General features: G+C 41.1%; 1 protein-coding gene across 1 annotated transcript; it reads left to right on the forward strand.

Moving 5' to 3' along the window:
• Window positions 1-26,522: 26,522 nt before the first annotated feature.
• On the forward strand, window positions 26,523-94,072 carry efna3b (ephrin-A3b). Its single transcript, XM_061716882.1, has 5 exons — window positions 26,523-26,837; window positions 82,329-82,621; window positions 83,583-83,648; window positions 84,627-84,704; window positions 90,872-94,072. Exons 1-5 carry the CDS (start codon window positions 26,731-26,733, stop codon window positions 90,988-90,990), a joined length of 663 nt encoding a protein of 220 aa, XP_061572866.1. The 5' UTR covers window positions 26,523-26,730; the 3' UTR covers window positions 90,991-94,072.
• Window positions 94,073-144,179: the final 50,107 nt, after the last annotated feature.

Below are 144,179 nucleotides of genomic sequence, written 5' to 3' on the forward strand. Positions count from 1 at the left end.
TCACCTGATATCACAGTCTCTCTCTCTCTCTCTCTCTCTCTCTCTCTCTCTCTCTCTCTCTCTCTCTTTCTTTCTCTCACTCACTCACTCACTCATTCACTCACTCACTCACTCACACACTCGCACACACACACACACACTCAACGGGACTGGCCCCATTATCCAGCTCTTCTATAGACACTATTTTTAGTCACAGACTATTTTTATAAGCCCAAATGCGTTATCCACGTCCTGGACTGTCAATCAGTGGGGCACCTGTGGCTCTGGAGGTAGAGTGGTTGTTTCCTATTCAAAATGTTGGTGGTTCAGTCCTGAGACCCGCCAGTCAACATTTCGAAGTGTTTATTACAGAGAAAAAGCATTGACTAGAATAAAGAAAAACTCATGAAAGTGCTGGATGTGTCATGGTTTTGAGCTTTGATTAGTTCCTGTTTTATTTTGAAAGTCTGTATTTAGTTTGCATTGACTTGATTTACTTCCCTTGTTCCCAGCTGTGCTGATTGTTTGCACCTGTGTCTCATCAGTCCCAGTAAGTATGTATGTGTACATTATGGTCTTGTCCTGTTCCTTCTCAGTGGCCAGTCTGTACTGTTCCCTGCTCTGTTTCTGTTTTACTCGTTCAGGTTCTGGTTATTTGTTTTGGCTGTGCCCAGTTTGTGGAATTCCTGCTCTCACGGTATTTTTGATTTGATTAAATCTTTTATTTTTGCAAGCTCTGGCCTCCTGTCTCCTGCAGTTGGGTTCTGTATTCCCTGACACGTGACAGTATGTGAATGTGGTTCGTAGTGAAGTATTTTGAGTGGTCATTTGCTATTCAAGTGTCTAATTTTTTTTTCATTATTATTGACATGAACTCACTCCCACACAAACACTTTTTTAAAAAAAGCCTTTTTGACAACTTTTCCTGTAACTTTGCCATTTAGTTCTCTCCTGGCTGCTCCACCCAAGCCTTTCTTCCACACGCCCACGCCACTTATTTGCAACAGTGCCAATTTTGTGGGGTCACTACTTTGCTTGTGTGTTTTTCATTCTCACCTTTTTTCTTTTGTAAAAGTACATTGTGTACAGCTCTTTTCTTGCATGTACCTCTGCTCCTTTCCTCCCCCTCTGTCGCTGCGTCTCAGTTCCGTAATTACAGCTCTGGACTCAAGCAGTGATGGTAAATGCTTTTCTATTCCCTAACCTCCATCACTCTCCCTCAGCCTCAATCGCTCTCTTTTTCTCACCAAGCAAATTACATCTTGGTTACTATGGAGACGTGTTTATTGAATGCTTTTTACGATACTTTCTGACTTCCCCCTAAGCCCTCTTTTTTCCCTCAGTTTAACCTGCTCGTCTCCCCGTTTACTCTTTTATAACACTCTGATGTACGATGGTTAATTTTATTCTTTTATTGTTGCCTGGACAGCATCTTCAACTTATTTAGTTGACTGATAGTTACTTTTTGTAAAGGAAAGATGACGATTGGGTATGTTAGATGGATTTTCGATGCAGTAGATGTGGTAATTGTTGCTGCAAAGTACTACATGTAAGCAGATAAAGAGACAACGTCTCGTATTGTACTGATTCGGGATGTGCTATCCATTACTATTGACTTTGTAAGTGGCCCCCACTGAATACAGCTCTGTGAGATGTGTGCAATGCAATTATGTATCTTCTGCCTTCTCATCATCACAGATAGACTGTCCAATCGGCTCTTTCTTTGTTTCTTTTTATTCCTGTTTCAAATCAGCAGAATGTGCTTTTCTTTTGTACAGTTATGTTCAGGTTCATAGTTCACACAAGGAGAGCTGACCCAAAGGTTCATCCACCAACAAAGCAAATGGTAATTAATAATAATAATAAAAGTTATTCAGTTTAAACTCAGTTTAAAAGGAGGTTGTTTTAGTTAACTGGGGAATTTGTAACAAAAGGCTTCTGGTTCTGGTGAGCCTTTAAACTGCTTGTTTGTCGTTAATCCACCGATAATTGATAAGGTCAAGGTTGAAAGGTTGGTGGTAGTTGTTAATTCTGGATTTTTATTTAGGTCTGTTTGGGATCATTATCCTCCGGTGGGAAACATCCTCTCATCAGTTTTTGCTGATCCACAGATGATGTGATATTTAAATCCAGTAATTAATTAAGTTTATTCTTCTCTCAGCAATTGAAAATACACCTTCTATTCAGCACTCCTTTCACTGTAGTCCTTCTTCCTCTCATTGTGCCAGCGCCCCCCCCACACAACATATCTACAACTCATCCATCCTGTCCCTCTCTGTCCCCTACTGTACTGCACCTCTCTCTGCTCCTCCTCTCCATTCCAGATGGACTGGATGGAGAGGAAATTAACTTTTGAATGAACGAGGCTGATGCTGTTTTTGTGTGGAGTTTGATATTCTGCCAAAACTTCCAGGAAGGTTATGTCTGGATCTGTTTACATCCAACACACTTTACTTTGGTAACATATGCTCGTGTATGTGAAAACAGAGACTTGTTTCAATGACAATAACACTGCGCAATTATCATTTAAAGGGGACCTATTATGAAAAACCCGTTTTCTCTTGCTTTAATATATATAAAGTGGTCTCCCCTCAGCCTGCCAACTCAGAGAAGGAGGAAAGCATTCAAATTCTGCAGTGTCTGTACAGCCGCCCGGATGAGCCATCCAGTCTGATGTGGCTTCTACGAGCCGTTCAGATTCTGCTCCTGTCGCGACGTCACCTCAGGGGCGATGCGTGAAACCACGCCCACAACTAACTCCGCCGGCCGGAGCTTCCGCCATTTTTTCGTAGCGGGGTATCGCGTCATTCGTGTCATCGCATCAGGCAGCCAATCAGCACAGAGCCTCATTATTAAAGCTGCCTGGCCACTCAGAATCCCACATAGAGAAGGAGGTTAGAAACGGGGAAGATGAAGACATGGCTTAGAGACTGAATTTCTAATTTATTTAGCAAAAACAATCAAAAGCTTGTTTTTAAGACATTCAAGGCCTGTTTAAAATAGGTTTTAGATGCCATAATAGGCCCCCTTTAACATCACTGAAATTCCATATCCATCCATCCATCCATCCATCCATCCATCCAGATATTAACTCTCCAGTGTGTCTGGGTTTTCCCTGGGGGCGCCTCCTGGTTGGACTTGCTCAAAACGCCTCCCATAGAGGTTAAAAAGGATCCACTTAATTTGAGAGTGAGGCAGAGTCCAGTCAAGCTTAGCCCAAAAAAATGACACAGGCTAGCCTTCCTGTGGGTCCAGCACCTGCAGGACTGACGATGTGAGTCAGGCGCTATGTAGGACAGGTAGCGGCCAGAGCAGTGGACCTCAACATGCTGGTTTTGATCACAGAAACCGGCTCATGCCAATCTAAAGGAGATAAGAAACAAATGTAACTAACTCTTCATCTCTTTAAAGCAGATGCTTTGACTGGTCATTTTGTTGTCAGTAGGCAAGACATGAAAGTAGTTAGTCTAATTTTAACCTTTGTACATCTAATCAGCTTCTGCTGTCATTCTGCTGTTTGCTGTATTTTTCCTTTGCTAATGGTACTCACCAAATGTTTTCCAATTTGTGTCTTTTAAGTGGTAATGTCTGGCGGAGTTTTTTTTTTGTGGGCAGTGATCTGATGGGGATTTGGCAGATATGCTTAAGCTCTAAGAACTAAAAGCAAGTTAATTGTTCCCCAAGGAAACTTTGAAAAAGAAAGGACCTGTAAAAACAAAGCCTGAAGATGAAAATTATCATTTTTTTCATTTTTACTTCATGTCAACAACCTTTTTTCCCCATGAAAGACTTTTTCCTGTATTATTACTGTGTAGACTCAGACACAAGCAGTGTGAGGATGCAAAACATGTCATTTCGTTGTGTCTCTTCTTGCTGTTGTTACGTTACAACCTCAAACATGTGTGACAGGTTTACATTAAACAGCAAGCTTTTAATTAAATGGGGAAATGAATACATGTTTTCCAATAATTCCACTTGATGCTTTGTAATTAACTCTGCATACACTTTAATTTAATTGCTCTTTGAGGAGACGGGCTGTAAAAGAACAAACAGGACGCTCAGCATATAGCTGAGAATCCATAATTACTTTGACCAGGTGAATTTACCTCCAGTTGAGACACAGAAAACTAAATGAACCACACCAGAAATGCTAACACGAACAGGGTTTTCTGGACTCCTGCTTCACTGGCTGGTGGTTCGTGACTTGAATTATTAATTGCTAGTTATTGCCTTATTACTCAAGGATGTGGATTTCTCGGACTGTGTTTATCCACTGTGCTGCTCTTCCCCTCATCAGAACACGGGTGAAAGTGATATCATCTAATGATTGCCCTCTTCTTCCTTCTTCGCCTCCGCTCCCTCGCTGTCTTTCAGTAAATGTGGGAAAGTGATACGATTCTCTAATGACCAGCGAGAGTAATCACCATCTAAATAAAGGTTGTGTTTGGGAAATCTCCCATTTTGGCTCTCACTTTCCTTAACTCGCCCCTGGCCCTTTTCCACTTGTCTCGTCGCTCTGTGTTGACTTCACACCTCCGATTCCACTATTAGGATGTCTTTAGCACTAATATGCTGATATCTTTTGTTTGGGTTTTTTTTGTTTTGTTATCCTTGTTTTCTTCCACCTCAAACTGGACAAATCCATTTTACGTTCCTCAATGTAATTTTCAGTTTTTACACCTTGGTCCACTCTTGGGTGATTGCATGGACCCCAGATTTTATTTATTTTTTTCCCCCTCTGCCGAGATCAGAGAGGAGCTCAAATTAACATCCATTTCAGCTGCACGTTTAGCTTTTATATCTTCAGCCAGAGTGATTGGTGAGAGGAACCGGAAGACATGAAAGAGTTAGGAGAGTGCCAGGGAGATAAAAGGAAAGCACAAGAAAAACCTTGCTGTCTGTCCGCACGTTTATTTTGTGCTTACGAAAGTTCTTCTTCTAGCACATTCTCTCTCTCCTCGTTCGGGTGAGGAGGAGCTGACTTATTAAAACGCCAACCTTTCCAACAAGAGGCAATAAATCAAACCAAACATCCAGGGGAGAGAGAAAGAGAGAGATGGAAAGGAGGAGGAAGAGGAGAGAAAGAGAGAAAGCAAGAGAGAGAGAGAGAAAGAGAGAGAACATGGAAATGAAAAATTGGGAAGGTATAAGACATGGAGGGAGATTTGATGAGCAGCAGACTTGGGGAAGAAAGGAGAGGAGACACTAAGAGAGACGGGTTTTGCAAAGTGATGTAGTTCAGTAGAGAAGAAGGTATGAAGAAAAAAAAAGAATCTTATCTGGTCAGTGTGGTGCCTCACACACTTTGATTAAAGACAGACAGGCCAGCTAAGGTTTATCTAGCATCAGAGTAAATCATTCAGCTGGGGACTGAGTTATTTTCATGGCAGTAATATGCAGTGTTGTCCCCAGTTTATGCCAAATGTTGTGATATTTCCACAAATGAATTAATATGGTGTGTATTTAATATTAAACACAAGTGCAAACCTATTCCTATTTACAGTTGGACAATCAAAGCATATTTTTCTTTACCAAAAGAATCTCACTAATTCCACTCAATTCACTTAGTTTATATAGCACCTTCTTCACAACAAGCTAAATTCATGTCCCACTGAAAACCAATGATTCCAGTTCAGCTGTATGTAACTGGATGTACAGCTACATGGGGAGGTAAGCGGAGCAGTGTAAATGCTCTGCACATTTATAGCCATCCCATGACTCCCATTCTACTTTGGGGAACCACAAGTAATCCTGCAGTCTGCGACTGAAGAGCTCCGTTGGCGTATAATGGAACTATGAGGTCTTTAAGATACAATGGCGCTCGGGTCATTAAGGGCTTTACTTTATGTGGCAGAGGAAGGTTTTAAATTCTTTCCTGGATACAACAGTGCGCCATTGTAGAGAAGCTAAAACTGCAGAAATATGATCTCTCCTGCTTATTTTTATCAGAACTCTCACTGCGGTATTTTGGAAAGAAACTTATTTTACGCACAAAGGACACAAAATCAAAACTATGCCAGCGCTTCTTTACAGTGAATGTACAGAGTAACTACATGTTTAGAAAGGAGTTGAGCTACATCTGCTGTTTTTCAACACATACTTGCAGTCTAGCTAAGTGGTTGGTTTAATTTAGTTTCATGGATGAATGATATCAGAATATTATCTTTATAACAAATAATTGTATGCCACATTGCTTAATATTTTTTATTGGAAGTAAGAAGTCCTTAGAACTCCACGATCAATTCTTGAGAATGACTCGTCATTTACTGAAACAAACCAGAAAATAAATATGATTTAAATCAACTGCGTGCAATTCTTTTGAAAACCATTAACGAGTTCAAGCAAGAGAAACCAGTGATTGATTTGTCAAATGCAGCACTCGCAGGACTGGAATAGATAGAAGTCAATTTTCCGAGACCAAGACGAGATAATAAATAGTTTTTTAAATAAAAACCTGTTTTTGTCAGAATATGTTTATATCTGGAATCTGTCTCACCCCATCTTTAATTTATTTTAAAATCAGCAGTTGTGATTAGTTCCACTTCCTTTGTGTGTTTCTTTGTAGGGCAATGGTGTCCATCAACAGCACTCACCAAAATGGGGTTTTCTTTCTTTAAATGTGGACACTGCCTATTATGAGTATTGCAAAATTAAGTACCTTTCTTGTGTGTGGAGATACTCTGCAAAATGATCAAATATTATATGCAATTGACTTTTATGCTGAAAAATCTTTTATGCAGTGAAAGGGGATGTATAGAAGAGAACAATTACTTTGAGTGTAAAAAATGAAAAAAGGAAAGGGCATGAAAGAGTTTCATGTGTTTTTAAAAGCTCAGCAAAATATTCAATCGCAGTGAAAGAAGTGAACTTGTCAGTAAAACATGCCAGAGGATATAATAGCCTGAATGTACACTACTGGTTTCTCATCGATCTTATTTTGTGCTTTTGGATTTGCTTTGTAGTTTCTTTGTTCTCCTTGTTTCACTATTACATCCAACTGTATAAATACAGGTAAAGGAGCCAGAAAAAACCCAAGGTGATCTCTCGGAAATATCTGAAATATGCAAAGAGATGTTATGTCTTAAAAAAATGTTTCATGAAAAGCAGAAAGTCATTTCTCTTTTTTGTGGTTTGTGTGAACGATTTACATGTAAATGCTGATGAGCATCTGTTGTTAATAACAAAACACCTACTTTGGATATTTAACTAGGATTAATAAATCCTTCTGAAAATTACTTTAAAATGTCAAAGGGGGCAGCTCTCTCGGTAGAGTTGGAGGTTATAGGATGTCCAGAACTCCCTGTACCCCATCTTTTGTTACATTTAAGGGGAACTGGACCTAAATGCAGGAAGCCACAGGAGTAATTATTAATAAATTAATTTATTCATTCAACTAAAAACAACCACACTAAGCGGGACATCCAAAAACCAAACCAGCAGGCAAGACAAAGAGAAAACAATGGGTTGAAACACAGAGGAAGGGTAGGAAGACTAACAGACACCAAACTTGGGAGGAAAGGCTGAGACGAAGAGACTCAAAGGATGACAAGACACAGGTGATCAAGACAGACGACGAAAGGAAGTGGCATGCCGGGGGGAAACACTTTTAAGGTAAAACAGGAAATTAAGTCCAAACGCAAGAGAACAGCAGCAATCAAGATAAAACTTCAACAAAACAAGAGAAATGAGCAAGTTTCAAACTCAAACTTAATCAAAATCCCAAGACCATCACACTTTTAATTATAATTTTAATTAATTTTTGTTTTTCTCATTCCACTGCAGGCATGAAGTCCTGCCGTTGTCATTTGAATACAAATGTATTAATGTATTATTTGTAATGTATATTTTCCATCCTACTCTGTATATTTTTCATTGAATATAGATTTTATAAATACGTGATTTTATTATTATTAAAATGATTGTGTACACTTAACATAGGGAAGTAGCTGCGTGCAATCACAAAATTTAGATTTTTTTACTTATGTTATTAAACTTATCTTATGGTATATGTTAACTTATATATTTAACATATCTCATTCATTCATTCATTCATTCATTCATTCATTCATTCATTTATTCCTTCATTCATTCAGTAGTGTGCAAATGTTTTGTAAATGTCTCATTTGTATTATTCACATCAGTATTGAAATGTATCGATATACTGATACTGTGCAAAAGGGTTAAGGGTTAATTATTTTGCTGACAAAAAATACTGCACACAAATGACTAATTTTATAATTATCTAAGACTCTAGTTTCTTAGATGTGAGACTTTGTTGTTTTTCATCTCCTTTTTTTAGTAGACATTGTTTTTTGCATTTTAAGTTTTTATTTTAATTTTAACTAAAATCTAAATCATTATAAAAGCGTGCTTTGCAAGTATTGTGAAATAAATTGGAAGTGGGGCGAAGTGGAGGCGACGAGGACGGAAGACGCAGTTAGAGCATAACACTGAGGGCTTTGAGGTTAAATGGTTTGAATGATCTCAAGCCCCCCAACCCCCCCTTCACGTTCCCTTCTTTTATCCCATGTATATACGTAAAATAAGAAAAGGAAACAAACATCCCCACCACAAACAGACATCCACATGTATACTGTAAAGTGTTTGCGGATGGACGCTGAGCTTGTGGGCACATTTTACAGATCTGAGACACATTCAGTTTGGAGCAATAGAGCGACTCAGAGAGCGTGAAACAGAGATGAAGCAATAAGGACTAACACACTTATTCTCTCTCCTACATTTCTTCCTCACTGAACCAAAAGATGGGCTTTAAACCCTTACAAGCATTTTCTTTTCTTTTTTTTGCCTAGTTTGTTTTGTTTCTTTGAATAACAATTATGCAATTTTTAACAAGTTTCCTCTGAGGTCTTGTGTTTTGTAGTTTGTATTGCATTCCTTTTTCTTTTGATGATGGCTTGACTCTATAATTAAAGTAGAATTAAGGAATAACCCCGCTGTGATCTAATTTAAGGTACGATCATTAAAAGCTAATCAGTTCATCACAACAGAGAAAAGACGGTACCAGAAGTGTCATCTCCCGTCATAGGTCTCTCAGCTTCTCCCAGCTTCTCACGACATGTTGTCTTCTTTAACAATTTTAAAAGTTTTCTTTGACAGTTTGCTGATGTGTAATTAGAATTATATGTTATTATTATTATTATAATAAATTCTGTGCTATAATGTCTTAAAGTTGCCTTGAGTCAAAATAAACTACATAGACAAAATGTAACACCTACTTAAAGAGCATTGCTTCACTCATAATGAAATGTTAATGCTTGTTGTGCCTAGAGACAAGACTAAGTACGGGGTAATTAAGAATCCTGGGTCACATCTGAGTGAACTGTCCGCCTGTACTTTGCAGGTTTACACCGCAGGTTCTGAAGCATGAGCCGACCCTCAGAAATGGGCTTGAAAGACATCATCATACTGCTGCGAGCATGGAAAACAACTGTGAGGGCATGGACACGAGATGATAAATAATGGAATAGCAGGAAGATGTTATTTGGAGAAAACATTAGCCTGAGATCATGGTTACAACAGTACTGGCTGTTCTCTCACATTTTCAGCACCTATTTTCTTGATTTTCAGCAGAAAATCGCTTTGTCTCTTTCGGTATTCGTGACACCAGAATGGAAATGTATGTGATGACCTTTCAGTTCGGATCTTACTACCCATGTATCTCTGTGCTTTCTTGTCAGCGTGTATTGTAAATTTGCCTTTCACCCCAGTGGTTAAAACCGATGAGGGATAACACCTTATACCAATATTAATTTGTTTTAGATTATTGAATGAGCATAAATTAGATCTGTATGCAGAGCGCATAGACACATGTACAGACACAAATTGACACACTTCCGCAAGTCATGCATGGAGGATAGTTAGCACTATAGGCCGCTAATTAGATAATATATTCCATTTCCTGAAGGATTAGTTAAGGCTGAGATACTGGTGGCTGGATGTGCTGTAAAACAGCTGATGTTAGTGTGGTCGTGGTGTGTGTATTCAGGGTATTTGTTAAGGAGGAGAACCTACATATCAATAATTCATCTTGTGGATGTGTTCAATCAGATAGTCAGGAATCCATCGCTCTCCCTTTTTCACCTGCAGCGCTTATGGGACGTGCAGTGATGGGATACACTATCCTGGTTTCACAGTAAATTAGCATGCTGCTTTTGTGGCAGCCAGATAAATGTTGGCTACCGATAGAAGAGGGAGAAAGGTGACGCTCCTGCTGTCGTTTTACTGGATGCAGCTGTAACTGGCTCCCAGCTGTTGGCCACGCTCACCTGGTGAAGCTGATAGCTGAGTTATAAGGGGATGAAACAAGGGTTTTTAATCTTACTTTCATCTTAAAGGTGCATTGTGTGTGTGTGTGTGTGTGTGTGTGTATATATATATATATATATATATACACACACACACACACACACACACACACACACACAAACCGGATTCGGTTGAAGTTGGGAAATTGTGTAAAATGTAAATAAAAACAAAATACAATGATTTGACAATCCTTTTCAACCCATATTCAATTGAATACACTACAAAGACAACATATTTAATGCTCAAACTCATAAACTTTATTTTATTTTTCAAATAATAATGAACTTAGAATTTCATGGCTGCAACACGTGCAGTAAGTTGGGAAAGGGCATGTTTACCACTTCGTTACATCACCTTTCCTTTTAATAACACTCAAATGTTTTGGAAGAGAGGAGACTAATTCTCTTAGCTTCTCATGTGGAATCCTTTCCCATTCTTGCTTGATGAACCACTTCAGTTGTTTAACAGTCCGGGGTCTTCTCTGTCGTATTTTACGCTTCATAATGCGCCAAACATTTTCAATGGGAGACAGGTCTGGACTGCAAGCGGGCCAGGGGAGAACCTGGACTCTTTTACTTCCAAGCCACGCTGTTGTAACACGTGCAGAATGTGGCTTGGCATTGTCTTGCTGAAATAAGCAGCGCCGTCCATGAAAAAGACGTGGGTTGGATGGCAGCATATGTTGCTCCAAAATCTGTATGTACTTTTCAGCATTTATGTTGCCTTCACAGAAATGTAAGTCACCCATGCCATGGGAACTAATGCACCCCATACCATCACAGATGCTGCTTTTGAACTTTGCGTTGATAACAGTCCGGATGGTTCCGCTTCCTCTTTGGTCCGGAAGACACGACGTCCAGTGTTTCCAAAAACAATTTGAAAAGTGGACTCATCAGACCACAAAACACTTTTCCATTGTGCATCAGTCCATTTTACATGAGCTCGGGCCCAGATAACCCGGCGGCGTTTCTGGATGTTGTTCATAAACGGCTTTTGCTTTGCATGGTAGAGTTTTAACCCGCACTTACTGATGTAGTGACAAACTGTATTTACTGACAGTGGTTTTCTGAAGTTTTCCTGAGCCCATTTGGTGATATCCTTTACACACTCATGTCGGTTTTTAAGGCAGTGCCGTCTGAGGGATCGAAGGTCACGGTCATTCAGTCTTGGTTTCCGGCCGTGGCGCTTACGTGCAGTGATTTCACCAGATTCTCTGAACCTTTTGATATTATGGACCGTAGATGTTGAAATCCCTAAATTCCTTGCAATTTTGCTTTGAGAAATGTTGTTCTTAAACTGTTCAACTACTTTCTCACGCAGTTGTGGACAAAGTGGTGACCCTCGCCCCATCCTTGCTTGTGGATGACTGAGCATGTTTGGGGAGGCTCCTTTTATACCCAATCATGGTACCCACCTGTTCCCAATTAGCCTGATCACATGTGTTGCAAATAAGTGTTTGATGAGCTTTTCTCAGCTTTCTCAGTATTTTTTGCCACCTTTCCCAACTTCTACTGGACGTGTTGCAGCCATGAAATTCTAAGTTAATTATTATTTGGCAAAAAACAATTAAGTTTATCAGTATGAACATTAAACATGTTGTCTTTGTAGTGTATTCAATTGAATGTAGGTTGAGAAGGATTTTCAAATCGTTGTATTTTGTTTTTATTTACATTTTATGCAATTTCCCAACTTCAACTATATATGTATATATATATATATATATAGTTGAAAGCCCTCATTATTTATGATAGATTCAACAGGAAGGTAATCTGTGTCGCGCTTGGTAGACAGAGAGTGCAGTGTGAATATAAAGTGTAAAAACTCTTTGAGTGGTCAAAAGGACTGGGAAACTACTATATACAGTCCAGTTACTGTTCCTATCAAGCCCTGAGTGCTCTTGATGTTAATGGTGCAGCTTCTGTTTAGTTTATCAATAAAATTCAGCTTGTCATAAAAAGGGAACAAAAGAAGTTTCTTTGCTTGATGTAGAGCAAAGAGCCACCGTTTTACACAGCGTCTCATGGCATGCCAAAGTCATTTGTCTTAAAAATAAAGTGTGTAAATGGTGTTATATAATGATTAAGTGTTCTGAGGGCAACTAGATTTGATGGACAGGTGGACAATAGCTTGTTAGCAGGAAGCTGTGAGCACATCATGACCTTTGAGTTGGGAGCTTCAAAGCATCGGGGTGTCTCAGCGCTGTCAGCTCCTCCATCTGTGACCCTGCACAGTTCGGCTTAAAAAAAGAGAAAAAGCTAAAAAATATTTTCACAGGGAGTCTGGAAATTAGATTTTTGTATAGCTTTTTACAATATTTATTTTTTATACTGTAGGTGGTGTTTTGGTCTATATAAATACGTTTGTCAATTTACCGTATACATTTAGCAAATTAATTATTTCTAAATTAGCAGATTATATTTCTTACTTTAGTTGTATTATTTTCATGTAGATTCAAGCTGTAAATAGCTAAAAGTAGCCTACCGGCATTTTTGAGTCATGTGGAAGGAGTTACTGACACGGGTATATTACTCACCACAGGAATCCAAATTCCTTAGATGGAGTTGCGGATGTCCATTTATCATTTTCAGAGAACCTCGAGGATACCTTGCCAAATTTAGGTCACACTAAAGTTTTAAACTCAGTCTTGCTATTGAAAAACAGTAAATGAGTTCATTCAATAGCTGTTTCATACATTTCATCAAGTCCTCACAGATTTCATCATCAGATCATACACTTTTTGGGCTGGACATATGTAATACGGTGCATGTAAGCCAAGTACAAAAAAGAAGATTCTGGGTGGTGGAGTTATCGGCCTGAGCCGAAACCCCAAACCTCCCTCCCTCTTTCGGTGCATCAACACCAAGAAAGTGTTCAGGATGTGACTTGGCTCCTTTCAATGTGGAGGTGGGGTCCCATGCTGAGCTGCTCTTGGATGACTCTTCACCACAATAGAAATGTATATTGTCTGCATCACTGCATTTGAGCTAAGTGTTCACCTGTCAATGTCAACTGTTTTCCCACTCATGAACAAGACCTAAAGATTACACATAATCTTGCAACTCATTTCCAACCCAGTGGAAGTAGCCCACTCTTTTCCAGCTAATTTTCACCTGTGCATCTGAGTATAGCTGCCTTGTCATGGCTTTAAACAACTCCTGGTGACCTCCAGTGACCTCCAGCTGCCCCCGGGGGAAAGCTGGAGGTCACTGCTCAATGAGGTCAACAAGACCACGTCACCGTTATGAAAGCAGAGATCTCTGTCCCATCGAAATACCCAATCTCTGTCCCTTGGCTGTCCTTAAATGATGATCCTGATAGGTATTAACAGAATTGGTGATAAAAGGCACCCCTGACAGGAATTTAACACCCACCGGGGGTCTGTCAGAATGCAAAGCTGCCCCTGGCTCCGACTGCACAGCGGCGGACACATGCACATGACAGCAGGCCTGATGCAGTACACACTAGACACTTTGAGGGACATCAGTATGACCTTTACAAGTCGACAAAGCAAATACAGACTGGCTAGATATTTCAAAAATAATTTATTTGAAATAACCACTACAGTTGGTATTGTTTTTGGTCATCAAGGTCTACAACATGCTGCAGTTTCCCATGAATTCAATTAAATTGTATTTATATAGCGTCTATTACCTCAGAAGTTGTCTCTGGGCGCTTTCCAGAGACCCAGAACATGACCCCTGAGCAATTATTACATAAACATAACATAAACAATGGCAGGTAAAAACTCCCCTAGTGGGAGAAAAACCTTAAGCCAAACACTGGCAAGGAAAAACTCCCCTCTAGGAGGGAAGAAACCTTGAGCAGGACCTGGATCATAAGGGGACCCTCCTGCTGGAGGCCAGACTGGGGTGGTCATTAGCACTTAAATAGAGCATTAAACAGAGTTCAACACGAGGAATCGGGATCAAGAGTGATTTTCCAGCATTATTTTCTCGTAATTGTTTTTCCATGCCTGAACAAGCATACGTTTGTTATATTCACTGTGACGTGATGGCACCCATGTTTCATATGTTTGAATTGATTTTTTTTCTCTCCCTGTCTTTTTCCTTTGGCCATCCTAAAATCGTTAACGGTAGCTCTCTCAGCACTCTGGCTTATGGATCCGATACGAATCCTGTGTGAAAGGCACCAAATCAATGTTAACATGTACAAAGTATGAGCTTAATATTTGATTCACGAAAGAGCATTATTGGAATGAATTTCTTTTTGACTGCACATTGTAAATGGTGTTATTTTGCAGCTTTCGTTGTGAATGCATGACTGTGGCAGACGTGAGAGCAGGTATGGGCCAACGTCAGCTCCGTTCACATTTGTTCCTCATTATTCCATCCATCCTTGTATTCTCTCGTGAGGACAGAGTGATGCCGATGACAGTGGAGAGAGGTTTTTCTGCTCATCAGCTGGTACGGGGATTGAAGGATGAGGGCGGAGGGGGATAGTTAAACGATACAGAAAGCAAAAGTTCTAACATCTTGTGCATAAAAAAATAGAGCAGGAAATTGAAAAGTTAAGAAAAGACGAGTAGTTTACACAGATGTATACGCTGAAAGACTATGGTAGACTATCAGAAGCACTGACTCGTCTTATGAGGCAATAAAAATAGTTTTGAACGAGCAGAGTTAAAGTTTATCACTCTCTAAAAAGAAAGTGAATATGGTATCCTTCCCAGAGGAATCATAAAAAAGAAGAAGAAATTATGCAAAAACAAAGATTAAAAATCAAACTGAAGGAAGGAGGGCAGCATGGGTTGGTTCAATTACTATGTCTAATGTAAATTATGTATGTTAAGTAAACTTCTTATTGAATCATTGGGGAAAAATGAGAAAGGCAGGGCAAGAGGGTGGTGGAGGTGTCGGTGGTGAGATGAGGGGGGTGGGGGCGGCAGAGAGGGATTGGAGACGCTGGCAGAAGAGGATTACAAGTGGAAATATGGTTGCAAAGCAAAAGCAGTGCAGAACAGACAAGAGAGGGGGAAAAAGGATGGAGGGGTTGAGATGATGGATGTGCTGCTCTCGTTTCGTGCCCCCTAACGAAGACTCTAATGAGTGTTTGTGTAATTCCACTCTGTCTCCTCTGCCTGCTCATCTTAATTAACTACATTCATCTTCCCCTCCCTTCATCCATCCCTTTTTCTCTTCCTCCCTCCCTCTGCCCTCCTAAAATAACATACTGACTGTCTGAACCCCACCTGGACCAGACCTGCTTTTTTACTTACTCACTATCTCTCTTTGCCCTCCTCTCTGCCACCCGCTCTTATCCCCTACCCCCCACCCCTCAATTCTGTCTATGTATTTTCCTCAGCTTTCCGTTGATGTCTTATTTTCTTCTCACCACATCCTCAAAAAACTCAAGCTTTCTCTTCTGCTCTGTCTCTCTGGTTGCTGACTGTGCTCGGTTGGTTTAAAAGCCTGCCCACTTCTGCGAGTCTCTGGAGCCACATATTGTGACGGACCATTTAGTCAGTCTAGTCGTTAGTTTCATCAATAGGCTCAAGGAGTAGCAGTGACAGTGTTAGTAATACATGGCAACACCAACTGAATCGTACATTAAAGACAAGTGGCAACCCATCAAGCCCAAAGCAGGAAGCCAGAATAAGGCAAGCAACCCAACTTCGGGAGTAACACTAAAGTAAATTGCAAGTTGAGACAAGGAAAGCACTATAAAGAAAGAGGGATTACATAAATTCACAGGATCTGTATGTAGACCAGTTGAGTTTACAGGAAATTGACTGGCAGTCAGAGGAGAAGGGGAGACCGAGGGGTGTTTGCGAAGATCATTTACAGATGGAGAAGACGGTGCTGTTGATGAGTGGTCTGTATTGTGTTATTGTGGCAAGCAGCAGATGGGTGGGTGAGTACCTGCTGTCATTTAGTTCCCCAGTCTTGAAATGGCTTTCACGATTTCAGCCTTTCAGGACTCAGGCAGTGTGATAAAGGACTGCTGGGAGTCAGTGCCTCTGTTTCGCAGCAACTCATCTGTGCACACGCACACGAACGCCCGAACGTCCTCGCACACATGCATACACAGATTTCAATGTTCTGCACACATGAGTACTCATGCAAACAAACTCAATCAGACAGGCTGCAGCACAGGTCACACTGATGCACAAGTCAAGGCCCATTTGAAGTCAGTTCAAGAGAAAAATAAAACAGTAAACGTAGTTATGCCATGTGTTCTGTGTGAATGTGTGTATGTCTTATATAAGGACACAACAGTAAGCTCTAGTTTGCTGAGTATAGCAAGAACGAGTTTTCATCTTCTTCCGTATAGGCAACACTCTTTCCATTAATTCACCGACCCAACCCGGTATTCACTTGTCTGTTAAATCTTTCTGGCGGTTTATGCTGGACTAGATAGTCATCATACTCCACAGATGGAGAAAGGATGCTCACCACACATTCACACCCCACACGGATAACCAATTGGTCCTACCTCCTGCTGAGGGTCAGAGGTTAATCTATCAGGGTTTTCACCTGACAGCACTTTCTTGTCCCGGCCGAGCGGAGGGAGGAAAGGGAGGCAAAGAGCATCAGCAAAACGGAGATAGACTGAGCAAAGATGACACCGAGAGCAGTAAGGCGGCAGAGATAGCAGTGGACACAGAAGTAAGGGGACAGAAATATAGTGACAGAGAGGAAGATGTAGGCAAAGGAGAAAGAAATGGAAAGATAGAGGAAGAAAAAAAGAGACAGCAAGCAGCCAAGATACTGGTGGTCCAAATAGGCGTAACTCTCCCCACTGTTCTTTCAACTCCTCTAACACACAGATGATGTTACCATCAGAAGCCCCAATAAGCTGTCCTTGAGGGTAAAATGTGCTTTTAGGCATTGATCTCAGATCAGCTTAGCTGCTGCAATAGCTAACCTTTAACAATGAAAGGAAAATGCAAATCTGACCTTAAATGACAGTGTATGTTACAAGTTCTCCCAGTCTGTTAATCTTGGTGCCTACTGGGTTTGGCATCACCTTTACTGCTGCTGCTGCCGGTGGTGCTGGTGCTGGTGCTGTGGTGGCTGATGAAATGTAGATGTTACAAAGAATGGTTAGCAGCTGGCTTTTTCAGCCTGCACCTGTTCATTTTCTGAGTGTGTGTGTGCATGTGTGTCTGTCCAGGGAATGGGCTTTTTTTTGTGCGGGTATGTGGCTGTCTGTTTATGTGTGTGTGTGTGTGTGTGTGTGTGTGTGTGCGTGTATGTATGCACGCCTGCTGTCTTCAGTGTTTCTGCATTGTCTGCAGAAGTGCACACATGGGATAATGCAGTAGTTAGACTAGTGATATATGAGGCATCAGGAACATTTGTCTAAACAGTCTCATACACAAGCTCCATGCCTGCACACAAACGTCCCTGAAAGACAAGATACATGTTCAAGCGATGCTTTGCCGTTTTACTGTATTGCTAATTAGTCTGTGCGACATGTAATAACAATTAAGCCATTGTGATTGTAATTGTAATTTTAATTAGAAAATCTTAAATCCTAGCTTCCTAGTGTCCTGCAACCAATGCTGAAATCAAACACTCTTTTGGCAAAACAATTTTCACTCAGTTACACACAATATACATCTATGCTTTTAGCAATATGGCTTTCTTAGCCACTGTCACGCACGTGAGTGTGATACAAAATGGCATGCATGGGTTGTTTGATAGCATCACTCTCATTGTTTCGAATGAAATACCCCAAAAACTGTTTTTGAAGGGACAATCACTGTCAACCTTTCAGCGACTGACTGACTCTATAGTACGGTATCTTTTGCGCACTACGTAGAAAGATCAAAGGCCAAATCAATACAAGATTGTAGTGAAAAATAATTGCAACTCAAGATATATATAAATGTTGTATTAAATAATTATATTCAAACAAATCTACAGTGAATGCAGATTTATTTATTTACATGTATATGTTTTATGTGTGTATTTATTCATTTGTTCATTCATTCATTTTCCGGACAGTGCTACTGTTTCTATTCTTTCTTCCTTTTTTTATAATCGTGCTTTTTTTTCCCCAGTCTGGATTATTTGTGTTGGTCCGTCTGGCAAAATGCCAAAACAGTTCAGTTTAAATGGCTTGTGGTGCTGTAATACACTTGGAAAGACACAAAGCTATGAGAATTACTTTGCAAGACATGATATGCCACTATGTTTAAATAGTCTCTTCTCTTACTGCATTAGGAATAATTAAGTTGTTTTGTGGAACTCTTTCACAACATCTTTTTATTTCACCAATTTTCTTAATGTTTCCTCTGATTTTTAACCTTAAATTGAACCTTTATGACTACTTTCTATTCAATCTGTTAAATCATTGTTTTTTTGTTCTTTCTTTCTTTTCTTTTTCTTTGATGAAGTGCTATTGGAATTATTTCAGTCAAATCTATTTTACAAAGAATTTAGTGAATGTTATTATAAAAATATTGCATTTCATTTTTTGATTTATTGTATTATGGATATTTATTCCTCCCAGTATTTCAGAGAACCAATAAATATTACACTCACAGGCTGAACAATATGGGTGCAGTTTAAAATTTCTCGCCTAAATTATTTACCAAGTTTAGAGATGAAAAGAAAGGGCCTCTTTGACGTGTTAAACACCAATAATTTTGCAAATGAGCAAATTAATATTCACTAAAAATACTCTGCTTGAGACATTACACTGGGATTTTTTTTCATAAAAGTTATTTAATTTTCACCACAAATTTGTATTTGTCTGTATCAATTTATTTTCACAGTTTAATTTGGTGAAGGTGCAAAATGTAACAAAAAGAAATCTGGAATGAAAAAAATAAACTCCCTAAAGAACATAAATAATTTGCACAGAAATGTTAAATTTCCTTAATATTTTATTTTATTAAAATGTTTTTCTTTTCATTGTGCTTATTAAAGACTTTATTGTACATACATATATCCCAACAGTGACCTTTCAGTTCAATATTAACCCTTTTGTTGCAGATCTACAGAGGTTTTGTGCTTGAAAATATGTAGAAAAAAGTGATTGGGGGCTGTACGTGCCAAGAAAATATTTTTTTAAGATCATTATTACCATGAATCTTAGATAACTTGCGCATCATATTGTGTCAAATCTAAAGCATGAACTAATAAATTAAATCTTAATGTAGATAAACATATTTGAAGTATCCTAAAGGATATTTGTATTACCTTTAAATTGATGTTTTTGACATTCAGATGCCATGTCAAGGGTGCTGTAGTATCTCTAGAGTCAGACTCATGAAGTATCATCAAAGCATCCCTCCCTTTTCCTCTTTTTCTTTCTTCTTGATCCTTACTGAGCACATATCTCCTCCCAGTGAAACATCTGACTCATATCAGGATCTGTGGTTAAAAAATATTGCAAAGTAAGTAAATATAATACCGTGTGCTTGAGTGTGACAAAGAGATGTAAGGTGAACTGCCACTCATTCAGTGTATTGTTAAAGTGGTAGACGCTTCAGACTGAGCTCGACATGAAGGGTCCCTTCTGGACTGAAAAGATCTTAATTAAAAATTACACTTATTTAGCCCAGAGGAAAGAAGTAGAGAGTAGTGAATCATCATTTCTGTGTTTGCATGTCCCAGACCTCATGGCTGAAGACTAGTCATAGTAAACTACAGTCTTTATTATTATTATTACTATTATTATTATTTTCATCAACAAAGATTCCCTGCATCTAATATATATGAAACAGAAAACTTTTTTTTTCTTTTTTTTGAAGGGGGCAGATCAATGCCGGTTCTCTCAGAGCCACTGACGCTGACTTCTGATGATGTGGAAGTTAAATAAATAAAATCATTTCTCCATGGTAATTTTCGTCAAACCTGCCAAACGCAGCCTAAATATTTGACATGGAAAGAGAGAAGATCAGTGAGAAGGGAGATCAAAGGATGGTGGATGGGGTGGTGGTGCATGTGTGCAAGAGTGAGTTTGAGCGTGCATTTGTGCAAATGTGTGCGTTGGGAATGGTGCAAGTAGTGATGAAACGCGTTCTGCAGCATGATATTTTCGACACCACCAAATTCTGCTCCAGCACTCCTGCACATGGGAGTAATCTAAACTCAAAGCAGCACTGGTGTGCCTGTGTGTGTGTGTGTGTGTGTGTGTGTGTGTGTGTGTGTGTGTGTGTGTGTGTGGCAACTGGTGTTCACCCACTAGCAACTATTCTTCATATTCCTGTCACCCACTCTTCCTCTCTCTCATCTTCTTCATCTTCTTCCTCCAAAACAACACACACACACAGACACACACACACAAATACACACAAATACACACACATTGTATTTGTCTTTATCAGTCCCTCCATTTTCTTCTCCCCTCCTTGTGTTCGGTCTCCTTCATTCAATATTTCATGCTGTTGAGAGCGTATCTATTCTAAGCTCTCTTTCTTTTTCTCTTTATTCGCCCTCTCCTCCCTCTTTTCTTCCATCTAGCCCGTCTTTCTTAAAAAAACCTCTCTCTACACATCACTCTTGCTGTCCTCTGCCTCTTTCTGCACCTCTATAAATCTCCTGCTCCCCCTCACTCTCTCTATCTCATTGCACTCCTAATGTTCTGTGCCCCATCTAAGTTTTTCTCCTCAACCCAGACTCACAATCTCTCCCACTCTTTCATTTTGTTTTCCTCCTGTCTTTTCATCCCTTTTCTCTCCTCTTCTCTCCTTCTTCGCCTTTGCCAAATCAGTTTGCGTGACTGTTGCGCAGTATCAACCCCCCTCTCCTTGTCTCTCTCTTTTCTCCGTTGGATTCCTCTCCAACCAAAAACACAGAGAGAGCCCTGTTCTCTCTTTTTGCACCTCTTTCATTTTTGCATCTCTCCTCCTTCATCTCCATCCAATCTTGGTGTCACCTCTCCCTCTCCTCCTCTTTCTCGATCCCTCCTCCATCCGCACTCATCTCCATCTCCGCCACTTACCCCCACCCCCGTCTCCCTGTTGCTCTTAGGCCGTTCCAATGTTGTTTTAGGCACAGCAGTGAAAGGTAAACAGAGAAATTGAAAATTCGTGTCAGTCACTCGAGTGAAAGAGGGCCGGGGAAGGAGGGAGAGCAGCAGAGGTGGTGAGGGAGCAGGAGGAGGCGGGAGGAGTGTCAGTACAATTTACTAACACAACAGTGAACAGCGAAGCAGGCCAAGAAACTGAGCGAGCGTGAGGCGGAGAGGAGCGACTCTCCCCGTTCAAGAATTCCAGCAGAATGCCACGACAGAAAAAATTTTCCAAAGAAGAAACTGTGTACTATATGATGTTCATGTGCACTCTAGACTCGCTGAATTCATCTGTGAATTGTTTACTTCCTGCACCCAGAAGAGGGATGTGAGCCCTTTAGGGGCCCAATATCCAATTATTGGTGCTATGAGAAAGTTCCGATTAAATTTCAAGGTTTCAGAAAGGGACCACTTGACAGATGTGCTTTTAGCCAGCTCCGGGTTGGAAATGTCATAAGAGCTTCAGTGTCACTGCGTGCAGCCGGCCCTGAGGTCGTTTCTCATAATAACCCCCAATACAAAAGTAATCCAATAGTGTTGCTACCCACGCTTGAAGGATCCAACCTGGATGATTAGAATTGACAGGAGCGTTTGCTCAAACAGAACACGACAGCGTCTGTTTAAAGGAAACCAAATGGAAAAGGAGGATATTGAATTTTTGTGCAATCAAAAAAGTACAGAAACCCTTGTGCTGGATGTATACTTTCTTTTCAAATGTAGCCATATGGTAAACTTACAATAAACCCCATGAATCTTCAGTAGAGTCAATAATCTGTGTTTTACAGCCGAGAGTTTAAAGGCTCTAGAAACTTATTTTCAGTGGCGCTGCAACAGACTGCACAAGCAACCAGCTTGTTATGAGCTTTTGATCATGTGTGATCACAAGACGTATGGCACTTCTGTTACAGCAGTGCTCTGATTTTAACAATGAAAACCCAATGAACACATCAGGGGGCAATGTGGGGCTCAGGGTCTTCCCCAAGGACACGTCAACGTGTGATGACCAGCCAACTCCACCCAATTATCCGCGGCTGCCCCTCTCTCTTAAAGAGATATTTATTGATAAATGGTAATTGCAACTAAGTGCAACAGAAATAAGTTTAGACTTCAGAGGTAAATGGTGATCATGAAAATCTTTTTGCTGCAGCTCAATCTCTTAGCATGTTATCTACCATTCACAATTCGTCCAATAGATGTTATTGGTCCACTCTTTGCTTAACCTTGTAAGACCTGGTGGGATTTTCTTGTCTTGCTGCTTTGGGCTCATTAAGAAATTCTCATTAAGACATGTAATGTTACGATATAGACAACACAATGTGTGATATGTGTATGCCAGTTCAGGGGGTTAAAGCAGCAACATTCTTATCATGCCCAATATGGGCCAGAAAAAAAAATGTAGACCTGATAATTTAATGTTTATGTGTGTTAAATTGTTATTTTCACAATGGTGAACTGTTAAAACATACATATTTCAAAAGCAATTAAAATTATTTTACAGTGTTTATGCATGGGTAACGTTTTACAGTATATAAGCTGCACAGTGTACCCAACACATGTGTGCAAACTGTAGCAAGAGGACCTTTGTAATATCACGTATCCAGATACAACACTCTGTTTCAAGTGTGGCCTAAACTTGCAGCTCAGATAAAACCAGAGTCCGTGTTAACTAACCTGCCAGACCACTAACCCAGGAAGCTACATGTGGTGAAGCAGATGTAATGTCTAAAAAAGGTGAGTCCAAACTTTCGACATTTAGTTTAAAATGGACTATTTGTTTCTAGATTGCTTATAATTCTGAGTAATACTCTGCCTTTAAAGCTCTCGGTGACCTTGACATCCTCTCTCTTTTTTTCCCCTTACTTGTTCATTCTCATAGAACAGGAATTGTTTCCGTTAAATTATGTTTTCAGTTGCTAATGTTTGAAGCACACAAAGAAGTGTTTTGAATATCTGACTGCACACTGTCACAAAGGTATCAATGCTCAGAATGACAATGAAACTCAAATGTAAACTCCTGCGGTGATATAACAAGGAGCCATAAATCAAATCACACTTGGCTGTTTCCTGAAGCCGCTGCTTTGCTTGGTCGGCCTTGACACAGTCGTGGTTATCAGAATTGTAGGTTTTATGTTTTGTTTGTGTGGATTTAAGTCAGTTCGGCTAAACTATTCAGATTGATGACTGATGGTGTGGTGTCTTGAATTTGGGCGTGCACACACATATCTGGCTGATTTAATGTACCTGGGCCCATTTCTCATAACCTGACTTAATTGTTCCTTCTTGGTGACCAAGACCACAGTTTTTGGACAAAGTGACAAAGAATGATGGAGGGACAATTGAGGAAAAAATTAATATGAGCAGTGGCCATGAAAATTAGCATTCCTCTTCCGTCACAGACAGATGGAAAGAAGAGCAGGGGCAGAACAGACGGATACCGCTAGAGTCCAAAAACATAAAACATAAAAACAGACAACATAGCAGACGTGCAGTGGAGAAAGTTTTCACAGAAAACAGAGAATAACGTGTGAGTAAGGGTTAGATATAGGGAGAGTGTGGAGGATTAAATGGACAGCTCATGAGAGGAGTAGAAGGACTAGAGAAGACAGAGGGATTCCCCGATGGCATCTCGTCTCTCTTTCTTTCTTGCTCTCCTTCTCCATATTTGCCTCCTTTTTTTTCTCCCAATAAATCATTCTGACTTCTCCTTAACCAACTCATTCCCAGCAGGCGGCAAGAAAACTGTAACAATCTTCCCTCTATCTACTATTTTTCTCTCTGTCCTCCTGTCTCTTTCCTGTCCCCTGTCTCTTACACACACACACACACACACACACACACACACACACACACACACACACACACACACACACACACACACACACACACACACACACACACACACACACACACACACACACACACACACACACACACACACTCCAGCCGGAAGCCTACACACACCTGAACAGCACAGTTTGTGCAGCAGAGGTGACAGAGGGGACAAAGTCATAAACATTGTTTCTGCAGGACAGAGCTGCTGTGTTAATTTGTAACTCATCAAGCATGTGTGAACGCTCCAAATCTGTTGAAAGCTGAATGATTCACACTTTTGTGGAAAATAATACCTCATAAAACAGGATGTGACTTAAACACCACTGTTAACACATCCATGGTGTCTATAGTGGATAATAAATCCGCTATCCGAGCGAATGAAGGCTGATTTATGGTTCCGCGTTACACCAACGCAGAGCCTACGGTGTAGGTTACGGCGTAGGCTCTGCGTCGATTTAACGCGGACCATAATTTAGGCTTGACAGTAAAGTTGGCAGCGTCTTTTTAGTTCTAAAAAAAATATGCCACAGTGTGTTTGTGTGTGCGTGTGCGTGCATTTCACGGGAGGAGGAGAGGAGGGGATGCATGGAAAAATAAACTGGTTGCAGGTGGTCGCTGCAGTACGACGGAGTATTAGGGCCAAACTAAGACAAAAAAAATTGGAAATTACGAGAATAAAGTCATAATATAATGAGAATAAAGTCGTAAAATTACGAGAATAAAGTCGTAATGTTGCGAGAATAAAGTCGTAATAGAATAAAGTCGTAATATTATGAGAATAAAGTCGTAATATTACGAGAATAAAGTCGTAAAATTACGAGAATAAAGTCGTAAAATTACGAGAATAAAGTCATAATATAATGAGAATAAAGTCGTAAAATTACGAGAATAAAGTCGTAATAGAATAAAGTTGTATTGTGAGAATAAAGTCGTTATATTATGAGATTAAAGTCGTAATATTACGAGAATGAAGTCTTAATATTACGAGAAGTCGTAACATTACGAGAATAAAGTCGTAATATTACGAGAATAAAGTCGTAACATTACGAGAATAAAGTCGTAACATTACGAGAATAAAGTCGTAACATTACGAGAATAAAGTCGTAAAATTACGAGAATAAAGTCGTAACATTACGAGAATAAAGTCGTAATATTACGAGAATAAAGTCGTAATATTACGAGAAAAAAGTCGTAACATTACGAGAATAAAGTAGTAACATTATGAGAATAAAGTCGTAATATTATGAGAATATAATTTATGAGAACTCTTCTCCCTGTGTAAAAATGAGGAATATTGAGCATTTTGTGAAGTTATATTTATATATTTATAATATATATAATATTACGACTTTATTCTCAAAATATTACGACTTTATTCTCGTAATTTCCTTTTTTTTTGTTTTTTGTTTTAGTTTGGCCCTAATACTCCGTTGTAAGGAAGAGCTTCTTCTCCCTGTGTTAAAATGAGGAATATTGAGCATCTTGTGAAGTTATATTTATATATTTATAATATATTACGACTTTATTCTCGTAATATTATGACTTTATTCTCGTAATTTTACGACTTTATTCTCATTACATTATGACTTTATTCTCGTAATTTCCTTCCCTAATACTCCCTAATACGTCGTACTGCAGACATCACTGGCAGGCAGAGCTCTCTACTTTTACACCGCCGGCGGATGAGGAGCAGTTGAGGAGAAAAGTTCCCGATGCGCGTCGCCTCGGCCACAACGTTGGGGGAATATTGGAGGGCGGGACTGGAGAGAGAACGAGAGCTGCCTACCAAACACGGAGAGGAGGAGAGAGCTGCGAGAGGACGGAGACGGCTGGCCAGGCTGCGCGCCGTGAGCGATGGTTGAGGGAAAAAGAGTCAAGAAAGCCCAAAGAAACTGACTGGTTGATGTCTTCCCCCCCCTCCTCCTCCTCCTCTCCCTCCCTCTCTCTCTCTGGCAACAGATTATATAGCTCGGCCACTGACTCTGCGTACTTTGCACATCTCGGATCCTTTGGAAAGGGGGAAAAAACTGCAGCAGCAACGCCAGACAGCAAGAACACATAAAAAAAAAAGAAGAGGAGTGTTTTAATTTTTAATGTCGTTATTTTTGACATCACTGATTTCCACTCCAGCTTTTCTCTGCGCACAGGACTGTGTTTTTTTTTTTTTTTTCTTTCTCGCCCCCATCATCCGTGTGTGGAACCGGTACCAGATCAGCTCAGAAACAGCAGGGAGGACCGGCTCCTAGGACCATAACCTCCTCACCCCCCCCTGTCTGAAGGAACTATTGGGGAGGGAGGAGGAGGAGGGAGAAGAAGAGGAGGAGGAGGAGGAGGTTGGCAGTGTCTGATTTACGTGGGAAGGGGGTGGGTTGCGGGGTTACTCAGTCACCACATATTACAATAGACTTTTTCCAGCGCTCCTTTCCCAACATTAGGCAGTGTCCACTTGTGTGCATGCATGAAGCTGTTGTTGTGCTGCTCTCCCGTCTGCTAGGCTCTGGCTGGGATGTTTGAGTCGCGCTGCCCGGTGGGGTGACGGGGACGGGGACCGACACAGAGAGAGCGGCCGGAGAGACCGAGAGGGGACGGAGGGGACCGGGGGGGAGCATGGCTCTGGCAGCGCTGGCGCTCTGGGTGCTAACAAGTCTCACCTGGGCCACCGGGGTCCAGGTGTCCAACAGACATTCGGTTTACTGGAACAGCTCCAACATACAGTAAGACCCCGATGATTAATAGTGTAATTGTTGTTAAAAGCCTGAGTTATGGTTCCGCGTTAAATCGACGCAGAGACCTACGCCGTAGGGTTACGGCGTACGGTGCGCGTCGCCGCGTACCCTACGCCGTAAGCTCTGCGTTGGTTGTACGCGGAACCATAAATAAGCCTTAATTGATCAGTTTTTTTTATGGATGCTCAAGTCTGTTTCAAGTATCCCTGTATCAGGATGACAGTGTTGCCTCTGTATTTATCTGTTTCTTTTTACCTTGAAAATAGGCATTGTGCTATTTCACTAAAGCTTAGTTTGGTTCTTTGTGCGTGAACTGCAACACGAGACTCCAACTGTGTCCTCAAGGCTGCTAAATAACCTTTTCAACACATTCTGTTACACCGTTATCAAGGATATGTAGTTTGTTAGTTTGTGCTCCTCGAGGCACCTAAAACCTACTTGTAGTTTACTCCATTACTTCCTCTTTCTTTGCTCGCATCTATTCCCAACTATTATCCATCCATGGTGGAAGGCCAGAGAGAAAAAAAGGCGAGAATCACATGTAATCCTTCTGCTGTGGCTTCTCCTCTCTGTCTTACTGTCTTCTCCTCTATCTGGTTCAATTAGGAGCACTTCTTCATCCTGACCCCATTGTGTTGCAGCCTTGTCACTGTTCAATCTTTCCTTCCAGCTTCCTCTCTTTCCTGCCCTCTCCATCTATCCCTCCTTAACCCGTTTCTTGTTTACACACAGTTCGTTGGCCTTTTTGTTATCCTTCTAATCCTTCACTCCTCACTCGTATCTTTGCAACCGCTCTCCTCTTTTAAAAAGCTGCCTCTTTAAACACTGTCCTTGTGAGTCCACGGCTCTGCTGCTGGCTTCTCAAGAATGGAGCGTCAGTGTGCAGCAACGCACTGTTGGCTTATCTCCCTTGGCACAAATCACAGTAAAATGTTGCATGTATCGGTACAGTCTTGCTTCACTTATTATATTTACAGGCACTTTTTCTTGTGCCATAAATACATTTTCTACCAAAAGCCGCATCTGTTGTGGACTATTGGATTTTTAAAGAGTAGTCGGGTGTTTGATCTACAGTACTGATCCTTCCTGCATGTTAGAACACCAAATAATGGTAAAATCTGCACTCATTTAATTTCCTGGGCACACAAAGATGCATTTTGCACATTACTTTTATTTTTAATTCTACATTTTGCAGTCAGTCCTGTCTTTGTGTGATTTTTTTTTTCCTTTCTTTTTTTCGGATGTTAGGCGTTGCTCAGTCTCAGTCAGTGAGATGTCCAACAGAACGTATTGAGCTCCAAGGATGGTCAAGTCGAGTAGAAAGTAGCTCCATCTTACAACTGTGCTGATTAAAGTTGTAAATAATATGGAAGCTTAGATATATGTTGTTGCCTGTGTGTGTGTGTGTGTGTGTGTGTGTGTGTGTGTGTGTGTGTGTGTGTGTGTGTGTGTGTGTGTGTGTGTGAGAGAGAGAGTCCTTCTACTGTCGGTAACTTCAGGCTAATAATTTTTAGCCTACAGCGTGAAATAAAACTGTTAGACTCGAGGAAATTTGGACGCCACCTCTAAATAGCGCTAAGTATTGCATAGTAGAAGTGGGGAACTTTGAATATTGTGATATATACTGTAACGCGTAAACAATATTAGTTTTTTAATGCATATTTCAAAGGAACAAATTCTGCTAATGGATTTTATCTGGTATATTTTTTGTGGCTCTCAGCGGAATGGTCTCCTTTTCAGTTTCAGGCCCCCCCCTGCATGGTAATTTTATAATAAATGCTAATGGAATTCCACCTTCGGTTTTCTATCGGAGACAGAAGTTGATTTTCATAAAATGTAGGAAAACAATGCTTAAAGGCATGAAGGAAAAGAAAGAAGTGAACCCCTGCCCTGGCCACAATCAGCTACATGTAACGTGAGCAGCCTTAACCTTGGCCAAGTGTACACATAATTAAGCTGTTTGTTAGCTGATGTCTGCTGTACATTCAGACTGTGTAGATGTATTGCTTCCTGAGAAGGCAGAGAGCGGTAACGTGGCTTGGAGCAGGCTAACCTTTAACCTGACTGTCTAGGATCTGAGCGCTGCAGCACCCCAAGTACAGACCCCTTCCCTCTTTATGGCTGTCCGCTGCCATTACTGTTTTCATCCCACAGGCAGAATATTCCTAGCCCCTGCAGTGTGAGTCTTAGTGTGTGTCTTTTCATAAAAGACTGTGGTTAATTAAAGAACACTCTGATCTCAGTGGACCTGCCTCCTCCCTGATCCTCCCATCTCTGCCTTTCTCTCTTTCTCTCGCTGCACGCATGCACAATGACAATGTCCGACCAGCGAATGGGGATACCTTTTCCAGTTCAGCCAACTTAGTAAATTAGCAGACAAAGGGGCCATGGACAGTGGCACATAAAAGGCAGATCAGCTGCAGGATAACCTGTCTAATCCACTCTTTTATACACCACAAATGGTTTTTCACAAGCAACGGATCCCGTTTCCAGCATTTATTTTAATCTCTGCACTCCAACGTTTCGTAGGCTTGGTTGGCGTGCATGGAGCCGCTGGCGTGCAGCCTCCCTGGAGTTTCTCTAACTTGCAGTGAAGTGTGGAGGGTTTAGAGGGCCAATAATAAGCTGTACTATAGCTGTCAGTTTGAGTGGTAAACACATTGTAAAGCCTGAGGACCCTGCAGTTTCTCAACCAGTTTCTGACCCCGGGCCACTCATCAACCACATGAGACAGGCGGAGACTGCTACCAAGGATTAACAACTTCTCACACGTCTCTGCACAAACACTGGGATGCATTTGTACACTCATGCGTATGTGTCCATATAAACGTACACAAATCTGTGTGTACTTAAAAAAACCCAACAAATTCTATAGGAGATGGATCATTTCCAGCTGCACAAAGACTTTCGGCACCGCCTATGAGTCACTGATATCCCGGCTTAAACACGATTGTGTGTGTAATAGTGTGCATTTGTGCGTGTGTGAGACCCAGTACAAGTGTGTGTTTGCTCTGTTACAGATGTCTCTGCTCACTGATGGGTAGCCGAAACAAAAACAAATCCATCAGTCCGTTAAATCACACATTATCTTCCACCACCTGATAATTAACCACCGCTGTGAGTGTGAGAGTGTGTTTGTGTGTGTGTGTGTGTGCGTGTGTGTGTTTGTTCACCAGTGTATGCATGTGCATACACGTGTATGAGTGTAATTTAATAACAGAGCAGTTAACTGGATTTGCATAATGGATATCTGGTGATATCTCTTAATTTATCAGCTGCATATTTTGCAAGTGATTAGGCTGCGACCGAACAAACACAAAAGCATTTGTTTGTGTTTTCCTGCATGTGTGTACGCTCGCGTTTTCATCCGTGACAGAGTCACCTCAGCACAGGTCACTAGAATGAAGCCAGCTGTCGCGGGCGGGATTTGCTCCTCGTAATATTGCACACCCATATGTGTGGTAATTGATGCCGAGGTGGAACTTGCTTTCTATTCATGCAGCTCATCAGAGTGCACGGCGACACGTCATGCAAGGCGGGAGAGAAATAATGCAGGGATAAGTAATACTGTGGGACTCGTGGCAGAAGGGAGGAGGTCCTACACAATGCAAATGGGCTGGTGGTGAATTATAAAGCAACATGGTGGGGGGGGGCGCGAAATAATATAATGGTAATAATGCCCAGCCAATGGCCTGGTCTGCACACTGACTTTTCACACGCAACGTAGCTCAGCCCAGTTTATGCATGGAGAGAGAGAGGAGACCCATGCAGGTGCTGACTGGAAGATCAAGAAGGCCAAGCGACAGTTTCTCTGATAGCAAAACAAGCAAACTCAAGTCTGAGCCCGCGTAGGACAACGATATTTGCATATATGTTCACACATATGAATATAATATTACTCACTCGCTTAGTACTCACATCCCTGCCTCTGCCACCGGCGCACACATGCAGCACAGCCTCACGCTCCATCTGAATCATAGCACACAATGATCAGGTGATTTATTGATTGCCGTGTCGTGTACAGGAAAATGGATTTGAGTTTGTATGTATTGCAGGTATGGATGTGTGTGTGTGCTGTGCAGATGCTTGTGCTGAGACATTGTTAATTAAAAGTAATAGGGAACACCTGTGCGATGGATTACTACTTTCTGCATAATGAGATTCAATGTACTTCCCTGCTCCCGTGCTGCTGCAGTGTCTTTGGACGAGTACATTTATTTATTATTTTCTGATTGCACAGGTGTTGTCTGGTGGGTAAGGGGGGTAATATGGGGAGTGCATAGGAAAAGAGCAGAAGAAATGAATTACCTTCTTCCGTCTCTTAGGGGATGAGATGGATTTCGGGAAGGTGCTCCCATCTTTGTTCTTCTTATCTGACGGGGCGGCGCTCCGTAGGAGGTGGAATTCTGGGAGTTGTGGGGCTCGATGTGAATATCTGTTAAATCTCTCCAGTGTTTGGAAATGTGTTGCCTTGCTTCAAGGGCTCACGTTTCTGCACCTCACCCACACTATCTCAGTGTTAGTTCTCCCTCCGTCTCGCCTGTTGTCTTGATATTGTCAGATATTGACCAACATTCACATACATAAAGATATTATGAACTTACACACGGACACAAAGCTCTCTGGATAAACAGACATGCCTGGGATATTTAGGCCACCCTACTCTCCTGCGTTTTGATTTGGTCTTACAATTGCTCAAAAACTGTCTCTCTGAGGCGATTGACTAACCGGAGACATTGCTGTGTAAATGCAGTATTGATGTTGAAGCATTTGTGGCGCCTCGTGTTTGAGGCAAATGCTAACTGGTCACTGTAATGTTCTGGATTCAAAGGAAATGGGCACACAGGGATTTTGCAGGTGTAGTTCTCCTAAGACCAAATTGAATTGAGATACACTGTGAATCAGGATGTTCTGATTGGCTCTGACAGGAAGCAGGAGTCTTACGCCTGGCCTTGGATTGATATTGATTCAAGTGATGGTGTGACTCCTGCGCTGCTGGCTCAGTGGATAACGCAGAGACTTTGCAGGCTGTTTTTCTGAAACCTTCCAGGGTCTTTGGCTGACATTGTGTGCAAATTTTTACTTCAGTGTAAAATGAGTATTTTTTTTCTTTAATTCATGTTTTTATTTAAAAAAGTATTATTTTAGAAAGAACACAGCCGCTTTAGGATAACTGGTATTCCAAAGCAACATTACCAGGGATTAGCATTTAGGAGTTGTAATGTGGCGATTATGGAGAGATCACCTTGAATCTGCAAAAAAAAAAAAAAAAAACACTTGATTAATGAAATAACATTGCCAGAGGTTCCTACAGGTGGAGAATTAATATTGTGTAGTGAACGTGGTCATGTAGCATGGTGAGTTGCAGTGGAATCACAAACTGCTGACTTTCTGTAGAGATTTTTCACTTCCTGTAGTAATGAATACAAAAATACAACAAAAAAATGTGTGACTGTGCCTCTGAAATAAATGTTGTATGGAAATGATTGGAAACTTTAATAGGGACTAAGGCTCACATTTATTATTAATGTGCCCTGGCTGGCTAGAATAATGATGAAGGTGCTGATCTGGGCATGCCGGGTGTGTGATTCTGACAAAACATCAGGGATAATGCATGCAGAGTGGATTTACTTTGAAAGTGCCTTTGTCCGTGCTGGTACATTCATGATACCAGTGCCTCTTAGAAAACCACACATTTGTATTTATATTTTTATTATGTCTGATGCAGTTTGACCCTGGTGGAAACTCTCAGTCACCCAGGACTGACCAAGGCAAAATGACTTCCTTTTGTTCACCTTCGTCTAGATGATTCAGAGTTGAAGTAACAAATGCAAATGGTGTATTTCTTAACATGTATGGTATGTTTTAACAGAGCTTTACATCACAGACAATTATCAATCTATTTCTTGCTTCAATTATTTTGTGTGAATTTTATCTGATCACACGTGTATGTTTATCAAAGACACCTCATGTGAAATTGAGCTTACATCAGCTGGTATTCATCTCTAAGGAAATATGACGACCTTCTTCGGTTATAGAAGCTGACAGAATGGATTCATGAATGGCATTCTGGTAACTTGGTCAAGTTAGAGCTGATTGTCTGATCATTGGTGCTTGAATTTGATTCCACATTTGGTTACCGTGTAGCCCTCTCAGTACGTAGTCCGCCACATGTGACTGATACCCTGGACAGTGTAAATGACTGAACGGTGTGAGTGATTGCTTTTCTTGCTGCGTTAAGACCACTGTGTACAGCCTAAATTGCTGTGTGGGCAAGTTTGAGAGTGATTAAAAAGCTCTGACGTATGTAGGGCTGAAACGATTCCTTGAATAATTCGAGTAATTCGATTACAAAAAATGATCGAGGAATTTTCTCTGCCTCGAGGAATCGTTTAATTTTGTCAGCTCAAAGCACGATATTTCGCCCGGACTACGTTTAATGCGGCACAACGCGCTGACGCCAAGCACATAAAGGAAGAAGAAAGATGCGCCTGATATGTTTGGTTTTAACTAAAAGAAAAGGCAGAAAATGTCAAAAGTGTGGGAGCATTTCAAGCTGGACACCAGGGCGAACACTGTTGCATGTCTTCACTGTAAGACAGCGCTTGATACCGAGGACCGTCACCCGAGACAAGGTAACATTAAGTTAATGTAGCACTAATTAATGAGATTAATGTTACGGTACCTTGCTAACATAACGTTAGCCCTGTGGAGGGCTAGGTTTCTATTAATTATGACTACTGTGGATGCGTGGCTAACGCATTTAATCTGTAAAAAACACAGAGCTGTAGAGTGATGAGGGGGAAAAATAAAAACGTAATAATTGATGGATTGATGTGCTCCAATACAGCAGGTCTCATAATTTTATTTTGAACACCAAAACAGCCAAAACTCAAAATCTTATCAAGACTTTAACTTAAAACTTAACTATAACTTAAAATGTTAGAAACATTTGCTTGACATAAATGAAAGTTCAATTGAAACATGTTGGAAAAACACCTAACCTTTTAAGTGATGTGTGTTATCAGGTATAATGGCATTTTTAGGTTAGAAATAAGAACATTTCTTGGTAAGATCCTTAGTTTTTTTGAGTGAAGGCAGTGAATTTGGTCAACTGGTGTAAGTTCAGGGTTTTCAAATGCACAGCCATGAACCTACTGTATTATATAATTTAGTCTTAATAATGTCAATTAACATCTAACATCTTATGTATATTTATAATTGCTCTTTAACTAAACAAAAATATGTTTTATCCGATTACTCGATTAATCGATGGAATTTTCAGTAGAATACTTGATTACTAAAATATTCGATAGCTGCAGCCCTAGACGTATGTGATGTTCAATTAAGGTAACTTTCCAAATCCAACAGTCTGACTTATTTTCACCATGTTCAAACCTCTCCAGGTTCTCCACCTGTAGGACAAACTCACAAGACAGGTTAACTTTCAATTCTAACTTGACCATCGATTTGACACCGTAGTTATTTGTCTCTCTGTGGCCCTGAAAAGGACAGGAAACCTGCTCTGGTTCCCCCCACACTCCTTTGTTCATCGTGTGAGCTCCTTGGCTGCTGACTGTTCTGTGCAGCCTGGAGGTTATCTCAGGACACGTTCGGAGGAGTATTGTACAAGAAATAGAGTTCAGAAATTAGAGAGCAACTGTGAAAAGACACTCAACAGCGAGTGTTTTAGGAAAATGTGGATCTTTGTATTCATTGGAACTCCACGATGTTTTCTCAGAAATCAATAAGAAGCTCAATTAGAAGCCCAGAGGAGCTCTGTCAGCGCCATGCCGTGTTTATGGCGTTTAAGTTAAAACGCTGCCCTCTGATGCCAATGAATAACTTTTTCTCTTGTTAGACAAATTATTGCATAACTGTCTTTGATTATTATCTGCAGATTGTCATTAAAGCACAGGGCAATGCTACAATTTATCTTTCCCGCTTCATTCACTAAAAGTGTGCAAATTGCCTGCAGAGAACAGACCCCACAGCGATGGGCTTCCAAGCAGCACAGCCTGCACCCAAGCTCCATCAGTGTAATCGGGTGGTGATAACAAGGCTGTGATGTTTGCAAGCTGTTTCAAAAAGCTTTATACATAAATTGGTGCACATACTGTATGTGGTGTGTGTGTGTGAACACCTTCTATGTGATGTCTACTCCACTGCAATACTCTTGGGGCTTTTGGGGGAGGGGGGTACTAATAATGACTGTCAGTGCTTTCACAGACCCACACAAACACATGCCAGATGTTTATATGGTGCATTTGTGCTGTGGCTAATGATAGAAGCGTTGCAGCAGTCTGAGGCCATATGCTGAGCCTGATCACAGCGGAGCACAGAGGCGTTGTGTTAATAAACTCTCCCCACGTGGTAGTCAGTTATTTTCCTCATGAAGACAATACATTCCCATGTGAAAATGCAGCTGTTTTTGTCAAACTCAAATGGACCAAGGCATCAACAGCAAGAACAGGACAGAAGAATAGTGCGGAGCACCCGCTGCATTCTCAGGAAAGCTGCCTATCGTGACCGCCCGCTAGGCAGAAATGATTTCCATTGTTGAGCCTTGATTATCAATAATGCTGGTGGTTCCCTGGGATGTAAACAAAGAATCAGACCTTAGTTGTTACTACTTTATAACCAAGTTAGTTTCTCTGTAGTGATTTTTCAAATTTTTTTTAGAAGAACTAATTAGGCGGAGAAGTGAGAAAGGACTGAATTTGGAGGTTAGATTTGGCAGCCGAAGGCAGAATAAAAAAAGGCAAGACAGACTGCAATCTTCACCAAACCGCACCGAATTATGCTCAATCCATCCACAAAGAGAGCACGGCAAAGAGGGAGCAAGTCTTTAATTGAGGTTTTATCCATTTAAGCTGTCACTAAGAGGCCAACTCTGAAACCTTTTAACCAGTCCTCTCACAGTAATGACACAAATCAGTGAGGAGATGTGTTTGTGTCTGAGCTTTGGTGTGAATACGTGCGCGCGTGTGTTCGTGGGTGTTAGCGGTTGGAAGTGAGAGGGTAATTATGCGGAAATTGGGAAATGGCTAAGTGAATTATGACCTTGTTTCAGCAGAAGGTTTTAATCAGTCCCAGCCAGGCCAGAAAGGAAGGCAGAAATGTTCGCTGCACAAGCAGCCTGCCCCCGATGGCAGCCGTGAACAGGCAGTAAAACTGACACGCAGCCAGTCTTGTGTGAGTGGGAAACCAGTCTGTCAAGCAGCCACTCAGAGAGAAACTGTCAAATCACAAAACCACTGAGGAAATTTCACATTTGATGAGTTAGTTTATTGGCACTTGCCACTTTGTAATTTTTTATTTTTATTTTTTTTAATTTTCTTTAAATGTGTGTTGCTTGCATCACGTAAACAGCCTTATGTTATCAGACTTGTGGTGCTGGAAGACATGTTCATTTATACAGTAACATGATGTATATCTGACTCTGGCTATACATTTTTAATGTAACAACTATGCATGATTTCCAAGCGCAAAATTACATTTTTGACATTTTCGTTTATTGGATCACCACTGCTTGCCCAGTATAGTGTGTATTATATATATATATATATATATATATATATATATATATATATATATATATATATATATATATATATATATTAGTAACATAGTAAGATGGCGAGCAATTTTCTTTGGTTTCAATTCATCATGGAAGAGATGAACATTTTCCATTGGATTTTCTGAATCCATCAGATGACTTCTTTTGTCTGTCAATAGCTTAAAACGCCAAAACATTCAGTTCCCAGTGATGAAAAATTGAGAAAATCAATTTAACTTTTATGACTATTGTTGCTAATTAATTTTCATTGAGATTGATTCCGTTTCAAAGATCATACGCTGCTTTTTTTTGAGTGAGCTACAATTGTCATATTATAGTTTCCAAGAGAAACTACGAAATGTGTTTCATTGTTTTTCATTTTTTTCGTTTTGTTGTAAGCAAAAGGCTAGTTTATTGTCCAGATGTGTTGGGTCAGCAGGTCTGCTGCTTGTCAGTAGGAGAACCTGGGTTGCCTGTTTATGCCAATGGATCAATGGCGTCCTACAGACACTACACTGTTGTCCTGAATGTTGCAGCCCTGTTTTGCCTCTCTCGTGCTGTGTATCGGCTGCTCAGCCCACCCCTTCTCCTCTGCCTCTCCTGCTGGCCCAGCCTCATAGCATCGCCTCTTGTCTCTCATCATCTTTGTCTGCATGGCTGTACAACCCAGACGATGAGCTATTACAGTGCATGTATATATGTAGGCCTTTTTTTCCCAACAGTTCTGCCTGCTTCATTATAATAGATTCCATTTATTTTCATATTTTCAATAGTTTTTGACAAAGTGCTGAATTGTATGAATGAATATACGTGTGTTTCAGCTGACATGTGTATGAATGAATATATACCCTCCTTTTCTTATTTAGGGAAATTATAGTAAATTATACTATATTATACTACACTATATGTGATGTGGGTTAGCGGGGTTCTGGGGTAGTTTTATTGGCTGCATAACTGGGCCACTGTCTTAGTTACGAGGAACAGTCCCTGCAATGAGGTCCCTTTTTTAGGAACTTGTATGGGACTGAAGTCGGGTTTCTTTCACCCCTAGATTTGTGCAAATATCCAAAAAGAAAAACCTGTAATAGAAACTGCTCTCATTCAAAAAAGCTCCCAAATATCGCAAAAACCTTTTTACGCTTTCACAAGTTGTTTTTTTCAGATGTTTCGATAATCCACTTTATCGCAAAAGTGTAATGGAAACGTCTTTTGCGCATTTCCACGTGTCTGTCAGCATTGGATGTGACGTCAATCTAAAGTCATCAAAATCTAGTTTCCAGCTGTTTTTGGTCTCATTAATGCGATGAAAAGTCATACTATAACACGACTTAATCATTATGCATTACATAAGGGTTCATTCGAGTAATCATCTTCATCATCTGACTATTTTCTTAACAGCGGTAGCAGCAATCGTAAATTGTCAAAGAGTAGATGTGACTGTCCATTCTCTTCAAAGTTGAGGTTTTCTTTTTCGTGTTTTGAATAGGTGTCTGTCAGGATGAGATACGGAACGGTACAGAGAGTTATGGAGAGGGAACTAGTGCTACGCTGAGAAAAACACAGTTCAATGGAAATATTGACCCCCCCCCCCATTGCAACCTTTATCGCAAATTCAGAGTTATATCTGCACCAGAGGTGTTTTTGAGTCGGTACCTGGGCAGCATCAGGGGTATGGCACATTAAGTGGCTTTGCCTTCATGCTTGACACTACAAGAATAAATCCATCTTTAGAAAAAAAAAGATAATGATTTCAGCAGAAATGATCCTGAAATCACAAATTTGTGCCAGCCCACTAAGATTAGTGCAGACTTTTTCACTCGGGACAACCTCCCAACCTCATTTGCTTGAGATAAAACCTGCAAAGTCAAATAACAGGTCTAGAAAACTGTTTCATTTGAACTTAAACAGTCTTATAACTAAACAGTTAATTAAACTATTAAAAAGAAATAAAAAAAACAATGAATGGCAACAATATAGATGCGCGGTGAGTGGAATATTGTGTTGAAGTCATCTATAACTAACTAGACACACAAATATATTTTAAGGTATCACCTTGAGCTTTAGGTAATTTTGGGGAAAGTTTTGGAATTGTTGAGAAATGACAATATGCATTTATAATTTGCGGTCTTAAAGTCAAATTTAATTTATTGTGGTTATTGTAGTTTTGTCAAGATCAAAGTGTTGGCATTATAAAGGGTTATTAGGATGCAAAACAACATTTTTGGTGTTGCAGGAATTTTGTAGTTATTGTCAGTTCAGCGGAGAAATCATCATAATAACCAGGAGAAAAAGGAAGCTGAAAGAAATGTCTAACACATTCTATCACAGCTTTACAAATCCAGCAGTTCCCAGAAGCTGTGACTGATTTTTAACATCACCTGAAGGGGGAAATGGAAAAATGACTGCTACCTCACTATCTTATGTCCTTCTGTTACTTATTGAGGTGTTTGTATGTGCATGTTCTGCATGTGCACCACTTTCTCGGTTTGCCATCATGATTTCATGAACAAAATCTCCACATTCTTTACCTTTACCATGCAGTGTAGATGTCTTTTTATGGTCATGCACTTATGTATGTACGCTGAACCAAGTTGTTGGTTTGTCAGTGACGGATGTGAGAGTGAAGGTGGCTGGGGGCTACTGTAGCATCGCTGGCGGGCCGTCTGCAGGCTCTACTCTGCGCTCCTGTGCTTTGGGGTACAGGAATCTGCCGCTGCCGCGTGGTGAGGCTCCCCACAAATGAGCGTTTACTATCGCTTTCAGTCGAGTCTTCTGTCCTGTTAGACTATCTTGCTTTTGGATGACAGCGTAAAGTTCAGGACGGGTTCTGTTGGTGGATACGTCCTCTGCCTTTATTTCACTTGCACAATAGGGAAAGAGACTGAGTAGCTGAGGGGGAAGTTTGGATGGAGGATGTGTGTGTGTGGGGGGGATTTTGTAATGAATGTACTGCAGTTAAAAAGAATTCTGTGTCACTTCCCAGGAGAATGAGAAATAAAGGTGGTGGAGGGGTGGTGGAGTGAGATGTGGGAGGAGATGTGGAGAAATAGGATGTGTTGTGTTGATGGAGAGGAGTTCTTCTCAGCCAGGCAAACTCTCCTGCCATCCTACAGCGTGCATGCGTGAGTGTGGTGTGCGTTTCTATTAATGTGGCGTGGAAAGCATGCCAATGCCCCACAGCCTACAAGCCTACCACCCACATGTATTAGACCCATATATATGCATTAATCTTGCTTTCCTCCTCCTTTACCTCTATTTCCATTTTCCCCTCTGTTTTTTTTTTTCAACTCCGAACATTCGCATACGCTACCTTTCGCCAGCACGCACATATGCAGGGAAAACTAATTTCACAGGGACAATCATTGTCATTACTTCCCACAGATTCCTCAGGGGATTACATTGTTATTTTCTACCAGCTACGATCACGTAAAATAGAGCACAGAGAAGGAACTCACTCCTCCACACAAAAACATGTAGAAAATCTCATTCAGACAGGCTTGCTTGCTAAATTGTGATTGACTAAAACAGATCAGCGCCAACCATCCGCCCACTTGCGGCGTGTGTTTTTGAATTGTTGCTTACGCTACATGTTCCTCCCCCCTTAGGGGGACAGTAAAGCGTATATGTTGCATCATGTGTTGCTATTATTCGCTGTATCAGTTCAGATAATCACCGTCTCTGTGGCAGCTTCCTATCAGACTGGATACAGAAATGGAAGAAGATGGTCAAGGAGACCATTTTAGATTTGCATCAGCCGTATCGTCTGGAAAAAAAAAGAAAGAAAGCAATGAAGGCACACAACAATAAAGGCCAGACAGAGAGGAAAAAATCTGATAGGGGCGAAGGGAAAGGTGGGAGGGACCCTGCAGAACAGTATTGCCAAAACAGAGGTCAATTGTGATGAAAATGGCTGTTCACATGATCACAATAGAGGCTGAGTGACAGTTCTAAAGCAGCATGGACGGGCTTATCCTGATCACTCAGGGCCTTGACTGGGGAAATCACAATGCCCTGGAGATCTGCCCTTTTTCGGGCTTGGAGGATCACAGAGCACCCATGGTCCCAAGCCTTGGCCCTGAAACATCCCTGACATTACCATATCAATGCTGCCCCGGCTATTCGGCCAAGGAGCAGGGCGGCTAGTGATAGTGCCCCTGGTTAGCATCGCCCTGTGCCTTCACAGCGCTATTCAGTGGGGTGTCAATGCTAACTCAATGGGAAGAAGTATAAGCTAACCCCCGTAGTGTGAACCCATGTCTGCGGAGCATTCAGGCCGCTGTTTGTGTGTATATGAGTGTCTCTGTGTCTCTTTTTTGCTGCTTTGTCTACTCTTAACTCTCCTTTTATCACATTTTTGTATACACCCTTTTAAGAGTTTAGTATTGAACCAACTGAAATGCATCCCCAAATCGTAATGTCCCATCCAGTGTTTGCGAAGTTTAATTTTATTGTATTTTTCCTAATTATAGAGAAGTAGCAACATTGCAGGAATGTGAGCAAAAGTACCAACATTTAGCCTGACCATGTCAGCTGTAGCTCTTCGTGCACCCGTCACTAAGTTTCTACTGTATGTGAAATTGCAAACTACTGACTAGATTTTAATCAATGTTGTGATGTCAATCAATCAATCAATCAATCAAATTTTATTTATATAGCACCTTTCGTCCAAGTACATGAAATACAAGGTGCTTTGGCATTGTGATTGAAAAATAAGCATAATAAACAAATAAAAACTGGGAGACCAAAAAAGATAAAAACTGGGAGACCAATGCACCCTGACATACAATATAAAATATATAAAATTTATAAAAAGATAAAGGTTCAAGGATTAAGGCTAAAAAAAATAATCAGTCCACAACAATAAAAATAGTAAAAACATTATAAGAGATAGATAAATAAATAAAACAGATACCTTTAAAAAATTTTAAACGGAATAAAACTAAAACTATAAAATGTGAGGCTACATAAAAGCCAGACCAAAGAGATGAGTTTTTAATCTACGTTTAAAAATGTCCACATTTCCAGCTCCTCTCAGATCCTCTGGCAGGCTGTTCCACAGTTTTGGAGCATAGTGGTTAAAAGCAGCATCACCAAATCTTTTAGTTCTACTCTGTGGAACAGCTAGAAAAGAAGAGCCAGAAGATCTGAGGGGCCTTCCTGGTTCATAGAATAAAAACATTTCTGAAATATACTCTGGCGCAAGCCCATGTAGCGCTGTCACGGTTATCAAAACAGTATCCAATCAATGGCAATTTAAACTAAGTAAACCTATTACAGGTAGTGACAGCATCTCTAAAGTTGTCCTGACTTGGTTTGTAAACAAATATAGGACAAGTGTGAATTACCGCATAATGCTGGAACTGCAGCTCTGAAATGTTGTGGATATGTTTGGGCAGGGTTATGCACAGCATGTGCTTCAGACTTCTTGTAGTTTATGCGAGTACAATGTCTTGAAGACAAGTGTGTGTCGATGTGCGGGTGCGAGTGTGGGTGTCGTAAGCTGATTTTAATAATCCCACTGCTATATATTGTAAAATTGAAAAGGGCAGCTAAGCAAAGCTATGTTAATAGTAGGGATGTCCCGATCAGCTTTTTTTCCTCCGGAGTCATTTGATTTTCAGTAATGAAAAACACGTTTTTTCTTGCTTTAACATATATAAAGTGGTCTCCCCTCAGCCTGCCAACTCAGAGATCGATGAAAGCAACCAAATTCTGCAGTGTCTGTACAGCCGCCCGGATGAGCCGTCCAGTGTCATGTGACTTCTACGAGCCGTTCAGATTCTGCTCCTGTCGTGACGTCACGACAGGAGCAAATGTTCAGCTCAAGACGGCGCGCCGCGTCGTGCTGCGCCGCGTCGTGCTGCGCCTCGCTGCGTCGCTGCGGCCAGTTAGGACAGTCCAATAGAAAATAAAGCAATGGAATTGATTTTGTCGCTGACGCTCGCTCGCATCGCATGCATGACAAAAAGCTGTAAAGGCTGATTTATGATTCCGCGTTACACCAACGCAGACCCTACGCCGTAGGCTACGTCGTAGGCTACGCCGTAGGGTCTGCATCGATTTAACGCAGAACCATAATTGAGGCTTAACTCCGCCGGACGGAGCTTCTGACATTTTTTCGTAGAGGTGTATCGCGTCATTCAGGCAGCCAATCAGCACAGAGCCTCATTATCATAGCCCCGCCCACTCAGAATCCCTCATAGAGAATGAGGTTAGAAACTGTAAAGATAAAGACATGGCCCAGAGGCTGAATTTCTAATTTATATAGAAAAAACAATCAAAAGCTTATTTTTAAGACATTCAAGGCCTGTTTAAAATAGACATTAAATGCCATAATAGGTCCCCTTTAAACTCCCTAATTCATTGCAGTCCTCGCTTTCCACTGCAATCACTGTCTCCGTGCATTTCCCATGACGGCTGCCCGTGAAGAGCAGCTCTTATCTTCCTCTCAAAGGTTTGTGGGTACTACAATTGGTCAGATGCTTAATGTCAGTATCAAAGTTCATCACGTACAAAGATCTTTTTTGGGGGGAGGAGTTTTGGTACTGAAGGGCAGCTGTGAAGCACTGTATCAAATAAGCCCATATCCCATCACCTCTTACAACGCTTCAGTTTCAAGAGGTTATACACTGTTTACAATTCTGTGTATGTGAGCTTCTTTCAACTAGCTTACAATGTGTATGAACTAGTGAAGCGTATGATTGACATCAGTGACAACTGTGAAATGTGTGAACACGTCGTTTCAATTCACCCCAACACTATTAACTAGCATACACATGATCCTAATCAGAATGTCATGGTTACCAGACCTAGAGGTCCTCTACATCCCATATAAATGCTATCAATTGCTGTGGCTGTGTGCATGTAAGCTTATCCCTTGGACTTATATCTTAAATATGGGCCTTGTTATGTGGTACCAGTGTGCTTTTAGCGTGACCACAGTGCTTCTGTCAAAGCAAGACTCTACTTTACTTACTGCAGAGGATTACGTACATATTTTGTGATCAGTGCTCAGGTATCACATTTGCTCTATTATCTATTCTCTAATAAGATTTGCTTTGAGCAGTATATGACCAAAAGAGCGCAGTTAAGCAGGATGTGAAAAAGAAGAGATTATGTTGTGAGAGCAGGTTACAGCCTCGCTGTGTTGTGAGGATATTATATCACAAGACTCTAACAGTATATGGCCTTTTATATTGTTAAAATGGCATTAGAGATGATAGTCAGTAAGGGTACGGGCCTCAAAATAGCCCTAACCTGATTATTACGCAATAAGTAGGAAATGGATGATCTCAAGAAGAGGATCTGGTTTTTAAAATGATATAGAAAGGACAGAAAATGAAAACGAGAGCTAGGACAGAGGTAAGGAAGGAGAAAATAGATTTGAGTAAAGGATAGGAAACTGAAAGGGCAACAAAGAGAAGAATATAAGAAAGACAGGTGAGATATTGGCAGTAGACGTCCTGCTTTGTCATTGGAAATAAGAGCCGCAGGGCAGGGTGCTGATTTGCTGCTCTTGTTTTAATTTGTCAGTCTACACTTTTACAGAGTCTCTCTCTTTAACACATACACGCACACAGCCTCCACTCTGTCACCGAGCATCAGCAACGAGCTGAGAGGTTATCATGCATCGTCAGGTGCCAGACCGACTCTTGGTAGCCGGTTTGTCATTTGTAATTAGAGAGAAAAGGAGACTGGCTTGTTTTTTCTCACCTCTCCCCTGTTCACCGTCTGAAGGCTGTCTCTAAGTATCGGCAGACAAGTGATGAGGCGCGCGCGCACGCACAAACACACACACACATACACACGCACACAAATGCATGCACAGACACGCATTTGATGGGCCATGTTTGATCCTATTAAGTGGAGTTTGTCAGTTAGTCAGTGAAGTGTTGGCGTGAATGCTGATGCCCAGACAATAGAGCCCATCGCAGGTAAACAGGAGCGAAGGCAGCTTGTTCAGACACTGAGGGTGACAGAGCAGTGGCAGGCCTAACTGTGACGGTTTTATGTTAGAAACGCACACATACACTGGCTATGTGGTGTTGTATGGCCATGTGGTCACGGTCTACACAGCTCTGAGTTCTGGTCACGGTTAAAAAGGCTTCCTTCTTGAGAGGAGGGGGAGCACAGTCTTAAGAAGGAGGAGGAGATGGGGGAGTAGAGCGAAATAAGAAAAGTGGGAGATAATAGGAGAGGGCTAACAGTGGGGGTTGTGGGTTGGATGGACCAAAGAAGGGGTAAAAAGAGTAAGATAGATGCTGAAGGTGGGTTCTCTGAGTATAAAAGCCTGCATGCCTCCTTTCCTGTGCCATTGATGTATTCTAATGCTAAGTGTGTAATGCTGGGCCTCCACTGGTCTCTGGGATAGACGAGGCCTTTGATAGGCACAGCCAAGCTCTGGGACGGATCCCTCAAAATGTCATTCATATGCATATCTCTGTGTACGTGCGTTTGTGTGTGTGCACATGTACAAACTGTTATTTAAGTAACTGTTTTTAGCCATTTGTGTCACTGGTAAATTGGTCTCATTTCCATATAAATGTGATCATGTTTTAGGCTGTTGCGAGCATCAAACACCCTAATCCTGAATTAGCCCCCAGAACCATGGTGGATAACTGGTGCATGTTTTTTATAGTTGGGCACCCTATGATTGCTCGTGCGCGTATGTTTGTCTGTATGTTTGAATGTTCCACGGAGGGAGCATTTGAAGAAGCGATTTCACATGTAGCTGCAGAACAACACAACACATCTGTTCATGTAATTGGCCATCTGCAGAGAAGCGAAGAGTGCCTCAGATGCCTGTCCCGGAGCAGCCCAGTCATCAGGGGGAACTGGAGGCATTCTATGCTGTTCGAAGCCATGGACCCTTATAAACTCAAACTTTTTCATCTTCCCATTTATGTTTTATGTACTCAAAGCTACGTATAGAACACTGATACTCAAGATTCTGTTAATTTATTTATGTATTGTTACACAACGTAAGATTGTGTAAAGACATTTACAGATGCAGTCCCTCAAGTAAGTAAGAGAAGTCATCTTTTAAACCAAAACTGGACAGTGTTTTTGTCATTTAAGAGAAAGTCAACCGAGGAGGAAATGTGGTTTTCGAGGTTAGGGAAACAGAGAACCAAATGAAGACCTGGCAGGGTATCACTGCTGCTGGGAATCCAGGCGTAATCCAAGCGTTTTTTCCTCTCGATGAAATGTTAACAGGAGGGTGCAGGGTGTTTTTTTTGTCCTGTGTTTAGACAAAATAACCAACTATAACGATTCGATTTATTCGGTCATTGGATGTAATCACTTACAGCGTATCTGGAGGAATACCAACAGCAGCAACAAAACTGCGTTTTTAATTAGCAAAAATCAACAACATAACAACATTAAGAAGTATCAATAAAACATCATCCATTCAAATATAAACATACTTCCTTCTTGCATAGTAATATGGATGGAGACCCTCTTGAATTACCTCAAGGGTGAGGTAGAGGGCTGCTTTTCTTTTTTTCCCTTTTCTTTTCTTTTCTTTTATCATGAGCACATAAGCCATTATCACACAGTCTGTTCTTGGCGGGACTGGTGGGCCTTTGTTGCACACTGGCATCCCGTGTGTAAATACAAAGCTGGAAGGAGGATTCAGAGTTGATGTGCCACTTACACCTCCAAGCCCGCAGCGGAAATAATCACAAAGCTCAGACCTGAACCTGTGTGTGTGTGTGTGTGTGTGTGTGTGTGTGTGTGTGTGTGTGTGTGTGTGTGTGTGTGTGTGTGTGTGTGTGTGTGTGTGTGTGTGTGTGTGTGTGTGTGTGTGTGTGTGTGTGTGTGTGTGTGTATGTGTCATGTGGAACACAGCATTCTTACCAAAGAGCAGTTGTCACTCAGCTGTTTTTGCAATACCACCTTGTTGTGTGTGAGTACACGCAGCAAGGTGTGTACTAAACACAAATACGTTTACATGCACAGTTGAGCTGCAGTTCTTGCTCAACTGGGGTGTTTAATTGCACTCCTTTTTTGTCCCAGTATTAATACACACAGGGAATCGATACGACGCCGCCATGAGAGGTAGCAGTATCCCACTTGCACCTTGTTAGAATGGGCTTTTCCAGCTGACTTGTTATGATACACATGAAAACAGTTGCTGCAACGTTGGTTTAGCTGCTGGTGGCTAATTGGAAAAACTGTGAACGATGAACCAGACAGACTTTCGTTCGTCCTGTACTTCAGTTTTTTTTCCCCTCCGTATTAGCTTCTTCTGTCGCTTCGGGATCAGTGGGAACTGTGATGCATGCCCAGAGCATGAAGGCCAGTTTCAGTTCAGTTGAATGTAGAGAAGCTGAAAGGCTTGGCTCCCAACTGCGTTGTCTGTGTGTGTAACGCTGACTATGGAAAGTTTGGTTAAGGTCAATTACTGTCAAACAAAGACATTTGCTTTATTTCAGAACAAGGGTTAATAAGGGCTAATTCAGTTATTCAGTTTCCATGTAAAATCATGTAAACATGACTTAGGAGGCACTTTTAATAATAAAAGGGGGACATGTTTTAAACACCAAAACCGTCTGTTTAGTATCAGGAAAAGATCAGAGTTTGTTATAAAATAAAGCATTTGGTACCTCACAAAGTAGGGGCCTCAAATGTGGCACATGTCTCCATTATCAGGAATGTGCCTGCAATGAGAATTTTTGGGAACTTATACAGAGCCAAAAGTTCTGGGGGTGGTGTTGACTTGGTGCTGATTGGATATGCTGTGAGTAGAACATGATGTTTTTCAGCCATCTCAATGACCCCTTCAAGCACAAGTTGTCTCTTCTCTTTCATTGCCCCCATTGTAATTCATGCCAACGGAAGACAGAAACGAAGCAACCATCTCAGTTCCTTTCATGTTTACCAGTGCTGCAGTCTTTTATTCTTCTCTTCATGTGTTTGTCACTTATTTGCACTTATTTGCACAAGTGGTAAAGAGAGGCAGTTTGCTAAGTCAGTGGATCCTACCGGGTCCATAAATATAAATGGACACCCAACAGGTGAAAGGACCAAGAAACAAATTCACCCTCTTGGTCTAACTGTGGACATCTGCTGATGGAAACTTGCCATAGGCGACCAGGAGGTATGTGTGGTTGTATGTGTGACCCTGCTAACTATGTGTGTGAGGAGATGGAGTGTAGCTGGAATCCTTTGTCTGCCATGTGTTCCGGTCATCAGCCGATTTTAGCATGAAATTCCTCACACATTGCAGAGCAGTAGGGAACCACATGTGGATGGACACACACAAACAAGTGCACACACTCATTGAGACACCGAAGTGAGAAGTCAAAGAGTCCTACTAATGACTGTTGGGGACAGAAAGGGTGTAGGACTGCCCTTGTGTCAAGGACTTGTGACAAATGCTGGTTGTAAAATGCCTTGCTCACAGGCTTATTGTTATGAAGAACTACAAGGATTAGACTCAACAAGATTGATGTTGTACTCTCTTTGTTTCTCCCTCATAGACCCGCATGGTCTGGGTGTGTCTAACGCCTCTGGGAGCCCCTTTGAGGCTCTCTCGTCAGTGACCCTTCTGCCGTTTGAGCACCTAAAGTTAAATTCCCTCCTTCCTGTTCCTACTCTGACTTCTTCTCCTACTTCAACCTCTTCTCCTATTTTCTCTTACTTTCTCTCAACTGCAACTCGCTAGCCGGTGTGTGCTGCTCCGTATGCATGTGAGACTCTAGGAGGGCATGTCAAAGAATCATCGCTTATACACTTTCATTGCTACTCTTTCTGCTTGAAAATTTGATGGATGTTTCAAAACAGCAAAACCGAGATGTCTGTTCATGCCACAGATGTTGCTCTTGCTTCGAATGGCGTGTGTATATACGTGTGTGTGTCCGTGCTACAGGCACTAGAAGTTATTTGATCTCATTGTGTTGATGGGGGGAGGCTGATCTCTTGCTTTATGACCGGTGCTGTAGGGAGACATTCAGCTCCACCTGCCTCTCATCAACATTCAACATCCCTCTCTCAGCAGACCAACCACTTTTTACTTCTTTTCACATCTTCAGAAACATATAAGACTTCCTCGTGTAACCTGCATCTTATACATTGTAACGTACACACTTGGTCCTTGAATCTTTGCACAGTTTGGCTCATTTGGTGGCAGTTCAGATAAACAACCAACAGGTTCTCTAGAATTAACTACTGCAAACACAATTATTATACATATGCCTTTTCAAGAGTTGAGTTACTGTAGAAAGCTTTTCATTCAAGTCCAGATGTCATCATGTGCCTTGGTTACACTTAACTACAAGTCCACACAACCCAAAACACTAAACTATTATGTCCTAATATGGCTCAAAAACTGCAAAATATGAACCAGATTTCCACTAACATTTCCTTCTTTCAACATTTTTGGTTTAATTCCCAGAACTTCTGTACACAAAAGCCTAACGTAGTCATTATGGCTCACATTTCTCAGGAACAGAGTAATACGACTTACGTAATACAGAAAATGAAGATGGATGGACATAGATGTAATGGTTTCATTTGCATATATGATAAGTCACTACGTGATAATGAGATTAAAGCAACATTTTGGGAGAATGTACCACACTTAAGGTGAAAGAACGATGCAAAAGCCTCTCTGCTGTCATGGCGTGTAATGGAGTGACAGAGTGAGTCTATGTGTGTCCCACTCTGTGCGCTTCCTTCATTAGGATGTTAAGTGTGTGGTAAACTGAACAGGGACCACGACTCAGCTAATGACTGTTTTGCACACTTCATCAGATTGCTCGCCTGCGATATTGCTTCATATCACTCTCTGGCACCATTGGCGCTTAATAGTGTGTGTTCGTTTAATAGTGTTTGTGCTTGTGTGTATGTCTGATCACGACATATATTGCTTTGTAGAGCCATTACAGTTTAATAGGCATAGTGGAATGCACGATGCGGCAACATGGAGTAATGACACAATAAAACAATTAAATATTGTGGAGGAGAATTACTTTTTTAACAAGCAGCACCTCGAGGCAATTTGAACTGAATGAAGAGAAAGAACAGATCAAGCTTATTAAAAGCTTTCTCTCTCTCTCTCTCTCTCTCTCTCTCTCTCTCTCTCTCTCTCTTTTTTTTTTCTTTATGTCTTTCTTTGATTTGAGTTGCACTTAAAGTAAGACTTTCGTGATAGCTCTTGAGTATGAACACTTCAGTAATGTTGCACATAGTTGAATATGTGAACACGAAAGCATCCTCAGACAGATTCAGGGATTGGCTACTATCCTAATGTTGTCGGTCAGGTGATGGCTTATTTGTGAATGAATTGGTGCGATAAAGCCCTTTGTTTTGACGTTTGTTGCAGATCTTTTCTTATAGTGTACATGCCCTGGTTTGTATTCCAGATGTGTATTGTTGGAACATAAGAAATGACCTCACTCGGGAACTTCATCTTGTTATTTTATCTTCTTTTATTTTGCCTCGGTAAGTTATGCCTAGCTGCTGCCTGTGACAAAAATACATTATTGATAAAATGTGTTCACAAGCGACAATGATGTTCATCTTTATTTGCATATAGAGCAGGAGGGTCAGAGCCAATCGCTCCCATGCATTTGGGTGCACGCTTTAAGGTATGAACGCGTGCTGATGGCTGGCCACTTGGTATCATATATATCAGGACGCAATTTCAATGCACGGTCTGAACGGGGCCTCAGATTGTAGATCAATAACGTGCCAACTGGCAGGTTGGTAATTCAATCATGGCTTCACAAGTCCTTGAGCAAGACACTGAATCCCACACTGTATCTGATGTTTTCATTTTTGTGTACATTTGAATGATGTAGAAAAATGACTCAATGGTGCACATTCATACACTCATTGGTGTATGAATGTGCGTGTGAATGGGCTAATGTGACTTGTAATGGACTAAAAGTGGTAAGGGAACTGCTGTATAAATGCAGTCCATTTACCATTTAAAGGAGCTTGAGGCCGGATTGAGGCAGGATTTATGAAAAAAATTTGTTATGTTTTAAGTTTTCTAGTAATAATGTCAGATGAAGCGTTCCAAACCCAAAAGAATAAGCCCTCTAGTGTATCTCTCCATTGCCTTGAACAGGCTGTGTGCTGCAAAATGTGCTGCAATTCGGTCCCGAATTTCCCGCGCTGTCCTGTGGATGTGACGTCACATGACGCTGCATGTAGGTTCTCCCCGTTCTCCTGTGCCGGCTTCACTGTTGGCTGCAATACCCCCAACGGCCGTCGTGGTGAAGGGTGGCGCTAGAGAGTCTCATTTCTTAAAAGGAGCCTCATGCTCCTTTAATGTTTCTCATGTTTCATTTATAAATTATTCTTGAATGAATAAGATCTTCCTTTTCTCTTATGTTCCTCACCGGATCTCCTTGCAACATGTTGTCAACCCTCCTCCTGTTGCTTTTTGTACAAAGCAGCAAGTTATTTATTCCAGAAAATGTATAGCAATATTACTTTACCTATTCTGTGAGCATTTTTTCCCCTTTACTTTTGTTTTCCAAGTGGTGTTAATCATGTCCTTTGTTGTTGTTTTTTTGTGTGACTGAAAGCATTTGGTTCTTTGTGAGAGTTGTGCCACTTGAGCCCTTTTCACAGTGGACAAAAACCCATGAACGTCTAGTACAAACTATAGTGAGTCCCTCTTCAAATTATTCTGGTCTAGTGTTTATCTGCTGCGGCTCTGATGATAATGACATGTGCACTACATGCAGGTTGGCATTTATATTTTTTGGCTGAGTGCATTTTTTCAGCTGGAAAAAGTGAGGCTACATTCAGGAAATAAGGTATAAAAAAAACACACACGCACACTTTTAGTGACTATGGTATCACTTCGTGGTTAAAGAGAGACGAAGCAGATACATTGTGTCAGCCTGCACAGCAGCTCGCAGCTCCCGCTGTTACTGTTCATGCTCCCAGTGAGAAACAGACCCCACTGTCCTGGCAAAAATAAACATGGTGTCTGATCAGAATAGTTTGTCCAGATTTGTGGTCCAGATTTGCCTGTGGGATTGGCTGAGTGTCAACATTCAGTTATGGCTTTCTGCAGGGAACTCCTTGGAAACCAGTTACTCCTCGGTACCAGCAAACTTTATTTCTTCGTTGCTTCAGGCAATGTCAATGGAACCAGCATGATTGTATCTGTGGGTGTGCAAAGCAACTTCTTTCAACTTTTCCCTTAGTAGAGGTCATCATGACAGATAATCGTGTTCTGCATATCGATCTGGTCTTTTTTTTTTAATTGGCTTTGTATTGATTGTACTAATTTGGAATTAGCTGAATCGTATTCTTGAAGTGCCTTAAGATGATGTTTGCTATTTCTGATTTGGTGCTAGATGGATAAAGCTGAATTGAATTATATTGCATAAATCTGACCTCCTTTACCTATTTTTCATCATTATGACAAGAACAACCAACCAGATAGATGAAAACCAGTAACAAACAGGCAACTGTTCAATATAGGGGTGGGTATTGGGAAGGAGCTCACGATACGATACGCATCACGATACTTGAGCCCCGATACGATACACATTGCGATATCCCGATTATGCGATATCCCGATTATTATATTCTACATAGTTCACCGAAAAATTTTAAAATGCATTACACATCTTAAAATCCAAGTTGTATATATGTACATCAGATGATAGTGATGGATCTTAAAATCTGAGTTGCACGTTCATCAGATTATAGTGACAATTCATGGGACAAACTGAGTCAATACAATTTTTTATTATAACTATACAAGCTAAAGTTACAACATATTTGTATATGTTTTTCATATTATTTACATCATACGAAATTAACATTAAATTTAGTATGAGGTTACTTTAATTATGTGGCAAATGATAATAAACACAAGAAAGATGGTACTAAAACCAATGACAGGCACAGTGATCAGTAAGTTTAGATATAAATCCATAAATAAATAAACCTCTGTCCATTATTTTTCATTTTTTAAGGACAGGCAATTGTGTTATATAAAAAATAAATTATAAAATGAAATAAAACCGGAGCTCAGTGCAGGGCCCTCCCAGGGTTGGTAGAGAGTGGCAATGCCCAGGACTGTCACTTAGGTAGGAACACTGGGTGCTATAATGGGGAAAAAATCGGGGATAAAAAATATATAAAAAAAAAAAAAAAAAAAATCGATATTCAAATTTTGAATATCGATATTGAATCAGCTGGAAAAGTATCGCGATATATTGCCATATCGATATTTTTGCCCACCCCTAGTTCAATACCATGTTACTTTACTATCCACTATCTCAGAGAGCTAGGCCACCTGAGTGCCATATTTACTATATATATCAAACAAGAATAATAATTATTTCCCCATCTTTACAAAAATTCCTTTTTTGTCTCATCAGTCCAGAGCACCTGCTGCCTTTTTTCCTATGTGCGATCCAGTCCCTGTGTCTTCTTCCACAGCTGACTTGCTTGGACTTGCTTCCATGTCGGAGTTATGGCTTTCTGGCTGCAATGTCTTTGCCCACAATGTTTTGGCTTCTATACCTCTTCCAGTCATACTTCTCTGGATGGGTGTACTTGTGTCTCCCTGGCTTCTATTGGTTCTAAGCTGGTGACGCTGCTGGATGTCTTACATTTTCAAAGGGAAGTAAGCATAATGTGACACGAAACTGTCTTCCACAACCTCACCACAACCTCAGCAGAGTTTTTCTGTTCCTCGTCCAGTTTCAAGCCTCCTGCACAGCTGTTTCAGTTAATGACTGCGTTTTAACCGACCAATGAGGGGGTCATTAAAACTGTTTAATCATGCACCTGACTACGATCCTTTAAAATCACTGACTATGTGCAAGTGTACCTGGAGGAACTAATGTGTTTGGAGGGGAATATTTGGTGGTCACAACATGTTACCTTACATTTTGCAGACATGCCTACCTAGGACTCTTTCACAAAGTTGTAAGCCTGCATCAGTTTCACTTTATACTCAGCTTTCTTCTGTCTTGTCTCTCCTGTGATGAGTGCATGTTGTTACTTTTTATTTTACTGTATATTCTGCACCCTGCTGCACACATCCTTAAACATGTGTGTCTGTAGCTGAATCTTACAACCAACTCCGTGTGGTATCTTATCTTTGTTTCAAAAACTAACGAAGAGCTGCAGAAAAGTCGATGTCAAACATTGTTGTTCTGAATGACTGTCATCTGTGTGGATGCGTTGAATAAGGGGTTGGAGAGGGACAGAGAAAAACTCCCTGGTATCACTGTGTTTTGGATGTAGCTGGTCTGAAATGCGTTTGCTTTTCTGAATGGAGCACTGAGAAAGTTTAATGAGGGGAGATATCGGTGACCAGCGAGGTATGACTCAGCACTGCAACCCCTTCTCAACCAACCAATAAACCTGTCTCGTATGTGTGCCGTATGTACTTTTGAATAGAATTATACATATCACTTCCAAGGTTAATCTAATTGACACCAGTGTTTTAAAAGATCCACAAATCTGAGCTTTGAAATTTTTCCCAGAACATTTAGCAAACAAGAGACCAGAAGGAGACCAGTTGGGTTCAGACCTCCAGACATTTCAGTGTGGGCAACAGTCTCATGTGTACAACTGTGTTTAGATCTTGATTGGCTTATTTGTTGTAAAGTGTAGGAGTCAGTATGACTGTAAATCCTCTGACTCACTGACCTGAAAAACGGAGAAGAGGAAACCTCCGGGAAATTCTGAGATGATTTGTCAGATTTTACGTAGGTGTTGTTTTAAGAGAGCATATCTTTTCTTTTTCTCTACTCTCATGTGGGACTTGTATGTAATCGTTTAAGAGGATCTTTGGAGAATTAGAGATCGAAAACCCATTTACAGAGGTTACCAAGGTATAGTCAGCCTATTTGTCTGTTGAGAAATCGAAACTTTACCCTTTGCCACTCTCTTCCCTTCGCCCCTTTTTCGTCCCTATCTTCTCAAAATATCTCCCACTCAACCTCTTCTCCAAGGGGGGTCACATCTCCCCAGTGGAGGATTGATAAGAGGAGAGATAAGAGAAGAGGAAAGAAATGAGTGAATTTATTAAAGATGAAGTGGTGGACAAAGAGGGTTTTACTGAGAAACAAAGAGGAGGGAGTGCTAAAGTGGGGCCACATTATATAGGAGCATGGGGCGTTATGAATGGCTTGTCCACAAAAAGGACTTTTGTTGTTACCCCACACTGAGATAGGACATTTTGACAATATGAAAACACAAAATCAGTAAGGGTCTATATATTAGAAACTGCAAGCACTGATCAGCCATAACATTGTGAATGAAGTGAGTAACACTGGGGATCTTGTTACTACACTGGGAAAATCTCCATGCTGCCATTCACAAGGATGTTTCTTTGGCATTTGCTACCTATTGAAACATTTTTTGCAGACCAGCAACAGCATTCCCCTAGAGTAGCAGCCTCCCCCAGCAGGACAGCAATGGGCCTGGTAAGAAAAGGTCTCAGAGTATAAAATACAATCTGAAGAGTTCACTCAGTCTCCACACTCCCCAGATACTAAAGTGATGACAGCTAACGTCATTTACGGGAAACAAGCCCAATTTACAGACGCCACAAACCACATGGACCAAATGATCTATTGTTAAAGACCTGGTACCAGACGCTCCATGATACCCTCTTTTTACTCCTTGGTTCTTTTAGCAATATGATCTACTTGGTATATAGTGGGTGGTGAGAATTTTAATGGCATACTGTGGGTGTGTTTATACAAATTATAGTGTTATCAGAAATCCTGCAATAACAAACTGTCAGTGATGATGCATGAATCATCTGTAAATATTTATGGGAATCTATCGTTCATACATTTTGTAAATGCTGCTGTGTGCTGTTCAGTAATAATGTAAACAAATGTTAGTGAAGTTGATATATGTGGTATTGAAGTTGCTTGGAACATTAGTTGGAAAAAACATTAAGCAGACATACTATGCCCTTTTTTTCCCACAAGTTGACAGTTTCTCGAGGCAGTAATGACATTTCTGTGACACACTTTTGTCAAAATACTTCAGGGATCTAGCACAAAATCTTTTTTTCAATGTCTTTATACTCATATTCATAGCAGCCAGTTTTAGGGGGTCAAATGAGCCCATCCTTTTTTTTTTTGGGTGGTCTAAATGTAAATTTGGACAACTACACTTAACAGAACTGAAGCATGTTATCAGAGCTCACAGTACCAAATTGAGCACGTAAACAAGCAAAGTAAAGCAAACTCGCACTACCTTACACTCAGACTGATAGAAAAATACTTGACTGGCAATATTGTTCACAAACACTTACATTTCCCTTGTTTGCAGTTCTGCCCCGAACAATTGCTACTGATCCCTCTTTCAGCCACAGTCTTGTTACAAGTCACATCTTAAGCCCAGGTTGTTAAAACACTGCACTCCCCCTTAAGAGTGCCGCTGAGGAAAATAAACAACTCTCATGGGTGTATGTCTTAGTATAAGCAATTTTGAAAGCTTATACAATTGGGGTAAAAAAAGAAAAAAGACCCAATTTTTTTACACCACCTAAGCACTTGGATTAAGTCAGGAAGAATGCTTTCTGATAACTCTGGTGTCCAGTATGAAACTGATGAGGCTGCATGTATTTACAATGAATTTTCTTGATTTTCTTCCTGACTGGTCTGTAAATTTTAATGTTGCTTTCTGTTTGTGCAGTTTCTTTGTTTTTATGCCATAGCTTCATCAGCTGGAAATTTTGTTTTTCATTTGATTTTGTTTAATGAATATTTGTATTATTTTCTGATGTTTTGTGTAATTGTTTTTCTTTTTTATTTATAATATGCTCGAAATAAAGATTTCAATCAATCAATCAATCAATCAATCAATCAATTGCACAAGAGACATGAGAAAAGTGTGAATTGGGGATGTTTCATGTGAGAGTTGGTACCCCTGTTAAAGCAGGTAAAACAAGTGATAATGTGAGGCTAATGCCATTTTGAAAAGTCCAACTATAAACCATAATTTATATGAATACGGTTTTGCCTGAAAATGATGAGGAGTTTGTTGTTGCTTCTCTAAAAGTCATCATTCATGGAAGTTTAGAGCTAGTGAAGAGAGCTAACATGACCTGCGGTTTATCAATGGGACTTTTTTCAGTATACTTAAGATTAGATAAATATTTAAACATTTTCCAGGCCCTCTTTTCATTTTACTCAAATATTTTCAACGGGCATCGTCTGGGCTGATTATCAAGTCTCCACACTGGCGACTGCTTTCAGCATTAGCTTTATGGTGTTGGACCGAAACAGGCGGTACAGGTGGTACAATCTAACTTTTTCTCTCTCGTAAAGACATGCTCCACTCGCCCAGCCAGAATTGCTGTAGGCAACTGAAATATGGCACCCTTTGATTTAATGATTGATTATGATTCGTTTAGTACCCACTTGCACCAGCATTTGTGGTTGAATCTGGAACCCACGCAACCCTGACTATTAGAGTATCAATAAAATAGAGCGATTTTGGATGAAACAGAAGATGTGTGTGAAGTCAATATTCCTATTATACTTGCAATAATTGATGTAACTGTGAAAACCTTTGTGAATAATAAGAAATAAAATAGCAATATGTCTACATTGAACTTGCATGCTTTCACTATGTTTCCATGGTTTTTCTACTAGTACCGTGGTGTCCTCCCACAGTCTAATAAACATGCATGTTTGGGTTATTGCTGATTTTAACTTGGCCCTAGTTGTGAGCATGTGTACCGGTAGTTGTTTGTCTGGACATGGACTTGTGATGGGCTGGCTACCTGTCCAGGGTGTAACCAATGCCTACTTATCCAAGAGTTGCATATTTTCCAGGGAATTTACACAGCAACAACATAATTCCCCTTTGGGGATTAATAAAGTCAATTCAATTCAGTTTTGCTCAAAGACAGCTGGATAGACTCCAGCAGAACTCTGTGACCCTGACTAGCATGACGTGTGTTTGGATAATAGATGGATAACAGCACGAGAGAGCAGCTTCATTTCTTCTAACTCTCTGTGAGCTTCAAAAATATTTTTCAAACCAGGTCCTTTCACTGATGTCTTTTTTTTATGTCGGACGCAAGAAAAATAGTTTAATCTGACAATCAAAATTCTTCAACGTTATTGTTAACCCTAAAAATGAATCTTTTAACTCTCTCACATCCTTGCCAAATGTTTGTAAAATCTGACATTGCAACAAAATTTGACAGTTATGAAAGCAGTTCTTCAGTACTGGGTTCCATATACCTTTTAAACAACTGCGTCCTTGACATATTTTCCTCAGTAAGCAGTCCATGAAATAACTAGAAGCTTCCTCAGTCAACATGTAGCAAGACTCTTTTCACATTACATCACATTACATTTAGGTTCAGGATGAATGATTTAACGAAAAGATCTAATTGCGATTTTTCTGGCAGATATGATGATTTAAATTTGATTTAAGCTTCAGTGCAATATTCACAGTGTACAGTAACATTTAAAAACGCGATAAAGTTACATCATACCATCAAAACATTAAAAGCTATAACTCTAATGTAAAGATGAATGAAAAGTAAAGGTAAGAATTACTTCCAATGTATTTATTAACAAAACCAACACGTACTGTATGTTCTTTAAAGTGCTCGAGCACAAGCATTCATTGCAACTGAGAAACTAAAAGCGACATCTTTGGCTGTCTTAACTTAAAAATATATAGCAAAAAATCATTCATTGTCTTAAGGGGAGGGAGGGAATCACGTATCTTCTGTCCAGCATGTGAAGGAGCTTTTCAAATCCGTCTTTGGTGGCGGTGTTAATAGGCACCATATCCTTGGCAGTGTTGTGTGTTATGACAGTTGTTATCGCCCGCTGTCTTCAGCTGCTCTTGTCATATGGAGTTACAATGACAGTAGATGTAGTAATTGCAGTATGTTTGCTACAGTAGGAATGAGAATCATTTGCACTAGACTTTTGACCAGACTTTTTCATCATGCATTCCTCATGCAAATGCCTGTGGGGATTTTTCAAGTGCCGGTATAAGTTGGTTGTGTTTTCGCTTGATGTTGCAACTCTTGCGCAGCAGGTTTTGCAGAGTAGCCTACCTGTTTCTGGTGCACGTCTGCAGCCTCAAACCCCAAATACTCCCAAATGACTGCTGTTCTGTTTTTGGGGGGATTAAATCCCTTAACTGTGCTGGTTGCGCTGAAGCCATTTCAAAACACGCTAGCGTTACAAAGCACAAGGAGGCAGCTTAATAGACTGGTTAGGGGGACCTGTCCACGAGTAGCATCCCATCTCTGACTGGTGAGCTTGGCAGGGTGGTAGGGAAATGGCATGAGTGTGCAAAAGAATTGATGCAATAGATCCGTGATCAGTCAGGTGTGCTGCATTGCTTTGGCGATCGCATGATCACGTTGTCTGAAATCACAATTTTGAACAGAAAATGATAAATCGTTTGGCCCTAAATTAACTCTGCGGGAATTTTGAGTGTTTATTCAAATTTTTTGTTGTTTTTTTTCTATCTCAGGCCCTGCTGCCAAGTATAGGGACAGAATCCCAGGATCACTCAGATTTTTTTTTGAGCATCACACAAGCAGAGTCACGCTACTAAAGTAAAATGTGGACTGATACAATCTGTTTGTGCTGTTTCGTTCGTCTCAATTTTGTTCAGATGTTTCAGACATTACCTTTTCACACATCGGAGATTGCCTGTATAAAACAGATTGTCACTCCTGGAAGTCACTGTTTGGGAGAGAGGTCTTTTTTATATTTGATAATTTAGCCATTAACAGTTGTCCTCTTTGCTATTGCTCAAACTTTGGCATGGACCTTTGCTTGGTGATCTTCTTAATTCTTGTCATTTCCCCAGTTAGACACCTCTGTTTGTTAATTACCACCCTCTTCACACTGAGATGCCTGTATTCTTCAGTCTAGGCGACAGTCGCTTGAGAAATGTCATCAAGGCCCTTGCTGGCTGCGAGTCCTGGACAATTACCTACTCAGTTTTTGAATCGGCTTTATCAGACGCGACTGCCTCGTCTGGATGTTGTATACCGGAGCTGGTGTGGGTGAAATCCAAGTGAGGCTGGAATAAATGTGTAGCTTCTGTACAAGTGTAAAAATAGCTCTATCTAAACATGGTCACAAATAATAGAAATGCTAAAATATAGCTGCTAAAATGAATTAGGAAGAGAGAGACAGGAAATGTTGGTGATAAATGGCATGATGCGAGTGTGAGGAAGGAGAAGAGAGCATGGATTGATGGAAAACAGGATTAGACAAAGCTGCAGGGAAGTGGTTTGGGCCTGTTGCGAGGACAACTGTGTATGAATTAAATGACAGAGAGAGCCGATGGATAAAAGTAAACCCGTTTGTGAGATACAGAGAGGATACGGAGAAGAGGCATAACCGAGTCAATGTAGAGGCAAAGCAGGAAAAGGAGCTGCGTTGGGGGAAAGGAGAGAAAGAGAGAGAGAAGGGCGGAGGAGGGAGACGGATAGTCAGCGCATCCATAACAGCGTCTGACATAAAGCTCTGACCCAAGCTAATAGCCCGTCTATTAATATCTCCTGCTAATGACTGCCACTCCCTGTCACAGAATGGCAGAAAGCGTAATCCTTGTTCATCACTTTTTAACTCCTACTCCTTGAATAATGATCCTAACAAATGCTTGAAATATGGAGGGGGGCGGCATGACCCGGTGTGTGGTATTTTAAAATGACTTACCCTAAGTAACCAGGAAACTGTAAAGCTGGAAGGCTGAACCTTTGAAACCCGGCATTTAGAAAGAGACAGATGATGAAGTTACCGTCGCTGACCGAAAACAGAACTGTATTTGACATCTGTGCGGACCTATTCTTGAGGATTGTCAAAGCTTCTATCAAGTCCATGTTAGGATTGCCTTTAACTCTGTTCCAAGCTAGATAAACTGTTTTCCAAAGGCTAGTTTAAGTTATGCACAAGTTCGGTGGTTTGTTGACCAGTTAAGATCAACAACTCAAACCAAACATACTCTAAGGAAGAATTTTGCAAATCTTTAAAGCCATTACGACAACTATACTACTAGAGATCAAGAATTGTAATACTGCATTTAATGTGCAGTGTCATAACTAATTATATGCATGTCTACATACTTCATAGAGCGGTGAGGTATTGCATCACAAAGCATTCAGAAGTTGAGCTGAGCTTTTTTTCTGACAGCCGTTGTTATTTTTTTTAGCTGATTCCACTGCAATCATTCCCTGCATTGTGAAAAGAATAAGGCTGGTTTTAACAGAGGCTAAAAAGTACATTAAACTTGCTTGCAGACTCAGGAAAAACTGCAGACACCACAGATGCTTAGTTATTTTTCTCGCAGTATCCACTCAGAGACTGCCTGGAGACTGCATTTTATACTCGTGCAGGAGATCAGCATCCAGCGGAAGATGATTAAGTCTGAACAGTCGTAACAAATTGGCATACATGTTGTACACTTGTTAATGATGACTATTATTTCACGCTGAACACGGTGGACTCGTGTGGAGGTGCAGCAGATGCAGCGTTGCTCCCACTTCTCAAACTGATGCTCATTAACAGGATTCTTAAATTGTGACTGAAGGTTGTCGCTCATGTTTTACATTTTCGGTCTCTTTATTTTTCTGTTTTAATGTGGATGGTTAAAGACATTTTTAAGTACTTCTTGCTGTACCTCTCTGGCTCATTAATCCCATTTAATTACAAACAGCACAGAAAACCTCAGAGACATCTAATTCAGTCAGTGAAGCTAATCAGTCAGTGAGAATGAGAATCTAATTATTCTGTTTTTTGTTTTTTTTTTTAAAGAGGGGCCTCAGCACACTGGCAGTGAGACACAGCGCTATAGCGCCATCCCATCAACATGTTCATAATACAATATTTTCCTGCTCTTAATAAAACTCAGTGAACCCCATTTGATTTCTGAGTCACAGGCTAAGAAAGGCAAGATTGCAGTAATTCTGAATCTAATTTGTGATCAATAGCGGCTGCTCAAGTGCAAATCAACTTAAAAAAAGTCAAGCAAGACATTACTGGCAGATAATTAGGAATACATTATACGCGTAAAAGGCTATCATATGTAAATGGAGCTCGTATCTGATTATAAAAAGATTTTGTGGTGCAAAGAGAGAACATGTGACACTAAATTCAACTTTTGGGTCGGTGCTTTTATCTAAGTCGTGTTTATTTCCATCCACAGCCTTCACAATGCAATCACTTAAAATGTTTCCAGCTCACAGCTGCACAAAAGAAGGTTTCAGAAGCTGTACAAATTAGTAAGAGACTAGAGGATGAGCAGAAATATGCACACAAGGCGGCATCTTTATTCACAGGCCTTTTCGGTGCACACTTGAGGATTGTTGCTGTTCAGTCCAGCAACCAGGTGCAGTTTGATTTAATGACCAGTTAAGTGTTTCGTAACTAAAGCCACACACTCAGATGAGACTGTCTGGGAATATGAAAGATTCATCAACACAGTAGATAAGTCAGAACAGTAAATGGCTGTGTTTTTTCCTGATAGTTGTAGATCATGCAAGCTTTAATGGCTCACAGGAACTAAATAGAAAAATCCTAATGAATGAGCATTCATAAGGAATCAAAGGCATCGGATCAAATTGCACTAAGTCTGCACGACAAGCCTTCCCTCTCAGGCTACATTCTCCTTCCCTTAAGTCCTCAGAAATATTTCCTTATGGAACTATCTCTAGTCATGTCACACATACCAGGTAACGACTTCTGCATCACAGAATGCTTTTCCATTTACAGAACCACTGGAAATATGTTTGATATATTTTCTTTGCAAAAACGAAAGAATGGAGATTGTCAGAGGTGAATAACCAGAGCTGCTTGCTTCATGTCCTCATTCAGGCCAGACTGCCCACCTGCCCGCCTGCTTGCCTGCCTCCATTTCTTCACCATTTCTCTCCGTGATACGTCTCCCCATCTTTCTGACACTTGACACAGTTGCAAAAACACAGAAATACACACAAAAGAGTATGGAACAGCTAAAACATGCACCGTAAGGCTTTGCTGTCTCTCTGGGGTGCCTGTTTTGCACAACTGTTATGTAAAGCGAGTGGCGTTTCTGTCACTGCTCGCACGTATCACACACACAAATGCAAAACCGTCATACTCGGTGTAACATTGTTATGCCGTTTAACATGGTGCGTTTAACCCACTGTAATGGATGGTGATGAGGAGCAGTGAAACGGGTCAACGTACCACAGGCTCAGTTTTCCCCGACGTGATACGTGCTGTGACATCACTGCTCCCAAGAACTGCACAGAGAGAGCTGTGGAGCAAGTGGGGGAGGATGTGAGAAGTGAAGTGAAGTGAAGTGGCGAATAAGTGGAAAGGAAAGTAAACAAGATGAGAAAAAGAGAGTCAAGAGACAAGAGGATAATAAAGGGAAAGCAGAGGCACAAAGGCTGACACTGCGTATTCGTGCTTACTATGTGTCTGAATTGTCTACTGCTACATTGATGGCTAGAGCCACACTGGTAATATATTCAGCGGATATTAACCCTGTAATAGGTATTACATTGATATACATATAATGGTGATAATCCTTTTTTGTGAAAAATGTTTACTGGGATTACTTAGACTAGATGAAATGTCATAGTTTGCTCAGCAGAGGTTCTTGACTCCCCTATTTAAGATAATGTCAGCACTGCGGCCCATGTATAGCATCACAGCTGTGAGCCGTGTCTTCACAGTGAGTTGCTAAAGGGGTTGAGAAAAATAGAAAAATAAAGAAAGAAAGAAAAATAACGTAGTTATTGTCTGCTCTGAGTGTAGAACTCATTTGTTGTATCTAAACATCTGCAAAGGATTTCACTGCTTTTCACTCAAAGATAGCAGTGATAGGCTCCAGCAGATCCCCATGACCCTGAATAATGCTGGATGGATGGATGGATGGATGGATGGATGGATGGATGGATGGATGGATGGATGGATGGATGGATGGATGGATGGATGGATGGATGGATGGATGGATGGATGGATGGATGGGGAAAAGTTATTATGAAAGCTCTTAGGCTCAAAATAATCTCATTATAATGATTTTGGATCTACCCTTAGGATAATTGTATTGAAATAGTTGTTTCCTGGGATAAGGTAAGATAACATTTTGTAAATCCCATAGTGGGGGAATTCACTTCCTGTGGAGAAATTTTGGTGCTTTTCTTTAACATTTACATTGCTTCAGTGCATTGAAGTTTTTGGACACTTGCTGATGGACAGCTCTCTCTGTTTCCTGTACAGCACTTCACTTAGGTTGAGGTCTGGACTTTCATTTTGATTTTCCATTTTTTTTTTTTTTTAACCATTCTGATGTAAATTTCCTGCTGTAGCCACTTCCGCTCGTTCTCTTGTTGCATGGCACCATTTTGACCATGCTTTAGCAGTTGCGTTGGGTGGCGTCACCTTTGCCTTTATTCGGGAGCTCATGGTGACTGTAACTCCGTGACTGTAAGGCGCCCAGATCCTGTGGCTGTTTCATTAACCCGCCACCATCTTGACAGTGGGTATGAGGTTTTTCTGCTGTTGAAGAACACGCTGCTCTTTGCTATGATGCTTTTGTCACACAGATGATTAGTGCACTTGCTGTGCATTACTGCAGTGCTATGCCACCTCTGTTGCTGTGTGTTAATTTCCGTCTTAATGAGGACTTTTTTTTAAGCAATTTTTTTTTAAGCAATTCAATCTATGCGCAAAGGGATACTGGTTTTTAACAAGCTATACTTATTGATATAATCTCACATAGACATGTGCTACGTATGAAAACGGTCTGCCGTTACTGTTTATATGACTTATGATAAAACCTGATGTTAGTTGATTCTTGCACAAGCGCATGAACACAGAGCACATCATGGAGAAGTGCCATGGTTCTGTAAGAGTTTGTATAGTCTCACCCCCTCTCTTTTTTTCTCTGACTTTTCTGCTCCTTCTGAATCTGTTCTTTCTCTCACCACTCACCTCACTTTTTTTTCTTTTCTTCCCCACTGGCACGCATAAAATAAGCCCAGGGTCTGCTTTTGCAGTTAGTACATCATCTTACACAGAAAGGCAAACAACGTAAACAACGCTTGAATTTGTATGTTTATGCAAAGCCATGCTATTCAAGCCATCAGACCACAACCAATTATAGCCGATCCAATTAACTTCTACAAGCAATACTCGATATGAAGAAAAGTCTGCTTTAAACCACGGAGAACAATGCTGTGATTCAAACAGGCACATGCTGATGATTGTGTGTGTGTGTGTGTGTGTGTGTGTGTGTGTGTGTGTGTGTGTGTGTGTGTGTGTGTGTGTGTGTGTGTGTGTGTGCGTGAATGCGTGCCAACAACGGCGTGTTAGCTGACCTGTAGGTTATTCCCTGGTTGGCTCGTTGTCATGTCTGATTGGCTGCCTGCCGGTTTCATCACATTGCACCAGAGACAGAAACAGACCTTGTGGCCTCTCACCCACAGGTCTCTCTCCTTCTCTTTCTTCATCTCCCTCTCTCCTTCGCTCTGTTTGTCATGCTGTCCGACTGAGCTGAGTTTTCGAGCCCAGCGTTGGCTGACTTTGGTTTTGTCTGGCAGGCCGAGCTGTGGGGAAGCACTTTGATTGAAGAGAGAACAAAGCTCACGCTGCCATCTTTGAAGCAGCTGTCATGCGCAAGACAGTCTCGCAGATGAAATACACATGGCAAACAAATCCATGCGAATACACTAAGTGGCCCTCAATGTTTCATGTGCACGCAGAAGCAAATTCGAAACAGCAGCTGTGACACCTGCCAATGCGCATCCACCCGGTCCGGTGCGCACACACATATTACCAAATAAACACTCTGTGAACCCTTCAAATACATGGCTACATCCAAACAACATCTGTTCTGCATTAAAATATAGGTTGTGGAGGTTCACTTCTTTGGAAATCACTTAGGCAAGGGAATGCAGAAAATCTACCAGGTGATTGGACGATGATTGGAGAGGACTACTATTCTAAAGGTAAACTTAGTCAATCAATTCAGTGAAGCTCGGGCAGCTAAACAGTGGATCCGTCCCTACCATCAGAAAATACACGTCAACTCTGGATTCCCATCCCGGTCGCAAATTTACTGTTGACTTGAAGTTTCACAGCAAAAACATTCCCTCTAGAAATAAGTCTATATAGCAAACATATCTCCGCTAGAATATTTGCTAGAATTCTTAAAACTAGCTGAATAGTCTTTCAGCTTTCTTGAAACAAGGCTTTTTGACTTTCTTAGAAATGAGTATCCGTGAGACAAATTTGTTTCTGAGATAAGACAGAAAATTGAGGTCTGACTGGCTGCTGCTGATGTTAGCTTAGTGGTAATGATAAACATTATAGCAAACTAATGGATGGGCGGCTCGGCTGCCACGGCCTCTGAAGTTGCTTTATCTCCTCTCTTTACACTCAGCAACAGATTACTCCCAACCTCCGTGGCCCTGGACAGGAATGTGTGCTAAGCAAATCACTGACTGCATGAGCTGCCAGCCAAACTCGGGTTTGAATTTCAATCATCCCGCAACCGGGAGGAGGGATGGAAAGATGGAAGCAAGCAAGCAAGCAGGAGGAGGGTGCTGATGAGAGAAGGATAGATGGAAGGATGGAGGGAAGGAGGGGAAAGATTAAGGAGTCAGTCCAATGAGATAAGGGAGGGTATGGGATGAGAAATGAAATATGAAAGTGAAGGCAGATGGAGATGTTTTACATAGAGGCAGATAGATGGATGACAGGGGGTGCAACAAGGGGACAGGGCGGAGAGATAATTATTAAGATAGAGAAGGGAGTAAACGACAGGACAGAAAGAGGAGGTGGGATTACAACTTTACACTACAGTGAATAGATTGGCAGCATCAGACAGAAAGAGATGTAGAATCCAGGTGCATGAAGATGAGAGGAACAGGTAATGTCAAACAGGGAAAGAAAAGACTGGAAAGTGTTTGAAGGTGAGGAAGGACAGAAAGTGTGCAGTCCTTGCCAGAGGGGACAGAAACTCAAATAGCAAGAATTGTTGATTTATTTCTCTGGAGTTTTTCTTTTCTTTTTGTGATGTCTGGTACCCCTGTTTTTGCTCTTACTCATTGTATTCACACACACACAGACACCCACAGGTTATACATTGCCAATGCTTAACCAGCTGCACACATACGCATTGTCCTAAATAAAAGCTCAGTGTTCCCAACGCTGTCTTTTCATAGTCCTCAAATTGGCTGCCAATAAGACAAGAAGCTGGCTTGCCAAAAGAGCTCCACAGCAGCCAAGGTGAGCGATTAGCACATGCCGGGCTAGAAAATACATTTTTAAGTCTCTAACCAGAAGGCAGCAGCTCACCAATGACAGTCCTTAACTATTATTGCATACACTGGAGGTGTAGTACACCACAGGCTGGAGAACTGAGAAATTGAGTTTTGACATGTGTATTATTTTGGGCTTCCAAGCTCATGTAGGTAAAATTCCCCTTATAGTCTTGAAACAGGCACAGCATTTCTACATCTGACATTAAATGCTCTGAGTAGGACGGCTCCCACCTGGGATTCACCGTTTCCGGATATTAACTGCCCACTCAGAGGAAATCGGTTGAGCCGGTTTGGCTTTCAGTTCGTGGTAGAGAGGGTCTGGTCTCTCTTCATTTGGTCACTTTTGACCTCAGTGGGTCTAAGAGTCATTCAATCTGTTCATCTGTGATTGGATTTGCTGAAGTACACGGAGCTTTTCAGTCAGAGTCTGTTTGCCTTGTGTGAGTGTTAATACTAAAAAAGAAAGTCAAGATTGCCTATCAATATGCTTGCCAAAGACATCTTTATTCGAGCCCAACTCAAAGGCACAGTCTGATGCTACAGTAGCTTTTTGAAGTAGTCATTGTACTGCAGGTAGTTTGACAATTGAGTGCAAATTAAAAAAAACTTCCCAAGTTGACTCTCTTTGCCTTTGTGTGACATTCAGTAGTTTTATTTATTAATTTATTTCACTTCTTAATGTACAAAACATTGTAATTTCCGTAAACTCCATATTCACATGCTTCATAGCGTGCTTCTGCTAGTTAGCATGTTCAAAGCCACCAGTCTGCTAGTTTTATACACTCATGTACGCAACCAATGTATATGCCGGCTTAAACTTTCCATGATGCAGGGTGGATTTTACAACATGAAAAGTAGATCAGCTGTAATATGAACAATTATTCGATTCAAGTGTAAATAGGTTTAATTATCTAAGGCGTAACACAACTTGATCATGCACACTGCTCTGAAAGTTGCATGACTTTTTATTCAGTAAGAGACGTATATCAAGTGATGGTGCACACATTGATTGGGTTTACACTGCCAGATACAGATAAAACACGTACTGTAGGTGGAGGTGTTGTGTACATGTATGCATGTGGTCAGCACATACATCTGACAGTGTGTCAGAGTGATAAGAGTGATGTCAAATATGAGCTGTGCTGCTGTCACCTCTCTGTGACACAGCGATACTCAGACACCAAAGGAAACTCGGCTACTTACTTTTATCCAATTGGAGAATTTAAATTGTAACCAGGTGTCGCCCCAGCATTTTGTTGCATTTACGCTTTCAGGCAAAGCTCATCACAAAAAACACTGAAGTTTATTAGAAAATTAAGCAAAGTTCACTCACACATACACAGGCATCACATCCACCTCTTAGCCTTACCTCATTCCCACCAAACAAAACTGAACGGGCTTTTAAGGCAGCTGTGTGAAGTAACAAGAGTGCAGTAGCCATTAGCAGATTGATGTGGGCTGCACCTGAGCTGACAACTTTTAGGGAAAGTGAGATGAAGGGAAAGGAGGAGGGGGATGGCTGAAAGAGCAGAGAGATGAGATAAAAACGAAGCCCGTCTTGTAGCTGTCCCGTTTGCGTGCGCTTCCATCTCTGTCTGCATGGATGATAGAGTATGACGCTGACTTAGTGTCAGGCTCCTTGCTGACACGTACTGTAGTAAGAGATTAGAGAGATGCGAGAGAAAGAGAGAGAGGATGAAAGAAGACAGATGGATAGATTTAGATAACAGTGGTGCTTTCCCAGTGGTGGTTTTCTGTTGTCATTTCTGTTCAAAACCCAGTGAATGAGAATTTATTCTCATCCCAAGTCTTGCTGATTTTCTTCCTTATCTCCAGCGTTTTCCTCTTTATTTGTCACCTTAATATTCATTTACTGACATATTTTACATCACTGTTTTATTATCCTGGGATGTTCGCAGCTTCTGCACATTAACATTAAAGGCAGAGTATTTCTTCCCGCTGTTCTACTTTTCTTCCAGTCTGTATGTCTGTCTTTGACTTTCTCTTCCCGTGAGTGTCATATTAAACTTTAATTCCTCGCAGTGGACGGCCAGAGAGCCTGATGTTGACAGAGATCGCCAAGGTGTAGTAAAGGCAATATAGACACTGACAGTTCAGAGGGGTGGCACATGTCCCGTTCATGGGTTCATGTTTGTGTGAGACAAAGAGAAACAGACATATGCTCATCCTTTATGTTTTGCACTGCTTATTTTGTAGCTGTTTGTAAATCCATTCGATCAAGACAACAAAAGTGAGCAAATGTAATTTTAACAAACGTCACATGTACTGCTCGACGTGTGCCCGTGTGCACGTCTTCGCCTTTTACTGCATGAGCACTGTCAGCGGAAAGTCGGCAGTGAAACTGATAAACCATTATGCACAGTGTAGGAGTGCATGTTTATGTGCCGTTTTGTGCCAATGTGTGTGCGTGCAGGAGCGAGCGTGTGTGTTGGGTTTAATGATCTTTTTGATGGTTTGCTGTAGCGGATATTGAGATGGATGGTCCATATGCTCTTTATGGTCCATGCATATTTCATATTCCAGCAGCAGAGCAGAGCAGGCATTGCTTATATGGCCAGGATGTTGCACCGGGACGTGGGCAGACTTTATGAGAGCTAATATGCACGTCCCAAAGCTTTATCCGCTTACAATAAATGCCCAAGAACGAATAAATACAACACATTTCTGAAAGACACCTCAATGTCCATAAACCTTAATGTCAGAGAACCACCAGATCTTAAATAGACCCGTGTGTCCATAAGCTTGATGAGTCACAGCTGTTGCTGTGGGTGGATGTTTGCATGTTACTCGCAGCTATTTAACTCCTTATGATCTTCCGTGCGTCTGCTTACCGTTCAAGCCAGGTGTGAAACATATCGCATCAACATTACAAGGCAGAAGGTTATACTTCTTAATTGGCTTTGATTTCACGACTGTAGTTTCCTCAGAGGATGAGCAGTAGGAGAGTTACGTACATGGACAGAGACATTTTCAAACGAAGCCTTGCCTCACAACGGGTTAAAGTAAAATAAATAAATACATTCTGAAAAATAGCAGCATCCCAATGAGAATAAATGTCAACTTTGATACTTCCATTTCCATCTGAAAGGAACAATAGGGATTCAGACGATATCCTTTTCATTTATCGTGCTCTTTTATTGAGAAATGCCCCTGGGCACAAAGAAATTTGTGTCATTTAAGCTTCCAGCTGCAGCCACAGTTTGTTTTGGGATAAACGATGAAAAAACTCAGTCAAAGCCTTAAGACCTGCAAAAACTGAAATCTCATGATCACGAAAGGGAAAGCTCACACCAGATTTCAACAGTGTTTGATGGCTTTGTAAAAGGTATTTTGGCACATCGCTTTATTTTTCTTCCCCATCTTCCCCAATTCGGTTTGTTTGAAGTATTCCTCACTTCATACGTCTAATTTCACAGTGGGTTTTTTTGTGAAGACTTTAATTTTATGAATCATGGATCTGCCAGCCAGTTGTGTGCAGCTTTGATATTTATGAAATATTTGTCCTCTCTGATATTCAGACATAATGATGGACTGGAAAATATATTTATTAACAAGACATGTTTCCATATGCACTTCCAAATACCAGCTCCAGCAGGTACACACTCACAATATCCACATGAGCACACATTGGGCTATTGTCATGGGATGATCGACGGGTCACCACCACATGAAGAGGCATATTGACTTCATGAGAGATTGGGAAAACGGTGTGGGGAAAAGGGGAGGATGGAGGATGGATTGACAGGTTTGTAGAGGAACACAGAAGGGGAGGAAAGACTTGTCATGTGAGGGGGGGTGAGAAGAACGTCAAAAAAGATTGAACCTGAAATGAAAAATTGAACCAAAGAGGGTTCGAAGGACTCTGATAAGGATGGAGAGACAGAAGAGAGAGAGAAGAACAGAGTGAGTGATAGTGCAGGAGGGATGTTGGGGTGGGACATGACTGAGAGGGTTGTTCTGCTGTTTCACTGATGGACTGTCGAGTTTGACAGTCTGCTGACGTTCAGTGGAAGGAGTCAGCCTCACCATCAAGTGCTGACAGAAACGCCCCCAAGCTGCAAACAAATGAAAATACAAAAAACAACAAAAAAACAACAAAAAGAACATCTGCATCTAAGGTTTTCTATTGGGTAGCCCTCTTAAGCTCCATTTCGCTTCATTTTCATCAATTTCTTTCTCTTCTCTTCTCTTCTCTTCTCTTCTCTTCTCTTCTCTTCTCTTCTCTTCTCTTCTCTTCTCTTCTCTTCTCTTCTCTTCTCTTCTCTTCTCTTCTCTTCTCTTCTCTTCGTTGATTGTTTGTATTGAACCTCATGAACTTGAAGCTGCGCAGTCAGAGTAGTAATTTACCGGTGTGTCAGAGAGGTTTCGCAGCAGGCTGGTCTCCGGCGCCCGCCCGCTCGCTCTGGTAGCATTTATCTGGCCCGGCCATGAGCGAATGGTTGAGGATAATGCGAAGCAACAAGCAACAAGCCCCTCATCCCACATGCACACAGATGTCCGCGTATACAGCTAAAACTCAAAGTTCTTCCATCTGCAGACTTGTGATGACTCAAACTCTGGAACTGATGGACTTTTGGCTCGTGAATCAGCCAACAGAGACGCTTTATTTTTTCTGTAATCACTTTGGCCTGCACACTCTCCAGGGTCTTTAGCAGTAAAACATCTGTTTAAGATACTTTCTTTAATATCCTGATGTCTTTGATGGAGAATAAAAATAGAAAGCTCAAAACTTGTTGTTTGATTGTTCTTTTTAGAGTGCAGGTCAGGACTTCTTTAAAAATCTTTGTTTCTTTCGGTCTTCTACATCTGTTAAACAACACATTTCTATGCCTTTGTGACTGAGTATGCATGAATGCAGTTAATTAATTCTCCATGTTATGATGCATTAATAGAAATGTTAGAGCTCAATGGCGTCTTCTTGACAGGAATACTCAAACACGTTTAAACACTTTAAAGAGTTCACGCTGGTGCCTGCCTGTCCAACCATGCCGATTTTGTATTTCACCATCTTGAATGTGGTATTGTGCTTGGATAGGTTTGTGCATATGTGTGTGTGTGTGTGTGTGTGTGTGTGTGTGTGTGTGTGTGTGTGTTTTCTTGTGAGTGTGTCTATATTCAGCTGTCATAGCATGAGAGTATCAGAGCTTCTGTTTTCAGATCAGATTTTTTGACGTCGGCCCCTGGAATCAGTGGGATCCAGCTGAAACCTTCTTGTCATGTTTTTTTTTCTTTTTACTATTATTAACACAAATAAAACGGGTATCAAGATAAAGGGAAGTCAAGTTATTATCTATTCATTGTATCCCACTCCTCTGTTTTAAGGAGGCACTAATACAACTACAGTAGCTGATGTTTGTTTAGTAGAAAACTGTTAAAATGAAGATGTTGCACGTGGGTTTAGACTAGTGCTCTTTAGAGGAACATGTTCTTCACTTCTGACCTCATTTCATCTTCTGGATGCTCCATTGAGTGTTTAGCTGATTGTGCACTTGAAGGCCAAACTCAGTTTAGTAACACACCCTTGCTGTAGCTACTTGCCTTTCAGATCTTAGAGGGAAATATGACCAAAAATCTCTGCCTGAACCGACTGTGAAACTGTTTGGGGCACAGTACATGGGTAGAGCAGTAGAAAATGATTTGTGATAATGCAGAATGGTAATAAGTGGTCCTTAATTGGCCATTAGAGAAAAAGAGGAGAGATGTTGGCTACAGATTGAATGGGTTTTAGTACAAAGCAATAAACCCCTGAAGTCCACCCCCTTCCTATTTTCCTCCTTTTTTGCCACAATAGCTCTATAGCTAGGGCTTCTTTTGTCGCTATGGCGACTAATGTTGTAAGCCAGCTGTGGTTTTGTCTTGGAAGCCCATCAGACTGGAGCTCAGTTGGCACTTCTCCCTGTCTCGCTTTTCTTCCTGGCTTTGCCTCCTTTAGAGTAACAATGGTGAAAATATTCTCTCAGTGATTCATTTAAGTCTGTGATTTTAGCCACGGGTCAAATAGAGGTTGCAGCTTCCCCTGAGCTTTTGTTTTAGCATTTTTAAAGTGTGTGATAGGGGATTTTTTTTTAAATCTTATATTGGCCAAGTTGGCCACAAACATCCACACAGTTAGACATAGCACAGGCTAGCTCATATTTTTCTTTCTTTCTTTTTTTTTGTAATAGCAGACCCTACCTTGCAGTTCAAGTGGGTTAAAACAAGTGCAAACAGGTAAAGAATTATTTGCAAATGCTACATGACCCAGGTCTGCTTGATGGATGGCTCTACTTCTTATTCCACCCTGTCCCTCCGCGTGGCGAGCACTGCTTCTTGCCCTGGATCCCTTACTAAACGGGGCTCAGGAGAGGGATCTGAGTAATGTTGCTGCTGTTGCAGGGAACAGCTTACCCCTGCGGTGGAGCGCTTTCTCCCGCAGCCGTGATATTCAAACCTGCAGACCCTGACCCAAACACATCAGTCAGTGGGACGACGGTGCCGTGTGACTCGTACAGGAAGTGAGCAGAGGGAGGCGGCGGCGATGATTGTTATGCAGTAGATTGATCAGGTTTCACAGGATGCCACCAAACTATCAATCTGTGGGACTGTACACACGGCCGAGTGTGTGTACAGTCAGGGTCAGGGTTGGCGTTGTGTGTTTGGGGCAGTGAATGCGAGAATCAATAGCTGGGTCAGAGGGTAATGTCTCACTGAGTGCTGAGTCTATACTCAGCCATCAGAACAGATCACTATCAATCACGGGAGAGCTTAGGGAACAGACACTCTCTTTCTCCTCCGTGCCTCTTTCTACCTCTGCCGGTCTCTTAATGTCTGAGGGGATCACCGTTTCTCTTGTAAGGACTTTGGGAACACAGACAAAGGTACGTGTCGGGAAGTAGAGGGATATACTGGCCCACGAAGGATGGATGGGAGCAAAGTGACAGAAAAAGAAGGAAAGATTGGTTTGTATCGGCAAATACTTGGTGAGCGACACCTGGGGCTTGAGACAGAGAAGCTTTAAAGTCAAGAAGCTCTTTGGAGCGTAAAATAGGCTGTGTGGATGGGACGGACAATAGATTAAAGTTGAAACCAAATCAATAAACACACAAATTAAAGAAAGACCACAAGTCCTGGTCTTATTCACAGGTTAAAATAACATTTTTTAATTGGAGTCTTCGGTCTTTCCTTCTTCCCGCTCTCTTGTTATTCATCCTTTCATCCACTAATATCTCTGAACTCCTCTGCCCTCTTTTTTTTTTTTGCCTTTTGTCTCCTTGTTCAACATGTGTGTCAGCCTCGGCTCGAGACATCTGTTCCTCTGTGCCGTTGTTCATTTTAATTTCCTCTCATCCATCAATTTGTGTCACGTGTGTTTAGACAAACCCCACTAAAGAAGCACATATGAACGATTGTAGAGAAACACGTGTGCAGGGGAACATACTCATGTGTATAATGGCGTGGGAGGGTGCGCTTGTCGAATGTGAGAGGGACACAGCTCGGGTTCAAAGGGCTTCTAATGCCTGTCATTTGGTCTCTTACTGCTGGAGCGATCTTCCCCACGACGCAGCCGATATGCACTGTGTGGAGAGATGATGATGATGATGATGATGATGATTATGAGGGATGGAGGAGGGAAAGGAGTGCAGGACAGAAGGAGTGGTCAAGAGCATGCCAGGAGTGAAATGAGAGCAGAAATATGAAACAAATTAGGGACAAGATATAAGAAAATGGTGCAGAAGGAGACCAAAGCTACCAGTTACCAGTTACGTTACCCGCTACAACGTCCAATTCCAGTTCTGATTTGGCAATGATCTGCTTTGATAACACTGATAACTACAACCGTCTTGGACCAGACTTTGATATGAAGGTGACAGGCCTGTGAAATGGCATGTGGTAGTGTTTGGCATGGGTCATCTGTGTAAGAAACAACAGAAGTCAGAGCATGTTTACATGGATTTACAGGATGGACACTAAAACAGTAATGTTATTGGTGATTCACCCCTGACTTTCATCCATTACTGCTTTTTGTAGCATGATGTATGCTGAAAAATTCACCCCTGTCATAAAACACACAAAAAGCCACACGTATCTTGATATTTCTCCATATATCACAATCTCACTTATGTCGCATGACCACATATCTGATTTAGCTTCGATCTAGCACCACATGCTGAAGTGACACAATTCCAACCTCAAAATTGGGATTGACACACAATCCCGAAACAAAAATCAGATACAGGTCCTGTCAGCGGAATCAAACCGTATAGAAGTGTTGTCAGTGACGAGCATCAACGTAGTCCGAGAGATCTGGAACAAACTGCTCATACCGTGGGATCTACGTGTGTGATGCTGCTGGGCAAGAATCCCTGTTAGGTGTAACACTGTGATCAATTACCAATGATGAACCAATGCTCCAGAGGCCTGGACAACTCTGCGTGTGCGTGTGTGTGTGCGTGTGCGTGTGCGTGTGCGTGTGTGCGTGTGTGTGTGTGTGTGTGTGTGGTGGCCTTGAGATGCAGCATATTCCAGTCTGTTGGACACACTCTATAAAGTTATTGATTTCAGTGGGGAGAATTTAGAACCAACTCATCAGACAGACATATACACACACATCAACACCAGCTGCTATCTCTAAGGAAAGATGAAACACAGACAGACGCCGGGAGAACAAGTGGGGGCTAAGGAGGCAAAAGAGGCGAGAGAAAAACAGGCAGATGAGAGGAGGGAGCAGGATGAGCAGGACTCCGTTGGAAGGACTCCTGTCTGTGTTTGATGAGAGCCCTCATTGATGCTACAAATCTCTGGGAGTCTCCATTCAGCGGGGGAGCCATTCAATTATACCTACCGCTCCGCTGACTGATTGGAGTTCTCCCGCAACAATGTTAGCATCTCTGTACCAAACCGAGATGGGATTAAGATTTCTGGCCTCGGGAGGCAGAGGGGCTTTTAAGTTCTGATTGGCAATCATTTGTAACACTGCTGGACAAGTTTTAATCCAGCCCAACTTTATGCCCATCAGCAGTGTCTCCTTTCATTTCTTTAACCTTGTTTTATCTGGGCTGATTTTTCTTTTTCTTTTTCTTTTGAGTGTATTTGGCTGATTATCAAACAGTTGCAAACATCTACAGAAGCCCAATCAGCCACCCGTTGTCTTCTACGTTTGATCACTGAGTGCATCGAGGAAAAAAAAGAGTAAACTGTAAAATATAGACACACGAATCATCCTTGTCCACATGTGAGTGGTCTGACTGCATTTCAGCTGATGGGATACGGCTGCTGATTGGGCTGTAATTGTCACTGCCTCCTCTGCTTTTGACTCTTGCATGCCACCTTATCAAAATTTTGTCTGTTGTGGGTAATGACAGTCCCCGAGCTGCAACCTTGCATGCTCAAAACTGCAAATTTTCAGTTTGTGCATTTTCCTTGGTATCTAAACAGGACTTTTAAAGTCGAATTCTCAGTTCAACATATGCCGTCTTGTCTATGCAATGAGAAAAGACTGAGAGAAAAAATCATTGGCAGAGGACCAAGAGCTGAGTAATGTTCATTTTAATGTTTACATGCCATAAATGGGAGTAAGTGCTTGAGAGGTGATGGAGACAAGGTTCAGAGTAGCCTGCAGGACTGTCAGGAAACCATTTTTTCTATTGTGAGAGGCAAATAAAAATTTTCAACATCAGCTCCTTTTTACCTTTTGTGGCTGTGACCTCCAGAAATGATGCCAACGCAGCAACAGTATGTTGTTCAAGTTGGATAGACCAGGTGTAGTTTGATTACTGCGCTGCCTGCATGGTCACTGCGCTACTGCATCAATCCCCTCCACAACTCTGGACAGTCTACTCATGTTAAGGAAAGGTAAGGGGTGCGGGTAACTACTGGGGGAAGCATAACATGCACAAAGGAGACTACAATAGATATTCATATTTTAAACTGTATTGAGCTGAGAATCACGAGGAAAGCTCATTCTAATTGACAACATTGTATTACAGAAAGTGCACCCCCACTTTTGAGATTGATATTTTAGTGTGATTGCAGGTTCCAGATGGAAAGTGCTCGTGAAACACAGAGATCCAGGACAGGAGGTTATGAGAAACTCAGGCGGTATTGCCCCACTAATTTCTCTGCATATAAAGCAGTACCTGCCTTGTTGAGGCCGATAAAAAATGAGTGGAGAGATGGACCGAGACATCTCCTCAGCAATATAACTCAGAGGAGCTGAACAGAGGCTTCCAAGAGCTAACGAACACTTATATATACAGATCCACCGAGGAGATGGAGCAATGGAAGGATAGAGGCAAAGATAGGAGGATTTATGGGATGAGATGAGGGGTAGTTGGGGTTAAAAGCAGCAGAGTGTGGCCACCAGGGAGCAGAGAGAGATAGCGAGGGGGGAGCAAGAAGAAGCAACAGCTAAGAGCAAGATCAAAGTGGGCCTGGATCAATGTCACTACTGTAAAATCACATCACAGAGCGTGAGAGAGCGAGACATAGAGAGAGTATGTTGCCTATATAAATCAGTCATGGGCAACATAATGCCACAGAGTTACCCTTTGCCTGCCTATTATCTGCCTAGCCTGTTGGAGGATCGTACATCAATAAAACACTTTGACATAGAGAGCAACCGTTCCGTTTTGTAACAAGAGCTCGGAGTGCTGGCTTACTTCTGCTGTTCCCTTTTGGTGGAGAGGGGAGCCTTTGTGGAGAAAGGAGCGCACCGAGGGGGACCGGGAGCTCAAGTATTGAAGCCAGGGAGAGTGGTTCCCTTCATCTGTCACGACAAAGTCATTCAGTGGATGTACCCTGAAAATACAAAGGGCGGAGAGCATTTCATGTGAGAGCATGACAGGTCAGCGACTGAGCTACCGTTGCTTTAGTAAACTCAACATCTATGGGCTCTGATGGTTCACGTTTTCCTTCTTTTCTTTTCTTTATGTGTCTTTAAGGTTCATTTTATATTTTTCTATTGCTTCCCGTGTCCTTGTTAATTTCTTGGGTAATTTTTGGTTCTTTAGTTAACATTTTATTATTTTTTGTTTAGTTTTGAAGGAGTTCTTCCCTCATACGTGTTATCGGGTTTGGTTCCCTTGCCCGCCTGCCCTTGTTACTTTATGATCCGTCTTAATCGTCACCACCTGTATCTCTTCAGCTCCCCCTGAGTCTACATACACAGATGGGCCTCTTCCTTTGTCCGTTTAACTGTTTATGTTACATGCTCAGCATAGTAAGCTTGGTTATTTTGGATCTTCTTTGATCTCCGGTTCACGCTGGACTAAAATGACCCCTGGACCCGCAGTAATTCTGAAATTACATCCAGACATCTGTATTTAGTTCAGTGGATTCATGCTGGATAAATGAAGTCATTGATCTCGGAAGTGACGTAGAGGCGATGCGTTTTATTTCGACAATTACCTTTTATTTAACATTAAATGTGAATATTGAGTTAAAAGCATCTGTTCAGACACTCAAGAGTTAGATTTCAATGACGACAGACCCACATTTTCGGAAGTCGGGAAATGTCGTATCAGTTTTGGTTTCCATGCTTTTCCAAGTTTCCATGGCAAAGCAAGTTTATTTCTATAACACAATTCAACAACAGTAAACAGTAAACAACAGTTGTAACAGTAAACTTAACGGTAAACATAACCAGGTCTGGAGTTTTCGTTGAAGCCCTAAAGATTTTGCGTTGTTAGAGAGGCTTTGAACTTGATGAAAGATAAAACGTTTCTTACTGCGTGATGCAGCCGCACACGTCATCATGTCGTCGTTCTTCGGCTGATCTGGACTTCTCTGTGTCTCTGTGAGAAGCTTCAAGTTGATTACTTTCTTTATGATTATCAGCCAAACACATCTGCCAAAATATCAGATCGTTTCACTGTATGGGCTGTTATAGGCTCATGTCGTAATATTATATATCACTATGGACCACATTGGCCAAAATTATTAATAATAGGAAAGAGGCATAAAAGCAACAAGATTATTTAAAGATAATTTTTTAGAGGATGCCAGCCCACACATCATTAAATTACTGATGTGTGTATTTGGCATGACCTCGGTGTTTGGTGAAATAAGATAGCTCATTTGTGGTGGTGTTTTTACTTTACAAATCCCAGACATGGCGTTAAAATCACAGACATCCTCCGTGATTATTACAAATGACCGCCGGCCCCCAGATAATTTTAATCCCGTGCGAATTAGTTGATATTTTGGATTGCATGCTCTTGGAGTAATTTAGATTGCCCAAGGTTGGTTTTGTTCTTTCAGTTGATTAAAGTTTTTAGTTTTTGCTACTCCCTGTCTCCGTCTCACCTCCCTCCATTCCTCATGAGAGATAAACCCAATTAGGCATGTTACGAAATGAGGCATGGAGTAAACTTTTTCTTATTGTGAAGGAGCTATTTTATTCACCAGCAGGAGAGGTATTCTAGATTTAATGTACTGTAATTTGAAGGCGTTATCTGTTTCCACCGAGATAAACAGTGAAAATAATTACTAGCTGATTCAGTCTTTCTTGTGTAAATCTTTTTTAAAACCAGATCTACTGGAACTGCACTATTTTGTGGAAAGGTGACACATCACAGCCTATTTTCACAAGCTGACACAAGTCTTATTGAAGTGTCTGGGGTGTGCTTTTGGTCAATACGCCACACTGATACAGTACAAAAGCTCCCTTCGTATGTTTGTTCAAAACAGCTATTTTTAGGAAGACGTGCAGTCATGTTTCACCGGGTGTGTCCTCTTTAAAAGTGCTGCTGCAGCTTTGCACTAACCTCTTCTGATCTAAAGCAAATGCAGCATGCTGGGAAGTGGAGTGGCGATAAAGATGAGGAGGCCTGATAATTCTACTCTGATCCTCATCTGTGATACTGCTGTCCCCCTGCAAATCTGATCAATCTGAAACCAAATGAAATAAACAAATAAAATTAGTGAATGGCATAGTTTAGACAGGGTTGTTAAATGTCATCGTTTTTGAGTCCTTAGTCTTTTAAAACAGCCATAAGTGTGCTCTCAAGCACAGAAATTATTATTATTCATTATAAATCCATTAAATAAACCTTAATCTGGCATTAGATTAAAAATTAGTTTTGTCTTTTAAGAAAGGAAATATTTGTTTATGTGTTGTTATACATTAATAATTGGATAAATACTGACTGTAATTAATTTCCCTCTATCTCAACCCATGAAAACAAGGGTTTATATCTAAACATTTAATATGAGCTTATTCTTTGTTTCCTCCTCCTGTGTTTGTATCTGTTGAATTCTCTTACTGTTCTTTTTTTTTCTTTTCTAATTGTGAAACGGTCCATCAATACACCTGTCCAGGGTCACGGGGGTCCAGGGTCACGGAGCCTATTACAGCTGTCATTGAGAGGGAGGGATGGCACGGAGGGGGGGCAGCATGGACAGGCTGGCGGTCCATCACATGGCCAATACACACCGTTTAATTTACAAAAAACAAACAAATAAATAATGAATGATAAAAACTAAAAATGCTGTTCTGTGTGCTGTTGTTGAATAAATCGATCTGCTTTTCAAAAAAAAATGTTCTCACATACTTCTTTAGACTCACTGACACAAAGGGCTGGAATTTTAAACCATAATAAATAACACAGTCCAAAAACAACCAACAGACAATTGGCTAAAATCGATTATCAATTGAATTTTGGGTCAGTTTTAGTTGACTTAGTTGGCTTTTAGTTGTCATCTTAGATTACATTACGTTGTGGAGAGTTTATGCATTTTAGGAATTAATATGTATTCATCAGAGGAGCATTTTGTATCATTCAATCTTTTTCTGCAAGGCCTGCAGAGTTGGTCACATTACAGATGAGCCTGCAGGCTTTATAAATGATGTCTTCAATGCATTTTTCATGCAGCTCCCCTTTACACGGTCTCTACAATCTAATGCTGCTCTGAAAATTGGCCACATCTGATTTTCAGTATCCAATAATATAAAACCGTATTAGATATATTCCATTCTGTGTTCAGGCAGTTATTGTAAATCATTCCATAGCTGTAATTCATTTATGTACATGTGTGCATTGCCTGTCTTAAAAAATAAAGAAGGCGGCTGGTTGAGCGCAGTTTGCCTTGATGCTGTACAGAAATGCTCGTGCACACAAAGCAAAGCACACTTGCACACACGCACGTGCGTGCACAGTGGGAATCCTGATGCCAGCTTTTATCTCAGCAAAGTGATTCACTTTCAGATTGTTCGAGATGCCCCGAGCTGCCCTCCCCCTCATTTTTTCCTCCCTTTATTTTCTCCCATTATCCCTTCATCTCAGAAAATCTTGCCTTTGTTTGGTTGTGTAAAAATCTCCAACTGCCTCTTTTTTTTCCTTTTTTCCTCCTCTGTCTGCTGCATTCTGGCTTCTGAATCTGCATTTACTCCTTCTCAATGGAACCAAACTCATCCCTCACTCTTGAGCTCTGTCTTTTTCTTTGCTTGCATTCAATGTAAATGTGAAGCAACTATGAGTGTGTTTTATCCTCCATTCCAGTAATACAAGAAGAAGTAAAAAAAAAAAAAACCTTTCAGGCTACTTAATGAAGTAATTAGAGGCAAGGAGAGAGCAGGGGATGAAAATATAACAGTTAATCTTCCATTTCTGTTTCTGTCAGAGAGGGATGAGAGAAATGGAGAGCTTTGAAAGACAAATTTGGGATGAATTTGAAGAGCGCTTTGAGAGGTAATGGAGAAAGGGAACACTGGGAACAGAGTTTCGATAATCATTTAATAATTGAATAATAATCTCCCTGGAGACGTGACCTAGAACTGGAAAAGAGGGAGCGGTGCAGCATTGGGCTGACAGCGACACACTGCTGCCCCCTAGTGATTTCATGGTGTCACCACCGCAGTGAGTGAATGCAAACATGTTCATCAGTGTGTGTATATGATTTAAAACTACAACCCGCCTCGGTCACAATGATATGGGATCTGTTTTGAGGAGAAAAGTGAGCTTTTGATGCCAGGAAGGAATCTGTCACACCAGCTACACACACATCCACTCACAGTCCCAGAATCAAACCTTATCTCCCCGTCAGACTGAGTCTCTTTTAGGTTTGACGGTGATATATGAGTTTTGGAAGGGGGAGGCTGTTGGAAATGTTGGCACCACATTGACGGGTGACGTGAGCGCATCGTTGTGCTCAGGTTGATGTACGAGCGCTGGGGTTCGGGGGATAACGCTGCGCCGACATCAGGAAGGAGCTTGTGGCTCTGGGGGTGTTGAGTCCACTCCGATGAAGCCAGCTCTGTATTCTTTTATATGCAGCAGTCCCAGAACCATGGATGCATACACACACACACGTCCACCTGCTTTGTGTTATTAATAACTCAACAACAGCCACACAAGGATCTGTTGGGCACGGTGTAAACATTCCAGTGAGAAGCAAAGATCCACTTAAGTGATCTGAGGTGTCCTGTTATCTTTGCAGTGATGGCGGGGACAGAGATTGTCCGGTAAATGTGCAACACATGCGTGTTTAAATTTGCCGTGCAATCGTTGGTTAGTTGGGAATTAGAGCTACAGAAATTCATATACTTAAGTGAAACAATGCAAACCAAAAATACTGCAATCCTTTTCCTGTTTGTGTTTGGGGGATGAAAATGTGTGGGTGCAAATACTTATGAAAATCTCTGTTGCTTCTGTTTCTCCAGCCTGCGCAGGGAGGGATACACAATGCGAGTGAACGTCAACGACTACCTGGACATCTACTGCCCTCATTACAACGACAGCCAGCGTATGGTGGGCACCGGGGAGCAGTACATCCTCTACATGGTCAACTACCGCGGCTACAGGGACTGCGACCACCAGAAGGGCTTCAAGAGGTGGGAGTGCAACCGGCCTCACGCCCCTCACGCGCCCATCAAGTTCTCGGAGAAATTCCAGCGTTACAGCGCCTTCTCGCTGGGCTACGAGTTCCACGTCGGCCAGGAGTATTACTACATCTGTGAGTGGAATCGAACCAGCAACCTCTATTGTGTTTAATAAAATGGTATGTCATCAAAAAGAAGCTTAAGTTTGGAAGCTGGAGCAAATATCTACCAAACACTCCGGGGTGGATGAAATATGTAGTTTTTGTCATAGCTGCATGGATTTGATGAATATTCAGCTCAGATTCGTCAACGTCTGTCCTGGTGTAATTTCAGGATAACAAATTGCTGCTTCACATCTAATCACGTCACCCCGCAGTCAAGCAGTCTCATCCATTTTTCTGACTGCTAATTAAATTAACTCACAACACCTAGTGCCAAAGTGACACTGCATGAGTAATGGACCTTTAGCTTGTCACGGAACAATTCAAAACAAATATTACAGGACACAAATTGTTAGAATGAGTCCAGCACTCATTTATCCATTCATTCCTCGATGGAGGATGTGTCGAGAACGCTTTGTTCTGCTGCAGCACAATGAGAAAGCTGCGCAGCGCCGTCACAACAAATGATTCCTCCATGTTTACTGTGTTCACTCAAGAACGCCTCAGCAGAATACCGTTCATTAATCAGGTCTTAACGCTTATTGCACCACAGTAAGCATGTCCCTGTCATATTGTAGGCAGTTGCAGCTACATTTCGTTTTATTCTATTTATTTGAGTGGTCGCGTCAGCTAAACCTTTAGTTGTTTGGCCCAAATTGGTTGTTTTTTCTGTTATTTTATTTTTAGGTTTCAGTTCATTTTCTCTGTATAATAAGTTATGTTACATGCAAAATGTTACTGTAGATAGCTGTGTATTAAGTGTGCCAGTATGAGCACGTGCACTGGTCCAGTGGTGTATTACTGTTAATGCAAGAACAATTTCAGCGGTAAAATATTCCTCCCCACATATAAAGAGCTAAGACATAAATCTGAAATGATCAAAACTTGAGTGAGTAGAATGGCTCTGATTCGTTGTGTGTTTTATCCTGCACAGCCACGCCCACGTATCACCATGGACGCAGCTGTTTGAGACTACGCGTGTACGTCTGCTGCTCTACCTGTAAGTCCAGCACGTTTTATGTTTGGGTGTTTGACCTGCAATGCAATACCTGGACCTCCTCGCAGATGTTACTGGTACCCATCTGGCCGCTGGGCATTTGTAGAACACACACACACACACACACACACACACACACACACACACACACACACACACACACACACACACACACACACACATACAGTCTCAGTACAGTCTAAAGCATCCACAGTTCTTAATACTCCTCTAGCTGACTTTTTAGCTGCACCATTTTCACCTCCAGCATTCTTTCCCTTGGCTTCTTTTTTTTCTTTCTATTTAGTTGTCTCTTTCTTCTATCTTTCCCATTTCCCCCTCTACAGCAGCAAAGAAAAAAAAGGGAGCACCTCTGGCTTTGAAGGCCCTCACCTCTCCTCTCCCTGTCTTTCCCCGTGTCATTCACCCCTCCTTCATCGGCCCCTGTCACAATCCATTTATTGCAGTGTGCGGTCAGTGGGTGGCTATGTATATGTAGGTTCATGCTCCCTCACTCTCCAGCCACCTCTCAGTCCTTTAGCCTGCTCCCACACATGCTCACACACTCATATACACACATTCTTTGATCCCCGCCTTGTCTGGTCCTTTTAACTTCCACAGACCTGTAGTATTAACCTCTCCTCCTTCGTTCAACCCCACAACAGCAGCACTCCTTTTTTTCCTTTTTTTTTTCCACACACTGTCTCTTCAGTTTGATCGGCCTCCCTTCCTCCACCTTCTGTTTCTTCTCTCAGTGTCTTTGTCAGGACTGCAGGCGATGTTATGACCTGTCAGTCTGTCTGCTCTGGGGCTTTTTTTTAACCTCTACACCTTTGTCTTGCCCCTCGCTTGCATGTTCGTCCTAAGATGTCAGGTTGAATGCAATTAAAATCCTTGAGGTTTGAGCAGCGGTTTAACCCCCGGCTCACCACCCGCCTGCCTTTCTGTCTCATGCAGTTCCTTCTCTTTCTCTCTCTCATTCAGCTTCTGATGCGGAAGATGAACCAGAGCCAACAGAACCAGACTACACGCTTAGACCAGGCTTAAAAATCGATGACATTGGTGAGTCACACACTTAAATATATTATAATGTAGGGGGAATCCCATCTGTCTGTTCCATCTGCATGTGTAAAAATCATAAAAGCTCATTCATAAACCACGACATCTACAAATCAGGTGATTTATGCTTTCATGAATAGGGCTGTGATAGTAAACATGTTCCTTTCACAATTTGGAAACTGCAGTTGCAATAAAAAAAAAAGAAAGACAAGTAGTATAACGGATTCCCATATTTATGTACACTTTGGTTTATATTCAGGACATTTAGTTAAAGAGGCTTTTTTTCCCTGTAAGTAAATAGCTTTTGTGCAACTAAGTCTGCCAAGAAAAAATGCCGACGTTTGTATCTGTGAGGGACCAAGCAGTCAAAATGCAGGCAGGCACAGGCTGAACTAAAAAAAAAGATTTTATTTTCTAACAATAATTACATAAAGTATCAACTCAAAATAACTAACAAAAATTGGCCCTTAAAAGAGATCAAAGCAAAAAAACTAACATAAGTTTAACTAATAACATAACAGTACACTAACTTAAACTACCTAGCAAAATGAGACAACGGAACGTTAATTAGTGGCTGATCAGCCCATCAAACACAAGGAGAGCAGGAACACAGAAGATTAAGAGAAACTAAGACAATTAAGCTCATTTCCCCCCCATGAAATCACAGATGGTTGTGTCCAGGTTGTCAGCAATCCCCAGGCTCCACAGGAGGTACAACTGCCACTGAAAATAACTCAAAATAAAAGAAAATGACCCATTAATCTTAACATAACAGTGTAAACTAAATGTGCATACTTCACTTAGAATACAGTGAAATGCAAGTGTACAACAAACACTAAACTCAATACAACAATTCTAGTGTCCTGTAACCACAAATAAACCTAGCAAATGTGTGGATATGACCTTATAGTTGCAGTAATACCAACTATAAGCCAGGCTTCGATTTCTTACTCATCTACATCAGGATGTATCGAATTCACACAATGAGGTACCAGTGAGTGAATTTGGCACAAGTCAAAATGAACAGCTCTTTTCCACTCTGCCATATTTTAAATGATCAACTGAAAATAAAGGAAGCTTTCACCTTCTAGGATGTGGGTCTTAAAGAGATTGGGGAAGATGAGAAAAGATGCTGCTTGTATGATCTTTTTGAGCAGATTATGGTAGCAGACCACAGTCAATTAATAGCAATTTTTTGCTATCCTCTCCAATCAGACGGACAGGATAGATTAATCTAAAACCTGACAGGTGGAAGACAGAAGCCTGACATAAAACAGATGACACTGATGAGACGAGCTGTAACGAGTGTTCCCTGTTCATTGGGATGATCCTATATATGTGAGTCATTAAACTGATCATTGATATGGGACTGCAGAGCGATCAGGCAGCATCAAATCATCCAACCGGAGTGAAATGTCCTGTTTTCAAAATTGACACGCAGTGCAGTTAACTTCACAGCGGCCAGCTGGCTCGGCAGGCTGCGGATCCTGCTGAACGAGCGCACACACACAGATATTCATTTCACACGTTTTCTGCTATCTTCAGATTAGCAAAGAACACAAAGTATTATGATAATTCACCACAAATGTGTCAAATTCATTCAGAAAAGGGAGGCTCCATCTGATCTCCTGAAGTTAGTTGCTACATCTTTGCAAGTGCTCCCTTTGCATGTATTTTTGTTGCTCGACTTGTTTTGTGATGAAAACTATTGAAATGAGAACTGGATGAATCTCACAGCAACTTAAGAGTGAAGTTGAGCAGGAGAATAACACACGAGAAACTTTTTGATCCCTTCTGTAGTTCATATAATTAATCACTGTTGTTATGGCAACAGTACAACACCAGAGAAACAACATGCACACCTAGCCGGGCCAAGTGAGATGCCAAATATTACACAAACAGACATGGTGCAGAGCCCAGATTCGACTGTGTCCTCTCAGGTAGCTCATAAAATCTGGTGCTGGGTCATTAATCATTCTGCTCCTGTACGTTCATGCGCGTTCGTGTGCATGAGTGCTTATGTCTGTGAAATAAATCTATTTGTTGTAATAATTGCTTTCAAGAAAGGCATTCACATACACAAGCTGCAGCAAAGAGCTGCGATCGTGCCAGTGTGTTATTACCACCTTTTTGTTTCCTTTTTTTCACTCATCAAATCTTTCTCCTTCCTCCTTCTTTCCTCCCGCCATCCTCCTTCCTCAGCCCTCTAATTCCCATCATGCATTTTTCCTTTCAGAGCACAAGCAGCAATGCAGTCAAGGAGAACGCTGCTTAAACTTTGTTTATTCACTTTCTGATGTGTGAAATTGAGTTTCTTTCTCTTTTTATTGTATACTATTTTCAAAACAATGTTCATCTTTGGTTTTTCACCATCTTGATTAATGCCGTCGCTGTAATTTGAGCTGTTTCAAAGAGGGAAACAGTTATGCACCAACATTTCTCTCAATCAACAGATATCTATTCTTTTTTATGTCGATGAACAACAGTATAATAAGTTTTCCAATCAATACTTGTTCTCCGTGTCTACGTTTTTTCAAATACCCACTAAATGCAGATGATTCTTGTTATAAAAGCTCAAGATCGGTTCAAATTTTAAAAACAAATAATGTTGATACTTAGCAGCTGAGTGACGCCGGAACAGAGCACAGTTTACACAAGCTCTTATGGGTCATTTTCACCAGCAGAGCTACGTTGCCAATTAAACTAATAGGCTAACCCCAGTCGTGCAGGAGGAACGGAGGAACTCAACAGGGAGTGGTGAAACGAACTGAAAACACAGAGGCAGTACGGTTTCCTGTTCCCCTCCCTCATTTACATTTCCCCTGACTGCTGGTTGGACTCATCACATCATAGTTTTAATTACTGTTATTCAACGCCAACATCAGCACATTCACACAAATGCAGGCCAACAGACTGCTCAGTGGAAATCTGTCTGATTATTATGTGTGAAAAAGGTTTAACTAAGCCGAATGCTGCAGGCTGAGAGTGCAAACTTCCCTCTCTCTCCTCTCTCTCTCTCTCTCCCGCTTCACTGTTCACTGTGTATTTCCCGGGTGCTGCCCCGTTCAGTCAATGTCTACAGATCAACACAGGTTCCCTTCTGAATACAGCCCACAGTATTAGATTTCATTTAGATCTCATTTGCAACGCAGATGGACTGCTGCTAGCTGCCCCCCACGTACCAATATGATTACTTCTGGCTTTCAGTGGAAGGATACTCATTTGACCTCTGTGTTGGTGGAGGTTACCGCGTGTGCCGATCATGTCCAGCTATTAGTGGAAAAATCCTACGCTTTTTTTTTTTTCATTCCATTTTATGTATTTATGTTTAAATGTGGTTTACTGTGGTAATTACCAACCTTTGGAGTGATGGTGTATCGGGGAATCATCAGCAACAGAACACAGTCTGCTACAGCAGCAATCAATCCTGTCGTTATTTGAACACTGGATGAAAGAACTTATTTATAGATTAGTCTCATTGTCATAAGTTGTCTTTCTACTGCTAAGAATATAAAAATACATCTTTCTTAAATGATGGAAAAAACTCATCATTGCCTCCAAACAGCTTGTTTAATGGTATTATTTGTTGGACAACATGGGTTTTCTTTTCATGTCGTATATCTATTATTTCCTAGCTGGAAACCTATTCAACTTTTTTTAAACAGGAAAGCTGTATTAACACTTTTGAACACATTTTAATGATAAAATAAAATGAAATCCTGAACATGTCAAAAATGACCTCTCCCCCCAGAAGTTAGAAAAATCAACAGAGAAAAATCAAACTACTGTCAAATTGATATATCTAACTCTTTGAAAACTATTGAAATGTGTCATATGGAGAGGGTGTTCCTTTGGTAACAGGAAGGAAGTGAATACTTAATGCCGAGAGGCTCAAAATGTATCCAACACCTCGGACTCTTTAACGCGCTCCTTGAATCGTGCCTGAGCAGTTTATGCAGTGCGATGCGATAGATCATCATGTTCAAGAGTGTGCTGCCAGGACCGTCTCTTCCTGATCGGAAACGATGTTTAGGTGGGTGGTCCGTGTTAAAATGGTGACGGCGTGAATGCCAAGAGCCAGGGATTACTAGAGGGATACTGCGCTGTAATGCCATAATCAGATTTCACATCATATGTCTTTATATATTAATTTATGTATACGGAAAGGAATCCTCTGCCCCTTACGTGATGATGCTTTAATGCATCAACACCATCAATTTGAACTTCTAAGAAGCTTGCAGTAATGTCTTAAACCACTGAGTGCACAAGCACATTAACAGTTGTTTGGCTTCACGTGCCAGCAGGTCATACCATGCGTCACATGGCCCCTGCACAAACATCCTGCCAAAAATCACACGCCAATAATTATCTGTTACCTGTGACAGACGTCGGGCTGGGCGTGTTCAACAAAGCATGGGGCTACACTTTTGAACCAGTCGTGCGAGATTCTCCTCGGCCTGCAGTTTGTGTCTCGAAAACCGCATTCCTCTGTCAGTGAGCGGCAAAGAAACACGGTGTCCTGACCTCTCCGCTGCATGCTCGGTTACAGAGAGGTCAAAGCATTTAACCTGAGTGCCACTGCTGCATAGGCCTCATTAGACTGGCCAGCGGAGCATACCAGAAGAGGCTGGCTTTAAATCCAGGTGTCAACCGATCATTACTCTGCTGTCCGACCACAGACCAGCTGCAGAAATTCTGCAGATACAGAGCTGAGTGGAAAAAGTGAGAAGGTCCCCACTTTACTCTGATGCCATTAAACTGTGCAGACAATTGCTAATCAGCCTCAGCTGACTTCTGTACAGACAGAAAATTGTGCCTCTGTCTCGTCTCCTGTCTCATTAATCATTTTTAAGAGGGTGCGTTTGGCTGCTCATGTCTCATAGGTGCAGGCGTGCAGCGAGCTGTCTGCTGTTGTTTTTCTACATTGCCTAGACATTAACATCGGGTTCGTAGACTTCAACAAAAGACCGCAAACTACTTTTAGAGCACTGCCAGGTGTACGTGCCGGGAGGTTGGACGGAATTTCAGTTCATACAATGTGTTTTTGTTTAAAGTTGAGTGACTGTAGCAGGGAATGTGTCAGATTATTATAACAATAAGGGCACTTTTATAACAGCTGCAGTCTCCCTGGTGCTGCTCGCGTCTCGTCTTTGGAGAGACCAGCCACATTTCCACCAGCGTGGGACTGAAAGTTGCCTTTTGTTCACCTGGACCATGTCAAAAAGATGTGTTGGCATGTTGTGAATAATATCTAGAAGCAGTACTCGAGTTGAGGGGGGATGAGGGGGGATGGCAGTTTTACAGGGGGGATGATTTTGACCGTTTTTATTTCAGGGGGGGATGAAATAAAAACGGTCAAAATCATCCCCCCTGTAAAACTGCCATCCCCCCTTTCCATCCCTTATGTCATTTCATCAATGAATGTGGTTTTACTGCTATTTCAACATTTAGAGTCATCACCAGAAAAATAACTTATTTGACCATTTTCACCTGTTTCAAGTAGATTTTCACTTGAAATAAGTAGAAAATCTACCAGTGGGAGAAGATTTATCTTCTCATTACAAGCAAAAAAATCTTGTTCCACTGGCAGATTTTTCTACTTATTTTAAGTGAAAATCTACTTGAAACAGGTGAAAGTTGTTGTTTTTTCCAGTGATGAGTCTTGTTTTAAGTGTAATGAGATTTTTTTACTAAAATGAAACATTTTAACTAGAAATAAGACAAATATTCTTGTTAAGATTTAGAGTTTTTGCAGTGATCCATTTTATTTATCCTGTGAAGGACAGAGTCATATTGATAAGTTCAGAAAACTGTTTTTTATTTTTGTGTTTTGGTGTATTTGATGTAAGCCCAGTGGATATTTAAAGCTTACAGAAGGCTGCATTTAACTGCTGCTATGTCATTCCTGCAGTATTTCTGCCGGTGTTTTGGTCAGTGCTATTATTTGTAATATATTATATTATTTGTAATCAGCACAAATTATCTGTCCCCATATGATAAAATCCACCATCCCCCCTGATTCTTTTTTACAACTCGAGTACTGTCTAGAAGCTCAGATGAACTTCTTTACAAAGTTCCATCTGACATTTTAGAGCATGTATTAATTTTCTGAAAGCATTGTTATAATTGAAGGACATCGTTTTCATCCCGTGTTTTCTTTGTTTCTCCAGATGAATTTAACCCCTTCGTCCCCAAGCTGGAGAAGAGCGTCAGCGGGAGCAGTCCATCCAGAGATCGCCTTCTCCTCACCGTGACGATGCTCTTACTGGCGGCCGTCTTCATCTCCTAGCAACGGCCATCCCATCAGCGTCACCATGCCAACTAGCCTTGGGAAGGTGCACACTGTCAGTGGGTGGGAGAGTGGAGAGTGGTTCGGGAGTAAAGGAGAGGAACAAGGAGCAAGATTTTGAAATTTACATTTTCAAGAATCACCGTGTGAATGTGTGTTTGTACAAGCTGTGCGCTTGAGGCGGTGTCGAAAGACCTTCATGCACTTGGTGACACAGACTGAACTGTATTTTGTATCCAAGTCAGCCTGATCTCACAGGTGCAGGTGTGGTAAAGTATTTGCGTTACTTCTTTTTTCTTTTCTTTCATAGGTCTGCTCGTGTGTGTGTGTGTGTGTGTGGGATTGTGTATGTGTTTGAGCAGGCCACAAGGTGAGCTTGTTGAATCACGCTTACCACTCAAAGCATTTATACAAAAGGAGAGGCGGGGTGAAATCCTAATAAAAAGAAGAAATCCGACCACCCTAATGAAAACAATTTGAAGACTTTCACTTGGATCTTATTGGCTATAACACTTCCTTAGGGCTAGTTACCATAGTTTCTTGCACCAAGACTTAAACTAAACTGAACTGAACTGAATTGGATAGATTTTAGATGATGTGAACTGATATTGCCTTTTTGTTGTCGTTGAGCTTGATGCTGGGAACCCCACGGAGAAATCCAGCTCATGAGCTACGCTGGGTCTGGGTGGGACACTAGTCAAAGTAGCTGATACTTCACACACAAAAACACCCTGGGGCTCATGACATCAGAGTTTTAGTTGCCATCTTCACTTTGCTGTACCTTCGTATGTTCACCATCCATCTGAAGAGGGTAACAGGACTGGATTGAGTCACAGAAAATTTAAAGCATTTAAGTGTGAAGCATTCATTTTGAGGGGGAAAAAACAAAAAACAAGCGAAAAGAATTGATGTGCCATTGACAGAAGCAGTATGTGTTTGTTGATGCTGTAAGTTACTGTTTGATTTTTCTGTCTCGTCTACTTGGTTGGTCCTCTGTCATCTCTGAGGTTAACAAAGCACATGATGGCTACAGAGCAGCCATGGATACGCTCAGCAATACTAGCCTCCTCACAGCGGACTGTCTCACGGAGAGGAGGAGCACGGAGGAAGGATGACAGAGGAAGGACAGTCACACACAAAAGCGTCTGTGAATAGGGCCAACAAGAAGTTTCCCATTGGCTCTTACTGGTCCGGCAGCCTGCTCTACCAACCGCATTGTCTGTAAACCCATATGTCACATGTGAAAAGTTATCTGTTACTGCGCGAGTGTGGCTATGTGTGTCTGAGTAGGAAACGATGCCTGATTGTGTTGTTTGCGTGAGTTTGGGAATGAAAATGGTACTAACAAGTTGGAAATACATCCACAACTGTACATCCTGTAATTATAAAAATGCAAAATGAAAAAAAACAAAAAACAAAACAAAAAACACACAAATCTTAAACAGCAAGTGATACAAACATTTTTTTTTTTTCTGGTGGGGAGGAGCAGCAATTCAAAACTCAAGCAAAATACCAATCAATTGCTTCAGAATAGCATTTCCATAGCAACTAGCACCTTATTCACCATGGTTACCGTATCCTGTCAACGATGGACTCCTGTAGGGTACGGCATGCTATCGTAGCTGATAACAGTGATGAAGGTGATGCTGATTATAATGGTGATTAAAATGACGAAGAAGATGGAGTGCGAGCTGATGGCTGACCTAAAAAGGTCGCTCAGGGGCTCACCCACCGGCACGTGAGACGGACGTTCAAGTACTCGTGTAAATGTCCCAGCAGACTAAGAATGGAAATACAATGTCTTGATATCTGCCGAGGTCAAATGTGATGTAAGCATTTTTATAAACTTGAAGCTCAATTTGTTGGGTTTTTTTTCTTTTTCGTGGTGGTTTTTCTCTGTTTTTTATGACTATGTCTTTGATTTTGCCATGCTAGAAATTTGGTTATCTTGAGGGAGAAAACAGGGGTTTGAAAGGTGGAAAATAGGCTTGAACCATATGTAAACTTGGGCTGCACCCAGTAACCTCCAAGTTTGAGTTTTCTTACAGACAAGTTCATGACTGTGTCAGTGGAAACTGTGGTATAATGGTTGCAACACCATGTTTGAGTGTTTACGAGATGCTCTAATGGAGGGCGTTCCTAGCGGCCAGAGGCTGATTGTCCCATCCATGACACCTACACAGTGTTAGTCATTTCATGTTGTGGCTGATATGGATGGGCCACTTCCTTAGTTCAGGCAGTAGCTTTATTTGAACAGTATTTACAGTCCTGGTGATAAATGAAAGTCTTTGTAGCCAAGTACATTTAAAGGAAAATTACAAAGTGATATAGTAAAGCAGATTTGGGCTACCAGGTTGGGAGCCACTGATATATATATATATATAACATATTATTAGATATTTTCATATATATATATTTATGCTTAACTAGGAAGTCTTTATTTTTCCTCCAGAAGACAGGTTCCAAAACCTTGCAGCCGCGTCTGGAAGCCTGCGTGTAAACAGCAAAACAACAAGATGGTTGTGCCTATGGAAACAGTCATCGCTGTGCAGTGTGTAATCCAGCCCAGGTGTATATATGGCTCTTGGAGGGAGGAGGACGTAGGAAAGATTTGGGTTCAGGTGTGGTGTTTAGGAGCAGTACAAAAGGTTTAATCACTCTTCTAGAAGTTGCACTTAAGATTTCAGACACGAGGGCAAGAGAGTGTATGTGTGTCTGTGTGTGAGGGTGAGAGTCGGAGCTCGTTTGTGTTTATCCCTTCATGACCGCGTGCAGAAGCTCCCATGTCTGTATTTACGTGTGTGTGTGTGTGTGTGTGTGTGTGGACAGGAGAGTGAGTAACAGTCACTATTCTTGTTATTTCCATGCCGTTTGGGTGCGAAAGCGTGACTGATTGTCTGGAAAAAAATAGAAAAAGAAAGAAAAAAAAAACACAACCGAAGCATTTAACAGTGTTGGAAACAACAGTTACAATCATGTTTACCTTCAACTGGAATGACTTTAAATGAACTTGAAAATAAACTGTCAACTGAATAAACCATAACAGAGGTTATAACAATGCTCATGATAACAAAATAATAAGCTTACAAATGTTACTTTTAACAACCTGTGTGTTCGCCTCTTTATTTGCCTCCCTTTTTCTTGCTCTATCGGTCTTTGAGGATATGAAAAAACGGGAATAAGCATAGAGCTAAGCCAAGACAACAGATAGAGGCTGCAGAAAAGGTTTGGCCCCGGTATATTCAGCACTCTGTAGATAATGTTGTTTTGGAGCGCACAGATGTGATTTTTCCATATCAAAGTTGGTGTGGCAAGGCTCTCCCTCAGCAGTAATACCTTTACACGCTCCGATTAGGAGATACGCACTTCAATCACCAGCCCAACATTTGGATGACAATGGGATGGGCCAGCAGCGTGAACCTGTATGTCTGGACTTGCTGATGGAGGGATAAAGCTGCTTCTGATGTCAGAGTGCAGCAAGGCTGATTGTCTGTGATCTTATGCAACAGGCCTTTGTCATGCTGGTGGAATTATTTTTCCAGTGGTGTGAGACATGGGACAGCAGGGAGAAGAATATGGACAGATAGCAGCAGACAGAGATGAGGGAGAGGAGGAGAACAGGTGGAAAATATAGTTAGATATTCAGGGAGTGGGCAGAAACTGTAATGTTTGAAAGGCAAAAAGGTGGTAATCACTTTTGTGACTGTCCATTGAGAGTCCTGCAAGAGTTATTTTGTTTTTATTAACGCCTAATTCCAAAAAGTGTTCCTAAAAATAAGAAGAATTAGCACTCACAGAAACCTTCATATGTCATTCAGGAGATTAAGCAAGTCCTAAGTTTATACTGAGCTATGCTATAGAGTAATGTTCTAAAAGCATTGTGTCAAATTTTCACTCATGTTATGAGTGTGAAGATTGATGCTGAAAGGACAAACCAAATATACGCTGACAAGTTAAGGCTCGCTAATGAAAACTAAAAGAACTTAATTAACTATGAACAAGAAACTGACTTAAGGTGTGCAAACCTAAAGAAAAGAAAGTATATAGAAAACAACACAGGGTGTTACCTCAACTGAACTAGACTTGGCATGAAGGACAAACCTAGAAGACAAACAAAGAGGACCTGGCACAGCTTAAAACAAAGAAAGGAGACTAAATACTCCGGGGGTTAAAGAGGTAAGTGGATGGAGATAAGTAAATGAGGAAGAGGAAACAAGTGGTGAAATGCCAAGAAGTAAACACGACAAGGGTGACCGAGGACATCATGGGATTGATAGGCAAAAAAGAAATAAAGCAAAAAACAAACAACTATCCACTAAACAAACTGATCAGAACTGAACAAACGCAATGACTCAAGTAAACCAAAGAAAACCTGATTAGAGCAGAAGAACTTGACAAAGCATAGCATGAAAAACATTATACCATTGCAGTTTGATGGTTGGATAAACATACTGAGCTGATAATTGTAAAAAGAAAACATTAAATGATATAAAATATACAGTGTTGTCATTTTGAATGCAAACATTGAAGAAAGGGTAGGAAATGACTGAATAATTTGTGTCTTCATACAAAGAGAAAAAAACACAGACCATGTCACAGGTCAGTAGTAAGATTGACTTAAATGTTTTTATTTTTATGCTGGTGAGGGTCAGTCAGTCCACTGCTCTGCTGTTTTTTGCATTGCAAACATATTGAAGGAGGATTGAGGTAATGTGAAAAACTGCTCTTTGGTCACAATTTAAAATGACTAGGTATTCGTTACTAAGTATACCTCTCCCTTTGGCTTGTTAAAAAAAAAAAAACAGAAAACCAGCATCTGTGTGATATACCCATATGCCAAGTTTTTTAAACAAAGGGTCAAATTTTCTTTCTTAACATTGTTGGGATAAGGTATAGAAATGGGCATGATTCATGGCTGTAACACAAACGCTTTGTATTGAAATCACACAAAATAAGCAGCGATCTTTATTGTCTTACTGACCCGATCTTTAAAACTGCATCATAATTTCCTTTTGGAAGCAGACACATCAGCCCTCTTGAGGATCCAGGCAGTGATTCAGGGATCGATGCTCTGGATGACACCATCTAATAAATAATTTTCTACCAACACCATCTGCTTTTCCAAGAAGCAGTCTGACTCACTTTGAAGCTTCAGGACATTTTTGTCAAATATTTGAACTCTATTATTATTCATCTCGGATGATTATTCATCTATTATTCACTTGATAGATAAGATATGACAAAGAATATGTGATCTAAGCTGTCAACAGTCTTTCAGTACATGAATCTTCATTTTTCTGCCGCACAACCACATTTCTGTATTACACACAAAAAAGAAGAAAAGAATAGTGTACAGTATACCTCAAACTTCAACTGTAAAACAAAAGGGTTCAGCTCAAAGGTTAAAAAAAATCATCGTTGCAATCCATTCTGCAGTAGCGAATTCTGACCACATGGTGTCACTGTTCAGTCACAGCTTTAGTAAATGCACTAATGCAACTGACTTGTAATCCTTTATCAGAATACATAAATCCATTAGGGCCACAACGTCCGTTGTGTAACTGGGTTTTTGGATGAAACACACAGCTTTATTCCACACTTATGATATAACCATTTTTAAATGTTTCCTTTTTTACAAAAAAACAAAACAAAAACGAAAGCATGTAGGAGGCCTTGTTGTAGCTCCTCAAAGCTTGAAATGTCTGACTTACAGTACACTTTTATACTGAACAGAAAAAAAATAAAGTAGGATCCAGGGTGACATTAAATGTCTTTGCAAAATGAGTCTTCAATCAAACTTAAAGCAGGCTTTCTTTCTGCATTCATTTGTCACAATGAGAAAAACTGAGTACATGCATGCAATTTTTCTGATTGTGTTTGTTCAGAGAAATCAATGTTATGCAGGCTGGACTTGTAAATATGAAGTGGTAGACTTTTGGCTTACCGAGCTGAAACCTAAATCACACTGCACACACTGAATCTTGTGCTCAACTGTGAGAAACTCAGCCATCACAATTATCTTTTGTCATTTAGAGAATATATCAATCTTAACACCAGTGAAGGGAGGGTGGTTCAGTAAGACGTTCAGATTTGCAAGGTTCTGCTACATAACAGTAGAGGCTCAGAGCTGTTATTTCCATCCACCTTTAACTTCAAATTATGCTGCATTTATGTACTTCTGACAGGGGGTTTCAAAAATCATTTGTTCTTCCTTTTTCTTTATTGCTTTGGTCTGAAAAGCCGATTGTTGTGAGCAGTCATATAATTCACTTAACACAAGAAACAAAAGGAAACAATAATGGTGTATCAATACTTTGAAATAGTCTTTTAGCTTTCTTTTCCCCCTGTATTAAGGTGGACATTCCAGTTTCTCATTTACAGGTACCTTTAAAAAAGCACAATAAGTATAACAACCGCGTTTTGCCATTATTAAAGCAAACAATAACGAAATGTTCCCCATATAAGCAATGACTGTTCTTTAGATGAACAAAACACAGTAGAATGGAGCAACAGTGGGTCCTGGGGTTTCTCTAGCTAATATGTGACAGGAGACTTATTGCACGATTTTTAGTTGTCTGGCGGTTTTAACAGTTTGGACAAGTTAAATACATGACTCATGATAGGAGTTCGCCTATAAAAAGATTCAGTACCAACTGTCCAAGGCTGAACTGCAGACAAATGTTTGTGAATAAACTTAGAGATCACAAGCTAAATGCTGTTTATGGTTGCAACCTCTTTTAGAGGTTATTAATTGCAATTAATGTCCAAATTTACATTTAAGGTAGCACAAAGCTGTACACAGATCTGAAATAAAGCACGAGCTGCTGAAAACAACTGTGGGGTTACTATGAACAGGCTGAAAAAGGTACTTGTGTTGCATCACTTGAGTGCACTCTGCAAAGAAACAAAGACATACTTACATTTAAACGTGTGGTTGTAACCGTTCTATAACCACCGCCCTACACAAACCAACTAAAAAGAGAGGCTTTAGCTTTAAATACATGTGAAACAGATTTGTTGGCGCACACTGCTCCCTGTGTTGCTGCAGTCCCATTTCTGAGGTGTCAAGCCCTGTGACTGTGAAGCCACGAGAGTAGGGAACCCTCCTACTCTGCCGTATGGCCCCTGATTAAGAAGCCCCGTTTCTTCCAATGAGTATGTCTGATTGATTCAAGCCACAGTACTGAACATAAGGATGGCTGCGTCTCGTTTATGATCGGCCTGTGACATGTGATACGTGGCCACATTTACATTTTTGCATGTGTGCATTAACGGGCAGATTGACGCAGCATCTTTACACCACATACCCAGAAGGAGAAAGTTAGTCATTGATGACACGTTGGGGCACCTGAAACCAAGCTCTCCCACCTTTATAGTCATCTGGGTGGACTCAGGTGTTATTAATAAATCCATTTATTGAGATAAATTCTCCCTTCATAAATAAGTTAGGGACATGCAACAGCTCCTAACCAAGTTCAACAGAATCCAACATTTATTGGCCAATGGATTTTGACTATTAGTTCCGTTGTGACCAAACCCTTCTTTGCCTATATGGATTCAAACTATATGGAGTAAGATCTCTGCCAATGCTAAACAACTCTGACTCTTGTATGGTGGATTGGATGCTTGAAGAATGAAGAAACAACACATTGGCAGTTCAACAATTTATCTATTTAACAAACAGGAGCCTCAGTAGTGCTTGGCAGCACCATACACAGCCTGGCACGTCCTCCTCATGCTGGTCACCAGCCTGGTCACACACTGCCGTGGGATGGCATCCATTCTTCAACCAGTATTTGTTGCATGTCAGCCAACTTGGTTGTTTTGGTCACTGTGGCACGAACAGCACACCCAAGCTCATCCCTCAAGGGTTCAATGGTGTTGAGGTCAGGACTGCTGGCAGGCCAGTCTCTGATAAGCCCTGCTCTGTGTGGGCAGGCGTTGTCATTTTGGAGGAGAGAATTTGGTCCCAGACTTTGGAGATATGGGATTGCCTCCCACCATGATATCTCTCTGCATTGAGATTGCCTCCAATGACGAGGAGCCTCTTTTTCCAGTGAGGGAGATGCCGCCCTACACGTCACACTGCCTCCACCAGGAGATGTTACTCTATCGGTACAGCAATCATGATAGCGTTCTCTTCTTAACACTTTGACTCTACGAACCAACTGCTGTAGCCAGAATCTGGACTCATGGCTGAACATAACTTTCCATCACACATTCAGGTTCCAGAGCAAATGTTGCAGAGACCAATGCAAACAGGCCTGACGGTCAAGGGCTGTCGTGGCAGGCCTCCTGGCAGCGCCGTGAGGCTTGGCTGCGTGCAGTCTGTTCCGGATTGTCTGGGCAGAGAGCCATCCGCCATATTGCCCTATAAACCTTGGCTGCAAATCTGTAGAAGACAGTCTATGTTACCTAAGTGCCTGATTGACACCTGACTGGCAGCAACTGGGGGTACCCGTCCGGAAGCTCAAAACAAGTCACTAGCAACAGCAAAATAAGCTGTTTGGCATCGACATAGAAAATTTGGCATTTTTTTCATGGATACAACCCAAATACTCACCTCTGCTGCTCATCCAACAAATGCATGTTCTTTACAAATGCGTTATCATTTTAAAGGGAAATAAAATACTTTCCAAGAGCATAAGATTTATTGCCAGGAATAATTGTTACAATGAAGAAATAATTTAAGATTAGATTTATTTTATTTGTCCCGTAGGGAAATTTGTCTTCACTGACAGTTCATTTCATCAACATCAACACCAACAATAAATAAAAGACATACATAACAACAAAGACAACTTAAATGACAGCACAAGAGCGGACAGGCAGATTAGCGGGGCCTGCTGTTTAGGGCAGCTATGGCTGCAGGGATCAGGTTTTCCCCAGTCAAGCCATCCTAAACTTAAGAGTTCTGTACCTGCGCCCTGAGGGTAGTGGGTGACATGTTTGTTCAGTGGGTGAGTGATGTCTTGTGCTATGGTGTTGGCTAGACGTGAGATGGATTTGTTATTTAATTCTGTGACGGTTGGGTGTGGGGAGACCGATTATTTTAGCAGCTGTGTTTGTGATGCATGGGTGTTTGGCGCGGTTGGTGACATAAACATAATCTACCAAACACAAATTTCCTAATTTTAGAATGGTAATTAAGCACCAAGTGGACTTGGACTTGAAACAAGCAATGTCTTTGTTATTTATTTTAATGGGTCCCAAATAGAAAGCTTTTGTGGGCCAAATATATTACACACGTGAACAATACCATTGGTGCCCTTCCATTAAAACAAACGAACAAACAAAAAACCACACACGCGCACAAAATAACACACATTGAATAACTTGAATAAAAAGAAAATCAATAACAAATACCTAACACTGACTAATGAAAATCAGATTACGGTATGTTTCTGAACTGTAATTCAACAGAATAACATAAATAGTAATAACAAAAACAAATGAAACTTGTCCGGACAAATGAGTTAATACCCCTAAAAAAGGCTGAAAATAATATGACTATAGTGACATGTTGAACTACAGTGTATCCTGTAATTAGCTTAACAGGTGTCTGCAATCTTGCAATCAGTCAGTCTGACTATTCAAAGGGTGAAAATGAGTCGCTCTGCTGCTCGGTATCCTGGTGTGCACCATAGTGAACCAGACGAAGCAAAGGAAAGAATTGTCTGAAGAGATCAGAAAGAATTGAAGATATAGAGAAAACAAATAGTAACCAAAGTGCCCAAAACAACTTCCAAAGAGATTCAAGGTGAACTCCAAAGTCAAGGTACATAAATGTGAGACCGCAACGCCTGTCACTGTGTACAAAAAGTGAGACCAGATGTCATCAAAATCATATTGACAAGTCTTAAAGCTTCTGGGAGAGCGCTCTTTGGACAGATGAGATAAAACTGGGGCTTTTTGGCAAGTTATATCAGCTCGCTGCTGTGAAACATGGAGGAGACTCAGTTATGTTCAGCGACTACTTGTCATCTGGTAGGTTATCTTAAATCTGTGCAGGGTACAATGACATTTTGGTCAAGGCATTTTGAACCAAAATGTGCAACAGAGACCAAGCTTTCAGTTTCAGAAAGCTTGGTCTCTGTTGCAGGTTATCGTTGCTCCAACAGGGTAATGCCCAAACGCACAGGTAAACACATCCAAGAATGGGTAAGAGTAAGAACAAAACATTGAAGTATTCAGAGATTACCTATACACCTACACCTATATACACCTCATCTGTCAAGTCTACTTGATCACTCCACAGCTTGGCAGGAATCTCAGCTTGTCTCCTGGATATATCAGCATTGATAAAGGAACACCACGTTCAGCTAAACCTCTCCTGAACTGAACTGTACATTATGTATATTTGTTTTACTTTAGCAGGAGGCTATATAGGAAACAAGGGTTTGGTCACAGCAAAACTAATGGTCAAAACAAATGTGTAGATCAATTTTAACTCATATGGGGCCCACATATAAACCTTGATTGGGAAAATTGAAAAATATAAAATAAAGGTTAATTCATAGCAGAACGATGAGGAAAAGGTTGGAGTAATATAAATAAACCCATTAAACTATGGCTGCTTCATGTGTTATCTATTGTGGTAGTATAACAAACAAAGGCAATTACTCACTGTATGTTTGGCAAGGTTATAAGGTATTGCAATCAGCAGACATTCAATGGTTTTTTGTGGTCTATTCATTGCCATCAGCCACAATTAGGTAATCAAATTTTTGTGTCTTTGTGTCTCACTGCCAACATGTGTCTCTACCTGACAAGTACAAAACAGATGAAGTGTTACAATAAATAAGTACTGTAAATAGAGTATCTAACGATATGTGGTTTATCCCTTTTGAATTTTGTGTTCAAATGAAAATGTCCCCAAGGATTTTCTGCACAATGCATGTTTTGTAGTTTTGATGTGTGGATGAAATGATCAAACACTATTGAGGCAAAAACTGCCCCAAAACATAAACTAAAAGCAATTTTGTTTGCATATACAAGGAGTAGAAATCGATTTCTCTCCGAGAACAGTGACACCGCCCAGACTTTATCACAGAGTGAATATCCATGCTGAAACAGGACTGGATTTTACAAATGCGTCGTTGTATATCTTCAGTCTTCCTTATTTGAACATTTAATTTCCCGGTTCCTCATGCTTAATGCACTCCCCGCTTTGCTGTTTCTCCATTTTGTCTCATCCTCCCTCCCAACGTCTGTTCTGATGCTGTCAGTCGCCCCCTTTTTTGGTGTTAGTCACAGACCAGCCTTCCCTTCATCCTCTCATCATATGCCCACTCTCTGTTAAGCACTAATCTTCTGTTTCTCAGACAGCATCTGCACAGCCCCAACAGATGGAATGCTTATATTTACTTGGTCTTGCTGTCTGACATGCACATCCAGAGTGCACATGTAACCTACCACTAAGGAAATATTCATATCAACAATAAGGCGAAAAAAACTAACAGCTGTTGTAAGTGGAGAGTAAATGCAAACATGTGTAATCCAGTCTTTCAGTTTATAAAATATATTTTGTCACTGTTATATATATTTTTGTCAGGTCAAGGTATTCAAATAAAATGTTATTACTGTTCTGAAAATATGAAAGGCAAATGTGTTCTTGTATAACTAAATTGTGTTGATCAGTACTGAAAAGCAGCTCTGAACTTGTCTGTGTGTAACGTATCTTCCGGGTGAAGTTCAGGTTAAAAGGGGTTTCAGATTGACTTGATTGATTTAGAGCCGATTGATTAGTCAGAGTTCTAGAGCTGTAATAGCACCTCTAACTAGCCATGTCCTCAATTCTTGTCCTCTAATCACCAGATTATCTGCTTGAAGATTTCCGGAGTTAAGGGGCCTCGTCTTTACTCTAGGGTTTTTGTACTTCTACTACCAACAACTTGTCCTGCGGCTTTTAATGACAGAAAGGCATTAAAAGACATGAGGACATTTTCCCTTAAAAGTTTTGAGGCTTATATTTTTCTTAAAAAATAATATAAAATATCTCCTATCGCTCTAGAGGCACAATGATATCTAGCATAGGCAAAAGAGTCCCATTGCCACAAAAATTGATTTGCCTTTGAAGTAACTGAAATTGAACTCTTGAATTGAATTGAATATTCGTGACTCATCAAAAATGTTTCCCTCGTAATTGTCTTTGATAATTCCTCATTTTGGAATATGCTAACTCTTGTTTCCTTACAGGACATATGCATACAGTATGCACAAGTTACACTTGATAAACTGAGGCAGCTGTAGCAAAACTTCAAGATTTTTCATTTTTCTCATTTATGCTTGTTATTTCTGAGAATTTCTTTTGCCAATTCTGGCTCACTGTTGTGCAGCTGGTTGGGTGCCAAAGTTTCCAATTGTCTTCTTGTTCTTTGCAAGTGTTGTTAATGTTGATCCTCATGACATTACAATCATGGGTTCAGGTAAATTAGTAATTTGCACAACCAGTACATCACAGCACCAAAACCCACGGACACATTGAATGGCCATCAGAGATTTATTGCCTTTAAAGCTCTTCAATTAATGAACTATACACACATAGAAAATGATATATGCACATTCACACTTAGAGCCTGGATCAGGTTGGGCATATTGTGTTACCTGTGCTCATATAGTCTTCAGATCAGAAACGTGCAACATGTGTGCACTCCTACAGTGTAACAGCTGGACATACCCAGTTCAGCCACTATTCCATAATTCACAGATTTTTATAATGTCATACCTCAAAAATGTTTAAATCATAAGCAAAATGTTATATCAGAATAATACATGACTCTGGTACTGTTGCCCCACATATCCTCATTAGCCGAATTCAGAAAGGCTGACACTTTTTGGTTAAATTGTTACAATTTCTACAAAAGTTATGGCAATGTCTGTGTATCAATGTACAAAACAGTAGATGTTCTGTCTCTTCTCCTTTCAGTTGCCATGTTACTTTCCATTTCCCCTGTTTCAGTGATCAAGACTCCGTAGTGTGCCGCTCACTGTAGAGTAAACAGTCTACAGCTCAACACATCCTTCATTTCAAGGTATTTCAGTGCAGAAACACTAAAAAGCAAGTCTGCAACTTGTCGCATATATATGGAAAACTTTGAAAGAAGTAGGAATTGTGTTATATCTGTCATGTTTAGATTTTGCAAAAAAAAAAACTGTGACCGAAAGTAGGCAGTATGCATCATCCAGGAATTACACAAAGACTTCAGTATTCTGATACGCAATGAGTATCATAAAAGTTAGTGGCACTAAAAACATAACATTTATAAAAAGACACTTTAAAATACAACAAATATATATGTTTTGGTCTTTTTTTTTATTTCAAGGATCATCCTCTTTGCTCCCCATGGCCCAGGTTTCTTTCCTATCATTACGATCATAAATGATTGCACCAGGCAGGTTTGTATCTGATCGCCGGAAGAGTTTGGAGTGCCTTCGAACTGCTAGTCATCCTGCTCCCGAGCCGATAAACAGTACATCCGGTCCCCTTTCCAATTTAACCACCATCTCCCCAGATAGCAGACGCAACCTTTAATCCCTTTTTTTCAGTTACAGTACACACACATATTATTTGGTCCAAACATGACGCAAAGACCAAGAGTAAGGACACATTTGGTTTGTTGCAAGTGTTGTGAAGCCCAAATTTGACCCAAAGGAAATGAATGTTTTGGCATTGTTGAGTGGATATGTGCCTGACTTTAGGTAGCTACATAACTATCAAATTATCCACCACAGTATTCACCGTTCTCCCACATTCAACGCTCTGAAGGTTTACAGAGATGTGGAGGAGAGGCATCTGAGAATACCATTTGCTACTGACTTTCACAGCCATCTCATTAATAATTTCATCACAAGATCAAAGATTCAGATGACATGTGAATGTAACACTTAATCTTTCAGGATATTTACTACTTTGAACATATTCTATTATTTTGTAAACATTCATAAACTAAAGGTACTGATATGAACACAAAATGTGTCACCATTCTTGAAGTTTTGTAGAGAAATGTTGTAAAGAAGACATAGTAAGTTCCATCTTGTAATGCATTCATTCATTCCTGCTTTAGTTGTATTAAGGCTCACTGGGCTTCTGTCCCAGCTGTCAGGCCTGAGGTGGTTGGCCTAAATCTCAGTTTTGTTGTCGCGGCTGAGTTCCAGTCTGAGGAGCATCTGTCTGCAGATGTTTGGCAGGTGCCCAACATCTTTACTTTACATCCCTCTGACTCATTTGTTTTCTACTCTTAATCCTAAGATTCAGCTTGCCACTGATGGGTCCCAAATATACTACCACTCTCTTCTGTTTTCCAATCCCCCAGTGTCCACCAGAGAGTTCAGCACCATGTCTTCTCTGTTTGTTGTACCATTTACTGGGGGTCAGCCTTTCAGCTTCTGAAATTATCCATGCTAGGGCTTTGACTCATCTGCCCTCAGTCTCCTGACATGGATCCTCCTCCAGAACCTTTTTCCAGTTTGACAGATTTTTGTCATCTGATTAAATTTGTAGAAGCTTCTGTGTCTCTTCAAGGTACATATTGACTGTTTACTTCATTTCCTTGTATCTTTCCCAATAAATTTAGTGCTCAACTTTCACATTATCCTGTTGGTCTTCTAAATATTATCTGTATTCTAACAGTATATATTTTTATTTTATGAGCCAATTTGCTTATTTCACTGCGTTTTCTTGTGCCATCATTGTTTTTGTTTAGAAACTTTGGACTCTACCTGAGCTTTCTCCCTTGGTTTTATTTTCGTGTCGGCTTTTGGAAAACCTGCACAGCTTACAAGTCAATTTTCCAACTAGTCTTGGTATCATGTATCTGCAAATCACATGAAAACTGCTCATCACAGACCAAACAATTGGCACTAAATGGGAGTAACATTTGCAAATGACAAAAAAAAAAAAAAAAAAAAAAAATCAAGGAAAACTGTCAACCTCTTTAGTTGGAAATATGTCTACAGCACCTAAAGTGTAAATTATGTAATTATGTTATTTAAACTTTTTTAAAGCTGTAGAGATGCTGCTAAGCAGATTTTATTTTTATTTTTTATTTTTTTTTGAAAGATTATCGTTGAAGGAGGTGGCATCCACAACACATGGTGGTACAATATTAAGGATAAGCCTTGACTATTTTGTTGCTGACCAAATAAAGACTGAACTCTGCAATTCCCAAAATTTCAAAATGATTCTTTTAAAGAAAGAAAATATGTTTTAAGCTTCAAGATTAGAGTTTAATAATCAAAAGTTTATTTTGGGTGAACATGTTTCGTCTGAATGAAATTTCCTTGAATTCATATGTAGGGTATTTCTAAAGAGAATATGCTTGTCCCTATCCAAAATAAAAGGCTTAACGTTCAACTTGAAAACCTTTGGCTTGCATATGAGCACAAGCTTCACATAATTCTTTTTTAATGTGCCCTGGGGCATATGCTGTAACGTCTATTTCCCGCTCGGTCCTTAGATTTCCTATGAATCCCTCATGTGCCTCATTTTGGCCTTGTGTACCTTTTTGCTCCACTTAAAAAAGTTTTTTTTTTTTTGCTCTAATAGTCCAATCTCCATTTTTATCCAGAAAAGCCTTTCAAATATAAAAAAAAACAACAGCTGAGCCATCAGCACTCGACCACGCACATGCACACACACACACAAGCTGAAGAGCATCACTGAAGCTGTGGGCACATTGCAAGTACTGCTTCGGCCAAAAAGAGGAATTAATTAGAAAAAAATAAATAAATAATGTGCTGTCACTAGTGGGATGGAGACACTGGCAATGTGTTTGTGATAGCAGGACAAAATCAGATCTCAAATGGCTGTGATACACTGACCAATGTAACACAGTCTTTTCTACTGCATTCAGATTTTGGTAACTAAAGGTATGTTCAAATGAATTAGTTCTAAGGGCTGTTTATGAATTATGGGGATCAGAGTTAGTAATGGAAACTAAGAATAAAACTGAAACTAACAGTGAAAAAATAATCCTGTTAACTGAAATAAAGATACAATTTTTTTTTTAAATAAATTGAAAGCCAAAAAAATACTAACATACCGTATTTTCCGGACTATAAGGCGCACTTAAAATCCTTAAATTCAGCTGTGCGTCTTAAAATCAGGGGCACCTTATATATGAATTTTGTTGTGCTTACTGACCTCAAACCAATTTTATGTGGTACACTGCGCTCAAACATCTGTCAAAATGTTTTAGTGCAACTTTGGTAAGTGATGAAGCCTCTTCGCTTGATTGATTATCGGACCAGCTGAAACATTAAACTCGGTCCTCGGTTGAATAGGGGTTGTATTGTCAGACAATGGTAGATAACTAATTATGTAGTACTGGAGCAGGCAACCACCATCCAACACCTAGTTAATGTTACCTTACAATAATTAGATGTCAAGCCAATGTTAGGTTTTTAGCGCAAATCCAATTTTCAAATCTGTGTCATAATCCAATTATAATCAAATGTCGGAATACAACGTTGTTCCAACCTCAGACTAACTTTAGGTGTCCGCTATCACTGGCAATGATAAACCAATCAGAGAACACAGTACATAATACAACGATTACCTCTGCCAGTGTATTTTTCTGTATTTGTATTATTGTGAAAGAGTTGAATAAAGTTCGACTTTCCTTTTCTTTTTTTTTTATACTCAGAGGTACCAGCAACAACAGGCCAGAAGCCTATAAACCAGTTTTGCAGTTTCTGCTGCAAGTCTGAAATGAGAGAAACACAGGAAAACACACAACGGGCACACAAGGCTTTGGAATCTGAAAGAGATAAAAACAAACAAACAGAAACAGGAACAGGCAGAGACACAAACAGCAACCGTTCCAGGTCTCTAAGACTGAATCACTACTAGGCTACTGCGATTATCTGTCCCAAAAACTGTGAGGTGAACATGTAGGTGAGTGACTGTTCATTAATATTACGCCTTATAATGCGGTACGCGTAATGGTCTGCAAAATACAGTAATACAAAACCAACTGAAATGAAATATAATTGCAGGTAAAATTAGGTGTTTACATTTTCGTTTTGGGCCTTGTTTTATTTTTTGTTAGGCATGTCATTTTTTCAATTACAGAAAGGAAGGAAGGAAGGATTTTTGTGCTGCATTGCATAATTGATAGTATTCTTTTATCCTAGATTTTTTTGTCAATATCTGTAAATCAATAACTAAGACTAAAACTAAACTAAAATCTATCAATCTTTTTACTAAAAAGTACTGGTGTGCTTGTTTAACTAACTCAAACTAAACTGAAATAATCAAACAAGATCCCTACTATGGGGTTTCTTGTGTGACTTGAGTGTCAGTCAGTGTGTGTGTTGATTTATTGCCCTGTCTGTCCTCTTGTCCATGCTGTTCCATTGTCTTTCTGCACATCTTTCTGCCTGGCTCTCAAACTTGAGCTCTGCTACTCATCATGTCTCATCAAGATCTTTTGTTTGTTACCCGTGCATCCCAATTTCATGCATAGGATTCTCTATTGAACCTTGGAATTTCTTTTGCAATGGCAGATTTCCCAAGTAAGTGGGACAAAGCCATGGATTAGCCCTAAGCCACAGCTCGCTTGCTGTGGTGATAGGATGAGAGATGAGGCCAGACGAGTCTTCATATAATATGGTGTTTGCAGATGACATTGCAATCTGTACTGAGAGTAGGGAGCAAATAAAGGAAAAACTGGAGAGGTGGAGATATGTGCTAGAGACACAAAGAATGAAGGTCAGTTAGTGCAAGACAGAATACACATCTGTAAATGAAAGACAAAAAGATGGAATGTGTGGATGCAAGGAGCAGAGATTAAGAAAGTGCACAAGTTTTAATATTTGTGCTCAGCTTTTGGGGAGAAATGGGGAGAGTGGAAAAGAGGTGAAGAAGAGTTTAGGCAGGGGGTGAGTGGAGTAGAGTCAGTGGAGTTATCTGTGATAGCAGGATAGCAACTAAAGTAAAGTGCAAGAAAAGTGTTACAAGATGGTAGTCGGATAAGACCTGATCAGAAGACAGGAAGCAGAGCTGGAGGTGACACAGGTGAAGAATTTCAGACTTTCTTTTCGAGTGATGAGGATGGATGCGATTAAGAATTAGCACATCAGAGTAACAACTAATGTCAGACAACTTCGCGATAAAGTAAGAGAGGCAAGACTGATTTGGTTTGGACACATAGGCTACAGTGGGGCAAAAAGTATTTAGTCAGACACTATTTGTGCAAGTACCCCACCTAAAAAGATGAGAGACACCTGTAGTTTTCATCATAGGTATATCTCAATTATGAGGGACAAAATGAAAAATAAAATCCAGAAAATCACATTGTGTGAATTTTAAAGAATGTATTTGCAAATTATAGTGGGAAATAAGTATTTGGTCAATAACAAAAGTTCATCTCAATACTTTGTTATATACCCTTTGTTGGCAATGACAGAGGTCAAATGTTTTCGGTAAGTCTTCACAAGCTTTTCACACTGTTGCTGGTATTTTGGTCCGTTCCTCCATGCAGATGTCCTCTACAGCAGTGATGTTTTGGGGCTGTTGCTGGGCAACACGGACTTTCAACTCCCTCCAAAGATTTTGTATGGGGTTGAGATCTGGAGACTGGCTAGGCCACTCCAGGACCTTGAAATGTTCTTACAAAGCCACTCCTTCGTTGCCCGGGCGATGTGTTTGGGATCATTGTCATGCTGAAAGACCCAGCCACGTTTCATCTTCAATGCCCTTGCTGATGGAAGGAGGTTTTCACTCAAAATCTCACGATACATGGCCCCATTTATTCTTTCCCTTACACGGATCCGTTGACCTGGTCCCTTTGCAGAAAAACATCCCCAAAGCATGATGTTTCCACCCCCATGCTTCACAGTAGGTTTGGTGTTCTTTGGATGCAACTCAGCTTTCTTTCTCCTCCAAACACCACAAGTCTTGTTTCTACCAAAAAGTTCTATTTTGGTTTCATCTGACCATATAACATTCTCCCAATCCTCTTCTGCATCATCCAAATGCTCTCTAGCAAACTTCAGACGGGCCTGGACATGTACTGACTTCAGCAGGGAGACACGTCTGGCACTGCAGTCCTGAGTCCCTGGCGGCGTAGTTTGTTACTGATGGTACTTTGTTACTTTGGTCCCAGCTCTCTGCAGGTCTAGGTCCCCCGTGTGGTTCTGGGATCTTTACTCACCGTTCCTGTGATCATTTTTACCCCACGGGGTGAGATCTTGCGTGGAGCCCCAGATCGAGGGAGATTATCGTCTTGAATGTCTTCCATTTTCTAATATTTGCTCCCACAGTTGATTTCTTGACCCCAAGCTGCTTATCTTTTGCAGATTCAGTCTTCCCAGCCTGGTGCAGGTCGACAATTTTGTGTACCTATGATGAAAATTACGGGCCTCTCTCATCTTTTCAAGTGGGAGAATTTGCACAATTGTTGGCTGACTAAATACTTTTTTGCCCCACTGTAAAGAGGGTGGATAGTGAAAATATTGGTAGAAGGATACTGGAGATGGAGCTGCCATGCAGGAGAAAAAAATGGAAAGAGTTCAGTTGGTTGTTGAGGATGCAGAAGACAGAATAACATGGAAGCAGGTGATCCACTGTGGCAATTCCCGAAGGGAAAAGCCAAAAGGAGATGGTTTTAGTGTTTGCTTCCATCATATGGACCAATCACCATAAAATTATGCTGTCTCTACTAGTAACATAATAGCTGCAAAAGGGAGGCTTTCCTCCATGCAAAGAAATATGGTCTTATGAAACCATTTCTATAAACAACAACTCCCCTCATTTGGTGTAGAAAGAACACAAGAAAAAAAGAAAGAAAGAACTGTTCCCTTGGCCAAAAAAAATCTTATGGTTTGAAGATGGTTCTTCGGATATATTTTATTAAGTGATAACTGAAAACTTGAAATTACTTATAAAAAATTCCTATATTCAAACACAAACCCCCAAAGTCAATTAAAACTCATTACCAGTTGCCACATCAAGTAGAGTGCGTGATGATCTGCTGCATTTTCAACCTGCACACATGCCTGAGCCTTCTTACATTGAGTGAACGTAATCATATCGATGCTTGCCTACGTCCAGGGAGAAATTGCTGACATCCCAGTTCTAGAGCATGATTGAGCATAAAACTTGTGTCATCCGTCACTTTCAGCAACTCAAATAACCTCTCTCATTTAGTGGAGACATGCAGTAAACCCTCCCTCATCTTCTTATCTCATGTATTCACATTTCAACATTGGCTTAATGTAGCAGGCACTTCTTGTTCAGTTTCTCAGTACTGGTCTTAGTATGTCCCAGACTTATGTCCCAGTGACTTGAAAACAAGTAAACCATAAATTAAAACTTCTTTGGGATTTGGAGTATATATTTAGCTTTGTCACACAAAATCAGTACACTTTGTACGGTACATTTTGACACAAAGATTTGCTCTTAGGGGCAAGATTTTGCAATTTGGGGATAGATCCATGAAGTTAAAAACCAAAACTCTACCAAACAGTGATTTAATGGTTTTCTATACCGATTTCCGGTTATTTTCCTACATTTTCTTTATTAATCTGTGTGGATTTCATGGCAGCATTTGGCTCATTATTTGCTCTGATTTTTATAACTGAGCTTGTGGGCCTTTGGCTGCTTGCTGCCCTGATCTCTGACCTCACATCCATCAGATGGCCGAAATATACCAACTGTTTTGATAATGACAATGAGAACTTGGGTATTATGATGACAATTGTATAACACAGTTGTTTGCTATTATCATGATAAATCTCAGTCGATATAAGCTCTGTAACTGGTGGACTCAGGTCAGAGAGTTTCATAAAATAGATTGAGCCAGTCCTTTTATTGTCGGCACTGTCTCATTTAAAAGCTGGCACTGCAACAGAACCCACAGGGTCAAATATATTAGAAGTAATATTTGGTAGGAGAACATTTTTTTGTAATAAACAAATACCAATCATATGTTATCTCTGTTCATGATTATGTTATCTAATGCTTTATAATCTATCACACATAACCAAGGCTTTGATTCAGAAAATGGTCAGAGCTCTTTTGATTATCAGCTTGTTATTGTTTTTTCACGTAATGTTAGCCCATTACATCTGTATAATTTGTAAAAAAAAAAAAGATGAGTAAAATACTTCCCAGGAACATAACTGCAAGTGTGCATTTTTTTTATCACCATTAGTTGTTTTTGTTTTTGTTTTTGTTTTTAATTTTTTTTAGCTGCTGGCTCAAGCTTTCAAGCATTTACGGTACCTTCCCAGAACTCAAGACATACACAGTAGTACAGTATTTACATTATTCTGATAACAACCCCAGTGTAACCCTACCATAGGAGATAATAAAAGATTTATCCATCTATCCATCTGTTTTGGTGGCGGTGTGTGTGTCATGGTTTCCCAGTGTAGTTTTTTAGTTTTACTCACTCCCCTGTTTTTCCAGATCCTGCCACCCTAATCAGCCAGAGATCCACTCATTCCCTTCACCTGTGCTTCCCCACCCAGCTCCACACCTGGTTTCCCTCATCAGCAGTTCCCCGCATCCTGTCTGCCCCTGTTCCGGCCCCCCGCATCCTGTCTGCCCCTGTTCCGGCCCCCCGCATCCTGTCTGCCCCGGTTCCGGCCCCCCGCATCCTGTCTGCCCCGGTTCCGCCCCCCCGCATCCTGTCTGCCCCGGTTCCGGCCCCCCGCATCCTGTCTGCCCCGGTTCCGGCCCCCCGCATCCTGTCTGCCCCGGTTCCGGCCCCCCGCATCCTGTCTGCCCCGGTTCCGGCTCCCCGCCTCCTGTCTGCCCCGACTCCGGCTCCCCGCCTCCTGTCTGCCCCGACTCCGGCTCCCCGCCTCCTGTCAGCCCCGACTCTTGTTCCTGAGGCGATCCTGGATGGATCTGCCGCAGTCCCAGACCGACCCCCTGACCAGCCTGCCGCAGTCCCAGACCGACCCCCTGACCAGCCTGCCGCAGTCCCAGACCGACCCCCTGACCAGCCTGCCGCAGTCCCAGACCGACCCCCTGACCAGCCTGCCGCAGTCCCAGACCGACCCCCTGACCAGCCTGCCGCAGTCCCAGACCGACCCCCTGACCAGCCTGCCGCAGTCCCAGACCGACCCTCTGACCAGCCTGCCAAGCCCCCAGACCGACCCTCTGACCAGCCTGCCAAGCCCCCAGACCGACTCTCTGACCCGCCTGCCAAGCCCCGAGACCGACCCCCTGATCCGCCTGCCAAGCCCCGAGACCAACCTCCTGACCAGCCTGCCAAGCCCCCAGACCGACCCCCTGACCAGCCTGCCAAGCCCCCAGACCGACCCCCTGACCCGCCTGCCAAGCCCCCAGACCGACCCCCTGACCCGCCTGCCAAGCCCCGAGACCGACCCCCTGATCCGCCTGCCAAGCCCCGAGACCGACCCCCTGACCAGCCTGCCAAGCCCCCAGACCGACCCCCTGACCAGCCTGCCAAGCCCCCAGACCGACCCCCTGACCCGCCTGCCAAGCCCCGAGACCGACCCCCGGATCCGCCTGTTACGCCCCAAGGGCGACCCCCGGATCCGCCTGTTACGCCCCAAGGGCGACCCCCCCGAACTGCCTCACCGGTCTGCCCGGCACCGAGGACGGGCCCCGGAGCTTTGGCCGTTTGTTGGCCGGGGCCCTCCTCCGGACCCCCTCCTCCCGCCCTGGGGGGGGGGTTTTGGGACATCTGGAATCTGTCCCTTGAGGGGGGGGGTTCTGTCATGGTTTCCCAGTGTAGTTTTTTAGTTTTACTCACTCCCCTGTTTTTCCAGATCCTGCCACCCTAATCAGCCAGAGATCCACTCATTCCCTTCACCTGTGCTTCCCCACCCAGCTCCACACCTGGTTTCCCTCATCAGCAGTTCCCCTCATATACCGGCCTTTTTCCACCTTCTAGTTTGCCAGATTGTCGTGTGTTTTTGCCTCGCTTTCCAGCCTGCATATCCTGTTTTGTTTTTCACCTGCCTGCCTGTCTTTGAGCCTGCCTGATTCTTGGGGTATGGATTTTTGCCTGTCCGTTTTTGGTTTTGTTTGCCTGATCTGCCTGACTACCCGGTTTGACCCCTGCCTGCCTTTTGACAAAGATTAAAGCCTCTTGGACTCTGATCCTGTCTGGTGTTGTGCATTTGGGTTCTCTGTCCTGTCTGAGCCGTGACAGTGTGTGTGTTCGTGTGTGTGTGATCATAGGGAAAAAACGTTGATAGAATTCATTCTCTTTAAACAGCAAGTTGTCACATTTTGGGGTTTTGTCATGGTTTTTGTATTTATGTCCTGTTTTATTTTGAAATCCCATGTCCTTGTGTTTAAGTTTTGTCTTGACTTCCCTTGTTTTCATCCGCCTTGATTGTTTGCACCTGTGTCTCATCAAGCCCTCTGTGTATATCTTATTTTGTCTTTCCCTTGCTTCTGGCCGATCCATACTGTTTCTTTCTCCATGTGTCATGTCATGGTTTTTTTGTCATGTCATTTGTGTTCATAAAGAGTTGTTATAGGGGAAAGTGGTGTGGGTTGTTGTAAGACATGTGCTTGTGGAACTTATGGAATCATTTTTACTGAGAAATAACAGTTTTCCAACTGTTTTTGGATTAAGGCAATTTATTTTCTTGCAAAGGATTTCGCATGCCTATGAGAACACCCTATCACAAGGCACAGAGGACACTGGAGTCCTCAAGAAAGCAACTGAAAACTGTCGGCCAATGTTTGGCTCCATCATATACCTTTTTGATCTCTCCAGTGGCATCAGCAGTGACATTCTGTCTTCTTGACTGTTACTTGTCAAGAGTCGTCAAGGCGATGCCACAGCTGGGCCCACCACCGTTGTCCTTATTCTCATGCAAGGCCCTGTAATGCCTCAGCATTGATGAGGTTTTATTGTTGTATACAAGTTCCTTGGAACACAACATACACTTCAGCTTGCAAAAGCAAATAGAAAGTAAATAAGAATAGTAGTACACAATTATCACTAATATTTTAGGAAAATGCATCTCATGTATTTAATTAGTACATACCTTGTTGGGAGAAATGAGATCCAAAAATTCCAGAACAGGGGAAATCTTCCTCTTTCTCTCCGGCTCCATAACAGAAGAGAGATTATACTATTGAAATGCCAACCACTGTGGCAGTTGATACAGAAATACTAAAAGATGCAAGGGACCTCTATTGTGTTTCACTGTCTATTTCCAGTAGCGCGCCAATTCCTGAACCGGTAGGCAGAGCAACGGCCCGGCGAGGCTTTGGACGTCATCACCTATGACAGTGGTCTTCAATCCCAGTCCTCGTGGGCCGGTGTCCGGCTCGCTTAGGATGTTAGCCTGCTTCAGCACACCGTGCTACAAATGACTGTCATTATCAGACTGGTGCAGACCTTGATCACATGTTGATGACGACCATTAATTAGAATCAGGTATGTTAAAGCAGAGAAACATCTAAAACATGCAGGACACTGGCCCACGAGGACCGGAATTGAGGATCCCTGACCTACGTCATCGATGTGCGCTTTTCAAAATACTTCTTGGATTACTCAACATGCGCTGCGAAGCCTTGGCATGGCAAGGTACATCACTACAATTCTACTCAGCAGTGCTTTGTTTTTTTTTTAGTTTAATAAATCATGTTTTTCTGGGAACTCCTGCTGGCTCCGTCTTCTGCATCCTACTCTTCCAGACCTTGACAGAAAGGATCGGCCAGCAGGGACCCAGCGGGAGAGACCATTACCCTTTTTGAGGGATGAGGAGCCAGGAGGCAGCAAAAACAAAGCCACGTTGGCCAGAGGAAAAGGAGTCCCCTTTCTGGGGAACGTGCCTGGGTCTCGGCGGGCCCAAGAGCGTACAGGCCCACTATAGGCTAAAATGGAGACAACGTTGGCACCGACAATCCCCTCCTATCCCCATTCCAGATGTGGTCCAGGTTTTGGGGTTTGTCATGGTTTTTGTATTTACGTCCTGTTTTATTTTGAAATTCCATGTCCTTGTGTTTAAGTTTTGTCTCGACTTTCCTTGTTCCCATCTCCCCTGATTGTTTGCACCTGTGTCTCATCAAGGCCTCTGTTTATACCTTGTCTTGTATTTCCCTTGCTACCGGGCGATCCGTACCATTTCTTCCTTCATGTGTCATGTCACTTTAGGCTCTTGTTTTTGTGGGGTTCTTTTGCAATCTTGCTCAGCAGCACTTTGGTTGTTTAGTTTAATAAATCACTTTTTTATGGGAATTCCTGCCACCTCTGTTTCCTGCATCTGGGTCCTGCTCTTTCAAATCCTGACACAAGTGTTCATGCAAAAATATTCTGGCTCTTTGGAAAAATGACATTTGCCTGACTGGCAAAATAAAAAAAATAAATAAAAAAAGCAATATATTCATCTCCAGAGCGTGTCACATTAATTTATTTTCTGATGTTTCCATCTGACATTTATATTCACCTTATTTATGATTTGAGTTCTTCATGTTCATATTTCTAAAGTGGAGCACTACACCCTGAGCGACCAATTTTTAGGTCTACATAAACAGTCTTATGCAACCTTACATGACTGACCTGCTGTAGATGGACCTGCTGTAGATTAGATCTTTATGATGCATCTGTGTTGATGTTGCATCAGAGTGCTTGTCTTTTTAATCCATGATGTGGTTATTTTGAGACACTCAAGCTGTGTGGATCAAAGAAGCCAGCTTTAGTCTGTCAAGCTGCAGAACTTTGGCCCAGAATGAATCTCAGCTATAAAGTGGATTGCTATGATTTTATGGATCTGCAGGTATTTGTAGATCTTTGGTGGTCCCTTGAACTTTGCTAAAGCTGTGATGTTACATCAAAATTACGCTATACCTTCAAACAAGTGGCAAAATGTGTGCTTTTAATAGATGTTGCCTTCTTCTGTGGCATGAATAATAAATATCTACATGTCCAACCCATTTTACAAGTAAACAAAGGAAACAGCTTTCATCAGGCAACAACCAATGCAATCTTACAAAAGACTTTTTCAAAATGATGCCTGTGCAGAATGCTGCGGTAAGAGTAACGCTGGATCCATAGGCAAAGAAATGGGTAAAAAGTTTTATGGTAATGTATTTTCAAACTTGTAAAAGATATGGAGTAAGTTGTGGTCAAGAGTGGAGAGTAAAGAATCAGCTGAGGAGGGCAGGCATGCTATTGAGAGCTGTAACAGTTTAAGACAGGAAGGAAAAAAAGGTAACTGTCTCTAAAAAGTTTCGTAATTGTTGCCTTTCCTTGAGTATTACCCAACTGACGGTAAACAATGATGTGAAGATGACTAGTGCTAAGAAAAGGGCAGATCTACTGAGTGATCACTACTCACCACTGAGCAGAGATGAACTGCAGCTGTGTCAGGTGGTTGCCAAGAGCTACCAGAGCCAGAAACCACGCCCCACACGTACTCACACAAACCTCTGTGACACAAACACACATACAGGGAAGATATGGAGAAAGACAGCTTTTCCCTGGGGAAAAAGAAAGGCCTGCTGAGACCATGACATTTTCAGAAAAAGATGAAAAACTGTGCAATGACACATTTTACACTTTTAAGGACGATTAGAGTTGGGTTACATACTCTGAGGGCATGACTTAATTTTAAAGCTTCCTACTAACAATTATTTGTTCAAGTAACTCTCGTTATCACTTCTCCCTGTCATGTTAGAGCCTTCCTGATCTCAAATCATAAATACCATTTTTTAACTTGATATCGAACACAAGCCACAGACCCAGCAGCACATATATCATCTCCTCCAGGTTCTACATCTTTAGTGTTGTTGTCTTCTCTGTTTAGATCACACAGTCAAGTACCTCACAGCAGCTTCGCTCCAACCCTCCCACTTCTCACCTGGGTGTCGAAAAACAAACAAGGACAAAGCGGGTGGAGGCGGTACGAGGCGTGACGAGGCATCCCGAGTCGGGGCGCGCTGAGTAGGTACTAGTCGAAAAGGGCCAATAGAGGCCATGTGATTTGTAGATGGTGTCAGCAGCCTGGTCATTATGCTAGCAACTGTGACAAGGAGAGGGTCCCTGCCCAACCCAGTAATTTTTTGTGTGTTCCTCAGGTTGCAGTTACTACTTACTCCCAGCAGGCAGAAAACTAGCTCCCTCCAGTGTTCAGAGCCAGGCATGTGGAGGGAACCTCAGCGGTTCATTGGATAATGGTGTGGCAGAACGCTTGATTGCCTCATGCCCCCAGGTAAAAGTTAAACTTGGAGGCATAGAGGTCAGATGTTTGTTGGATACAAGTTCTATAGTGTCTACCATTGTGGAAAGTTGCCTATGCCTCCCCTATTGTTTTGGTCTGGAAGAAAGATGGCAGCCTCTTTATATGCATGGATTACTGGCAGTCAAAACGCAAGACAAGTGAAGAAGAATTTCCTTTTCCTCAAATAGAGAAATCCTGTGCTGTCTGGGGCAAAGTGGTTTTCCACTATGGACTTAGTCAGTGGGTACAACCAGGTACCCCACAACAGTTTCTGAGCTTAGGTCCTTCCTGGGTTTTGCAGGCTATTACATGCACTTTGTGGAGGGGTTTTCCAAACTGGCTGCACCGTTGCATCACCTGGTGACTAAAGACGTGGGGGTAAAGACTCAGGGTGCGTTACTGGGAGAAGCTTGGTCAGAAAGCTGTGAAAAGAGCTTCCAGGAGCTAAAGACTATTCGTAGAAGCACCTATTTTGGCTTTTTCAAAATTTTCCCTCCCATTTATCCTGGAGGTTGGCGCCAGTCACAGTGGTTTGGGTGCCACCCTGTTTCAGGAACAGGATGGCAGAGTGAGGGCCATTGCCTATGCCAGCCGAAACCTCCACCCTGCTGAGAAGAACTACAGCTCTATGAAATTGGAGTTCCTTGGCATGAAGTGGGTAATGACTGAAAAATTCAGTAAAAGGAATACCTGTGGGGTCAAAGGTGTGTGGTGTGGACAGACAATAATCCTTTCAGTCACTTGAAACTGGGGGCAATGGAGCAGCGGTGGGTTGCCTTGCCAGGAACCAGGGTACCTGTGGACCTAGAAAAATTATCACTGGGAGAGGTGAGATTGAACACAATACTCAATTTGCTGTAACTGCCTTAGCCTCTAGCTCTCCTGACCTGCAGGCACTATGGCAGGCAATAAGTACCTTCTTTCAGTTCTTGCACGAGCAAAGGATGCTAAGCCAGACAGAGAGACAGGAAGTGAGCTCGCAAGTGTGTGGGCTTATGCAGCAGTGGGATCGGTTTGTTAAAAGAAATAGAATCTTGTATAGCTGATATTTGCACTTGGATGGGGGTGAGGAAGTTTATCAACTTTTTTCTGCCAGAGCCTCAAAGAGGAGGCTGTGAACCAGCTCCACCAGAACCATGGCCACCAGGGGATAGAGCAGATCACTGAGCAAGTGACGCAGAGATGCTACTGGCCAAGGATGAACAAGGACATCCACGATAATTGTGACAAATGTGAACAATGTCCACCCAACCCCGGATCCAAGCCCCCATGGGTCATCTGCAGGCCGCAACACCAATTCAAATCCTGGCTATCGACTTCACCCGGCTGGAACTTTCTCAGGATGGTAGGGAGAATGTTTTAATAGTGACAATGTCTTCTCCAAATTCACCCAGGCTGTACCCACCAGCAAATAGAAGCCGGAGCTTAGAGACCCTTCCTTTTCCACAAAAGAACCATTGACTGAAAAATAGCGCCACCGACCATCAAGTGGCTGTAATTTACAAATGGCCAGCAAAAGAATGAAAAGAAGAAGAAACACGTTAACAACGGGTGCTACTTGCTTTATTTTTTTAAACCATATACCACGGTCGTAGCGATTGAGATTAAAAGATACCCCCCGCAGGATATTATATTGGATAAAATATATTGGTGTAATATCAGAGCAAGACCCGAACTGAGTCACCAGTCCAGCCATTGTTTTTTTCATGTACTCTTGTACTCTTGTACAAATGCACTCGTAGCAAAATGTCTCTGGTCAAAATGCTTAAATGATTTGTGGTCACATGAGAGGGCTGAATGTAATACCCAATCAGTAAAGCCCATCCACCAGGTAGCCCCTCTATGCCGAAAAAAGGCCCTCTCCTACTACAGAGCCGTTTTTTGGCCCCATAAAGGTTCCTGAAGGCCACATTATGGGGCTGGTAATAGAAACACAAGCAAACGACCCGGCCTCGAAAAATCTACCCAGAAGTGGAAACGCGCCTTAAAAGTGGCCTTCAGGAACCTTTACAGTGCGAAAATTGGCCCTGTAGTAGGAGAGTTAATCAGGTTGACCAACAGGAACCTCCTGGAAGGGGGTCTCACCTCATGGTTGGTTGCACATTTTTTTCAGTCAAAGGTTCTTGTGTGGAGCTGCAGCGTAATGGAGACACGCCTGCTAAAGGGGCTGAGGAGACGGTCGGCCCTGTTAAAGGTTCCTGTCCGGCAAATTTATCCTGAAACGCACCTCATGTTGCCCTCAGCAACAAAGATTGTTTGATAGTTCATAAATATAGGCCCCTAAATGTTTCATCTTACTATTATGTAGATGACTATATGAAATCATCTTTGTTGGGTTTTGCATTAAAAAAAAATTAAATGAAATAAAAAATAAAAAAAACACTAAGAAATGATTTAAATCCACTGTCTCCCAGCGTATTTGCTGAGTATGAGGATGTTTGTGAAATAACTCCCATAAAATAGGAAAATGAAACAAAATATGAATAAAATACAGACAGTAAGTGACATGTATATTACAGTACAAAGTAATTCATCCAAGTATCTCATTAGTGCACATTGAGCAGGATGTTTTTAATTCATTCTCACATCAACAACATGTTAACACAAGTCAATCGAGGGGTTATAGGACAGCCTACAGTTCCATTTTATGTGATAGAAACACACTTAAGTCCACCAAAGACGAGTTATACAAGACAAGTCCAGAAATAGCCCTTGAATTAGAGAAGAGATTAAACAGCAAGAGTGATGGGAAGACAAATACATAATGATGACATGGCAGTGGGGGAGAGAGAAAAAGGAGATAAAAGGAGGGGATTATATATATCAACAGCAGTAAGTTAGTGGGACGGCGCAGAAGGGGAGGATGATGGATGATGGAGAAATAATCCGGGAACATCTGTACACGATGTTTGAGGTGGTGTCCTATACTGAAAAATGTTCACCCATATGTGCTGTCCCTTTTGTCATATAGAAAATCAATAATGTGATCCATGAAAACAATTTTTCACTCAACTCCTTAGAACTTAGAAGTTACTACTTCTCTATCTTATCGCCAATGCATTGTATAACAACCCATGTAACTGATTTCCTACATTTCCCAGAATTGCTTTCACTCGCCTCAGCAAACATGCCTGGACATGTTCAGCCAATGTTTACATGTAGGTGAGCTGTAGTAGCAGTAACAAGCAAAGTTCCCTGGTGGATACAAGTTGTGAAGAATTAGATGTTTTTGTGTCTCCAACTCTAAAGAGGAATCATTCTTCTTTTCCTGGGAACACTGACTGCAAGATGGTGAGTGGCCTCAATGTTCAGCGTTAACAAATCAGTGTACACTATTTTCAGTGTTATTTTTCTACAGTAATCCTGGTTATGGTTTTATAAATTGTTTTGCAGATTCATCCATACATCGTCATCTTTGAACGTATGACATATATACATTTGAAATGCATTTATATTTTAAACACAATACCATTTCAAGCGTAAGATCTGTATCTTGGTCTACTATTTTATGAAGCTTGAAATGTTTCCCATGGTAAGAAAATGGCAAGTTTTACAGATACATTAACAGTAACTGTTTTCTGTTCAGTCTAGTCTTTCTGGCTGTGAGAGCTTGAGACAAGCTGAATGATGCATGAGCATCAAGCCAAAGCCTGTAATCCAGTAAATAAGAACTCTATAAGAACCTGAGCATTGTTGAAATGTAATGTTAAATGCCACACTTCTGTGTTGCAGTTATGAAGGAAAAAAAACAAAACAAAAGAAAATGTGTGACGCTTATTTGAAAAAGTGCTATTGTTGTGAAGGTTTAATCTAAGATATTTCATGTTTGTCCCATTAACTTGACACAAAACATTTTAATAGATGAACATTCCTGCTTTATCATACATATATATATATATATATATATATATATATATATATATATATATATATATATTTATATATATATATATATATATATATAGTATATATATATATATATATATATATATATATATATATATATATATATATATATACTGTTATCTTTTTAACAGTATATTAGAAAGATCTTATCTCCCACTTAAAAAGATAAGAGAGGCCTGTAATTTTAATCATAGGTATATCTCAACTATTATGAGAGGCAAAATGAAAAAAAAAAAAAGGTTTGATTTCTGGCTTTCACTAACCTGTAACTTCTTCTTTATGAGGCTCCTCTGTCCTCCACTCGTTACCTGTATTAATAGCACCTGTTTTAACTGGTTATCAGCATAAAAGACACCTGTAAACAAACCTCAAACAGTCACACTACAAACTCCACTATGGCCGAAACCAATGTTCCCTATAATTTTTCATGTATCTGGGTATACACACAAGCTCCCTGAGCAAACTGAGGACTACTGTGAGCAACATCAGATATGCACGCTTTATTTTTAAATAAGTAATTTGGTCCACTTAAAAAAAGACAAAAATCTTAAAAATGGGATGTGTAGATATTATACAGTATGTGAGAGTCCTGTTTTATTGAATTTTCCAACAAATTGTGTGTACACAAGAAAACGCTCACATTCACTGGTAGACAGTACTCGAGTTGTAAAAAAAAATCAGGGGGGGATGGTGGATTTTATCATATGGGGACAGATAATTTGTGCTGAATACAAATAATAGAATATATTACAAATAATAGCAGTGACCAAAACACCTGCAGAAATACTGCAGAAATGACATAGCAGCAGTTAAATGCAGCATTCTGTAAGCTTTAAATATCCACTGGGCTTACATCAAATACATCAAAACACAAAAATAAAGAACAGTTTTCTGAACTTATCAATATGACTCTGTCCTTCACAGGATAAGTAAAATGGATCACTGCAAAAACTTAAAATCTTAACAAAAAATATTTGTCTTATTTCTAGTTAAAATGTCTCATTTTAAATGTCTCATTTTAAAACAATCTCATTACACTTAAAACAAGACTCGTCACTGGAAAAAACAACAATTTTAACTTGTTTCAAGTAGATTTTCACTTAAAATAAGTAGAAAAAAATCTGCCAGTGGAACAAGATTTTTTTTTTGCTTGTAATAAGAAGATAAATCTTGTCCCAATGGCAGATTTTTCTACTTATTTCAAGTGAAAATTTACTTGAAACAGATGAAAATTGTCAAAGAACATATCTTTCTGGTGTTATTTTTCTGGTGATGACTCTAAATGTTGAAATAGCAGTAAAACCACATTCATTGATGAAATGACGGGATGGAAAGGGAGGATGGCAGTTTTACAGGGGGGATGATTTGGACCATTTTTATTTCAGGAGGGGATGCCATCTCCCCTCATCCCCCCTCAACTCCAGTACTGCTGGCCTGGTATACACAGCAATGGTATGGACAGCTTTTAGCAGAGGCTTCAGACTTTCTCGTGTCCGGGATCCCCACAGCTCCTTGTATTCCCCAAATCCTTGAATACTTCTCCTCCTCTCGACTCGCGGGACCTCCGTAAACTGATTTATGGTTCCGTGTTACACCAACGCAGAGCCTACGCCGTAGGGTATGCGGCGATGCGCACGTACGTTGCGCGTCGCCGCGTTTCCTACGGCGTAGGCCTTGCGTCGATTTAGCGCGGAACCATAAATCAGGCTTTACGAGTGAACGTCTCATGAGGGACAGTCGCGTTGCAACGCCACTGTAGCCAAATCGTAAGGAGAGAACAGAGTACTGTGAGCTCATGAGAAGTCCCGGTACGCCAGAGGCTAATATTGAGGAGTTGGGGTACTCCGTACCGGTGCGTACCAGCCCACTTAAAGCACTGCGCTGGATAGATTTTCTTGTGCGCTGAGACTATACGGGCAGTGCGCGATTGCGCACGCGCGCAGTTTAGAGGGAACATTGGCCGAGACCAAAGAGCTGTCAAAGGACGTGAGAAACAACATTGTAGACCTGCACCAGGCTAGGAATCTGCAATAAGTAAGCAGCTTGGTGTGAAGAAATCAACTGTGGGAGCAAATATTAGAAAATGGAAGACATAGGCCTACAAGACCACTGATAATCTCCCTCGATCTGGGGCTCCACGCAAGATGAGTAACAATCCCAGAACCACACGGGGGACCTAGTGAATGACCTGGAGAGAGCTGGGACCAAAGTAACAAAGGAACCATCAGTAACACACTACGCCGCCAGGAACTCAGATCCTGCAGTGCCAGACGTGTCCCCCTGCTTAAGCCAGTACATGTCCAGGCCCGTCTGAAGTTTGCTAGAGACCATTTGGATGATGCACAAGAGGATTAGGAGAATGTTATATGGTCAGATGAAACCAAAATAGCACTTTTTGGTAGAAACACAACTTGTCGTGTTTGGAGGAGAAAGAAAGCTGAGTTGCATCCAAAGAACACCACACCTACTGTGAGCATGGGGGTGGAAACATCATGCTTTACGGATGTTTTTCTGCAAAGGGACCAGGACGACTGATCTGTTTAAGCGAAAGAATAAATGGGGCCATGTATCGTGAGATTTTGAGTGAAAACCTCCTTCCATCATCATTGAAGATGACACGTGGTTGGGTCTTTCAGCATGACAATGATCCCAAACACATCGCCCGGGCAACGAAGGAGTGGCTTCATAAGAAACATTTCAAGGTCCTGGAGCCTAGCCAGTCTCCAGATCTCAACCACATAGAAAATCTTTGGAGGGAGTTGAAAGTCCGTGTTGCCCAGCGACAACCCCAAAACATCACTGCTCTAGAGGAGATCTGCATGGAGGAATGGGCCAGAATACCAGCAACAGTGTGTGAAAAGCTTGTGAAGACTAACCCTGGATTCACATTGAAAGCGACACAGGCGTCATAGGCTTCCGGTTGCCATTCATTTTCTATGAACGCGCGCTGCAAGAGGCGTCGGAGGCATTGGAGGCGTCGGGAGCGTCAATTTGAAGTTCAAAAATCTCAACTTTATGCAAATGAGGAGCGGCGACGCCGAGGCAGCGTCCAGTCACAGACTGGGATTCCCGAAGCGAGAAGCCTCAATGCAGATTGTACTTTCATGTACACACAAACTTACACTCATTCACATGCATACATGAGCATAGCTGTGCACTAACAAACTTATTTTATCAGTAATTAATATATTTCATCCAGCAAACTGACATTTTTGCTGATTTGACTGCCGGTTTTACCTGAACTCTGCTCATGTGAAACACGTAACTGAGGGTTGAGGGGCTGGATGGTCCGAACGATTTTATTTGCTACATCGATCCAACGCAAAATACGCATCAAACGCACTCTTATCTATGTGGAAATAACGCCAAAATATAAAGAAGGCTTCCCAAAGTGTGATCCATGGTGAAATAGGAAACTGAAGATGTGCATGCTATATATAGATATATGTAGGCTATATGCACTTTGTTCCCTACAGTTCTGCAGCGCAGCTTGAAAGACCCGCCCACTGCAGGCGTCGACAGACTTTCAGTGTGAATCCACCAAGCAGCGCGATGCAGGTGTCTCGAGCCTCCACAGGCGATTTTCGACGCTTTCAGTGTGAATCCACCATTACAGAAAATGTTTGACCTCTGCCAACAAAGGGTATACAACAGTAGTTGTATTGAGATTAACTTTTGTTATTGACCAAATATTTATTTCCCACTATAATTTCGAAATACATTCTTTAAAAATCAGACTGATTTTTTTTATTTTTATTTTTTCATTTTGTCTCTCATAGTTGAGATATAACTGTGATGAAAATTACAGGTTAAACTCATCTTTTTAAGTGGGAGAACTTGCACAATTGGTGTCTGACTAAATACTTTTTTGCCCCATTGTATGTAGGTGTTTTCAAATATAATTCCAGGTGGATTTTCACTGCCATCTCAGTTTGGATGATTTGGGTTCCTCCTCATTTCAGATTTGTTACAGTAGATGTGAAACAACATCAACCAGGGTGACAGATGTGATGTGTTTAGGACATGAAGACCACCCTCTTTGCTTTGGTGGTGACATGGCCAATAACAAGGACATAAACAGTCGATGGATAGATGCTGAAATAAAGTAAAACAGCCTGCTCAGCCTTCTAAAGCCTGCTCAGTCTCTGGCTTTCTTGTAACCCGTGGATAATTTGCACCGTGCTTCCACATAGCAATTCACAACAATCGCAGAGCCAGTTTACCACCTTCTATTTTGATTTGTTCACTTCGTTTTTTTGGCTGAATTCTTTCAAATGGAAAAAAAAGGTACATTAACATAAAAACATTAATTGGTCTAGCTTTAACACTACTGCTGAAATCCATGGCACTGAATAAGCTGGCAGTGTGTCTTGACATTGCAGGTCATTTCTAGCCTGGATTGGGTTGGTTCCAGTGCCTTTGCCTGTATGTTTCCAAAGTGTTTAATGATCCTGGTGAATAAAGAATGCACCATAAATCCATTTTGTAAATATAATTTAGCTTTTTAAACAAAAATTCACTGGCTATCAAACTGCATATGTAAATCAGGTTAAATGTTCATAAAAATGAGTGTGCACACATGTTTGCCTAATGGTTAAATTCATGTATTAATACAACGTTAAAAAAAAAAGAAGTTACAATCACAAAGAATATTTTTTTTCAATTAATTCTAACAGACTGTTCTTTGATTACCAAAGCCTATTCAATCATGGAAAGGGGAACAGGATAAACATTTCAAAACATCATAAATAAACTGAATCTTTCATGTGAAGGACAGCTAATTTTGAAAGCTCACTTACCAAATAATCACCATAAACAAACTCCAATGTACACATGACTAACTTTAGGATTATAAGATGAAGATTTTGCTATATGGCCATTGCAGTCTGGTCACATAAACATGATCATAAATGTAAAAAGGCAGTGCAAGCGAGACCGCCTGTTAAGAGTGTCATTTTGTATGGAATGTGACAAGAAAACCAAACAAGAACAAAAACAGCACAGCACTACCTACTCTAAAATGTGTTTACAAGCTGTGATACCTGCCAAAGAGTTTTTAGAAGTGTGGATTTTAGAAATGAAATTCAGTTTAATGTTTGTGTATCTGTGTTTCCTTACCGATTGCAACAACAACTAACTTGAAACAATGAAGGATTTTCAAACATAACACGTTGACTAGTACACACTACATAATCATTATCTATAATCAAACCCAAACCAACTTTTGTCTTCTGCTTTGAATTCCATTCCCTCTGTCCTCCTCCCTCATAAGTCCCAAAGTCCTCCTTATTATCATCCACTGTTTATATTTTCTTTCATCTTGTGTCAGACTTTACAAATGGTCAGTTTGTGAGTTTGTTCAGAGGCACAGCCTTGAACGTCTGCTCTTCCCACCATGGTACACACACCCAGTAACCCAGGCACACACTGCTTTAATTGTTTCCCATCGGACATAAACAGAATTCTTGTTAGATCCGTCACCAAGCAAAAACAAACCGATTTGTGACAACCATAGAGAGCTTTGTAGTACAAGGAAAAAGTCATACACATAATAGTTTGGTGGAAGAATGAAATAATTTGTAGTACAAGGAAAAAGTCATACACATAATAGTTTGGTGGAAGAATGAAATAACTTACAGGACAAGGAAAGCAGAGACTTTGGTATCACCTAATTAGGACATTCGAGCTCGGTTACATCAGTAGATTTGAAATTACAACACCATATGTAGAAGGACTGACCGATAAGGAAACTGAAGAGATGGTAATGATTGATGAACATTAATGGAAATGAAAATGAAAAGAAACAAACATCACTCAAATGGTAAAAGAAATAATTTCACTGGAGGGCCAAAACAACAGTTTATACAATAACAAGGAATTAAATGACATATTTTATAGTTAGTTATTACCAGACCTTCAGCGGATAACACGTGTGAAATGGAGGTTAAAGTTCTTAGCCACTCAGGCGGATTTTGGTTAATGGGATTAAAAGAAGCCGTGCATGAGATCATGCGGAGACAAAACAGGTGGAAGGGGAGATGATCAGCGACCGGTGAATCAGATTAGTCAGAATGAACTTGGTTTTATAGAAGGAACAATGCTAAGATAGGAGTTTGATCAAGTGTCAAATGTACAGATATTTGTTTGGCCATGCATAACGGGGAGGTGAACAATCAACCAGATATGCGTTCTTGATGTCAAAAAACAATTCATTAGGGCAGAAAGGAACCAATCAGAGGCATCTACACAAAAAAGATATTAGAAAACAACTGGCCTCTCTGAAAAGATGCCTGTCTCTGTCTTTAACAAAAATGTAAAAAAAAGAGCAAAAAGAAAATGCTAGAACGATTATACACATCCACCTGTATGGGCCATCTCAGTATTTTTACAGATTGTATTGGAGGAAAGCCAAACGTATTTTCAATTTATTCCTGAAAATGTAATCCCATGACTCTTTAAACAAGAGTACATGGTTATGAAAGTCATTCCTGAGCTGTAAAAGCACGAAGACCTTACTGTACAGTACACCTAATACAATTCTTACTTCTTATTGAGATTCTCAGCTGAAATAACTTAACAGATTTATTGCATGCAACTGTTTGTTCCTCTCTCCTCTTGTTGTCTCCTGAAACCAACTCAAACCCACTGCAAAGACCTCTAAGCAAACAAAAAGAGACGCTACAACTGGGAGGTGGAAAACCTCAAGCGGTATCATAGACACTAAGCACGAGGTTTCAGATTTCAGAGTCGTGCTGAGCATACCATAGCATCACACAGGAGAGAAATGTTGATAGCTGATTCAGATGAGAAATCCCGTAGCAGGTGATGAGGTAAACAGTGTAGTATAACAGGTACACCTTACCACTAGCAATGACATCACCTTTTTCTATGTATGATAGGATAAAAGACTACAGGACATTTCAGCCTATCACTATCAAAGTCCAAGCATTCCCCTCATTAGAAACATACCTACATGCTATGATGCACATGTGCATACACTCAGAGGCATCTACTCACTAACAGATAGCTTCAACATTTTGCTGCACAAGGCGCTATATAAATATGCATGCGCAAGCACAGACAATGGTTGTCTGACAAATGCACAATAGTGCCTTGTATGCCTCGTGAGTGTTGCTGTGCCTGTCTCTTTTGCGGTTCAACAGCTTCCAAATTCACCAAAAAAAGAAGGTTTCAAAACCAAGTTTATGGTTCACATTGTTCAGCCAAAACAACTTACATGTACCTTTCAAAGTCCATTGCTCACCAGAAGAAGTGGACTTTGCGCATACACTTATGTCATAAAAGTTTTATTGAGTTATGATATTATTCTTTTACAACATTACAACATTTTACAATTACAGTAGTGCAAGCGTGAACGGTCTCATTTTATGTTTTTATCTGTAAATTCCTTATCTGCTCTGGTGCAAGGTGCACACTCTAGCTGTTTTTTAACGTTCTCAAACAGCTTGCCATGACCAGATGCACGTAGGCTTACGCCATGTGACTCAGCATGGCAATTGCCCTTACGTCACTAACAATCAGTGTTCAGCAAGTGGTTGGTCACGTCTCTACTTTCTTTACTGCAACATTAGAGGCTATTGATCTTTTGACTGCATCCTGATGAGTGGTTGTGTACTGGCAGCTTTCAGAGGCGAGAAATCAACAGTTCTGAATCCCGTAATACCACCCAGCAGTTCCTGTGTTGTCACGGTAACCCAGATTGACTGGTCAGTACAAAGCAAAACCCACTGTAATTACAATCTGCCACTTTCACTTGCTTCCCAGTTTCCAACTTTCCTTTTACTCTGCAAATGAAGAAGAAAAAAAGTATCCAATCCTTTCATCTCCTCAAAAACTCAGCTCAAAAGAATCAAGAAAAGTTAGGATTTTTTATAGAAATGTGGAGCTGCACTTTCAATTCAATTCAGTTTTATTTATATATCGTCTATTAAAACACAAGTTCTCTCAAGGCGCTTTCCAGAGACCCAGAACATGACCCTCGAGCAATTATTGCATAAACATAAACAATGGCACATACAAAATCCCCTAATGGTAGAAAAACCTTAAGCCAAACAGTGGCAAGGAAACATTCCCCTTTAGGAGGAAAGAAACCTTGAGTATGACATGGCTTAGCGTAACACATTCTGACTCCGAGGCATCTGTCAATTAAATTTGGTTTGTCTGACTCCGTCTGATCACCCTAGCCTGAAGAAACCTTGCCTCTCTTTCCAAGTTTGACTGTAACCAGGCCGTTCTGTAGATACTGTTAGACCCTTCATTAAAGACCTGAGAATCAGGGACAAATGTCTTCAAAACTGCCCTAAATACAATTTGTTCTCTGACAATCCTGCTTAATTCACAAGGCAAATGCACAGCCTTCATTTTCTCCAACAGCTGTACTAATACTGTACTTACGGCATCAGACAAAGATCTTTTAAGCTGTAGTAGGTGTCTATGGATATGCATAAGTAGGGCTTAGTCTACTGTTAGTTGTCTGAAACTATGGATGTAGGTCAACGCAATCCCTTGAGATAAAATAAGTTGGACATACTTCATGTGTACATCCATTCTTGTGTTTTAATACTGTCTATCTTTTATTGGGTCAGACAAGTAATCTGAGTGATGCTAGTCCTTGTTAGACTGCTGCATGTCACCGTATTTAGTCATATAGCCCAGAAAAGTCAACAGTAGTAATAATAATGAAACATTGACAGCTCCAACAAGTACACTGACGTAGCTCAATACCAAAGCACACACACCCCACCCAGACACATTGAAACACACTATCCAGGCTCCAGAGACCAATAACCCATGTGACGGTGTGTGCACTGGGTGTATGTCTCTGCAAACTGTGATTTCATTGCCTTGACATTTTGAACTGACATCACTAAGTTGTGCATGTAGCTGTGATTTCTCTTTTGATTAGTTGTCATTCGTTCCAGCTTTATAAACATCAGCTGCTCAGCTCTTTCAAGTGGTTTTACATTAATCATTATGAGTCACGTGGCAGAGCAATAATTGGTTTGACTTCATCAAACCTCTGCAGATGACTTTACAAGCTTAATCCTGCATTCATGTAGCTACTTCTCTTCTTTCGTTGTGCCGCGGTTGCTACTGCAATCAAGTCCCATTTCATTTCTCGTTTCTAATCTGCTGAACCCAATCAGCACTTTTCTTTTTCAGTCACTGTGAGTTCATTATGAGTACTCTTAGTCCAGACCAGTATTGTGTCTGTGTATTTTGGGTTTAGCTGTCACACACAGCTGCAAAGATGTTGTTTTGAGACCTGCTTGTTATTTTGTCTAAAGAGGACCAAGCTCTGTGCTGTTAAACTGATGCATTGGAAATCTTTCTATGTCACTCCTGCATTGAAACTTGAGATGTAAATATTGACCCTTTTCCATGCAATATACAATGAAATGATCCACGGAGGCCCCGTTTACACGGGGCAAAAACGGAGGCGTTTTCATGCGTTTTGGCCGTTCGTTACACGAAAACGGAGGTCAAAGCCCCCAAAAACGATCATTTCTGAAAACTCCGGCCAAAGTGGAGATTTTCAAAAACTCCGTTTTCACGTTTGTGTCTAAACAGAGAAAACGGAGGAAAACTGAGATTTACGTCACATTATGCGACAGAAACGTCACCAGCAGCGTCATGAGTGCGACCTGTGTTTACAATTTGTTTGGCCACCGTCAATATTTTCTTTTATTTTACCTGTTTTAAATTCTCTCAGACTCTCGTTCCGTCTTGGAAGTAAAGCCTGAATTATGGTCCCGCGTTAAATCGACGCAGAGCCTACGGCGTAGGGTACGCGGCGATGCGTGCCGTACGGTGCGCGTCGCCGCGTACCCTACGCCGTAGGCTCTGCGTTGGTGTAACGCGGAACCATAAATCAGCCTTAACTGGAAGTTACACGTGTCATTTGTTGATGTTTTTTTCCAGGATTCTGATTGGCTGGCATGATGTTACCAGCGTTTTCATGCGAGTCCGTGTAAACGAGGATATTTTTGAAAACGGAGAGGGGAAAATATCCGTTTTTGTAAATACCCGGTTACGTGTAAACGTGGCCTAAGTCGAGCCATATTGCCAAGTTTTTATTTTAAGGTGCTATTACATTATTCCAGTCTTATTCAGGTATCCCAGTCACCTAGTGGTTAAAATGTGTTTATACAGAGGTATAAGATACATCTTCCTTGCCAGTGTACTGGGCGGTTTCTGCATAGTGACACTGAGCCGTTTCTGTTACCCTCTAAACTAAATTCGGCTTTATCAGAACAGAGATCGAGTTACTCTCCACACCCTTGCCCACTTTCCTGCTCTCTTTTTCCTTGCTCCTCGTCAACTCTGCCTTTACAATCTCTCTAATATCTCCTCTCTCTTTAAGTGTTTCTGTTTTTCCTTTTTTTCTACCTATTTCCACCATTTTACGTCTTCTTTAAACATTACCCTCATGCTCATTTCCTGTGCCCTCTGGTTCTTTTGTGGGCAGGCGCCCAGTAAAATGGAGAGAATAATTAAAATCATGCTCTCTTAATTGGCTTTTTCCTGCTCCGTTCATAATAGTGCCTTTTAAAAATCACATCCCTCTAAGCGTACAGACACGTTTATGTCACTGGAGGCAAAAGTGTGAAATTAAGCAGGCCAGAATGCAGTAAAAGCACAGTGGACCTCGGACACAATGTGGACGTGTTTGAGCGGGTGTGTGGAGTGTACTCGTTAGCCCATGTCCTTTAATGAGAGCCGCGGGTGGTTTAACACTTCAGTCCTCTGGCTATGCCAGGCTGAATTCAGCCTGATTGTAATTATAGCAGGCAGTCTGAACAGACTGCAGCGCTTTAACGGCCATCTCTCTACTATATCCCACTCTGTAATTAGAAATTTCAGAATTAACCCATTGTGTATCTTTTTCTGCTCTGCTACTGCTGAAAGATACAAGACAAACAGCTGGTGAAGTCTGATCTGGCAACCCTGCTGGCAGTCGTTCGTAGTGAGGGACCCCGATGTTGTCATGATAGAACGGCAGCCATAGCGAACTGCAGGAGCCGGTCCCATGACCTTGTGTGTGTTAAACACAAACGTGGAGGAAAGATTTTTCTAGACAAGGTAAAGGGAAAAAAAACAAAACAGCCAACTTTTGCAGTGAAAATAAGTGTCGCAAACAGACATTATTAAATGACAAACTGGCAAAATTCGGCTGTATAAAAAAAATCAGCAATAGCAAAGGCACCTTCCAGCATCCTCGCTCATCTGTAACCCCACAGACACCTTGTACAGTATGACAACCACGAGAGAGCTTCACTTGAGCCTTTTTGAGCTGTTAAAGTTCTCTGATTCATTTGGGAGTCATATCATCCACGAAGCTTACCTTAATCTTGTTTGCTATATTTTTACTTTTACCCATTTTTTTACTCAAAAGATACACACTGCAGACATGAGGTTGGCAATACAAATCAATTTCTAAAGTAGCCTTTTAACTGATAACCGTATTTTCAATGATTAGTAGATCATACAAATCCTGAATGTTCCTGAGACTTCCAGTGGCCTCTTTAGCCAAGTAAAGCGCAGAGCAGTAATCATTTGTAATGAGGAGTGATACTTTACTACAACAGCAAGAACAGAATGACACAACGGAAGAGACAGCAGTAAGAGGACATTATTGTTGGACACTGTATTACTTTATAAATCTGTTACCAACAGAAAAAAGGGGAAAAAGAGACATCACATACTTTGTTGATCAAATTTTTAGTGATTAACCTAGGACCATCTGATGTTTTACATCTTAAATATGATGCCTGTTAGAAGGCTTGTAGAAATGGATGAAATGGTCTGGTAGGGACCATTTATCCACTTAAGCCTTAACCACACTGCAGGTTTTCACCCAGAGCCACTGTGCAACCTTTGCAGCAAGATTCTTCTATATATTCTTCTTCTCTGCAGCCCACAAATTACCAGGAGACGCTGGGACCCATGGAAAGACCGTGACACAGCTGGCCTTCCACATTCATTTCTAAAACAATCAGCTCCCAGAGGAAAGGCGAGTCTGACATCATCACCAAGTCCGCTTTAAGTGTGATTGCCATGATGGTGTCCAAGAACATCAGTTATGTCACAAGGTTGAGCACAGTCTGCTAATCTCCCAGGGAGCATTTTGATCAACTCAGAACCTAAACTGTGCTCGAAGCTTTATTCAACAAGTTAAAATATTGTTTCAGCCCTGGATCTTTTTGCATATTCCATTAGATCAAAAACATAGATTGGACAAATTAAAGTAACGTTCTAGAGTTTAAACAACCCAAGGTCTTTTATTAGATGGTTAAAAGCGTAAACGATTAGAATCAAAGCGGTTTTCTGAGAGAAAAGATTCGTAGTTGGAGCAAAATTATAATTGATGTTTGCACTGAGAGTAATTGAACTATGTCAAAATAAACTGCTATTTTAAAAATCTGACATGATTCTAAAATATAATTTCACTAACTGTAGATGATAGTGTTGCTCCCGACAGCACCGTCGATTAATTTAAATTTTGTAAGTGTACAGAAAGTACCATTACAGTATTGACATGTCCTTCTAGCTACTGCCACCATGTTGTAAGTCTGTACAAGTTGACAGTTGAATATTGGGCAAAATACTGTCGCAAGAGGAGGAGAGTTAAGTCCCATTTCCACTGAGCGGTTCAGTCCAGTCCAGTACAGTTCTGTACAGTGTAGAATGGCCCAGTTAGTTCAGGTGAGATAGCTTCCACTGCGAGTCATACCGCCACGCCCATGCGGGGTGTACCCCAAATGCATCACAGTAGTGCGACAACAACAAAAACAAAGCTACCATAGGGACGCTAACAACAGCAAACAAGCAGCTTGTTTTTGTTATGCTTGGCTTTTGGTACTTTGTATGTACAATCCTACGTTACTGTCCGCCAATCAATGGATTGTATCGTGTGGCGCCAGTAGCTCTGCCCTTACCATACCAGGCCCAAACATGGTACGGTATGGTTTGGTTTCATTTGACCATTTTATAATAGAAACACACAAAATACTGTACTAGACCACTCAGTGGAAACAGGGCTTTAGTGGCCTCAGCCTCCGACTCTGGCTTATTTTGCAAATACCTACTGATCTAAATCTGTGGATCAGTACTTGTCCTTTGCTGTACTAGTTACACAGAAGCCAACAAAGCAGTCCTATCAAGATATCGTGCACTTCTGTGAGTTGTGATTGTTTTTAGATGTGCCTTCTTTGAAAGTACTAACAATTACCATTTTAAACCTTAGGTTCATGCATTTCTTGTCATGACTGCTGCTCTGTCCTCCATGGCAGACACACAAAACATTTGTAGGGGATAAAGAAGTGTTGCTCAGCTGTTGAGGTTAATCATTAATAAGTCTCTGTGTCTGTAAATGCTCCCTCTCCTGTCTCCCTGCTTCTCTCTCCCCGGTTGATTGAAGTGAACATGAATTAGGGTTTGTTGATGGCTGATGCTGATGCTGATGAACAAATACGGTCCATACCTGTAACTGATCAGATGTCAACAGCAATGACTAATTGTGCACATTCAAATTCCAACTAAAATGGCATCAAACATGAATATGTTTAATAAAAGCAACCAACACTGAAGCGAAAGTTAATTTATCTATACTTTATCTTATCAACAAATTTAAAGTGAAAGGCTAGCTAAGCATCGGTTTAATTTTCAATCATTGAGCTACTACTCTCATTTAGCAGACGCTTTTGTCCAAAGCGACTTACATCTGAGAGAACAAACACAACATTTCGCCCGGGGAGCAAGTAGGGTTATGGGCCTAATATGCATGAATGGGTGAGTTTGAATATTTACAAACATTAACTTAAATTAGGCAGATTTTAAGATTTATTGTGGATAAGACACTGGGGGCCCGATTTACTAAGATCCTAAATAAAGAGTACTAAAGAGTGCACTGAAAAAGTTTGCACGTGCTGTTGTTGTGTGTTTTGCGGGTGATCAACTAAGATTGCGTGCGCAATTGATAACAGGTGCAAACCTCAGTATTTAAATGAGGTGTTGCGTGTCTTACGGTTTGCGAGCGCAAAATGAAATTTGACGAGTTGGAGTTAGAGATATTAGTGTACGAGGCAAATTGTTGTGCCGTATTCAGCACCCCTGCCGTGAAAAGCACCCCCTCGTATATTCAATGACAAGTAGACCAAGAAAAAAAACAACACACTGACACTTCAATATATTTATATATACACACTCACACAAACACATACTTAGGAGTTTATATTATATATATTTACAAATATTATGGATGACAACACAGTAAGCAGGCTATTAATTAATGACGTCAATAACCATTTACCCGATTTTTGTTATCTGTGACTGTGATTGTGGGAAAGTATGACTATTGTGGAATCCATGAGCGCATTTAAACATGAATCATTAACACAAAACTGGACGCTAAACAGAACGTGACACGGAATGAGAATATCATTTTTGTCAGACGAGGGGGTGCTTTTCACGGCAGGGGTGCTGAATACGGCACAACACCGGGGTATGACTGCAGAACAAGTATAGGCGCACAATAAGAAACACTTTTTTCTCCATGAAAACACGTGATTTATTTATTATCACAAATAAAAAAATGAATGTGCCTCCTGTGGCAACCTTTTGCTGAATAATACTCGATTTAACATTCAAATAAAATATTTCTCCTTTTGCATGTGGAGAATCCCCACCCCATTCCTCAAATCAGGCACCAACAAGCATCCCTGCGTAATGCTGCGCAGATTAGCACCTTCCTTTCGAACGTATTAAATACAGACGCAATCACAATCCCCGCAAAAACTTTCAGGCTTGGTAAATCTCATTGCGGGTGGTAAATGGACATATTTGCATCTTCCCCTCCCAGTATTTAGCGATTTCTGGCGGGTACGCCCCATATTGATTATTCATCAGGGCAAAAGTACTAAATGAATAGCGTGTGCTATTTTGCTCATTTGAGAGGCGCAGTCCTCTTTGCACGCTGTTAGTAGATCAGCTTGCACATTGGTTTGCGGGTGCTGTCAAGTTTGCACACGTTTTTACACACGCAAACCTTTAGTAAATCAGGCCCTGGGTGTACTCAACTAATTAGGAAGGCTCAGTGTGGCAAATAGCAATCGTATATAACGCAATCTGGTACGTTCAGAGAGGAAACGTACCAGAGTGGTAAAAGGTAGAAAACAATCTTCCCTGGAACTCGGTTCAGTCTGTGGTCCCTGCAGTGGTGAGGGAGCGATTAGAGGAAGACTAAAGATGGAATAGTTTCATTTTGATGTTTCATTGAGTTTGCAACATTCACTCTCAGCAGGCGTTAGTTTGAAGTACTTGAGAGACTGTTTAGAAGGTTGGGTTTCCTCTAATGGTTCTTGAGAGGAGTCTGAGGCATATAAAAGGAGTTTAGTTTGGTTTAGTTTTGTTTTGGAAGACCCCAAAGGCCGAATAAAGGTCCTGAACAAATGGTTTAATCTTTTTTTATGTTAAATATATACCATCAAAAGAAATACAATATGTTTTTTGTGTGAAACCCTTGAAACACTTTATTATAATGCTTATTTCTCAGCTTTATGTCCAACTTTATTCTTTAAAAACTGAAAACAACAAGAAAAAGTGTGTTTTATAAAATACATTTGCACATGATCTAAAGTCAAACATACTCAAATGTATTCAACAGCTTTTTTTTTGGCTGGTACCAGTTAACAAACAACTTGAATGAGCATGTGTCTGTTCTGTTCACTGCAGTGTGAACTGAATGAACACACGTTGCTCAGACTTGCTTGCCTTTGTGTTAATGCATACCTAACGACGAAAAATCACTTACGTAATTGTCTCATAATGGAATAACTCTTTTAATTTAACATACAGAGAGTAGAAGGGTATAGGACGGTCTAAGGAGTGATCAGAATTACAGGATTTATTTTAGGGCTTCCTTGGATAAGGTTACACTAACAAATTTATAAGGTTTTGAGTAAGGTGTTACAGATTAAAGCACAAATGCTGAGAGTTAACAGGAATAATCCTCAGTAATTGAAGCACATGTAACCTTAAGCTTGTTCTGAATGGACTTACAGAACTTTCTTATCACACATTATCAGCTTTTCGTGGACCTCGGTACAGTAAGTCGATTGGATTTTAATTGTCTAATAATACAAGTTCCTGGAAGTTTTCAGTCAGGCTTACTACTGTTCTTTATGGAGTACTGTTGTACATTAAGGGGATGTTGTGAGTTGTTTCAGGTCACAACCCTCTGCTGTGAGGACACTCCTGAACTTGTGGAAGCAATGCTGTAGGTACACTTTGAAAAAAGTTTTTTTACTCAAAACTTGAACTTCAAAAGTCCTAACATCATTGTTCTAAAAGTAAGTAAGTTTAAAATGTAATTATTTTTAATGAGTGTAAGATTTAAGTAACCTCTATTTAGTGTCTTAAGTTGTACACCCAAATCTGAGACATTGATTTCACATTTGAAAATGGTTCCAAAATGTCAACAGGTTTGGCCAATAAACCTATGCAGATGGCAGCGATCGAAGCCAACTATGATCACAAAGATGTTATTATGCCTGAACACACCTGTCCAGTGTGGATTTTGCTTACAGCTTACTTCCAGCTGTAATGTCTCGTGACGAAAACTTTTTCCTGCTACATTTATTGCAAAGATTTCCATTCATGTTGGAGGGTGCACTCGTCTTGTGCATTGCCACAATGACTAAAAGGTCCTGGTTCCTACTCTCACAATGCTACAAAAGCCTACGTAAGAAAAGATTATATTTCTATGTGTAAGGTCCCTATTGAAATAGCTCCTCCAAAAGAACCTCCCTTTCTTTAACAGTGAATGATCTCAAAGGCATCTCTCAGATCCCCTGGAGCCTTTTCCCTGGCAGGATCAATGTGTTTGCATATGTTTCTCCCTGAATCATGGCTGTTTTATTCCATTAGTTCACTTTGGTAGAGGACGCCATCTGTTAGCCGTTAAGAGCTTTGGAGGAGACCACCACCCTATTCTTTGCTGCCTGTTTAAACTCCTTACAACCTCTAAAGTTTGACCCGACCTTCCCTGAACCCTTCTGTCTTCGGAAAACTGGACGCACAAACTGTCCACACTCTCAGATTTGGGTCGCTTTCAGTGTCTGCATGTCAATAAATCACTCAAATCAAAGCCTCTCTATCTTTGTGTATGGATGACCCTCTGCTGATCAGGTTTGGCAGCACTGCTGAAAATCCCACAGGAACATGTTGTCCATGTACCCATCTGCCAAGGATAAACCACCCAAACCTCCTTGCACATGTGTGTGTGTGCACGTGTGTGCTCTGCTTAAGCTCCTGTACACTTGTGAGGACTGACTAGAGCCTACTGATTGAAGGAGAGCATGTCTGTTTGTGAGTCCACATACTGATTATATGGGGTACTATGAGGGTTAAGGGCTTAGAGAGGGATTTCAGTTGGGCCAGATTCAGGAGGCTAGTGCGGTTGGAGGAAAATATCTTTTTTGGTAACATTTTCTCTACAACTTATTGGCTTTTTATGTAGTCATTAGACAATGTTAAAATTATATTAAAATAATAAAAATTGTCTCATCAAACTCAATCTGTGTAAAGGTAAATGGTTCCCTAAATCTGAGAATATATTTCCTGTGCCTATTTCATTTTAAAGCACGATTCCCAAATTGGCAGGCAGCCTTATAACCAGACATAAAAAGTGACCTATTATGGCCCTTTTCACAAGTTGGCCCAATTTCCTGAGGTCTTTCTCAAATGTCTGTTGCATGCTTTGGTAAAAACACCACAGGGATACAGTAACACAATTCTTCTGTCAGTCCTGTCAGTCCTGCCACCAGCTCCGCTACACCCCGCTCCTCTATGGGGGTGGAACCGTAAACGTGGCAGTATGTAACCGGTGGCGGCTGGACTCTGCATTGTGTAGGAATAATGGCAGACTCCGGCAGTCATGGGGGTCAAACTTAATTTAATCTGATAGAACAGAATTGCAAATTGCAAGTTCCTCCAGAGCAGCCAAATTGCAAACATAATGTGAAATAAATTAACTAATAGTAGACAAAGAAATGACATACACTTTAAAGCTGTATGTTATTTCTCCCACAGAAAGCAGGAGGTAAAAGAGGAGAGGTCAGCAAAGGACCCCAAAACACATAAAGTGTAATAACAGGATTATTGTATGATTAATTATTAAAAACATAAAAGTAATTAAACTAAAATCAAATATATGAAATTGCCTCTTTTTTTTTTTTTTAAAGATTACCAATCCAGCTCACTTAATTACATATTTTCAAGGCAGCCCTAAGCAACTTCACTGGGTGGTGTTGATTTAAATATTTGTTTTTCTAATTGTTTTATTCTCTTCTGACTCAAATATACAGTATGCTCTCAGGCGAATAAAGTGTTTTTGTTTTTTTTGTAACATTCCACTTTGAAGGTCTTCAGAGATTTCTTTAACCTTAACATTCTGTAGATACAAAGTCTTCAACAGAATAGAAAAGCGAATGTGTTTGTACGTGAGTTTATACCGGTTTGATGGATAGTCATGACTTTACCATCCACTTTTGTCATTTAATAGACCCTGATCAGTGAGATCACCATGGTGACAACTCTTTTGCAGTAATGCACAAAGAAAAACACATAAATACACATCCCCTGTTTGACCAGACCCTGTGTATCAATTATTAATGAGCTGCACTCACTTGATTTTCAGTTTCTCATTAAACAGTCTCTTCGAGAGGACACATCTGTGCCCCTGTTCCGAGTGATTTCTCTTTGCACAGTTTATCGCCATTTGCTCAATATGATTGCAGGGGTTCATACCAAAGCTGTGCAAACACCAAAACAAATCTGCATCAAATGCATACAAAATCCAGCTCAAAGAGGAACATAATGACTGTTGGTGTGTGGTTGAATGGCTGATTGTGGGTGGATCTGGCTGTTTTATCGCAGAAGGAGATTTCTGTAATTTCATTCACAGGTGTTTTTGCAGCAGCACATTGTTTTTGTTTTGTTTTTTTGATTTTTTTGTAGCCTTCTTATCAGCTAGAAATAAAACACAGACGCTGAGATGATGGTTTTAGTGAGGACAATGATCCATTTTGTGTGTCTAAAAGTGTCTATATTTTGTGTGGACACATTTAGAAGGGAACCAGGACAGGCCACTGACATGGCAAGTGCTAGACTGAGCGTTCCTGATAATTAAGCAACTGTGCAATTATGCAACGATCGTGACTGTGCCAGTGATGGACAAGGAAAGAACAGGAGGCAGAAAGGACAGCATGCAAAAATGAGAAAAATAGAAAGGAACAACATTGAGCATAAAAATTGGATTTAGGATTTAAAGATAAGTTTGCTTCGTATGCTTTATTCTTTGGTTGAGGCTGGATGAAAGCTGCAATGCAAAAGTTGCAAACTATATTTGGAGGGGAGGTCAGGCAGCGTGGGTATGCATTTAAAGAATCCCAGCATATCCATGACATACATGCACTTTGCTCTTGCACCTGTAACATTGTAACCGTAGCAGACCTTGTGTATGTAGATGTGTGCGTGTGTATATAGATGTGTGTGCATGTGCACCACTTGCTCGTAAACTTGGTAAGCAGCAGGGTTTTCATTTTCTTGTCTCCTCTAACTTGCTGATCCCCTTAGCCTGTTCATATGCATATCTCACATAGTGTATGAGTTAACTTGAATAAAATCATTAATGTCAGAAATGTTAGGCGTATCTTTAACAACTTGAAACACATGGTCAAAAGCATATGAAAAGAAGAACCAAGTTGGTGCAGATTTGTGGAGTGTGGCTTACTGAAAGATTTTTTTGAACGTGGCTACAGAGATTTTCTCCCAGTCAGGTTTGAGAACATTAGAAAAAACATTCAAACCGGCTTTTGTACTGGTTGATAAAGACTGGCTCACAGTTATCACTGCAGTCATGCTGGTAATTGATGAAATTGAGATCAAGGCTCTGTGCTGGCAGGTCAAGTCTTACACAATAGACATATTAAAACATTACAGGGTGGACCTTGTCCCTCCACATTTCTCTTCTGTGTATGAAAGCATTGTCTTGTAGAGCAATGATTTTCAAATGGTGGGGTGGGAGCCAAAAATGGGTACCAGACCCGTTCCAAGTGGGTCGCCGGCCTTTGCCTCAGGTAAAGGTATAGCTACATGTTTTTGAGACTTTTAAGAACTAATTCTCTGATGTTTAACTTTTTCATTTCATGGAAATGAAAAAAACAGTAGGACAACAGTAGCTGATTTAATTAGAAATGGTTGTTCCTGAAATTCTTTCATTGTTATGTCAGTCTCGTATTTAAAGCCTGACTACATGACTGAATAGTTGTATTAAAATAAATATGAGAGCATGAAAATGTTCCACAATTTGGGTCGTTGCCTGTCATTTAGGGCTGATTGTGGGTCTCAAAGCCGGATCAGTTGAGAACCACTGTTATAAAGAACCTCCTGAGTTTTTAGTGTTGGGTGCTGGTGGGTTTTCGCATGGCCTAATATCAGTCAAAGATCCAGCTTAATTTTAGACATAAACATTTCAGCCTAGTTTAAAATATACAATCTTGATATGTACAGTAATTATAACAATACTGCAAGCGCAGACATGTATGGTAGGCTTCCGACTTATTTGTTAAAGCAATAAAACCAAAGAGATTTGTCAAAATGCCATTTTAAATGTCTTCTAACTGCGTCAAGGCCGAGCTTCTGTTGAAGCACAGAATTGTCACTGTCATCAACCACGTTCATCACTTTGACATGAACTCAGAACAAACTCCTCATGCCTCCTCTTGACTGTCTTCTGGTCAGCTGTTCTTGGCTTTCTAAATGCAGGTCATGAGAGCTGCACATCAATCTGCTGCCAGGAGGAAAAGTAAGCAATATCCCTTTCCTACTCAAACGCTTCTATAAACACATGAACCCACACACATGCAAATATGTAGACACAACTATGGACACATGTACCCAACAGCCGTGCATGCCCCCCCCACACACGCATCCTCCCACGTCCCCCCTTGGAAGGAGGCACTCACACTTCGCCCCCATAGAGTACATGTCAGTCCATCTGGGATCATTAACACTATGTTAATGAATATAGTGCTGGGGCCAGGAGCATGCGAGGAAGCAGGAAGAGAGCTGAAGAGAGTTGGAGAAAGAGGAGAGAGGTTTGCAGGATAGAGGAGGATAGTCAGTTATCTCCTGACAAATGCATTGTTTGAAGTATATTTTATGGAAAAGACAGGGATAAGAGACGAGGCTGAAATGTAGCAATATAACCTAAAGGAGGAAGGTAGAAAAGAGTAATCGGGCAGAGCTGTACTTGGCATGTTCTAGCCAGGGGTAGATGGGAGATTAATGGAAATAACTGAACGTATGAATAGAAGAGAAGGAAGTAAGCAAAGATAGCAGGGAAAACAGATGAGCCCAGAGAACTGGCAGGGAGACAAAGAAAGAGAAAAACAAATGATGGCAGAGGCAATACGAACTGAGTGGGGTGGTTAAATATTTCACTGGGGCTTGTTTATGCCTTTGTGTGTGTGTGTGTGTGTGTGTGTGTGTGTGTGTGTGTGTGTGCGTGCGTGCGTGCGTGCGTGTGTGTGTGTGTGTGTGTGTGTGTGTGTGTGTGTGTGTGTGTGTGTGTGTGTGTCTGTCTGTCGTGGATACAGAAAGGAGTGGAAGGCCCCTGTTGACTGGAAGAGTTAATGATTCCTGTGGGTTGAATTGTGAGACAGTGTTAGTCCACGAGGGAGGGAGGTGGCTCATTTACCCCCTGCTAACACACACATGCAACACTCTTTGAGCATATTTGTGTTTGTGTGTCCTTCGCTTGTTATGAATGCTTATGAGCTGCACATCTGCAAACAAATTAGCCTTCACAACAACTTTCCAGAGGATGTTTAGCGCACAAATGTCACCTTATTATGAATATGTCACCCTGAGTATTTTCCTTGCTACTAAGCTAAATGGGTAACAGTATAAGCAGAAGTGTGCCTGTGTTGGTTTGAACGGACGACCACCTGTATGCAGATGAATGTGCGTGAATGGAGCCAGGAGACACGTCTTTGTGGTGCCAGAGAAAGAGCAGCTTGTCGAAGTGTGCCGCT

This window comes from Cololabis saira, chromosome 3 (assembly GCF_033807715.1).
Source record: "Cololabis saira isolate AMF1-May2022 chromosome 3, fColSai1.1, whole genome shotgun sequence".
NCBI lineage: Eukaryota > Metazoa > Chordata > Actinopteri > Beloniformes > Belonidae > Cololabis > Cololabis saira.

Bases quoted from the DNA above. Each gene is read 5' to 3' on its own strand.
- efna3b (XM_061716882.1), top strand. From the start codon at position 26,731: ATGGCTCTGGCAGCGCTGGCGCTCTGGGTGCTAACAAGTCTCACCTGG. The intron at 26,838-82,328 runs GTAAGACCCCGA...CTGTTTCTCCAG, and splicing joins TGGAACAGCTCCAACATACA to CCTGCGCAGGGAGGGATACA. The intron at 84,705-90,871 runs GTGAGTCACACA...TTGTTTCTCCAG, and splicing joins CTTAAAAATCGATGACATTG to ATGAATTTAACCCCTTCGTC.